Below are 115640 nucleotides of genomic sequence, written 5' to 3' on the forward strand. Positions count from 1 at the left end.
TTATAGTCAATGGTAATTATATATATTTTTAATATGTTTTTACTTTTTCTTTTAACAATAATATATATATATATATATATATATATATATATATATATATATATGCTTTTACTTAAGTTGTAAGGGATGGTGGGGACTTGGGTTTATTTCATGAATTGTAGTGTATCCTCTAGCCACTATAGCTTAAGATACTACGTTCTAGCTTAGCAAATGTAATGCCTAAATGATTTAGTCTTTTTCGTACGACTAATTACTTTATTACATTACTTACATATCAACATTACAATGGTTTGACCATATCTACGATTGACAAAACGATCATAGCAGAATTATTGAATGGACGTTCATGAAGATAGATGGCATGCACATGCTATAAACACTTTAAAGCCAGAAAGAAATATTTCCTTTCCTTCTTTATCTTGTCTTCTGTTTCACCAAACTTCGATCAGATCCCAAAACTTCTACCCGGCGCTTACCTTTACCAAACATAATTTAATTCATGACCAAATTATAGAACAACCGCAAAAATCAACAAAATCAAATTCTTGAAGATTTTTCATTGATAATTGACACCACTTGTGTAGAGCAGGTAGGATCAAATTCAATGAGATTCCAGATAGAAATCTTAGAACACAATAAATAAAGAGTCATGCAACCAGTGAAGGGTGGACCAATATATATATCTGTGTTCTATTCTTTGCATCTTTCACCTTTTTAAATTAAACAGTGATAAAATTCAGTCAATTTTGAGAAGATTTGATTCAAGTTAAAATAATAGAAAACCCTTTAGTCTTTAGACTAATGCAAGCCACGTACGCAGACAAATAGGTCACTGGCCATGCATGCATAGTTGGATACCCACTTTTAATTACTGTAGAAATTAACCAGTATCGGCAATTACTGATCTGGATGAAGAGCATAATAAAATCGACAGGATTTGTAGAAAAGAAAGCGTCATTTTCGGAATTAAAGAAAGGGAATTCGAATTATAAATAGTTCAGAAAGAGATGTAAGCATCAGAAACAGAGTCCTTTTTCCAAAAGGAAATTAAAGGCAGAATGGGATGGCTCATGTGCCTCTCTTTAACTACGCGAAAACGCGTCTCTACAGCTTGCAAGCTTAACTTCTTGTTTGGACTAAAAGCTTGGACTCCTTCAATGGTGGTCAAGAAAACCCAGAATAAGTTCATATATAACGCGTCATTATGACAACATAATTGTTTGTTGCATACTTGCATTGTCTGGCTTTGTTAAGAAAAGCTAGCTGGAATTGATTTCAGAGGGTTAAGAAGAGGTAGCTAGAAGCTATGGATATTGAGTACGGTCATTGCATGTTAATCTGTTGGCATTATTAGCATCATCCCACATGCACGTTATTTTCGTATTTATGAGTTCAATTGATTTGTTAATAAAAACAAGAGATGGTGTTTATGGATGACAGAAACTCGGGAGGATAGCTAGGAATATTGCAAACTTGATAGCTATGGTTTCTAACATTACTCCTTTGGTAGGGATAAAACAAGACGATCGAAAACATAAGATATGTAACTACTCAATATAAAGCCTAGATAGCTAGACCATGACGTGAAACGCTATAAATTGTAACACTCTATTACTAAGGTGACACATCATTCAAGCTAATTCGCAAATACAAGATAAAATGACATGAAACCCTAGAAATTATAATTGATCTTCATAGTTATCTGACTCACTATAGAAATTATGATCCCAATTGAGACTACACGTACTTTCCGGAAAAACTCGATGAATGAGAAATGCAAAGCAAACGCTAATTAATCAAGGGTACATTGGGGCGTTGCATCACCATCCCTAGAGACTTGTTTATGATAGAGTTGCTGTGGTACCACAAATGATGGCATTACCATCCCAAGAGATCGATTTGTTGTTGATAGAGTCGCTACGGCACGACAAATAATAGCCAAACCAAATTACTTAAACACGTTGCTAACGTCTAGCAAACTTCAAATGAAAGATAAATCACAATCTCATATGAATTCAAAATAACATTCAATGACCATGAATTTCTTAATCCCCACAATTAAGAGATTATTGTAATCATGTATAAACACGTTGCTTTATCATGTTCACAGGCAAGGACATGTCGGTGATGTCGCTATACGCCTATGCCGCATATATTGATTTTATTACTAAAGGGAGAATGCAATAGGCCTTTGTCATATCAAAAAACGATTTCATTTCAATATGTTCATGCACCAAACGTAGGATAGATAGCTACCCCCCATAGCTTTAATTTTCATGTGCTTAAACATGTTGGTGATTCGTCTTTTCAGTGTAATTATGATTGGATATAAACAACACACCATGATCTGATTCCCTCCCCTTTTTTCTCTAAGCAGAATATAGTACGTTCTAAAGTTAATGGGAAGAAGAACATTCAAACATATATGCGTGGATTGGAGCTTCTTGTACAGCTACTGCAATATTGGACTTTTAATTGGGTACATACGTTCCTCTGATTTTTAGGGAGATCTTCGCTTTCTCTTTTATGCCGATTTGTCGGATCGTCCTTGGGGTAGTCCATTCTAATGCCATTGGAACCTTGAGCCACTCGCATTGATTTCTCAATTGCACCAGCCACTAGCTACTAGTATTGTCTGAGCTTAATTACCATAAAGTTTTAGTCTCTTAGTCGGTACGAGAACTATTTATGGTGTGTTGGCATTTCCATACAAAACCTTCAAGTATTTTACACGCTGATTTCGGAGAATCTCAGGTAAATGCATCCATGCATACATGATCAGTCTCATGTGTTGATTAGTGGTTGGTCTAGGAAAGTATCTTTGGGGTTTATTTATTTATTTATTTAAAGATATTTTTCTGTTTGTCATATTGTGTTATTGATTTCCTAAGTATTTTAGGATTTGGTGTCTTTATTTGATTATCTTTAACACAAAAGATTATTTCCTTGTAGAAGTCGAATTAACCCTATTCTGTTTGATTGAGTATTGCACGGCCCCTTAATATATATGTGTGGAAACAGACGGTCATTTCGGTAGACGCAAGAATTAGTTTGGTAGTCTTACTTGCTTGAGATCGGTTTTGTCATAAAAGTCAAGGACACTTGTTTCATGCTTAAGTTTTCTTGGTCGTGTTTCTCATATGCATAAATTCTCTTGAGATAAGTAGAGAAGCTGTGAAGAAAGGAGAGCGATAATTGGCAATTGTTCAAGTGAAGGAGTTCAAGATTGAAGACAAACTTCTCATTAGTTATGTCTAATGATTGTAGCCAAGCAAGTGCTGATTGAGTTTGTAAAGAACATATCCTTCATCATTAGTTAATTGTTCTTTTTGGGTTCTCAAGAGTAAGAGCCCCACACTGTTTTTAATCTCATGTTTGAGGTTTTCACTGCGTAACCAAAACTCATGTGTTATGTGTTATTTTTGATTTCTAGCCAGTAAGGATTGCAACGTGCCTATCAATCCCCGTTTTCCAGAAAACACGTTCTGTTCTTATATTTTGATATTAACATTTTTGAAAAGAAAAGAGAAAAACTAATAAATGTGGAGAACGGTTTTTGTGCTCTAGGTGCATCCATGTATCAAATTTTATTTTGTCTTTTATATTATATATTTTAATTTTAATTTAAATCAAATAATAATGATTAAAGATGTAAATTGTGAGATTATGGAATACTGAAATATCGAACATATTACTTTTCAACTTTAAAAATTGTAAAACAAAATCCGTTAAACATTTTGATATTCTGTCAATTGGAACACATTCTAATAATCATGTTTTGTCAATGATGAGATTAAGAAACATGATCATTTGGATTAAATGAAGCTTTGCATGGTTTGGCACTGGAGGTACCATACGGGCACCTATAGAATGTAATAGCATGCTTAAAAATAAAGGGTTCTTGACCAAAAACACCAAAATGAGGCAAAGTTATCCCATCTACCCCAGAAACAGATTTTTATTCCCTGTTACCCAATTTATCTTAGAAAGACAATTTTGCCCTCAGTTCAATTAATAAACTACACATATGCCTATGATCTCTCTCTCCTCCGATCTGAAACTCTCTCTCTCTCTCTCTCTCTCTCTCTCTCTCTCTCTCTCTCTCTCTCTCTCTCTCTCTCTCTCTCTCTCTCTCTCTCTCTCTCTCTGTCTCTCTCTGTCTCTGTCTCTCTCTGTCTCTGTCTCTCTCTGTCTCTCTCTAGCCACCTCCAGCAGGCGTCGATTAGCTCCCCGATATCCAACTCCGGCGAGGTTCGACCTCTCGCCCAGGTTCCACTGCAACCCGCAAGTGAGCTCGACCGTGTCCAACCGCTGTCGCTCTGACAACGACCACATCCAACCGCTGCAACGCCCAGATTCCATGCAACTCGCCGGTGAGCTCGACCGAGTCCAACCGCCTAGCCGGTGCGGGTCGCCTTTTGCCCGGATTCTGCTGCAGCTCACCCAAGCTCGCCCGGCGTTGACAATGACAACCACACGACATCTTCAATGGCCTCCTGGACGCCTCGCTGTCTCTTTGGCGTTGCCGATGGCCTCCTGGACGCCACTGATGCTCGACCCAGGCTATGGCAGAGGAGAGAGGTGATTAGGTGCCCAGAGTTTTTCTCTGGGTGCCCAAATCAATTTCTAGTTTTTTTTTTTTTAAGTAAAGGGACAAAAGGAAAAAAAAAAAAATTTTGAATGTCTATTGCCCCCCACTACTACACAAAGTGAATCAGACAACAGTCAAAAGCCTGTTGTCTGAATGAAAATGGAGATGTTGTAAACTGGCGTGTTGTCTGATCTCCCCCATCAGACAACATTCTTTTTTAATTGTCTCTCTGGTCATTCACACAACATGTGTATCTAAATATGTGTTGTCTAAATTTACCAAATTTCGATTCATGACAGTAGTCTGTTGTCGGGTATGAACTCAGACAACAGCTTACTGCAAGGGTGTTGAGTGAAATTCACCAAACACAACAATCTTTTCAAGCTGGTGTTGTCTCCTAAATATCTTCAACGACAATATTGCACGAGACTTGATGTGTGAAGTAAACATCAAACAAGCATTTTCGATTACCAGATGTCGTGTCAAATGCATTACAAATATCAATTTGCTCGAAATGGTGTTGTCTTGCATGAACCTCAGACTACACTTCCGATTACCTTATGTTGTCTGCATCTTATCTAAGATAACAATTATCTGGATTTCGGTGTTGTCTGAAATTCAATTCGTATGACAATCTCTTGGATGCATGTGTTCAGACCACACATTTTATTTTTCTTGTTGTCTGAATTAATGTTATAAAACAAGTTTGAGGATGCTAATGTTGTCTGAATGTTATTTAAGATAACATTTGATGTTGATGAATTTGTTGTCTTGAATGAACCTCAAACCACACTTTGCTAGACGCCGATGTTGTCTGAATAGCTTTAAGATGACAAGTTGCTAGATAAAAATGTTGTCTAAATTTTCCTCAGACAATGTGTTATGTCTTTTTGGACTTGTGTTGTGTGATATTTTGCATTACAACAGTTACTAATCCTATATATGTTGTTGGAATCGAATTTGCCCAATTGATATGGAAATAGACTGATATGAAATTCGAAGTTCCAATTTCATTTACCACATTCTCATACATCATTCTCACAAATCTTACATTATCAATTCAAAGTACTAGCATCAACTCATGTCCAACCAAATCTAAAGAACAAGGTCTCAACTGAACTAAAAAAATATATGGGTACCCAAGTACCAAGTACAATGCTTACATATATGTCTTGACCACAAACTTTGTCCACTCATTTCTAACCACATCCATATCTTCTTGGGATATGCTTCTTTGCCTCTTCTTTCCCACTGAAACAAAAGGGTTTGCACTTAGTAATGGACAAAATTGCAGAAAAGAATCTATAATTGTCATTGAGCATTATGTATTCTGGCCAACCTTGAAATTTTTTTGTAATTTGAGCATTACATATATGCCACTTAGTAAATGACAACCAAAATTTCAATAACCATAATCCAAGCAACCAATAGCAACCAAAATTAAATATATGACATTTACCAAAACACATGCAAAACAACAACAACCAAATTTTCGAGCAACCAAAATTTCAAGCACTTTGGACTTTCCTGACATAATCCAAGCAACCAACATCAACCAAAATGATATATATACATATTCACCAAAAGACATGTAAAACGATAGCAACCAAAATCAGAAGGTAAAGGCAAACAGCAGTCTATCTCCACTATGAATTTTTTTCAATCAAATACACACATGCAAATACCTCAATTTAACTTTTCAGTTTCATGAGCAGAACCAAAAGCAGGAACAACCAAGTCCAAGAGACTTGAAAATTTCAGAAACTTTATCATGCACCAAACCCCCAAAATCTTCCTTCCAAACACAGTTTGCCTTCCATAATATCACAGCATACCAAAACAACTAGCCCTGACCAATTTTTCGATATTTAAAAGAACACAAAATAAGGTACCAAACAAGGAATAAAACAACTTTCTCCGCTAAACAATTAGGCAACTGGACATAGATATAAGAACTAGATAAATGGTTTTCAAAACTAGTTGGTAAAGTCAAATTGCAAGACCTTTTAAAATCCAAGAGCGATAATAGCAGAGTGCCCAAACTCCCAAAATAAGTGCTAGGAGAAATCAGAACATGGTTCACTGAACAATCGCTTACTCTTACAAGTCTAAACATAAAAAAAGTAAAAAAAAACATTAAAAAAAAAGAAGCATAATTTCAGATATAAAAGTCACTCACCGTTTTAAACTAGTTCTTCCTCCTCACCCATTCAAAAACGAATGGAAAAACCTCCACCCATTGCTATATTGTACAGCCGACAACCAAAATCATCTCAATCTTCATTCTCTTCTTCTTCTGAAATCCAAACCCATCATAAACAGATCACTACTCTCTTCTGTTTTTCTTTCCCTATTTTCTTTCTCTTTCCCGTGCTCCCTCTTTTCTCTTCTTCTTCTTTTTCTCCCTGATTCCTTTGCTTTTCTCCTCCTCCCTCTCTTCTCTTTCTTCTCTCTTCCTTTTCTCTTCCTTCCTCCCTGTTCCCTTTCTTTTTATTCGATCCGACTCCCCCTTCTTCTTTTCTTTCTTCTCTTCTTCTCCCTGTCTCTCTTTTTCTTCTTCTTTCCCGTCTCCCTCCCTCACTATAGTCGGCATCCAACCCTTCTCATCTCCCAAAAAATTTTGTCCCGAAATTTGCAAAACCTGAATGACCACAAGGTAACAAACAGCCTCAAAAACTGAACATAATTCAAAATCAAAATAACTAAAATGTCCCAAACTGATGTAGATAAAGTCTGAACATCCGCTATAGGATACTTAGGATTCTCAAGTTAAAAGTCTAACTTCAGTAGCAAAAGAAACTTGGATTGCCATAAACCAAAACTATGATTGTTTAAGAGTTGAAAAGACTGAAACTTTAATATTTTTAAGTTTAATTACATACAGAAAATCACTCACACATACTTGATGAGTACAGTTACAGATACTGAAGTTTTGGCAAATTGAATACTTCTTTACCTGTAAAAAATCTCAATTAGATTACATATAGAAATTGAAGAGACTAGCTATATCCTAATATACTTAAAACAGAAATAACACAGCAAAACAGGGAATACCTCAAGTAATAATTGATGTAAAATGAAACAGACAAGAAAAAAAGGATTCCCCTAGCTCATTATTGCCCTTCTCCTTCGATTCTAGCTCAAAAACAAAACAAAGAAATTTGAGAAATCGAGAGTTAAATTTGCAGAAACACTTAAAATAATTGCCATTGTACGACCTGGAAATTCTTCCTGATTGTGAATGTTTCTACCAGCAGTACCTGTAAATGGAGAAATAGTGTGTGACTCAAATTAGAAAGTAAATCCAAAGTAATTGTTAATCTAATCTGTCTCCTTCTTGTTGGTTTCAATTTTTACCAAGTTCAAAAGATATTTGAAGGTGCACTTGAGACTGATTAATTCAACTCCAAGCTCGCAATCTGCTCCTATATCATCTCAGATTCAAAGTAGTTTAATGCAGTGATATATAGTTAGTAACACCCATTATCACCAGAAGCTCCATATTCATATCAATTTTAAAACAACAAAATGAAAAGAGAAGTTCCACATAAACATATGCTTGTCTATGTGAAGGAGCAGAAAGATGCCAATATATGAAAAATGACACAATTAAACCCAATTAAACCAATAGTCCAATAGAAAGATGATAATGTCTTTGCTTTACACTCTTTTATTATTACTGTTTTGATTTAATTGGGATGCTTATTTATGTTCGTCTTCTTTCTGTTACATCTTCACCTTTACCAATAGAGAGTGTATTGGACTACAATCTCACCAAATTTATCTTCACATATATATCTAGACATTATTCTCTGTGCAACAGTTCATCAATGTACAACACCAAGACTACAATTTCATACATTATGATGAAAAAGAATTCAAATTGAATTTCCCATTCCTTCATCGTTTTGCTCAATTTTTTTGGTAATCAAATAGATAGATGCATGCTAATGAACTCAAAAGAAAAAGGAAGAAAAGAACCTGATTAAGGTATTTGTCTGAATCAGATAAGGCTGCCCACTCCTATTCACCAAGAACTCAAAACCTAGCTCACCTCTGGTTGGCCTTGCTCCATTTTCAGTGCACACCTGCAGCACCATTTTTAACAGTTTCAAAAACATATATTATACCGTAAAATGCAAGTACACAATTGTACAACCACTGAAATAGGCGTATGATTTACTTCTACAAAAGAATGCAGTATTTTATTTTAATGGGGCCTTCATTTACATAGCATTCATTGTATGATCATAACCCAATTGAGTAAAAACATGAAAATTTAGGAGCTACTGACATACCCAATCCACCAAGAGTCTCCCCCTTCGTCTCTAGACCGTCTTTAGGATTCAATTTTGAAGAACCCCCAATCAATTACAAATGCGACTCATAGAAACAGTAGTGTTTCTTTATTACAACGCTGCCAAGGAGCTTCTCCTCCTTCTCCAGCATCTCAAGTGTCTACACCATTAAAGAAACAAAAATTCAGCAGAAAAATGATTCTAATACCAGATAAAAATTCAAACTAAGGCTAAAATGATTCTAATAGCAGATAAAAATTCAAACAACTGAATATGGGAATATCATTCTCTTAAATAAGTTGTACTAAAAGGTTTGTTAGAAAAAGTCTGAACTCAGGAAGATTTGATATCTTTGAATGTTTAGTATAAAATGAAATAATGTCTACAAAGTTAGTTAGTGGTGGGTGGTACATACTTGCATATTGATCGGAGACTGAATGACTTCATCCCTTCAACAATTTTCAACATGTCCACGATAAGCCTAATATAGCTTTCTCTTTCTCGGGTATCCTCCCTGAAAACTCAGGCCTGGGGGTTTCAAAGCCACAACAATTTCATGTAGTGGTAATCATATATAAACTCTAGCATATCATATCTGCAAATTTTATATTAGATCAAAGAATCAAAACCCCAAATTTTACATTAAAATTGGGAAATCGATTAAATAGGGTTTAGAGTTTAGATAAATGTTTGCAGACTAAACATCTCTTTTCTATTTGTTCCCAACCCAATCTTTCTCTCTGAGAGTGTCAAAAAAGTTTGGTTCTCGGAGCTATTGAAAAGCTAGAGCATAGACTACAAAAGAAAACCAAATTACATACATGAAGAATTGAATCAGATAAGTATCAATTAACAAAAGAAAGAAATAACAAAAACTTTCGCTTTCACAGATTGTAAAAGTCGAGAAATTGATAATTGTTGCTAAAAACGTGAAAACAAATGACTAATAAAAGGAAATGACTTCAGCTATATCAACTTACCAAGTGTTTGCTGCTGCTGATTTTGATGGCTGAGTGTGATCTTCTGTAACAATGGGAGTCGCTCCCACAATCTTGGCAACTTTTGCTGAAAGCTCCTTGTCTTCTTGACATGCTCTCTGTATCTATTAAGTTCAACATCAAGCTTCTTGATCTTCTCATCCACTGTATCGCCCCTTTTATTAATCTATTTGTTTGTTTGCAAATAAACTAACAGCTTTAGCACAGAATATACCAATCTAAAGCTAAAACGCCTAAACAAGAAATCCCACTGGTCATTGAATGACCTAGAATTAAGCCCAGAACCATTTAAGCCCCAACAGTAATACAAACACAGAAGGAAGCTTATCAATCGCTGATTAAAGTAACCAACAATAGCCCCAGGGCATAAACAGAAAGAGAGAGAGAAGAGAACGAACCCTATTGGAGGCATCTCCAATAGAAGAAGGAGGCTCTTTATATTTCTTGACACTGACACCGGCAGCGATAGTGAGAGAGATCCCGAGACCGGCGGCGATAGTGAGAGAGATCCCGAGACCGGCGGCGATGGCTTCTCAAGATAATTGAAATCGACTTCGAGCTGAGGCGGCGGAGAGAGTAAACTACCGGACCAAGTAGCGACTTTGAGCTGGACCGGCGGAGAGAGAGAGAGAGAGTGAGAGCGAAAGTGAGAGGTGAGAGCGAGAGCGAGAGAGATTGGGACTAAGAGTGAGAGTGAGAGCGAGAGTGTATCGATTTCACTCTCGATAGGCTGGTGAGATGGTGAGAGTGAAAGGGAGGGAGAATGACCTAATTTTTTTCAACTTAGGAGGGAAGTTTTTTGTTTTGATACGACTAAGGGAGGGAATTGAGCAGATAGGGATTTGTGTTTTGGCTAGAAAATAAATGTAAATTAAATTTTTTTTTTTTTTCTGATTTCTCAGACAACATATGTCCTAGTAAGTGTTGTCCTAAAGTTGTCAATTTCACCAAATTCCAATTGATTACAATGTGTTGGCTGAGTTTGAGAACAGACAACAAATATAACTAACATGTCGTCTGACTAACTCAGACGACACCAAAATGGCGTATGTCGTCTGTTACGTGTCGTCTGATTCACTTTGTGTAGTAGTGCCCAAATAGACGTCTATTACCCCTCTATTGGAGGGCAATAGATGGCTATTAGGGGGCAATAGACGTTTTGAATTGATGTAATTTTTTTTTTTTTTCTGTAATCAAAGTTTTATTTGTCTAAATTTATAGAGATTAGTTCTCATTCTAGCAACTGAAAGTCTTATTGGGGGCAATACATGGCTGATAGTCGTCTATTGGGGGGCAATAAACGTCTATTAGGGGACAATAAATGTCTATTGGGGCTAAAAAAACTTTCAGGCAAAATTTTCAGCAAATTCCCGTGGGCGGCAGCCGGTGACCGGAATCCGACGGCCAATGACCGGATTCCGACGTAAGTTGACGGGACTCCGGCGGCCGATGACGGGGCTCCGGAGAAGTCTCCCATAGTTTCTTTCTCTCTCTACGTACAAAGGGGTGAGGGTAAAATGGTATTAAAAAAAATTAAAAAACAAAAAAAAAATCTTAATGGGGTATTAGAAAATACATCCTTAGAGTGTTTTGGGTAAGAATGAATTAAAAAAAACTTAATGGACTTAGTGGGAAAAAAATCTCTAAAAATGGGGTAAATGGACAAAACCCCATATGTTAAACCTTGTTAATACTATTTTTCTTAAATTATTTTGTTTCATCAGCTCACCATTTGTAGAGCATAATGTTTAGAACATGTTCTAATTGGTAGAACACAGAAATCTCAAACAATTTTATAAATAAATTCATTGTTTTATGACTTTGAAATATTATAAAAAAAAAAAATTATCGTGAGTTTTAAGTTTTGTCAGTTTGAGAAGTGTTTGAAAATTATTACCAGAGGGTATAAAAAATAAGAACATGAATTTTGATAAAAAAAAATCGTGTGTCATAGACTCATAGTCCACAGTATTTGGTAAAAATCAAGGTCTTAAGGAATTTTTTTTTTCTTTTAAGAAATTTATGTCGTCTAATTTATATGGGGTTGAGGAATAAATTGGAGTTAGTTTATAGTTTTAACATTTTATTTTTCCTTTGAGAAATTTTAAATACACACCCCAAAAGACTTAATACACATCCCTATTATTTTATATTCGAAATCAGATTTTATAAGTAGATAAAATGACCAAAATAGACATCTATGTATTAGAAGAAAAATAATAATAATCATATATTCCTTATATTATTCTATAATTATAAACACAGTGAATTTCTATATATGGCATCCTCATTTAAAACAAGAATAAAGTTAGAAAGCATCTAATTTAAATTTTTCTTAAATAAATTGTAATTAAATGGGGTGAGAGCCAATATAATTTAGAATTTTGAAATCCATAGCATTAAATGTTTTTAAAACATATCGCTTTACTCCCACTTTTTAATTCTTTTTTTTTTTTTATTACAAAAGTTACGATTAGTTAATTTATTATCTAATATAAAATATCACAGGTATAAAACTTTGTAATTGTTAATGTATTTGACCATCCAATGACAACTTCGTAGTTCCGCCATTGTAGAGAAACTACTTAATTAGCTTTGGTTGAATGTTCAGCTCAAATTTTTATACTTGATCAATAGGGTGTTTGGTGGATGAGAACTCAAATAATACAAAACCTATTTCTAAGCATCTTTGAACTTTCAAGGGAACAATAATGAATCCTTATGGATTTCCCAATAACTAACACAAGTAATTAATATGGTCAATTATATATACTAATCAAATTAAATAGTAGCCTTAATGTAGTCAAATAATAGTGTATTTCATGGTTTTTTAGTTTAAGAATATTTTAGGTAAGGGTGGTTCTAGTTGGACCTCCAAATTTGTTATTTGGACCTCCTATACTTAGTACACCTCTAATTTACTTTTTAGAATACTTGAAAAGCTAAGTAGACCTCCTTATTTTTACCAAAATGTCCTTGAACATGAGATACAACAATCTGTTATTCTATTTTTTATCTCTATCTTCAACCACGAGAAGAAAAATGAATCAAAATCACATGACATTGCTCTCTTATGAGTAGGTCTCTCCTCCACCAAAATTAATCAAATGGTTGGTTCTCGATCTTAATATATTGTTGGAACCCCTTTGAATTTGCTAAAATAATGATTTCAAGGGTTTGGATTGGAAAATCGAGTAATAACTATATCATAATATTCAATTAATTTAGTTTAAGAAAATTCTCAAATCAGATTGTTTTGAATTTATCTTTGTAATAAATGATAGGCCATGTATAAAAATTATTATTTTTACTTAATTGTTTTAAGTAAATTATAAAACTATATAGGCAATAGAAGGAAATATCGGGGAAAAAAAATTTAAATTGAATGTTATATTTGGTTGGAGGAGGTAAGAATAGGGGTCGTCAACGGGCCGGGCCTTGCTATATTTTTAAATAATTGCGGGCCGGGCCGGGCTTTATTAAAAATTAAAGGATCCAAGCCCGTCCATATAAAGCGGGCCTTGCGGGCTTTTTTGGGCCGGGTCGGGCTTGGCCTTGCGGGCTTTTTTGGGGCAGGCCTTGCGGGCTTTATTTATAAATAAATATTTAAAGACACAAGTATTATTTTTTTTAATCAAGCTTTGGAAATTCAATGGATAATGATCAAATACAACCAAAGATAACAATCTATATAACTATATTGTACCAAAAAAAATCTATATTTATATATATATATATATACTAATTTATTGATAAATAAATTTTTAAAGACACTAATTTTTTATAAATCTATATTTATACATCATACACTCCAAAGAGCTACATATAGCAATTCAAAGAAAATGAGAAACCGACCGTTGGATGAGTTTATTACAATAAATTATGAGTGTGGTAAAAAATTTAGCCAATTTCACCATATTTTCGAATCCGATCGGATTGGTCAACCGTAATCACTTATATGTTTTATTGGTTGACCGATGGCCTGGCAACCGCGAAACGTGTTTATTTTTTCACATCACGTTTGTATATATTCCATCGATGGATGTGCGTGGACATAAGATAAAAAAAAAAAAAATTTAATTACAAACACATTGGACTATACCAATTTTATTCCTAAAGTTATATGACTTATACATTGCATTTAAATTGTTTAGGTTCATTCTAAAGCAACCATGAAGTGGAAAATGAATTCGGAGAAACGAACCGCTTGATGGAGAGATTGTAATGTTTTATGGTGGTTGTAGAAAATCCAGCTAATTTGGTTCTCGTTTAGAATTCGATCAATTAGGTCAAACGTAGTTACTCTTATAAACCTATATTTATATATCATACACTCCAAAGAGCAACCCCTATCAATTCAAAAAAAATGTAAAAACCGACCGTTTGATGAGTTTATTACAATAACTTATGAGTGTGGTAAAAGATTTAGCCAATTTCATCATATTTTCGAATCCGATCGGATTGGTCAACTGCAGTCACTTATATGTTTTATTGGTTGACCGATGGCGTGGCAACCGCGAAACGTGCTTATTTTTTCACATCACGTTTGTATATATTCAATCGATGGATGTGTGTGGACATAAGATAAAAAAAATTAATTTTAATTACAAACACATTGGACCATACCAATTTTATTCTTAAAGTTGTATGACTTATACATTGCATTTAAATTGTTTAAGTTCATTCTAAAGCAACCATGAAGTGGAAAATGAATTCAGAGAAACCAACCGCTCGATGGAGAGATTGTAATGTTTTATGGAGGTTGTAGAAAATCCAGCTAATTTGGTTCTCGTTTCAAATTCGATCAACTAGGTCAAACGTAGTTACTCTTATAAACCTATATTTATATATCATACACTCCAAAGAGCAACCCCTATCAATTCAAAGAAAATATAAAAACCGACCGTTTGATGAGTTTATTACAATAAATTATGAGTGTGGTAAAAAATTTAGCCAATTTCACCATATTTTCGAATCCGATCGGATTGGTCAACCGTAGTCACTTATATGTTTTATTGGTTGACCGATGGCGTGGCAACCGCGAAACGTGCTTATTTTTTCACATCACGTTTGTATATATTCAATCGATGGATGTGCGTGGACATAAGATAAAAAAAAATAATTTTAATTACAAACACATTGGACTATACCAATTTTATTCTTAAAGTTGTATGACTTATACATTGCATTTAAATTGTTTAAGTTCATTCTAAAGCAACCATGAAGTGGAAAATGAATTCAGAGAAACCAACCGCTCGATGGAGAGATTGTAATGTTTTATGGTGGTTGTAGAAAATCCAGCTAATTTGGTTCTCGTTTCGAATTCGATCAACTAGTTCAAACGTAGTTACTCTTATAAACCTATATTTATATATCATACACTCCAAAGAGCAACCCCTATCAATTCAAAGAAAATATAAAAACCGACTGTTGGATGAGTTTATTACAATAAATTATGAGTGTGGTTAAAAATTTAGCCAATTTCACCATATTTTCAAATCCGATCGGATTGGTCAACCGTAGTCACTTATATGTTTTATTGGTTGACCGATGGCGTGACAACCGCAAAACGTGTTTATTTTTTCACATTACATTTGTATATATTCCATCGATGGATGTGCGTGGACGTAAGATAAAAAAAAATTAATTTTAATTACAAACACATTAGTCTATACCAATTTTATTCCTAAAGTTGTATGACTTATACATTGCATTTAAATTGTTTAGGTTCATTCTAAAGCAACCATGAAGTGGAAAATGAATTCGGAGAAACCAACCGCTCGATGGAGAGATTGTAATGTTTTATGGTGGTTGTAGAAAATCCAGCCAATTTGGTTATTGTTTCGAATTCGATCAACTAGGTCAAACGTAGTTACTCTTATAAACCTATATTTATCCTTCATACACTCTAAAGAGCAACCCCTATCAATTCAAAGAAAATGGAAAAACCGACCGTTGGATGAGTTTATTACAATAAATTATGAGTGTAGTAAAAAATTTAGCCAATTTCACCATATTTTCGAATCCGATCGGATTGGTCAACCGATATGTAGAATATATATATATGCACATTAGCACATATTTTATATAGAAGTATAAGAACTTCCACACAAACACACACACACATATAGTCATATACATATATATATATATATATATATATATATATATATATATATAACACACACACACACACACACACATATATATAAACACACCCACAAATATATATCTATATGTGTGGGTGTATGTATATATATATTTATAAACACACACACACACACACACACACATATATATATAAACACACACACAAATATATATCTATATGTGTATATATATATATCTATATATATATATATATTTATAAACACACACACATATCTACATATACATATATATATATATATATATATATATATATATAAACACACACACACACACACACACACACACACACATATATATATATAATATTTTACAGGCTTTTACGGGCCGGGCAGGGTTTTTGAGGGCTTTTTGCGGGCTGGCCCACTACCCACCGAGGAGGGCTTTTGCGGGTTTTTTAACGGGCCGGGCCGGGCTTTTAGCCCTCAGGGCAGGCGGGCCTCTATCGGCCCACTTGATCCGCGGGCTTTTTGATGAGGCCTATGTAAGAAGAGTATTTATTTATTTACTTACTGTTTTAGGGAATCAGAAATTGAGAGATAATCGCTGTGTATTCTCATTGATAATAGGGGCCTCTTTATATAGAGGATTACAATACATAGAATCTCAATCATACAAGGAAAGTAATTCTACATTGATTAGGATTCTAGATCCTTCTAATTAAATCCTATTACAGTATTACCACTAGGTCAAGTAACCTAGAGTTTGGACCAAACACAAATAGAGATATCCTTAAACACTTACTTAATTTTTCATTTTTCTCTCTTTGTCCTTATTTGTCTTTTCATATAAGTTGACAAAGTCAATTAATAACTGAAAAAAATTAGAGGTCCAAATATCAAATTTGGAGGTCCAACTAGAACCACCCTTTAGGTAATTTGGGTTGTGTATTTTTTTTTTTTTGAATCAAAGAAAGAACTTTATAGATCAAACAACTCAAACGAGTTGAGCACAGTCGTGCTGTAGTACATCACTAATATAAGAAGGAGCTTGGTCAAACCAGACGGCTCCAATAGGATTCTCAAAACCTAAAGCTGCCAGGCGGTGTGCCACAACATTACACGTTCGCGGAGTATGACTTATGGTCACGCCCTGCAACCTACTCCATACTTCATGAATGTCGTCCACTATGCCTCCATTAGCTAACAGATCATAATTCCTACAGTTTGCTTCAGAGACAGCCTCCATGCAATCACTTTCAACGCTGACGTTGTGTATACCACATGAGGATAACAGATCCAAACCCGCTCGAATGGCTAGGAGTTCACACTGCCTTGGTGATGCTGCAAACATTACAGGTTGAAAGAATGCAGCTCTAAACTGACCTGTCGAGTCTCTTAATACTCCTCCAATGCCACCAGTAGTTTGGTTGGGAAGGAAGGCTGCATCAACATTCAACTTGAAACCCGACGTCGGTGGTTTCCATTTGGCCCTCATGGACCTGTTTGTTGGTGGATTCCTGCTACGGGATTTTTGGAAGTCTGCAAGCCATGTAAAGCAGCTTAGAACAAGGTCGTGAGCAGTTTGCACTTTGCCTTCCCACTGACCATTATTCCTGTTTTTCCATAGAGCCCAGACAACCATCATCAGCTTCTCTAGGGTTTCGAGTTTGTGTTGTTGAGCCCGTTCAAGCATCCATTCCTTGAAACTCATAGTAGGCACCAAAGTATGTTGTAAATTAAAAGGAGGTGCAGAGAGTATCTGTTTGGCCAGAGGACACTGACAAAAGAGATGATAGTTGTCTTCAATGCGACTTTAACATAGCAAGCATTCTGTGGTTCCAGTATATCCCGCCAGTTACAAATAAGCACCTTTCCCGGAATTTTGGCCTTCCAAAGTTGCTGCCAAAGCTCTTTAAACGGATCTCCATTAGAAGTAGAAGTGAGAACATTCTGTAAGACTTGTTCCCGAGCTATCCAGTAGGCTGACTTCACAGAATAAAAACCTTTTTTCTCTGGACTCTATATTAGTTTGTCAGAGCATTGTCGTCGTCCAAGTGGGATACATAAGATCTTCGCAGCTATGTCACTAGAAAATAAAGCATACACCGAGGCTAGAATCCATTCTCTTGTCTCCTGATTAATAAGATCAGCAACTAACTGGAACTCTGTAGTGGCTGGTGGTTGTAGATGGATTGGATGATGCACCGGGATCCACCTGTCATGCCAAATGCTTACGGAATGACCATTACCAATTTTCCACTGAATACCAGCTTTTAGAACTGGCCTACCACTGAGAATACTTATCCATGAAAAGGATGGTGAGTTTCCCAAATCGGCCTCCCAAAAAGAACAATTGGGAAAGTACCTAGCTTTGAACAATCTTGCTATAAGTGACGTAGGGTTTGTTACCAGTCTCCAGCCTTGCTTTCCCAACATTGCAAGGTTGTAAGCATACAAGTTCTTGAATCCCATACCTCCCTCTTTCTTTGTCAGACACAGCTTGTCCCAACTCCTCCAATGGATCTTTTTCTTCTCATTGGTGTCCCCCTAAAAGAAAGACGCACACAACTTATGAATATCATCACATAACCCCCGTGGTAAAAGATAACAATTCATGGCATACAATGGCATTGTTTGTGCCACTGCTTTTATCAAGATTTCCTTGCCGGCACAACTCAGAATCTTTGCTTTCCAATTAATAAGCTTCTTTGTTAATTTCTCTTTTATGTACTAAAAAATCGCAGTCTTTGATCTGCCAACTCTCAGAGGTAAACCTAAGTATCTGTCATGGTCATCCATTCTTTTAACTGCCAGAATAGAAGCAAACTTGTTTTGTGTGTCCATATCTACATTCCTGCTAAATGCCATACTGCTCTTCTGATAATTCACCTGTTGACCTGAGGCACGTTCATAGGTATCAAGTATAGCTTTAAATTTGTAGTATTCACCTTCTGTTGCAGTCCCAAACAGGAAGCTATCATCCGTAAAAAAAAGATGATGAAGAGTGGGAGCTTGAGGGCACATTTGAAGTCCAGCAATAGCATTGTGATGAACTGCATCTGAGATTAAGGCTGACAGCCCTTCTGCACATAAAATAAATAGATAGGGAGATAGGGGATCACCCTGTCTAATACCTCTAGTAGGGCTAAGCTTTGCAGATGGTTTCCCCTGAATGAGAATAGAATAAGTTACTTGTGAAATGCAGCTCATAATCATTTGAACCCATGACGACTGAAAACCCAACTTGAGCAACATAGCTTGGATAAACGGCCATTCCAATCGATCATATGTTTTGCTAATGTCAAGTTTCAAGGAGAAAAAACCTGTTTGTTGGCTTCTCAGTTGATGCATGAAGTGCGCTGGCTCAGTAGCTACTAAGGTGTTCAGAGATTAACCTCCCTAGCACATACGCACTCTGAAGTGGTGAGATGATCTCAGGCAGAATACATTTTAACCGATTTGCCACTACTTTAGAAGGAATTCTACAAATCACATTGCATAGGGCAATTGGCCTGAAGTGTGCAGCTACTTTAGGCGATTTGGTTTTTGGTATCAAACACAAGAAAGTATAGTTTAATTCTGGCCATAGCTCTCCTTTCTCAAGAAAATTTCTAATGGCATTACAAACATCCATGCTCACCACATTCCAATATTTTTGAAAGAAGAATGGGGACATACCATCCGGGTTCGGACTCTTGAGGGATGCATTTGAAATAAAGCTGCTTTGATTTCATCATCGGTATAGGGCTGCACAAGAGATTCATTCATGCTTCTAGTTACCTTTGTTGGTGTAGCATCAAGCACAGTTTGTAGGGCCCTGGCATCACATCCTTCATAAGAGAAGACTGTCTTAAAGTAGGTCAACAATAATCGTTTGATTTCAGCCGGCTCTGATTGCCATTGTCCTTGCTCATCGGTTAAACCCCGAATGGAGTTCCTGCTCTTCCTGTTACATGCTCTACGATGGAAGAAAGCAGACTGTCTGTCTCCATCCTTAAGCCACACCGCTCTGGATCTTTGCCTCCAATACTTTTCTTGCTGAGACAGTAAGTGGCTATACTTGGCATGCAAGGTTCTCTGCTCCTCATAATGTTCTGGAGAAAAGGGTTGTCTCATAATGTCATTTAGCTTCTCCTGAATTATTCTCATTTCAGCCTTTTGTCTATCAAAATCAGTCTTATGCCATTTAGTAAAATGTTAGAATGATAAATTAAATGGTAAATGTATTGAGTAAGGACCGGAATGTGTATTAAGTAATTAGGAGTGTGTATTTAAAACTTCTCTTTTCCTTTTCATCCAATAATTTGTATTTAATATTATAATTACTAATTGGAGCCTAAGTAAAAGATTAAAAACATTATAATCTGAGATGAATTTTTTTGTTTTTGAAATGGGGCTGGTGCGGCTGCCCTCAAACCTTGAGTAATGAAATTGCAAAATACATGGGGGGACGTAGAGCTTGAACCTCAAATTACAATAAGCATAAGGAGAAAATTTTAAAATAATACCAAGATTCTCCATAAAATCTATGTATTCTAACAAGCACCAATTAGCAAAGAGTGCACGAATGACTACTCTATTTGCTTTGATATAGCAGTAACATACCAGAAAGATAACTCTATAATGACGAAGCATCATTACAAATAGCACAGCTTTCCCACTATGTTGCCGCACGGAAAAAAAATCCAGCGGCACTTAATTTCATCCTGCCACTAGAAAGTTGCATCCATTTGATTAACCAAACAGCTCGCCGCCTCGTTAGGCCAGACAAGGCACACTGAGTGTGCATATCGAGACAACGCCCATATCGCCCTGCCCTAAAATGACAGGGATTTATTGTTGGCACAGAGCCACATTTGGCTAATAATAACAAAAAACAATAAAACAAAATATAAAGGGAGTTTGGGCCCAGAGCCCAAGCCCAGGCCCAAAACATACTTAGCCCAATCCAAGAGAACAGTAGACAACAGCCACCTCGCCCCCTTCCCGCAAGCCAGATCCACACTATCCGCCCACCGGCGGCCAACCCGCCACTCCGAGAGAACTCAATCGGACCTGCCATCCCTGCGTCCTCCCCAACACCCCAATAGGCATCGCCACCACCCCTCTCCACCGGACGGCTCCAAGTAACACAGACCAAATCGGATCACTCCAATCCAATCTGAGTCCTTCAAAGCCCGTACTCTCACCACTAGGCGAAGTCAACAGCCACCATGGGGTGGTCGACCGCAGCCCGACCCACAAGCCGCTGAGCCTGATCTGCACTTCCCTGGCATGACCACCTCGCGGTTTGGAGAACGAAGCCACCGTGCCACCGTCTATTCTACTAGATTTATTCCACGGATAATCATCACCAGACACTAGGTTCCCTTTAACTTGTCCGCCGCCGCCAAGAAGGCGTGCCGCCGAAGGGTTTGCTTGCTTTTGCGTTTGGCTCTCTAGGTGCCGTCGAAGGGTCGCTCTCAGTTTTTCTTATAAGGAGGATTTATTCTTGTTTCTCACAAAAAGAAAAAAAAAAAAAGGAGTATAAATACATCAAGTGCACCATAAAAAAATTTCAAAATTGACATGTTTGGCACAAAAAGAGAGGGAAATATACCGATTTATAATGGGCTTGATTGTAGTAGCAAACATGGACAAATGTGTGCCTTGCACAGATTCTACTCATTCTAGCATAGTTATCATTATCCCATCTTTGTTTAAAAGAAAAGATGGACACTGGACGGTCTTTGCTTTCGCTTTGGGTCATTTAGCAAGTCGTGGATACAATACCTATTACGGGCTAGCTTCTTGTAAATTATCTTAATACAATTATGAGTTGGTGTAGGGTTGTTTTTCTGACTTGGCTGAGTTCAGTCCACCAAAAATAAAAAAATAAAAAAAATTACACTCTCATATTTATAGTTCACATTTCTTCTTTTCTCGTTTAGAATGAAATTCACACTCCTATATATTGTCTTTACAAAAAGACAAATTTTTAGATGATAAAAAATAAAACATGGAGTGTGGATTATAAACGAGAAGTGTGAATTATACTCCTCAGAAGAAACAAAGTCATGTTTGAGCTTGTAAAATTCTTGAACAAGTTGATATTCAAGTTTGGGGCTAACCTTGAGCTAGCTAGCTCGTCATAATGGAGCTTAACAAAACGCAATCAATTATTTTGAAATTGTAGCGACTTCATATCTCTCTCTCACATATGATGTGATATCTATGAGATCACACACTCAAAATATAAACAAATGCGTCATGCGATGACACTAGCACATCGATACAAACTCTATAGTAAGCTCATTTGCTAATCTTTCTTCTTCAATGTGAGTCGAGTGAAGCTAAACTTAAGCGCAAAATTGTCATTGAGCATATCATGCAAACAATGTTTTGAGAAGCAAATCTTCTTTTTTGCCCCAAAGTACGTGGGCTTATGTCTTAGAAGAAATGTAAACTTCGCTCTTCGAGCGACTTTGATTAATGGATAAAATCATGAGATCAAAGGAAAAAGGAAGATGAAAAGGACAGGTTCCTAATTCGAAAGAGATTGATTTTGTATGTACTTTCTAGTTTATGGGAAAGTGACGCCACGTGGCTTCCATAACCATGCATCATCAATCAATAATTTTTGATACATAAGATTCTCTTTCCATTTTAGAAACATGTATTTTGTGTCCTTACTATCAGTACTCGATTAAACAATATTCGTTACAAAATGGTTCTCTTTTCCACTAATTCCACATTAAAAACAACTCTTAGATTACGATCAACCAAATATTCACTCATCCAGAAACTCAACAGAGAGGTTCATAATCATGCAAGATGAGTGTGAACCAACGCAGTAGAGATAACATGATGTCATAACCCCCCACTAAACCAAAACAAATCAAATAACAGTATTGTATCCAATCTTGATAAGCAATGCAACGGTGGATGAGGAGCGTGCAAGGAATTGAAGCACGATTACTTGTCCCGACCGGAGCATACCAATGTCATAGTCCACGTCATAGACACGTGGCACCATATGGGCGCTTGGAAAGTGAAGCCACGAGTAGATCCAAATACTGATCCCACCTTGGGATTTTGATTTGGATTTGGATCAGTGCGTCGGATTCATAGGACTATGAGAGAGACTTGCTTACGGCACCTGCACCACGTGGCAGTGTAGCTGCCCAATAAGTGTCCAAAAAAGGGAGTATTTTAGATATTTCACATTAAAAATCAGGGCCAATTTCGAAAAAGAAGAAAAAAATTCTTTCTTCTGATTGATGCGGCAGCCCCTATGCAAGAATTTCTCCAGTCAGTCGTTATCATGGATTCAGTGCCCTAATCACACATTTCACATGCCACGTACGTTCCACCAAACTTTTAAATTCATAAAAAGCTGATTGCTTGTGATTTGTGATCACTTCTTGCTTTCTAACCCATAATCAACTCCTCCTCTCTCTCTGAAACCTCTGACTCACTCAACCACCAAACCGAGAACAAGAACAAGAACAAGAAGACACCAAAACCCAAAGCTGTATATATTGATCCTGGTTTTCATTGTCATTGATCAAAACTTGAGCTTGATGCACAATGCTTGGAAATGGGGTCGTTGGGATCGTCTCGGAGACTGTGAACAAGTGGGAAAGAAGAGCGCCATTGACCCCCTCTCACTGTGCACGGCTGCTTCACAGTGGCAGTGACAAAACCGGCGTGTCTCGGATCATCGTGCAGCCGTCGACGAAGCGCATCCATCATGATGCATTGTATGAAGAAGTTGGATGTGAGATTTCAGAGGACCTGTCAGAATGTGGCCTCATTTTGGGGGTCAAACAACCCAAGGTTTGCCGACTAATCAAGATTATTAATTTTTTAGTTTTGCTCATATATATTCAAGTTGTTGTTACAATTTTGTATGGGATTTGCTGCAGCCGGAGATGATTCTTCCGGATAGAGCTTATGCTTTTTTCTCACATACCCACAAGGCGCCGAAAGAAAATATGCCATTGTTGGATAAGGTATTGATTTCTGATGTTTATCAAATCTTTTGTGATCTTGTTGTGCATGTATATACAGTGAGCGAGCATATACATAGACAGTGATGTGCTTGTTTTGATTTATGTTGGTTGCTGTTTTGTGTGGTATGCAGATTCTAGCAGAAAGGGTGTCTTTGTATGATTATGAGCTAATTGTTGGGGATCATGGGAGGAGACTGCTTGCATTCGGCAAGTTTGCTGGTAGAGCTGGATTTATCGACTTTTTGCGCGGCTTAGGACAAAGTATATATGTTACTCAAGTCTGTTTTCTCACTTTGTTATGATTGAATTTGGGGGCCAAGAAAAAGTTTTTTTCAGCTTTTGCTAGTTTACTTTTGATGTGTGCAACTTCAAAGCTTAAAATAGTGGATCATCAGTGCTTTTTTTTTTTTTCTTATCAAAGACTCCTTGTGTATGATGTTTGGTTGATTTGAACCTTTTTTTTGCTGATTTTCTAACAGTGTTTTACTTTTTCAAGGGTACCTAAGTCTTGGATATTCGACACCATTTCTTTCGTTGGGTGCTTCGTACATGTATTCATCTTTGGCTGCTGCCAAGGCTGCAGTAATTTCTGTTGGAGAAGAGATAGCAACTCAGGGATTGCCGGCAGGAATCTGCCCTCTCGTCTTTGTCTTCACCGGTTCAGGAAATGGTACATTGAATATGACATTCCTTTCGTTACCATTAACAACGTTGTCAACTTTCTGCTTCATAGTTCTGATGTCTTCTCTGGTTCGAGAACTAATCTTTTGACTACTATACAAGTGCATTCCTGAGGTTGTCTCACTTGTGTTGCTAATTGTGAAACATTTCTCAGCTCATACATAGGACTTTACTAGTTCTTACGAAATGATTTTATCACAATTTGTTCCCTGCTGTAGTTTCTTCTGGTGCACAAGAGATATTCAAGCTTCTCCCTCATACTTTTGTGGAGCCAAGCAGACTCCCAGGGATATTTGGGACGGTGTGTACGAAAACTCTTTCTGCATATATGTTTATGAGGAATCCCTTCTTGTCCTTTAGTTTCACATGCTTTCCTTTTGGTTAGGCCAAGGATGCTGCTCAACCCACCAGGACGTCAAAGAGGGTCTTCCAAGTATGTGGTTGTGTTGTGACTTGTAAAGACATGGTTGAACACAAAGATCCCAAAAAATCATTTGACAAAGTAAGTTCCCTCTTTGTCATTTTTTATCGACTTGATTGTTGTCATCATCTAATAACTAACCCAATTATTGTATTGTATTTCAGGCTGATTATTATGTACATCCAGAACACTACAACCCGGTTTTCCATGAAAATATAGCTCCTTATGCATCTGTAATCGGTCTGTATTACACTCTTCCATCAAATAATATGCTATTAGTCTGTTACAGTTCATATAGATAAATTTCAATGCTTATGTAGATAAATTTGTTAATATTTTATTCTTTCCTTTTCTTTGGCAGTGAATTGTATGTATTGGGAGAAAAGATATCCTCGATTATTGAGTACAAAGCAGTTTCAAGATTTAACAAGGAAAGGATGTAAGCTTGTTGGTATCTCTGATATAACTTGTGATATAGGGGGATCAATAGAGTTTGTTAATCAAACCACACAAATTGACTCACCTTTCTTCAGGTACAGAATCAACACATTCATTTGTTATTAAAAATGGTAGGCTATATCTGTTATATATCATCTTCAACCATGGTTTTCAGATATGATCCAATAAAAGATTCTTACCATCAGGACATGGAAGGTGATGGTGTGGTATGTTCAGCTGTGGACATTCTTCCAACAGAATTTGCAAAAGAGGTACCTTTCATCAAGGCATTTTATTCAGTAAATGTAATAATTTTTAGGACACTTAAAGACCAGAATGTGAAACACTTGTCATTTTCATGAAACTCGCAATTTTATTGTGGAAAGGCTTCCAAACACTTTGGAGACATATTATCCGAATTTGTTGGCTATTTGGCTTCTACAAAAGACATTAAAAAGTTACCTGCACACTTGATGAAAGCTTGCATAGCCCATGGAGGAACACTTACCCCATTGTACGAATACATATCTCGCATGCGAAAATCTGATGACACAGAGTAAGTTTCAAATCCATCTCATGTCTTACCCCTCCCCTGTATATACTTGCCTTGCCTTCATTTTCTTGTCTTTTCTTTGTTGACCTAATAATTATTGTACTAGTTACATGTTATCTTTCTGCATTTGCAGAGAAACATCAAAAGATCATGCTAGTCACCACTTTAACAAGAAGTACACCACATTAGTAAGTATCTAAGAGTTTTTGGATCATGATACTTGGGTGTTGCTAATTGCTCCTCTTACATTATTGATGAACATTGATGAATTCACTCTAAATGACAGGTATCTCTCAGTGGTCACTTGTTTGATCAATTTCTGATAAATGAGGCCTTAGATATTATTGAAGCTGCAAGTGGATCCTTCCACTTGGTGAAGTGTCAAGTTGGTCCAAGTTCTCATGCTATGTCATACTCAGAACTCGAAGTGAGTAGGCCTCAAGTGCATTTCGATCATAGGAGAGAGAATATGCTACTTACATACGTTCTCTTTCTCTATCTGCCTAATTAGCTGTCTCTTTAGAATTACTTGTAACTGAATTTTGCTGCAGAATAATTTTGGTCTGATGAAACTACAATTCTTAGGTTAGACACTTGGTACCTTGCTTAATATAATCGCATTGCTATGAACAGGTTGGTGCAGATGATGAGGAAGTTCTGAATAAAATTATCGATTCTTTGACTTCTCTTGCTAATCCAAATGAAAATCAACCGTTAAAGCAAGAAGCAAATAAGATTTCACTGAGGGTTGGTAAAGTCCAGGATAGTGGAGCTAAGAAGGAAAATGACACGAAAAAGGTCGGGATTCTAATTATTGGAGCAGGCCGGGTCTGTCAACCAGCTGCTGAAATGCTAGCATCAATTGGTGGAATGTCTTCCCAACAATGGTATAAAACATGCATGGAAGGTGACTTTGAGGAAGACATTGATGTGCAAGTTACTGTTGCATCTCTCTATCTAAAGGATGCTGAAGAGGTATATAACAATATTATAGTCTTATTGCAAAAATAGTCAGAAATGATCATCTTAATTTCAACTCTTTCATCAATATGTGAACTTATTAATTTGTCTGAAAAGTGACGGTGTGAAGGTTTTCCATACATCTCTGTGTTTTTCTTTCTTCTTTCGCATTTGAATGTTTGATACTGAAAGATTGGATGCAGATCACTGAAGGTATTCCAAATGCAATTCCAGTTCAACTTGATGTGTCCGACACTAGTACTCTTCATAAGTATATATCTGAGGTAACTACTTTGCTGAAGTACAGTGAACTGGTATGCAGCAAGTGTACTGCAAAATGCTGGGATTAATGCTTGAAAGAGCAGTTATGTATACGTCAGAAAAATTCAAAGCATACTTGTTCAACATATTTTGTTTAACTTATATGTCCACTATTTTTCTTGAGACTGTCAATTCTCTTTACTTCCTTGTTTCCATCATGCAGGCTGAAGTTGTTATAAGCTTACTGCCTGCTTTTTGTCACATTACTGTAGCAACTGCATGTATTGAGGTACTTTACATTGTCTCAAAAGTTATTTTTACTTTGCTGTAAAGAACAGAAGCATAGAGATCATGAAAGATTCCTAGTCAGGACCGATACAGGAAACTTCGTGTATTAGGCTCTATTTTTTTTTTTTTTTTTTTTGTGGTTTCTTCTTTTTAGCTATGAAAATGTTGTCTGTTCATGCAGCTCAAAAAGCACCTTGTCACTGCTAGCTATGTTGATGATGCCATGTCAGAGCTAAATGAAAAGGCAAAGACTGCCGGTATTACAATTCTTGGTGAGCTGGGCTTGGACCCTGGGATAGGTAATGATTTAGCAGGCTTTAAATAAAATGGACGATTCATTTCAAAATGCATTTCTGGAGAAACTTCTGGAGGCATGATATCTCCTTCCATTATTCTGTCCTACTTCAGATCACATGATGGCGATGAAGATGATCAACCAAGCACATGTTCGTAAGGGGAAAATAAAGTCTTTTACTTCTTACTGCGGTGGACTCCCATCCCCAGCTGCAGCAAACAATCCTCTAGCATATAAGTTCAGGTATTTTTTGGATTGGGTACACTCCTTACTTCATGGTAGTCAAGCTTCAATTCAATAAGTGGTTAAAATACAGACAAGTACAAGGTTCTAACTTCTAATTTTAGTCCTGTGGAAGTTACTAATCAATCATTTCAGCTGGAGTCCTGCAGGAGCTATCCGAGCTGGATGCAATCCTGCCACTTATAAATCTAATGGCGAAATCTTAAATGTTGATGGTAAGTGAGGAAAACAGATGATAAGTTCAGTGAATTTTAACTATTATACACAATATGAAATCAGATTTACCATGAAGATTTCATTTTTTTTTTATGAGGTCTTTGGTCTGTCTTTCACTTTTATGGTACAAAAATTACAGGGAAGAATCTATATGATTCAGCTGTGAAACATCGGATACCTGACCTTCCAGCTTTTGCCTTGGAATGCCTTCCAAATCGTAATTCACTAGTTTATGGGGACTTGTATGGCATTGGAAAGGAAGCATCAACCGTCTTTCGTGGAACCCTTCGCTATGAAGGTATGGCATGTGTTTGGCACTTGAGCTTTTAGGTTGACTTTGGACTCACACAAAATCTTCAGTGCTTGGCTTGAGTATCAAGTAGGATTTGTTAAGTAGGATAACAAAGACATCAGGTGGTTAGCTCAGTGTGCTATTTTCTTACAAGTCTGCACAAATGTTTGATAGGGTTTGGCCAAATTATGGGAACACTGTCAAGAATTGGTTTATTTGAATCCGAACCTCATCCACTTTTTAAGGATGGAAAGAAACCAACATTCCGGATGTTCTTGTCCGAACTTCTAAAAATCAAAAGCGAAGAAGTGGATGGATCTCTGAGAGGAGAGAAAGCCATCAGCGAAAGGATTATCAGTCTTGGATACAGCAAACAGCAAGAAACTGCAGTACGGGTAGCTAAAACTATCATGTAAGCTCATTATCTCTTACCCATTTTCCTTTCTTTCTGAACTGAGTAATGCTTAAATGGACTGAATTGTTACTTTCTGTGGAATAGATTTTTGGGACTGCATGAGCAGAAAGAAATTCCTGCCTCCTGCAAAAGTGCTTTTGATGTCAGTTGTCTCCTCATGGAAGATAGGTTAGCATACACGAGCACAGAACAGGTAAATTCCTTGTGTGCAAATCTAAGTACAGATTTTAGTGTCTAAAATTGTGTGTTACTGAAACTTGTTGGATTTATGGTCAGGATATGGTACTTCTGCACCATGAAGTGGAGGTTGAGTTCCCAGATTCTAAACTCATAGAGAAACAGAGTGCCACTTTACTGGAATTTGGGACGATGAGGAATGGTAAAATGGTCACCGCCATGGCTTTCACTGTTGGTATCCCGGCAGCCATTGGAGCTCTGGTACTTTGTTACACATTTTTATTCATTACACAATGGGTGGGAGATATTATTAGTTCCTAAATAAGTTTACCTCAATTGTGGTGTTGCAGCTCCTACTTGGAAACAAGATAAAAACAAGAGGTGTCTTAAGGCCTCTTGAACCTGAAGTATATGTCCCAGGTAACCAAGTAATCAAGCTTGTTTGTTTTTCGGGTTAGTCGTTTATCAACATATGGTGTCTAAATGGAGTTCTTTGTGGTATTTGCAGCCATGGATATCATACAGGCATATGGTATCAAGGTAATGGAGAAGGTCGAGTGATCCAAATCATCAAATTTCCCTACCGTCTTCCTATATGTATACTCAATTTCGCATCAAATTTCATCAAGTGGCCCAATTTGATCCGAAAGAGCCCCCCATATGGCTGGAATCACAGAACTAAAGCGTTGCACATTTAATACAACTATGTAACGGCGCTCCAATGACAAGGTTTTGCAAAGCTTTCTTGGTAGAAAAGGCACTTGCAAACTGGAGGAGCTTCCTAATGCTACATTTTTGTATGCAAAATAACATTGTGAATAATGAAATTGATCAAACGTGTCAGATCTCAATGCATGGTCATGGGCTCATGCCTCATGGCCTCCAATAGCTGTATAGGTTAGCTGACGAAAACTCGTTGATATAATTCTTCACAGAAAATAAAATAATAAGATTACACCTTTATTAACGAATAAGAAGTCTCCCACAGAAAATTAAAATAAGAGGTTTAATCTTAAAATTCATGAATTTTGGTGTGGATATGACGGTGAGATTAGGTTGAATAGCCATGTCACAAATTTAGGGTTAGAATAGAGTGTAGACCATGATAAAACGGCCGAATTGCTAAAACTAAGAATCACATGTTTTAGTTTTAGGATGAGAAGATACGATTGGCCTCAATAAAGAATAAGATCAAGATCAAAATCAAAATTAGAATTCGTACACACTTCAAACTTGAACAAAAACGGCTTCAGACAGCCGCCTTCTTGAAATCACATAAATGAAAACTTTTGGATTAATTTGGTCATCATCCATATTTACATCTCTTTTGAGTTTCCCCTTAAGCCCTACACTCTTCCTAAATATAAAAAGATAAGGAACAGAAACTAGTCCTGGCCAGACCAGTTAATATTGAGCTAGCTGACCAACAGAATAAATGTGCCTTCCCATCATAACTAGCAATCTGAGAACTAGTTTTTCTTCAAGGGACTCAGAAGAGAGGGTTCTGTTAAAAAAACATCTTCACCTCTCATCAATTCTCATACGACAGCTTTCACCAGAAAAACAAACCTATTTGCCTGGACTTCATAAAGATTCATAATCAAGAGTTCAAAACCAATTCAGGTTTGCTTTCTTCCATGAGGTGCTTGCCAAGTATTAGAATGAGCTCAAAGAATCGTGATAAACTAGTGATCAATCTTGTAATGTGTGTCCTAAAAACCTATGAAGTAACCCATGCCAATAATTGCTTCTCCACTGCTTCCCAGTTATGAACCCTGGTCACGAGGGGATGTAGATCAACAGAATCGGACTTGCACCAAGGATATGAGTTCTCGTAATCAAAAAGTAGAACCCTGATCCCAACTTCGGCACATTCAAGTGCATACCTTGGATTGTCATCAATCAGAACCTTTGCTCCTAGAGACCTGCAAATCCATATCATCAGAACAGAGCCTGTAGTGATAATCTATCAAGGAGGATAATGATTGGATCTCATGACACCACCGTACACAAAACCAACAAGCAAGTAAACATGCACCATAAGATGATAGGGGAACAGGATACTTGAATTCCACACTTTGGACTAGCACGAAAACAATATAGATGGGGAAGGGTGTTTCAAAAAGACATACCAAGTTTAGAATCTGTAACATACCTGCATATTTCTGACTTGGGCCTTGACTCTCCATGTAGAGCAAAGTGGTTGCCAAAGTGAATCTCCTGAAATAGTCCTGGAAAATGACTTTCAATCCATTGAATTGTGTGGTCCTTGATTGCATTCTGCCGAGAACTTTAATTTTTGCATACATGCCAAAACATGTTAGTCAATGCTCATGTAACCATAATCAATAAGAAAGGAACTTGGCTAATTGTACATACGTCACAACTGACAGGTTACAAAATCCTGACAACTTATTAAGCGTCTCCTTAGCACCTGGGAGTGGGTGGATCCCAGTCTTGAAATATGATGTTTTAAAGAACTCATGAACACGAAGATCGGCTGTAAACAAACTTGATAATATCAACCGCCAAAATTCTTTTAAGAAACGAAGAAAGACATAACAGGGTATAACATTGCAGGTACAAGTATCCAAAGCAATATCAAACCAATGACCAGGTCATAAGTCTCTAATAAATTAGAAATTTCCTACATGAAATATAAAGCATAACTATATGATCTATGTTGAAAAGGTTCACAGAACTAATAGATTACTTTATTCCAAGACCTCCAGTTGGTCAAGTCAAATGTCTGATTAAATCAACAGTTATGCACCTAAAGATTTGACCTTGACATCAAGAGAATCTAGTGATTCAAAGGTTTCATATCCAAATACAACCTGAACCCAGATGTAATTTATTATATGTAAAGGTCAACTAGATTAGCTGCTAAAAGTCCTCTCTTTTTTTCTGTTCTTTTTTCTTTGCTGAAGAGCTCCTACATGTCCTTTGGCATCATAAAATGATGATCGTGATAACAATGATGACGTTGTTGATTAATAAAAACACGGATGATATTATGATGCAAGACAGTAAACAGGATAATGGGCATAGTATTAGTACCTTCATCACGGGAACACTTCCATATCTGCAACAGAACAATATGATTCATCAGAATACGCTTGGTAAAATGTTTACCAACAAAAAGCATATTCAAGAAACGGGAACAGCAAACAAAGATGCGTCCATAACATGTTCGAAAAGATTGTTGCCAATGAACATACTGGCACCATTAACCACAGTATAAAGAACACAGATAACTCCAAATTAAACCCCTAATCGAAGAAAATTTCTCAAATGCAAAACCAACAAGACATCCTAACATTGTACCACCCGCACTAAACCATGACTGCAGAAAAAAAAAATGTAGCTCTGCAAACACATTGACTCAATTGGTTGGTTTCCAAGCTAGGCACAGCAGGCAATACCTTGAAGAACTCATACACATGGTACTCCGAAACCGTATGGTTCGCCGCGTAACGATCAGCAATAAACCTGTTCAGAGCCGACACAAAGTTGCCCAAAACTGCTCACCCAAAAATGCACAACACAACAACGAATCAACAAATCATGAAAAGCGAACACAAACCCAATTCCACAACCAATGCAAACAGAGAGTACATTACATACCCTCATCCACATCAACAGCAACCACAATTTTATCCCGGGACAGAGTCTGGCTGTGAAACCCATTAAGACTCCCCTGAAAGCCACCATTCTGGGATCTCCGGAGCTCCGAATCCAAATCCCAGACCAACCGCCCATTCGGATTCTCAAACACATTGCCCTTGACTCTATTATTGTTATGATTGCTACTATTGAAGCAACATTTCACGGTCAAATTGGACGTCTTTCGATTCCGAATCTGGCGAACAAGACCCGCGAATCGATGATTTGGGTGCGGAATTGGGGCTTGTGCATGAAATCCCTTACAGTTATGGTTGTACAAATAGGCGGCCATCTCTGTAAATCGATGAAGACGACGACCTAGACTCAAAGGTTGGCGGTGCTTTGAAGGGTGTGTGAGAAAGTTAACGGCGCCTTGCCTTTTCAACACCAACATAACGATGCCCAAGAATCCCAGTCACACTCCCACCACCATTGATTGGACCCAAAAACCCTAAAACGGCTTCCAAAACCCCCAAAACGCAGCGCCTAGGAAAAAAAGATTGATGCTTTTGACATGGGTATATTCAAAAACTAAAAGGACGAGAACAAGGCGAGAAACTCTGCTACTGTGAGCCAATCATATATAAATTGGCAAATCTTAATTCAGAAAATTTTGAATTTTTTTTTTTTTTAAATAATTAGGGTTTTTTCAGAAATTAATAAAATGATTGGTTAAAGCGTAAATCCGGGCCTAGATTTATGATTGCCTGTAGTTTAAAGTAGATGGCCCCCTCCCTCCATTGTTGTCTTCTTTCTCTGGTTATGAAAATCAGTGGTGGGGCCCTGATTTGTGGGATCCGACGGTCTTGGATCATCTACCTTTCCGGCACGCGCTTGGCCATGGCCATCCATGTCTTTTTCTCATGATAAAAAAGAAGTCGGAGTTTTTGTGTAGTGTACAATTGGCCGTGGAAAGCTATTTCCTTTATTTCTCTATTTTATGCTAATTTTGGGAGCACCTGAAATCTCGAATATTGGAAATTTATTTTGTATGGTTAGACACTTAGACCAAAAGGTGGTGATGTAGACGTTGGTTTTGGCTTTCTTGAGGTTTGGGCCTATCTTACAGAAAATTCTTCAATCAATCGGCGCAACATTTAACGGATCTCAATTATATATATATATATATATATATATACAATCTATTTTTTGAATATTAAAAATTATAATTGCTGTTATCCAGACGTCTATTTTTGGTGATGTAAGTCCACGTCGGTGCATTGAATACTCTTATTAACAAAACAAAGAGTTCACTGATTTTTTTTTTAGTTTTTAATTTGTTGGTCAATGCATGATAATATAAAAGATGGAGATGAAAATGAATGTAAAAAAGTTAAAATAGAGAATTATTTATATTTTTACCTCTTTATGTTCTTGTTCTCTATAAACTCACTGGCTAGAGAAGAGAAAATGTTTGAAAAATCGAAAGTGTAAAATAAAAAAAATATACGACTCTAGTTTCAAGAAGCTCAAATTTATTTGATATTATTATTTCTTTAAAAAAAATAGGAAAAAAAGTACGACAAAAGAACAAAGAGGCATAGGCATCGCCTCTCAGTCCAATCCGGACAATGTGGACACTGGACACTAGTAAATATTAGATGATCAATGTGGACACTAATACAAGGACAAGTAAAGCCATCACAAATTTTTGGGAGCTATGCTCATTTAGTCCTGCAGCCACTGAAGAAGGAGGCCGTTTAGCTTTCTGGTGCTTCGACAGATCGATCATGATCTTAAACTGACACGTCCTGTTCTGGCCATTCGACGGTGGAGATGGATCGACACTGGTGGTGATGGACAGACTCGAGAAATTGCATGCATCTTTGCGTTGGTCCATGGTTTGGTAGTACATATTGAAAGCATAAGAAGCATTGCTCCTTGGGTCAAGCATTCCACAAGAAGAGCCATATCCAAGACTAGTGCAATCGGCATAAGTGCAAGCATAGTCGATGCTCTGGACCAAATTGGGGTCGGAAGTGCTTGCTGAAGGTGACATTATGCACCATCGTCTTGCCAAGTATTGCACTCCTTTCGCCGGAACCAAAGCTTTTCCTTTACCTGTATTCAAGGTACAGATTGAAAGTTAGCACATCAATATCGAGTATTTGAAAACAAAGAAATTAGGAGGGATTGAACATTGCCCTTGATAATATATATCAATCTACAAGAAAGATATGAATGAAATGTACTAAAGATAATGTCGAAAAAATTTCAAGAACATAACCAAAATTTCGAAGAATACCTATATCCAATGAGTATTTGAGTGATCCATCATAATTGAAGACGCCCCAATGCCGCTCAAAATTCCCAGGTAGGACGCTCTTGGCATCTTCATCTATGAGTCCGAATATGTATATATCAGGCGGGGTTGACCTTTTTGGGCTGCCTTGCCCTGCAAGTATACGACGCACAAGCCCTTGATTGAATCTTTTTGCATTTTCTATGTTAGCGTTGGGGTCACCATCAGTCGGCCACCCGATCTCTCCTACAATAACAGGCAAAGAGGAGAAGCCATTCTTTTCCAGAGCAGCAATGCAGGTGTCAAAATTGGCGTCAAGAACATTGGTGTAGGAAATAGAACCATCCACAACAGGTTTTGCACCTTTGTCGAAGAAGGCATATTCTTTGGGGAAATCAGGGTCAGCTTGGAGACTAAGAAAGGGGTAGATGTTGATAGTGAGAGCACCACCATTGTCACTGAGGAACTTCATCATGGAGAGTAGGAGGCTGTGGATGTCGGACCGGAAGTTGCCTCCGGAGGGAAGACCACTGTCGGTCTGGTAGACGTCGGCGTTTAGTGGAACAGTGACCTTCACTTGTCTCCCTAGCCCGGCTTTTATGAGGGCTGCTTGAATGTTTTGGAGTGCTGGAAATGTGGTGTTGAGGAATGCGTCTTTGTAGCTTGTGAGGAAGGGTTCATTTCCTACAGCCACATACCTAGATAGATTGACATGTCAAATAAAATTCTGTTTGAAATAAGAGAAAGTAAGATAAGATGTTGTTAGGTTTGAAAATGCTTTCTCAATATGCTTATTGACGTAAAGAACGTTAGGATCAAGCATATTGTAACCTCAATAGCATTTCTATAAAAGTCGAGGTTTCTTTTGCAAGTAGAGAATTTTGAGCATGAAAAATTTTAACCTCTTACCTTATATCGACCCCGTATTTAGACATGTATTTTGATACATTCTGAGCCACCCACGTTTCAGCGATCGTAACAGTACTTGCTAGCGGTGCCAAGAACTCATTGGGTATTCCCAGCATAACCTGGATACCGGAATCTCCTAGAGCTTCAAGTGCCCCAGGATCAGCTTCAAATAGCTTCACCTTGGTGAACCCATTGTCCTTCAAAAGCCTCACAACTATATCAGGTGGCAATGGGTGTGTCGCCCGCGTTCCCCAGTTGCATGCAAAGCCACCATGAACGCCTCTCAAAAAACCTTGACTAAATAAGCAGAGCAACAAAATATACAGATAACGAAACCCCATGCTTTCGTATGACTTTCAATCTCGTTTTTGGGTTTGTAGATAGGAAGCACACTACTCTGGATTTAACAGACCTAAAAGGCGGACAAATGACTTTTATGAGAGGAAAGTAAAGGAATCACATAAGGAACAACCCGTTCGAATGGTTTCTGAGCTTATTACAATAGCAAGAATAATCCATCAAGAAAAGAATAGAGTAAACTTGCTGTAAACCTATTTTTTGTGCAAGTATTCCTCGGACGGGAAACGAAAAACCCACAAAGAAGGAATGCACTCTTCTGAACTATAAAAGCTGCATAGGGAAAGTCCCTTTAGTAATCTCCCTGCACAATGGAATTTTCGACCAAATATTGGTGCAGGCTCCATCTTCTACTGCCACGGGTGACATTTAGGCCCCATTTATGAAGATATTGGCAGATGTCTCTAGGAGCTTCCAGGATTCTCGTTTGATCATATTTATCGGGACTATATGGGCTTTTCCTCACATTTGTTCTATTCTGAATAAAATTTGTCGACTCTCTAAAAAAATAAAAAATAAAAACTAACCAAATAAAAAATGAGTCTTCTACCATTCCATCATAAAAACTTCTTAATACCAACTCCATTGCAATTGTGATCAATAGAATAAATTGTTTCTCAAACATAATTGAGGACGTACAAATAGCTTTCATAACTACTGATATCTACTTTTGGGTATTTAATCAAGATACTTACATTACAAAATAACAAAAATGATGCTTATAAACCGGACTCAAATCTATGTTCTCCCCTTTTTGTTTACTTCCTTTTCTACATTAACATCATTACAACAAAATTTACTAGGGAAGGTGAAAATTGAAAAAAGAACATATACCTCTAATCTGAAGAAAATGAAATTTATAGGCACAGGAGAAAGAATATTAGCCGAACAAAATTAGACAATCAGTGTTTAGAGGCTTGGAGCAGTGATGCTCAAGTTCCTTTTGGGACACTGTCAAAGTGGCGAGAAAAGGAGAAAGCAACTACGGCAGAAGTGCTTTCAATTGTGCCCTAAATAGATCACCAAGAGCTCCACGAACATCCATCTGAACAGATGAAGCAATTATAAGTTTCCCAGAACATATCCTAATCTCTAGTTAGCAAATGATCAACTGTAAGTGCAGCATCAAGGGATGAATACGGCAGTATTGATTACGTAGGTACTACCACGAGACATATTTGTAAGAAACAGTACCACGAGACATATTCGTAAGAAACAGGAGACTACCTGGTCGCAGCATACAAGTTTTGTAAGCAAAGGATAGAAGTCTCTCAGATGTCTTCTGAAAACCTGTTGGTTCATAAAGCACATGCCTTTGAGCACCTGAAAAGCCAAAACAGTATCAAAATAAACATCTGTAATTACTACAATATATATATATATATATATGTGTGTGTGTGTGTGTGTATATATATATACAGCCCTTCTTGGCTGCGGATATCCGCACCTAAGCAAAAGGTGCGGATTTCCAGTTTTTCCCCACTTTCCAATCATATTTTCACATCTTAACCGTTCAGTTTTTAGATCCTAATGTATAGATCATTTCTGCAAATTTTCAGCCAATTTGATTATCGTTAAGGCTCCAAAACTGTAATTTACCATTATAAACACGAACGGTTCCGGTTAGACAGATTCGGTTCGTTCGTGTAAATTGCAGTTTTGGATGCCTTAACGATCATCAAATTGGCTGAAATTTTGTAGAGATGATCTATACATTAGGATCTAAAAACTTAACGGTTAAGATGTGAAAATATGATCGGAAAGTGGGTAAAAATGGGAAATCCGTACGTTTTGCTTAGGTGCGGATATCCGCACCTGAGCAAGGTTGTATATATATATATATAACCCATTGTGGGAAATCAACAACAGCAATTTGTTGAAGACCTGCCTCACAAAGGACCGCATGAAGTTGTAAGGTTACCAAATTACAAGGATTTTCATATGATTGAACAACTCAGGAAATAAAAGGCAGCTGCTGGAACTGTTTAGGCAGGATATGTAAAATGGGAGGAAGTAACCAGTGAGACATTTGGATACCCCCAAAGAAAAAAGAAAAAACCGTTTACAGTCTATACCTTAACAATTATTGGAGATCGTAACTCCAGAACACGGTGAATATCCATATTAGTCACATCTCCAGAACTGGACTGCAGCTCGGATGCCTCCCTGAGTACCTGTTCACAGAAAGACACCAGTTTGTCTTCTGCCAATCCTTCAACTTTCTCTTCATCATTTCCCTCTTGATTGGCACTAAACCCGGAAGTTGCTTTCTGTAAGATGTCCAGATATATGCAAGTTCCTGTTAACTCTTGGCGAAGAAGATTCAGAGGTGGCCTGTCCAATGGTTGAATAGTCAAAAACTATGTTCTTCAAGGAGAAAAAATTCAGAGAAGTATTTGCACACAAATTTTCATCCTACCTCTCATCAGAAATTTGGTGCATGCGTGTCCTGAGATTTGTATATGAATTGTAGGAAGCTGCAAATTCTAACGCGGACAGCAAAATGTCCATTATAGCAATCTTCTGTGGTGCCTTCAACTTGCTCCAGTATTTCTTCTGCAAATTATACAGTGATTCTATTAGGAAAAAGTTAAACGTTAAACTTTCAGAGGAGGTGGGGAGAGAGAGAGAGACCTGGATACTATCAATGGCCCCCAGAAGTAATAATTGAGTAATGCATTTGCCCCTACAAGTTCCCAATACAGAGCTTTCCTCCTCATCTTTGGTATCAGGCTCGACAGCATCAGGAACCTATGCACCACAACAAACAGACACATCATATAGCTGTCAAAACATGCGCTGCTGATACACACATCATAAAGCCATAAAATCTGGGTTCTGATCTGTGTAAAAAGATTAGCAGAAATAACGTACTTTTTAAAAATTAATAACCCGTAACATGATACCTTAACTGGAGTAGATGGTACTGAAGCATCAGAACTCTTAGGCTTAGATGAAAGATTTCTGAGAAAGAGGTTATCCATAATTCTTTGACCTATTGTTTGACTACGTTGGAGGTTTCCATCTTCAGCAGATTTTGAAGCAGATCCTGATGGTGAGTTGAGGCCTACAGAACAGAAAATAACAAAATAAAAATCAATTCATTCATCAATAAAAGTTCAAAATCCAGGTTCGTAAAGCGTAGCTTTGGGACAATATTGACTCCTCAGGTTCTATTTCTGATAAATGCAAAATACCAAATATGCAGTCTTAGAATTTGAATGTTAACAAAAGCCATTTTGGTAAACATGATAATTCACAAAATTTCAAAAACCTGACCTTCAGATCCATCCAAGTTCATTTGCGCCCCTGATTCGACTGATGCATTTGGATTTCTATCATTGGCATCAAACTGACGGTTGTCCCCCCCATCATAGTCAACAGGCATTAAGGAAGCACCATCACCGGTATTGACCTCTACATTTAATGTCCTATCATTCTTCAGGTTCTCAAAACCCAAAGCATTTAGCAGTTCAAGTGGTTGTGTTGTGTACAAAGCATCTCTGATGGCAATAACAAATAGATTAGTAGAATAACTAATCAGTATAGGAATGACCACCAGAAGATAAGAGAAACACACCTTATGCTTTTCAATAACGTATCCCAATCACTCTCACTAAATTGATGTCCTCCAACTTCAATGAGATGAACCAGTGCACCCAGAGATAACGAAACCACTGCTTGATCAGTCTGTTTAGCACAATCTAACAGTAGACTGAGTAGTGGTGGCAACATAAAACATACCTCCTGCACAAAGGAAAGACTTTCAGTCACAATAATTTCCAGACACCAACTTAAAATTACAAAACCTTTTTGCACCCCAGAGCCAATAAATAAGAATATCAGTCTCCATTTGATTTACTACAGGTTCGAAATAAAGGAATTCAAATTATTGTCCCCTAGTATGTATAATTCTTCACAAAAAACAAGTAACAATACAATTTGTAAAGCTAGTGTTTAGCTCAAGACTACCTTATAAAAAGTGTTGAAAAGGTTGCACAGCAACTGAAGTGAGTGAATGCTTGTTTCACGGAACCATTCCTCATCAGAAGAAGTCGAGCTTTCCTTTCCAGCATTTCTTACATGATCAAATATGGGAAACAAGACACGATGGAAGATGCTCTCCCAAAAGGATGACGAGAACTTGGTACCTCTCTCATTCAGTAGATCAAACAAAACTTCAAGCGCACAGCTTCTGACTTCTGGTCTTGTATCTGATGTCAGATCAGACAGACCAGCCAGCATTGGGAACCAATAATGCTCGGTCACATCAAAAGTTGTAGTCTCATTTTCTTCTATAGGCTTCAAAGCACCACCAGGTATAAGACCCTGAATTGGACAAACCAGACGTTAAACATGAATATCTGGACAGAAAAGAGACAGACTATCAATAAGGCAGAAACAACCAGAGAACCATAGGCATCCACCCAACCCCCAATAGCCAAATCCACCAACACCCAAGAAGCCCAATACCAGTGGAGTTTTTTGTGTTTCAATGGCAGAGGAGAGCGATTACAATATCACAGCAAAGGCAAAGTCTTTCTTCCTAATCATTTAACCATGGGGTGCAGTTTCCCACCCCTGCATGTGTTGTGTCAAGTCATACTGACAATGCCACGAGGCTTATCGGAATCACTTTGTAATTAACTTTATCAACTTCAGCTGAAGTATTATGGATTCGATATTACCATTAATCAGTTATTTTTACATATCATATCTTCAAAACAAAGAAAGACTAACACACCTCAGCCAAACGATCCTCACATATGCGCAGGAGTGCAATAGCCTTCAAACTTATACGGTGTGAAGTTCTATTATTTGCAAATCTAATAAGGCAGTTGACACAGTCCATAAAACAATCTCCAACAACTTGATCAAAGTGTTCCAAGATCACTGCAAGTTTCCGGGTATTAGATATATCAATATTGTAAAGATGAGGAAAAACATCAACGTCATGAACACAGTAACGAAAAGAAATTGATACCCTGTTCGACATTTTCAAATGCACTTTCAACAATAGATTCCAATTCATCATCAGCAGAAGCTGTAAAAATCATGAAAACACTACGCCAACCAGACTTGATGCTCCCCACTTTAGATTTTATCATCTGCAAAGGACAGAAGAATAATTTTGTTTTCAACAGAGCAGTTGTAGATTAAGACAGATAACAGTGAGAAAAGGAAAGTGCAATCAGGAAAGCAAATTATGTAGACATACTTGAACAATGCAGTCAACAATTAGGCCCCTTATGGTTTCACTTCGACTATTGCGCATAAGAACAACAAAAGGCTTAAGAATGTCATTTTGGAATGTGAAATTGGCAAGTTCAGCTCGCTCCAGATACTTCATACCAAGTTGCCTTAGAGAATCTATGGCATACATAGCAATTTTCTCATCATGATGACTCCCAGCTGAAATAAAGTGGTTTGCCAAAACAGACCATATCCTAGCCCAGACCTGTAAAAAAAATTAGTGGAAACGTTCAAATGATGGAGAACACAACAGAATCCCACCTACTGAGCTGCAGTTAGTGATGGCTTTCTTCATGTGAGCATATAACTTTTTACAAGCAAAACACGAGGTTGCAACAACAAAATATACCATGCGTATACGAGCCATGTTGTAATAGCTGATCTCAACAAGTTTCTGCAAGCTAAAAACCCGAGCTGGACTTTGTTTTAGTTCTTCCGCTGATACACCACAGAGTGCAGTGAAAAACTCCACTACAGAATCACTGGGAAGCTGAACACTATTCACAAATACTTGCTCAGAAGGTTTTCCAGCCAATTCTCTTAGAGATTGAAGAACAGCATCTTTAGAGATTTGGTTTGATCCCTGCATGACTGTTGCAGCAATACCAGGGGTTGAAGTGATGTATTCAAGCCGTGAAACACATTCCAAAACTGCATTCCATGTGTCTTGAAGGGACCCAGTCTCTGAGTCACAAAGAGCTAGTAGAGTTCGCAATGCTTCCACATTTTTACTACGCATTTCCTTTGGAGCATGCAAGAATGTAAATCTGAGATGCAAACCCAAAGCTCAAATGAGCATTATCATGAACATTGCTACAAAGATAAAAACAGTGAATACAGAATCTTTCCATGCAGGTGAATACAAGAGAATGGCAAACAGATTTTATATAATGACAACTATTTTACCTGACCAGAGATGTTAAGAAGGCATAGCGCATGGTATCCATCCCCAGAACATGTGTAATGTGTATTCCTGCTTTAAATCCTTCCATGCAGAGAACAACCCTCGACTTATTCTCACCCTCCTCCATTGTAACAGAGAAGGTAGCAAGCAAAGGCCATCCAACAGCTTCTACCATAGGCCTTACAAGTTCTATCTGCTGTGTAGTATGGAAGACCCCTCTTTGTGCTCCTTGATTCCTAAATATATCTTGTGCTCTCTTTATGATAGCTTCACTTTCAGACTTGGTATCAGAAGACAGTGTCCTTCTGGGAAGAGCCAGATTAAGAATACTGACAAGTCGTCCTCTCTCTTCACCTTCTGGCTTATATTTGCCACTTTTCTCGAGACTAGTACTCTCATCTTTCATCTTTATCTCTTCTTTAATAATTGAGTCATAGATTTCTTCCAGAAGTTCAGTTGGAGCACAATCTTCTGGATCTTCAGTGGCATTCATGCGCACGAAATCTGACTTGGACATCTTAGGCCACACCATTGGATTATGCGCATCAGTATTCAACATAATAACTGCATATGCAAGAACGTAAGCAGTATCTGCATTTTTGAAGAGGCCTGGATTATCTGCACAGTATCTGCATATGCAACATGTTAAAACTCACTGTCAGTAATCGAAAGGGCATATCATCTCAGTAAAAGCTAGATGACCTATTCAGTCAGAAATTGTTTACAGATTTACAAGGGATACATGCATTATGTAAGCATGAATCAAATGCACAACCATGCATGGAAGATTTGTGCACACAAATATAGATGACAGACAGAGCAAAAAACAGAAAAACCCAGTACCTTTCTGCAAACTTTTCCATGATGCGATCTATCTTTTGAGCTTCCCCTGGAAGTCGGAATCCTTTAAGAAGTTCACGAATTGCAGTATCAAACTTCATTCCCGAAAATTTCATGGAATCTACATAAGCATGCATAACAGAAAGAGGAAATTCTTCATGATGGCCCAAATATTCCCCAATCATAGCCTGCAAAAATGTTAAGTACTAAGAAATCTGTATCATTGTAGAAACATAACTTAAAGACAAACAGAGATTCAACCTTGTCCAAACTGGGAGTACTTTTCAAAAATTGGGCAACTGAACTAGGTGTGTTTTCCACTAATTTATTTGATCTCAGATACTCTACACCCTTCACTGGTCGCCTGTTGAACTGCAAAATATTAAATCAACAAATCAGTTGTAAACCACAAACAGAGCAGTTGTCATTACAAAGAAACAAAAACAAATGTACAATCAGGATATCAAGTTAAGCCGATCAACCACCTCAGATATGGCAGCTTCCAGTGTAGACTTATGAGCTTTTGCCTTCTCAAAGTTAGTGGTTGTATCTTGCCGGCTTTTCACATCAACAGACTCTTTAGCTGAAGCATCTCCTTCCAGAGACCGAGTGTTTTTACTATGGCTATCTGATTCTCCACGTGACTTCTCCCAATCTACGAGTGATTTAAGCACATTCACAAGACACTGGCAAGTTCAAGGAAAAAGGGGTCATCCAGCAACCTGTGCTACCATCAATGAATATATAGCAGCAAGAAAGCAGATGATGAATTAGCCAAAACTGAGAAAGGAGTAAATCGTTAAACTTACCTGAAGAGATGAACCCTTTATTGAAGTAGTCTGGGATGCACCAGCCATATTCGGATCTGCATTTTGTGTCCCTTGAGATATTCTGGATAGAGTTGTAACCTAATTAAGAGTCAGAATACCTTGCAGTATTAGATGTACAAGAATACCATATTTGGAAAGTATAAAGAACATCATTGGGAAACAGTAGGTAAATTATACCATCCGCTCAAACAAGTTCGGTGCCTCAAGATCACAGTCATAGTTCACAAATATGTCAACAAGCATCTGAGGATCCTTGCAAACTTTTTCTAACATCCTGCAAACCCGCACCTCATTAGACGACTGGGAAAAGAAATTCAAAATCATAGTGATCACGTATTCACATTAGCCATGTGAAAACTGAGAGTAGCAAGATACTAGCAATGCGATAACCAGAAAAGGCAATACCTAAGAACACTCATTTTCTGGTTCATGGGTAAATCCGAGCCATCCAGGGACCGGAGAACTATCAAGGGAAAGAAGATGCCTATTTCACCCTGAATAAAAATTGTTGGTGTAAAGAACAGAGTATGTCAAGGTAATTTCGGTAACTATTTGTGAAGATCATAAACGCACCTTGAGACTCTCTCTAAACCGCAACAAAAGCACTAAAAAAATTCCACTTGCATACTGCAGGAAGGAAACTAATGATCAGAAGCAAACATCTCATAGAATATACTACCTAACTCAGATGAAGAATATATGTAAACCTGAAATATGATAGGGGACGGTGAAACTGAAGCCCGCAACAAAGCATATGATAGGTATGCTTTCACGGAATCAATAAAATGGAAGTTCCTAGTAAATGGATGACCAACTCCTTCCAACAAACCCTGAAAGACCAAGTACTGAATCATATTATTCAAAGAACACTGAAAATAAGTAAAAGGACAGCTCCTTATATAAGTCAATGAACAGGATTATACATATCTTCCTTTCTCCATCCATAGTCTTAGAAGGAGGAAGCTCATACTTAATAAGTTCAAGAAATTACTTTTAAATAAAACTTTCAAGTTATTTAACAGTATCAGCTGCTTTGTATGTAAGCATCTATGCATAAAAGCATGCACATAAAATCACAAATAATCCTTAATATTAACCTGCAGAAGCTCAAGAGATAAAATCCTCGTCTTCAACGTAACTTCATTGTTATCTTCCTTCATGCCCATCTGCAGACCAAGTTTCGAAATTCATATAGGAGCAAGTTGCTTGAATGACTCAACAATTAGAAGACAGTGTACAAAAACACAAACCTTGCACAGGGTTCGGAAAACCAGTAAAGCATCACGTTGAACTATGCTCATACTCTCCAGGTCAATCCCTCTTTTAAAATAACGCATCAGTTAGGAGCATTACAAATAAATGTGAAACACCGGTGTTAGGAATACAAAAGAGAGATCTTAACCTATAATATCAAATCCAAACCTGGTTATCTTTTTGCCATCTTCATGATGCACGGCTTTGTCCAGGACGGCCTCTAAACCCTAAACATTGAATGACATACAATCTCAGTACAAAGGAAACCTCGCAAGTTAAACTATCCATGATTAGAGACATAGTAAATAGCGGAGCAGCTCAGCACCTGAGAGTGCATGAGGTACCAAGAACATGGGTTACTGAAGAAAAATATATACCTTGATGTCAGCACCACCTGCAAGATTATGAAGTTCCTCAACAGATGCAATGGGTGTCTCTTTAACCTGGTTAAGTTGATCTCCTAAAGTCATTCCTTTCTCATTTTGGTCTGCCACAGAAGTTTCTTCAGCTTCTGTATTTGAATTTTGTGCTGTATTTGTATTTTGTCCAACAGAACCAGATGATGAAACCTGAAGTTCCTACGAGAAATTGGAAAGTACAATGTAAAATAACTATATTGAAACAGAATATGAGAAGAAACATCCAGAATAGAAGATTCAAATCCACACCGGATCGGTCTCCATTCTCCTGAATATGATGCTGATCATCTGCGTAAGCATTGCCTTTGATGTAGCTTGGTTGACAGGACTCTTGCTACAAGTCCAAACTATGATTCATTAGCACTGCTTGAAATTGAAATTGGGAACCTATAAAAATAAATAAATAAATAAATATAAAAAAAGTACCTGTGCAGAGCAATATTATAGCACACTCTGATAACTCCCAGCAAAGGTTCCCCATGTACTGCATTTGAAACAATTCTTAATGATTTAAAAATAATTTCTTGGCACTTATAATTCTAGGGGAAGAAATTAAACAGAATAGATAAGCTCAAACATTCATGTGCACATATAAAAGAAAGATATGTGCTGATTGCATATGTACAACTGCGCAAAGCAATGAAAGACACCGAGTGATAATGTACATGAGCAAATTACATGGATAGACAGACATAATGAACTAGAAAAAATAATACTCGAGATCAGTAATTCCCTGATAACTTACCTCTAAACTTTGTGGATGCCACTGCAGTAAGAAGGACCTTCAACACTTGCAGAACAGTACTGCACATCGTTTTATACTTAGTAAGAATAACAAGCCATATATTTTCGAAAGAAAACATTGGGTGGCACATACCTATCAGGTGAATTATTGTCAACACAACTGCAAACCCTGTTCAAAATGTCGGTAAACACCGGAACACTTTTATCGTCTAAACCAGGATCTCCCTCTAAATGATCGTACGCAATGAGTTTCTGTGCTTATGAAATTTGAAGGACTAGTTAGCTAGTGAGGTAGGTTTGCATATTATAGATCTCAACAGAAAATAATATTTAGAAACAATACAGGAATGGCCAATCGTTTAGATGGTATAAAACAAAGAATTTTATCATGCATGCAAGGCTCCAACAAAATATCACTATTTTGAAAGCACACGATATTAAACAAAAACTAAAAGGAAAATTGAAAGATCACCAAAAAGTGACAATGCATACATGAAAACAATCCAGAGCAGGTTCTAGAACTTTCAAGTTCTTTGTATCAAATGCAAGTCGCAGGGGATTCAAAACAAGCTCCGCCTGAGCGCCTTCTAAGGTGTTCCCAGCAGTTGCTAGGACAGTTGAAACAGTTCCACTTATGCTCACTGGCCTGCCAACAGAATCTGCCTCCTCGGCAGTGTGTGAGGATGTTTGAGACTGACCTGGTTCTGCATCAGTTTTTGGAGCTTCACCTTCTGTTTCAAGAGAACTACAAAATGGAAGTGATTCCAAAAGTCAAAACTAGTACATATATGTCTGATCATGTCGATATGGTTGTAATGCAAGCTACAAATAATCAATCTACCTTCCATCACCATCTGTAGCTGGATTCTTCTCACTTGGAGCGGTTTGTGGTGTGGTTTGTTCAGCCTGATTAACCGCTTTCACATTGTCTAAAGACACAAAAGAACAAAGAAATGTGAGGAACAGAGAGATCACTGGTGTTTCTTTTATAACAAACACAAGCTTTACTTATAGCACACTATCAAGAGTGACCGACATCAAGTTGTTCAAGTCGTTCCCAATAGCAATTACCTCTCTCCACTAACAGTTGTATAAAACATAATAGAAATTCAAACTCCAACAAAAACGGAAGGTATCAGAGCACAAGCAAAACAAAAGTACACTATAAACAAATCGGATTGATTTAATAAAATTCGAAATTAGAACGAAATTAAGATTATTGTCTATACCGAACTAGTGTACATAATATATGTTTTGCACTTTACCATATATAAGTATTCCTAGCTACTTCCGTACCAACCACATGGATCTCATACTACTTAGTCTTCATTCTTAGAAATTCAGCAAGCACTAAATTGAACTAATACACATAAAATTAACCACTGCAAACACATTAAAGCTTGTTTCACCCTTCCCCGTAACACCAGAGTCTCTTAGAATCCTGAAATCTAGAGCACCAGAAGAACACCGAAAACAAATTTTTAAGCTCACATCTTCCCTCATTACACTAAAGGAGCAGTAATCACCAAAATTCAAACATTATAACTCATACATCAATAAAAATAATGATCTCCAATCCAGCTCTGAATCTCGAATCGTCCAAACTCATATACATGCAAATGAAAATGCACATGGAGAAGAGCGAGAACGAGACCTAAATAAGCCTGAATTGCCTTCTGAAGATCGGAATACTTTTTCGGTGAGCACTCTTTGAGCATGGACTCATAGGCTCTCGTCACGAAGCCGCCGGCTGCGCCTCCCGCCATCTTCAACTCCGACCCGAACCGCCTGCAATTCGGATCAAATCACGTTCCGTCAATATAAATAAATTCGGATCATTCTCAGATGATTTCGCGTGCGGTTGTTACAGAATCGCAGAGAGAGAAAGAGAGACTGTTGGAGAGGATTGCGTTACCTGGATGAGGCTGATCGTTGAAGACGATGAGAATGAGAATGAGCGCGACAGGGTGGAGTGAGCGGAGAGCTGAGAGGAGGTGAGTTGAGATCTGAAGAAGGCGAGGGAGATGGTGAAGTGGAGGTGGATAGATCTAAGGTGTGGTGGAGAAGAGTGAAGAGTAATGGCGGTGGAGTAGAGAAGAGAAGAGCGGAGTTGAAGAACCGGGAACTTTGGCTCCAGAGACTCCGCGGGGTTTGGGGTGTTGAGACTTCGCAGAACTAGAAACGAAGCTGATTTAGATTTCCTTTCTCAGATTGAGAAAAAAAAAATTAAAATTAAATGGATCAAATATTAAATATGTTTTAATAATAAGTTGCTGGAATAGCTCAGTTGGTTAGAGCGTGTGGCTGTTAACCACAAGGTCGGAGGTTCGACCCCTCCTTCTAGCGTATTATTTTTTCTTCTTTAAACAATATTTGACAAGCATGATAATAATTTTTCGTTATGCTCTATCCCAATCATCCAGTGTAGCTCATGAAATATCAAAGTACACAAAGGACTTGAGAATTTCCGGGTTCGAATCCCGGCACTGGAAAATCTCTTTTTTGGTTTATTGTTAAACTACAGTTGGCAGCCCGTTATAAAGTTTCATGTTAAGCTTTATAGTTTATATCACTCATCCAGTGTAGGTCATAAAATTTCAAAGGAATTGAGACGGAATTCGTTTTTTTTAATTGTTTTCTAAATTATAGCTGGTATAAGAAATTAAGAATTTTACAGGTACATTTTCAAAATCCTGACACTAATAAAATTCTTCTATTTTTTTCCTACAAATTACATGAGTTACATATTAATCAAGATCATCTTGTGTCACTCATTACAAATTTTAAGGATTGAGAATTTTTATGTTTGACTCATGGAACTAGACTTTTTATTTTCTTTGATTGAGTAGGAAGGTAAGAAATATTTCTGCTCTATTCTTTTTTCTCTTTTATGTATTGTGGTGATTTATTTCTGCATTGATATGATCCTCTTCCAAACTTCAAAGTACAAGTACTCCAATTAATATTGCATTTCATATAGGTCATTATAAATTCTTCAAATTGAGCATTTCTGTATTTTACAATATAGTAATATGCAATAGTTCGATATAACTCATTATAAATTCAGCAATTGAATTAACTCCTAGCACCGAAAATTTGATGGTTTGGTCCTCCAAAACAAATCGATAGTGGCAGGTTTTTGTAATCAGAGATAGTGCTGGAGCTTTACTCTTGCTTCAACCAAGAGTATTATCATTCCACCATTTTCGTAGCTGGAGCTTTAGCCCTTTGTGAACATCATCGTCAAGCAATTATTAAAAATTACCATCAAATTCAAGTAGAAGGGAGCTCGAAACTTCTTGATTGTATAAATGTCAAAATTTAAGTACATTGGTGAATCAAGTTTCTGATTCAAGATATCCATTATCTTGCAAGTAATTGTTCTAGTATCCCATTCAACCAGGCTTAGAAAGCAAATTTCGTGACAAATGTAGTAGCTTTGTCATCTTCATAAGAAAATGTTCTTCCCTTGCAACTTCTTTTGCTTTCCATTTCCATTTTGATTAAAGTGGTGTTGAATGTTAAAGGGATTTAAATTTTTTGCGGTATTCTTATTTGAAATTGGGGGAAGGAAAAAAAAACACCCAAAAAATCCACAAAATTCCATGTACTATTTTCTTGGACTAATTAAGAATCACAATTTAGTAATTTACACACTAAATTCCAAAATCCAGACGAAAACCAAAACTATAGCACCAGATCCTCCCCAAAAAGATAGAGCAGTCTCTCCACAGCCCAGCTCGGCTGAGACGTCTGCTCCCAGCTCAGGCTCTGGATCTGCGATGACGTCAGCAGAGGCGTCCTGCAGAGCGGGCAGGTCTTGTGGTTGTCGTCATGGGCGGCGTGATCGTGATGATCATGGCCGTTGTAGTCCAGCCACCTGTCGATGCACTCGGTGTGGAAGACGTGGCAGCAGTTCCTCAGCTCCCGGACCTCGTCCCCCATCTCCAGCTGGCTCAGGCAGACGGCGCAGGTGTCCCAACGACAGCTGTTTCCCTGTCGTCTGGTCACCTCCTCGAACGTCGTCCGTATCAGACTGTCTCTGATCAGCTGGGTCGACGACAAAGGAGAAGACGTCGTACAGGAAGAGGAGGACTGTACTACTTCATAGTCAAGCTCCGCATCTAACAGATCGGAATCCTCGTCGGACAAGATTCTCCGGCGGAGTCTCAGGGCCCAGTAGAAGGCCCATCTGAGCAGCGCGATTACGAAGGCCGCCTTGTAGAGGACGTCGCTGACCAACAGGTCCGAGGACGAGAATGTATCGACAACTAAACCCATAGACTTAGCAGAAGAAGAACCAAAGGAGGAAGAAGAAATGAAGGAGGAAGGAGGAGGAGGAGAAGGGAAAGGGGGAAGTTGAGAGTGAGATTCAGCTTGTTTATAAAGACTTGTAAAGAAGGGCGTGTGGGACCCAGCCCAGTGATTCGTGTCCTTTGGATTTGTGCGCGTCCGAGTCAAGTCACTCTGGACGGTGGCGGTGTCATTTGAATAACAATTTTTATTATTTTTTCTATGAGGAGAAAAAGGTTAGGTAGATATATGCTAGATGGAATTAGAATATAAAGTTATATATATACATCATCTGATCATCATTAAAGTTAAAAAAGCAAGTGGGATATGATCATAACAGCCCAATCGAACTTTTCTTTTCTTTTTACCTTTTTCTTTTTTGGAATTTAAGTATCTATATGGAGAGTATATTCTAATCAAATCGAGCCTTGTAGCAGGGACTTGTAAGTTCAAGTTGCTCGGATGAGGTAATCTTGGGTTTGGTAAGGGCATATGAGGCTTGGGGTAATAGGCATTGCCATGGAGACTTTGCTGATCAATTTTAGGTTGAATGTTTTGATTTCTATCAAGGATTTCTTTGTTCACATGTTAAGCATAATGACTTTTAGTATAACCTTATCATCATCATTATTATTCGGCTAGAATAATGTAATTATTTGGGTTGCACCATAAAATAATTTGTTTTAGATTCATGAGAAACTAACTATTTGATGTTTACTTAATTCTTGATCAGGGGAATAATACTGTTTGCATTTATTTATATAAAAAAGAACAACGACCAAAGAGCTACAATTGGAAACATAGAAACTATAATAGGAAGTTTCCTATTTTTTCAGCAATCAGCTTGTGACTTAGGGGATAGGTAATCTCACCCATAGATAGGTTCAGACCAAAAAAAAAAAAAAAAACCCATAGATAGGTAATGGCATCCATACTTTTAGAAACTCGGTCTTGCTTAATCCCTTATCCATTTGATTTTTCCTCAACTCATGTGTTGGATTTGATTTCTTCTTAATTCACATGTGTTGGATTGAAAGTCCAAGTTTGAATGGATATGTTAATCATAAATTGTTCCCTTTTTTTTTTTTTTTTTTTTGGGAAATGGGTTTGGCCATAGAAGCATAAACAAGTCACTACACCAAGTCATCAAGTGGTCACTCTAGCACACCAAGTCATCAACACTACCCTATAACCTAAATCCATAGCTAAGCCAAAGTTGGCAAAGATGTTACTTGACCATGACTCGTTCCAAAAAGTAAGTAATAGCATGACTCATATGCCATGTTTTTATTACTAGCAGGAGGCCAATCCTAGTCATATCCCACCAAAACTTGGTACTACAACCCTTACAAATTTTCCCACAACCGTAATTTGTGATCAGAATGCACCCCACTTCTGACCGTTGCTTTATTGCTGACACCACAAAAGTTAGACTACTAAAGGTGATGATGCTCAAATAGTCTATCATCTTTAACCAAACACCATTACCAGAAAAATTTATTTAATATTCGCATAAAGGTCCAGGATAGGGTGATGCTGATCCCCTTTTTTACTTTCACAATCTTATATTCAAGTTGCCCATTACAATCAGATTCAGAAAATGAAGTTTTAACAAGACGTTTCTTTCACAATCGGATGGCGTAAAGTTTCGGTTTCTGTTGCCTTGTAATGTAAGGGAACTCTGGCCTGCTATCATACAACAGAGTCTGTCAAAAATACTCTCCAGTTGAATCAAAAGATCGACATGCACACCTAGCTTAAATGTTTGTAATCACTCTCCCGTAGAGTAAGCCGCAGTTCTCACACTCGTCTATCTTCTTCCATCTTCTGCCGCATCTTGTATTGCAATGTTACAGGAGCACAATCCAGTGGCGTTTCCCCTGTATGCAAGAATCAATCAGTCAGGCGGTGTGAGCTACTGAATATATGCAGCTGCCTACTAGCTAAGTGCTACTAAATAGGGTCCTTGCCTAATTCAAATGCAAACAAAGGGTTTGATTATGACTGAATACAGCGACATGGAAATTTTATCAATTCAGTCCAAACATGAACAGAGTACAGTGTGCAAACAAAGCTGCTCTTATTATCACCACCTCTCCCTTCAACACTTTGGCAGATGATAAGAGAGGTTCACCAAAAGAACAACCATGTGGATATAGAATTATTGAGCATGAGATCTCAATAATATGCCTGATTATCTTTAATAAACCTTTCCCCTAATAAACCTTCGACTGGACATTTATGTATGACTTGGTTATCCTTTTTTTTTTTGGTCGATAATATGCCTGATTATCTTTAATAAACCTTTCCCCTAGTGAAAAATTCAATTTTTTTTTTTATGTACATTCAACTAAAATGTACATATTAAGAGGGCCAAGAAAATTACCCTGTGCATTCTTGTAGTCCAGGCTTCCTCCGGAGTCCATGAGGGCAAAAACTATCTCAGTTTGATTAAAGACTGCTGCCTGAAATAGTATCAGGATAAAATATTTAGGCACTGGAACCATAGATACATGCAGACACAACATAAGCTACGCAAACATGTGCAGGAGAATGCCCACCAATGAAAACAAGTACACAGAGAGAGAGAGAGAGAGAGAGAGAGAGATCATACTAAATGTAGCAAAGAAAGTCCTTGTTTGTCGTGGTAATTAGCATTAACACCCTGCCAAAATGATAGTATTCTTAAATCCACCTTTCAAATACTGATTTTACCAAGTATGTATACTTCTTTTAGAATGTTGATTCTAGTCTACATCTTAATACCTCACTCAGAAGCTTCTTCACAGCATCAATATCACCATTCTTTATAGCTTCTCTCATGCCCTAAGAACAAACATTGATGAAAAACATTATCTAGAAGAACTAACATCATGATTGAACTTCAAAAAGCTATACCTCCCCATTGACTTCGTAATCCATCTTTTTATCAGAAACCCCGTTGTTCGCTTGACCGAGATTGAAGACAGAACTGCAAAATTTTCACAAGCAATTACTACAAAAGAGTTTAGTTGGCACCTACATCATATATCACCAGTTTACAACCAAGCAAGGTGAAAAAGAAAAAAGAAAAGAAAAAAACACTATTGTTTACCAATGAATTTAGTTTACAGGAATGTGTAGATGGAATTGTGCTTCATGTATTTTATCCTGTAGGAAGGTAGGAGAAAGCTAAACTAGGGAACAATTAAATGGACTTTTGGTTTTTTCTGCTTCACTTCAACTTGTTTTGTTTTGCTTGCTATGACCTAACCTTTGATTTAAACAACCCCAACCCACCCCAACTACTGACCCCAAGCTAAAGCATAGATGGTATGCACATCCGTGTCAAGAAAGAAAGACATGCAAATGGCTTTTCATAGATACAAATCCGTTTTACCGTTAAAGAGAAGAACTGTCACTCTAGGAAACACCAATTTCCACTTTATAAGGCAGCACTCTTCTCCAGTACCCACATATGTCTAAATCTAGCAGGCAGATCCACAAAATGCAGAAAAGAAATTCAACATACATGGCAACCAGCTAGACACCGCCGTCTTTCTCAGCTATAAGAACTAACTTTCTAGAATAATTCAGGTATTGACCAAGAACTGAGGTTCCAAGTTTCGAACTCCCAATTGTCAAATAAACTTGGATCTCTATATCGTGAAACAATAGCAAAGGAATCACATATGTAAGACTACTGTTATAATTATGTTAGGTGAAAAAATAATAATAATAATAAAAAACTCTAGAGTTAACCTACCTGTGCTTGCTGTTTGAAGTTGAAGGTTTGGTTTTTACAGCGGTTTCTGTTTTCTTTGGTCTTGGACAATGAGGGACAGGGGCGGATGTGGTTTTGCTCTGCCACATACAAAAATATGGCATGAGACACATGCAAGGTGAGATACAAACATCCAAAAAAAAAAATTGGAATATTTATACCTGTATAGGAGCTGCAACTACAGATGGGGCAGGAGCTTCACAAATACATAAGGGCATTCCACACTTACACTCTATAACTGCTGACACAGGCTGAGACTGTATAGTTGGTTTAGTCTTTGAATCTGAATCCCCACCAATATCCAATCTAGAAACTGCAGCTGTTACAGAATCAGTTCCATCTGAAGAAGCTTGTACACCACCTTTGGCAGGTCTGTGTAAAATAAAAAAAATCCACGGTTACACAGAAATAATTTTTTATTTATTTATTGCTCAGAAATTGATAAGTAGAACAACCAAGAGAAGAAGGAAAGCACAGAATTAGAAGTCGCATGTGTAGGACCAGCATGGCATAGCATAGTAGGCATAAACAAGAAAGAGAACCACATCAGAATGGAGCACATGATAAGGTAGTAAAGTGGCAGCTCGTAAAGTCTTCAATTATATTTACTAAGCATAACCCTGTTTAGCCAGTGGATAATGCAAGCGTATAAAGCACAATGCATATGAATAACTAAAAAGTGAGCAGCATGATCAAAATTCTCCAATTGATGCTAATTCTACATTACTTTCTAAATGACACAAAGACTTAATGGATGGCATGTCATAAGTATCCAACACTTGGCTGGCAATACTTATGTGCTGCATCTGCAGAACTTCATAAATAGTTGGCCAGTACTACAACTGAAACCTAAGAACCCCTCCCCAGTTGATAATTCTCTATTGACATTTATGACACTGGAATAATGAGAAGCAATAATTCCAGTGGTTAGTGGGTTAGGTTGAGATTCCAGGGGAAAGGGGTTAGGCAATTCCTATAAGGAAGAGAGAGATTTAAGATTACCAAAGGGTAGAAGTATAAGAATTCCCATTGCAGGAGATGAGAGAACTCTTATCCAAGAATCACCAAACACTGAAATGTGACTTTCATTCCATGTTTCCATCACATCTAGTCATGAAGGCCTAGTAAATAAATCTGTGCCACTCCTTAATAACCAGGGACCCTTAAGAAAACCTTTTCCTTCCAGAACAAAGGAAATGACAAAACCTGATGGTTAGGTTTCTGTGAATCTTTTCCCTATGCTCCAACTCATCTAGAGTTTTGTTTTTAGTTGTCCATTTGAATTGGTTATTAGATTTGCATGGTCACCGAGATCACATAGTTTTCAGAAAAATAAGATGTCATGAGTTTTTGAGCTGCATTGGTGAGCCATTTCCATGCTTGATCAACTCTAATAGGTAGATTATATACAATTGGACATTTCAAGAATATCACAAAAGTTTCGAAATTATCAATCTTCACTCAAATACCATCTATGGAAACAAGAAATCACCAACACATCTAACATACACAACCGCCATCGTCCTTCTAAATCTACTCAGTGTACAAATGACGAACACAATGCACATATTTTATGAATATCTGCATAGAGTTCAAAAGAGGAATGCTTTACCGAGAGGAGCCGTTAAAACAATCACTGCAAACTCTAACCGGTGAGTAAATGCCAAACTGCGGTAGAGCCTGAATTTCCAGCAAAGACACAATTGCTCAACGAAAGTTCATCAATCAGTAAAACCAACACACATGAATCGAGCATAAAAGGAACACACACCATTTGGCTTGCTGAATGTTCGTGGCACAATGTCCGCCCACAGGATCGGCAATGATGCTGCAAAACATCAAAATCTAAACTACATATCAAATGCACAAACTTCTTCTCCAAAAAGAGTATCTTTAACCATAAATCTCCAAACCCACTTGCTCTACATCCCAAACTCCCATTTTTCACACATCAAACGATTGTTTGCCAATCATCATAACATATTAAAATCATCATCACACACACAAAAAAAAAAAAAAAAAAATCATTTGGGCATGAACATCAAATTTCGAGCTTTGATTTTGGCCCAGTTGGAAATTTTAAATGAAGTACAAAACTTTGAGATCCCAATGAGCCGTGCAAGTGAGTATTTGATCAAATTGGATAAAGAAAGTGAAGAATTGAATTGGGTACCCGTCGCCTGAAAGCGTTGAAGCTGCATTTGCAGACGTCACAGCGCGGAGCTTCTTGGAAAGTAGGAGGCTCCATTTTTCTCAATCACAGAGAATCTGGGTATGATCGATTACGATAAATATACAGATCAAATTTTTCAATTCATTTTCTGCCCCATGATTCGAGCTCGTGATCGTTGAGCAGATAGAAGCAGGAGCCAATGTTTTGATGGAAGTCTTCTTCTTTCTCCTGATCCAAACTCTTACCCGGCAGAATTCGGGTTACCCGCCGAGAATCTGTTTTCTTTATTGTTTAGGCCTTTTGGGTCAAAAATTTGTTGTTTTGACCCAAATTTCTTTTCATTGAATTTGAAAACCAAGAGTGCCAATTGCACATTTGCACCCTAATTTTTTTCTTGTTAAAAAAAAAAACCACCCTAATTTTTTTGTCTGTCAATTTGCATCTTAGATTTTTAATTTTATAATTTCTTCAATTTACTCTGCATTTTTTTTTAAGGAGGGTCGGTGCAGCTACCCTCAAGTTTTGATTAACTATAAAATATAAGAGGGGACATAGAGTCATAATTTCTTCAATTTACTCTTTATTGTGCTCTTAAAGTTTTTCGTTAAACTCAACTTACGTGCTAGAGCATATAAAGATATATTGGTATTTGCTCACAAAATGGGTTACTTAGACTTAGTTTTAGTTACCTAATCGATAATGTGAAAATAAGAGATTACCCCTTTTGGGCATAAATAATGAAAATGTCCTTACAAAATAGGCATTTGAAATCATAAAAATTTGGATGAAATCATGAAATTATTGAAATTGACGAGAGAAGGTAATTGGACAAACACTAGAAAAAATTAGAATTAATCAAAACTAAAAAGTCATTGGGTATAGGGCTCAACTCCCCACTATTTCGACATCATTGTTAGTCGGGGGTAGAATACAGTTTGACCATTCGACCATATTGTTGAACTGAGAATACCTGGCATCATATGTACTAGCAAATTGACCCGCGCGATGCTGTGGATTTTTTTTTCTTCCAAGTTTCATATGTGATAGATGAATACTCGTAATCTAAAAAACATCAGTGCTACTTATAATATGATTTTTTTTTTTAATAATAGATTAGCAACAAATGGAATACAAAAAAAAAAAACTCTTTTCATGATTTGTAGAAATTTACAAATACAAAACATAATTGTTCTCCCTTAAATTTTTTTTTTTTTTTTTTAATGAAAGGATATGGCAAGATTGTAATTTCAGTCAAAAGTCAGGGGCAGAACCGTCTTTTCTTGTGAATGTGATGAACACTTCTGCATTTGGGAACACCATTTCAATACAGAACCTTGGATTCTTCATATTAGTTTTCTCACCAAACTCTACCAAGTTAGCAAACCTCTTCTTACCCTTTACCTTAAAGGGACCAACATCATTTCCATCACTATCAGACTCATGTGCACTGACAAATTCATCTGAACCTCCATCTACTTCCTCATCTTCACTAAGGGCATCTCCAACCCTTTAGTCAAAAGCTAAAGTCATTTGGAAAATTTGACACCCCTAGTGTCATTACTATTCATTCATATTTTGCATCTCCAACCCCCTTTAGTCAAAAGTCATACCCATTTCATAATTTTAATTATTTTAGATAATTATTTAACTACAATATGAATTTATATATCATACATAATAATCTTATATAATATATAGTCGTTTAAAATTTTTTTAGAAATTTTTATTTTATTTTTTCAAGTTTTTCTCGTTTAAAACTACATTACTCTATTATTAGCCATTGAATTTAATTCATCGCATTTTTCTGAATGTTAGATTAGAAATTAAGTAATTATATATTTATTTTTTAATTTTTAGTATCAATTAATCTTGGCCTTCCATTTTGAATCGAATTCGTGAGGAGTGAATCAGAACCGCTCATTTTGAATAGTAGAAGGTGGGGCCCAGCCTTCTTCCCCTAAGCCATTTTGGCTTTCTACCTTCATTTCTTAGTCATTTTGACTCAAGGTATGGCTCAAAAGCCATTTTGACACCCTTTTAATTTGGGTTGGAGATGGTAAAAAAAAAAGTCCTTTAGTCATTTTGGTTTTTGACTCCATTGTTGGAGATGCCCTAATGTTTCCCTTATATCCCATTTCATCTTGCTCTTGCACCCCATGTGTCTCCCCATCAACATGGGAATAAAACATTGCATCATCATCTTCTTCAGCTAAGTCATAGTCATTGTCCACAATTCCATCATAGTCCTCATCACTTAAGTGATCACTTGATTCCTCCCAGGCTGCTGCAGGCATAAACCTGGAACACTCACCCCCACTCCTGGTATTATATGGCCCTTGCTTCTTTGATCTCCTAACCTTTCTCTTTGGTGTCTCCACGACATTCTGCTTCCCTTTCCCTTTATCCTTTGTCACTTTAGAAGATGGACTTAGTTAAGCTGGCCCATCACTTGGCTCAGTAATGCGTATTCCAGCCCTTGACCTTGTCCTTGGGCCATTCTATGGGCTTGACCTTGGATTCCTCCCATCACCATAAGGCTCATTTCTTCTACTAAAAATTTGGTCCATCAAGTCATCATTATCCAAGACACCATCTGTGAAGACCCGAAATTCTCAGTTAAATATTTTGTAATTCGATATTTGTTCAATTATATGAAATATGAATTGTGGGCAAGATTCGTATGTCGTTGTTTGAGAAATTTGGTTTCGAATAAGTTTATTTTCGAAACAAACGTTATTTAGGGGGTCACTAAAATCGACTTTTTTTTTACATACGAAATTTGGGAAAACTTCCTTCACGAAAGTTGTAGAGCTCGTCGATACAAGTTCGTTCATATGCGGAACGTAAGAATCAGAGTTCGTATGAAGAAGTTATCGCGCTTGGAAAAGTTTCCATTTTGGGTATATATACCTAGCTATTTTTGGGAATTTCCAAATATAGCTAGGGTTTCCATTTTTGGTAGCCGCGCAGTTTTTTCTCTCTTTCCCCCTCCCGAGCCCTAGCCCGAGCCGAAAACAGAGCAAGGAGTCTCCGGCTCCGTTCTCCCTCCTCCGGCCACCAAACCACCTCCCAAGGCTTCGTCTCGACCTTGCGCAGCTGCTTGTGGCATACTTGCGCCGTGGAACGGCATGTACCGGCGGCAGGAAGCTTGTTTCCATTTCCGGCCGTTTTGAGTGCGAAGTGAATATCTCGAGCTGCCGGCCACCAAAACTCGAGGTTCTTGGCTTGTTGAACTCACCTTGAGTTTATAGACAAGAACCAAGAAGGACAGAACCAGAAGTGATCGATTTCACGCTCGTCGGAGGCCTTGCCATTTTCTGCAGATTTTCCGGCCAAACCGGACTGTTTTGGTAATTTTTGACCACTTCCACTCATTTTCTGACTTCGTGATAGTTATGAAAGTTGCTCAAAATGATTAAACGAATAGTAAAAGCCCGGCCCAGACACCATTGGCGGTGGTCGGCGGCGAATCTGTCCCTAAATCCGGCGGCCTTTTCCGGCCACCTCCGGGGGTCCCAAGGGCAGTTTCTGCCCATTTTGATGTTCTACGTATTCATACAATCATTTCGATATATAGCATGTGAATTTTGGATATTGTATGATTTAGTTATGAATTTTACGATATCGTTAGATTTCTATCATTCGATTTGTGATCTGTGAAGATTATGACCGTCCGATAGACTTATAGTTTTGATATAATGATCGTAGGACTGTCCCGAAGACTTTGTGTGGTCACGGGTGAAGATCCGACTGTTGGATCTTCATTTAAGTGCGTTTTTGAATTGTACGCGAAGTTAATTATCGTATTTGGTTAGGTGATTGACTGTTTGAGTTGGCGGACGATTGTGAATCATATTTTAAGCTGTTGAGAAGACGCAGCGGGATTGGAGGTGAGTAAATCTCACACGGTTCATTTACGAACCAAATTTCCTTATTGCACAATTAATTGCTATGCATGAAAAATGGTTTTAAGGAATTAGTTTTAAAGTATATAAAAAAAATGAATTTCTTGGTTTTTACTCCGTGTGAACTATAGTTGGTATTAGTGGTCATTCCTGAGTGGATAATTACGTATATATATATATTTACGTGAATACGTGATTATATATGGAATGGTGTGACATTGAGGTGTGTGTGGAATTGTGATAGCTTGTTATGATATGATATTGTTTGTGCAATTGCCATAATTAATTGTGATAATGATGATTGATGAATGTTTGTGATAAGCATGTTGACCTTGTGAGTTGAATAGAAAGTAGAGAATATAGGGTTCCGAGGACCAAATGGTCTAAGGTTCTTCGGTTTAATGATTACCGGAGTGTATGTGTTCTGAGGACAGGGGAAAGGTCCAAAGTTCGACGGTTAAATGTTAACCGAAGTATATTGTTCTGAGGATAAGGAGGTCCAAAGTTCGAGGGTTATTAAGTTAACCTGGGAATATGTTGTTACTTGAACCTAGGCCAAGGTGACAGGTACGACGTAGTTAGAGCTCTAACGTGTTGTGAGATGGGACCAAAGTGGTGATATTTGTAGTTAGGAGATTGTGGGAATGTATTCCTTATTGTTTTCCCGTGAGTTGGTTTGACGTTTTCTTTGTGGATGTTGAGATTGTTGGTTGTTTACTTGAGTTAAAAGAATTGTGATTTATTAAATTAATCGTTCATTTCTTATTTACTCACACGAGCTTTCAGAAAGCTTACCGGGTTTGGTGTTGTTGCAATCCCTGTACACTATTCAAACGGTGTAGCAGATAATCCTGCAGGTCAGGATAATCAGGGTGGAGAGCGTGCTGAGTAGGGCAGCGGGGTTGACGTCAGCACTTGGTCTATTTTGGTGTGTTTGATAGACTCTTTTGAGTGTAACTTTTTATTTATGGTGGTATTGTAATAATTGACTCGAGAAATAGTTGTTGTGAGGTTTGTGATTTGGTTTGTGTGATGTTGGTTTATAAAAAAAAAAAATCTGGACGTTATTTGTTTTAGTCGTATTCATGTTTCGAATTTGAATTTATTATTCAAAATTCGGGGCGTGACACCATCCATACCCACTGGAGGCTGTGCTGCAAGCATATACTGCTCCCTCCCTATAGGGTCTTCTGACTGGATAGGCTCTTGTTCTGGAATTGGCATTTCTTCAACCACTGGTTCCTCCACTTGCACATCCTCATCATCTGTTAAAGGGAGGATGTCCAAAAAAAAATAAATAGATATGGTCCACCATATCATCAAACTGTTCCAACTCCTACTCTTGGAACTCTCTCCTTGGCGCCAAACAAATAATGTAGACATCCAGGATCATCCCATTTGCAGGAATAAACTAGATCATATCCAGTGCATCTGCATCAGTTGTCACTGGCAAGTACCCAGTGGCCTTCCTCCGAGCCATGGATCCTAAACCAATAGCCAATTGGGCCTTCAGTGTAGCCCAAGTCATCCAGTAATTAAACCCAGTTAGTGACAGCTTATCCGGGTCTACACCATCCACATATACAACTGGAAAACCACCCTTGTACACTCTATTCATGCCACCATTACTGCGAAACCTACCATCATGATGGATGGCTACTGTAAAAACACATGGTCCTACAAAGACGGATACAAAAATTGAATGTCAACAAAGCATCCAAACCATACAATCCATATCCATCCAAAAAGGAAAAAAACAGTCATCATTTACTTCCTATACTTTCTATGTCAGTTATTAATTTTTCATTCAATTCTTCTTATTTCACTTCACTTACCTGTTTCTGGTGGATAAATAGCAAATGCATTGCATCCTACTTATTAACCCCCAAACCTCCATACCAACCAAACAATACACCTAAACCATCACCAATAGCAGGTTCCAAAACCCTAATCACATTCAATTTCATTTCTCAACCTTGATGGATGGCTACTGTAAAAACGCATGGTCCTACAAAGATGGATACAAAAATTGAATGTCAACAAAGCATCCAACCCATACAATCCATATCCATCCAAAAAGGAAAAAAAACAATCATCATTTACTTCCTCTACTTTATATGTTAGTTATTAATTTTTCATTCAATTCTTCTTATTTCACTTCACTTACCTATTTATGGTGGATAAATAGCAAATGCTTTGCATCCTACTTATTAACCCCCAAACCTCCATACCAACCAAACAATACACCTAAATCATCACCAATAGCAGGTTCCAAAACCCTAATCACATTCAATTTCATTTCTCAACCAACCCTAATAGTATAAAATTGGGGTTTATTTGAAAAAGCGGGAAGCGATAATAGAGAAAAGTATTGATTATACACAGTACCCACAAACCATGCGATATTGACTTCCATAAACAAATGTGGAATCTTTGGACCACAATCATTAAAAAAAATACCATAAATAGAGACAAACCCCTAAAAGGGAAAAAGATGGGTACAAGCAACCACGTTTTCCATACCTCTGAAATTGGCTGGATCTCCATCGAGCCTAAAGTACCTCAAATAGTTCGCCATACTTCGAAAACCCTAAGATTTTCGAATAAAATCTCCTGCTACAGATATCCTCTCCTCCCAAACTTCTACAAATATTCTCTGCTTTCTCTGTTTCTACAGGTTTGTCTAAAGAAGACAACAACAAAGCAAAGCTTTCGGGAAGAAGAAAAGACTTTGACTGTCACTGACCCCATGTGGACTTCGATATATACACGGATAGGGTTTACAAATATGCTAGTACTATTTTACCTTTCAATTTTTTCACAATGGCTTTTGTCGTTATGGGGGAAGTAACGACATGTATATATTTTGGGTCGGAATTTCAAGTTTGTGTACCGAAATGATTGATTTGAAACTGAAGTTTAGAGTCACCTATTTGTGGTATACTGTTGTTAAAAATTTCCCTCTTAAAAATGGTAGGGATCATGAAGCCACCAAGGAAATCAGTAATTCACCAAGGTAAATGATTAAAATGTATTTACCTTAAGGTAAAAAGCAATTATGGTATGGGAATATGAGATCCCCACGAAGAGAAAACATTTAACGAAAGTACTTTTTGAAAACCTAATAGCAACCACAAAATCCAGTGGTGCAGAGAACATATAACGGCGACAGATAGTGAGGTTCGAAAAAGAGTTTGAAGGGCCAGGTAGAGTTGTCACTTAATGATATTAAATTGTCGGAAGCATCTGTCTTTAAAACGTGGGAGATTAAAAAACTTTGAATTCATTAAAGGTTGGTCGCCGGTGGAACAAGCCTTTTTGGATTTTTGTTTAATCCTATTCTCTGTGAAAATTTCGAAGCAAACACAGAGAGAAAGAAACAGAGCAGCAGAGAGCGAGAGAGAGAGAGAGCCCAAAGAAGAAGCTGTGGAAATTGAGGCCTCTTCTCATGATCTGCCCAAAGAGATTACCATTTTTGGGCATAAATAATGAAAATGCTCTTAAAAAGTAAGCACTTGAAATCATGAAAATTTGAATGAAATAATGAAATTATTGAAATTGACGAGAGAGGGTAATTGAACAGACTCTAGAAAAAACTATAATCAATTAAAACTAAAAAGTCATTGAGTATTGGCCTCAGCTCCCCACTATTTCCACACCATTGCTTGTCGGGGGTAGAATATAGTTTGACCGTTTGACCATATTGTTAGAATTGAGAATACCATATTAGTGATTGACATTGTTGATACGACGGAGAATAATAGTTGATTATCCAGTTTGATTCTGTTGGCTTAAATCAACTATATACCCTGTAAGTAGGAAAATTCTCTTATTCTATCCCCTTTTCTTCTTCTTTGTATTTCACTATTTCTCTTACATATTTGAAAAATGGTGACTCCATAGTTGTTGTACATATTAATTTATGAGACGTAGCTATTCGTTAAGCAATCCGTACTTAATCTTATTACAAGTATGTTAACAATGGAAGGGTTTTTTTTAATTTTTTTATTCCTTTACCTCATTTCTTAGAGTCGGATGCAAACTATAAAATTTCTTTTCAAAACCTCTTTCTATCTACTTTAAAGATGAATGGAACATAAAGCTGCTTCACAAAATTTTAAACAATAACCTAATACAATCAATCAAGATCATGATTGAGTTCATGATTAGTCCCTTTCATGCGTGGTCATTCAAAATTCATTTAACATAAAATCGACATAGAAAAAAATTAATTGAGGTTTGACAAAATTAAATCATATAACAAACCTACTAGATTTAGATTCATGAAAGGAATGAATAAAGTTTAATTATCCCCAACATTTCATTCTATAATTTATGTTACCCAAGGTAAATTTATACTGTTTGGGTAAAAAATATGTAAGAAGGTAAACGGAACATCACATGTTACAAGATATTTTTTTAGTGCGATAACATGAATTACATTAAGGTTCACAAGATATATATTTTCACTCTTACAACTTTGTAACAATAAATGCATGTAGAAATGCGCTATTGTCTCCTACTTTACGTGTTTGGTTTGAGGACGTGCCACAATGGCTGTCCGATGTACTAAGAGCTGATGTAACTATCTAAATTGCTTATCAATGCAATTACTACTTTTCTTCTGAAAAAAAAAAAAAATCAAAGTGACTAGATGTTGATTTATTTTTAACTATGGCAGAAGAGAGAGTGTGTGTGTGGTGGAAAAAAAAAAAACTTCAGAAATTGAAATTACTCATATACTCTTCAAAATGCAGTTGTAATGAAATTAACAACTCCATGTTGGGTTGATGGCAAAATCTCAGGTAGGGTCAAACGTCAGACATTGTTTGTACTTTTTTTTTCCCCCCTAGGTACGAATAGCTGTTTTTTTTTTTTTTTCCTTCTTAAAAATGGTAGGGATCATGAAGCCACCAAGGAAATCAGTAATTCACCAAGGTAAACGATTAAAATGTATTTACCTTAAGGTAAAAGCAATTGTGGTATGGGAATATGAGATCCACGAAGAGAAAACATCTAACGAAAGTACTCTTTTGGAAACCTAATTGCAACCACAAGATCCAGTGGTGCAGAGAACATCCAACGGCGAAGCGACAGGTAGTGAGGTTCGAAAAAGAGTTTGAAGGGGTCAGGTAGAGTTGTCATTTTAATATAATTGTCGGAAGCATCTGTCTTTAAAACGTGGGAGATTAAAAAACTGTGAAATCATTAAAGGTTGGTCGCCGGTGGAGCAAGCTTTTTTGGGTTTTTGTTTATTTCTATTCTCTGTGTAAGTTTCGAAGCAATTACAGAGAGAGAGAGAGGGAGAGAGGGAGAGAGCAGCAGAGAAAGAAAGAAGGACGAAAATGGCTGAAAAATTTGAGCTTGGTGATGTCAAAGAGCCCAAAGAAGAAGCTGAGGAAATTGAGGCCTCTACTAATGATCTGCCCAACATTAAGAGCAACAGGTGCTTTGCCTCTTTTGTGATTTATGTTATAAATTTACAAGCTTTAGTGGTTGTATAAGGTTTTTTTTTGAAGATGAAAAAAAAAATTAGAGGTTTTGGGTGTTTCTGTAGTGGAATTGAGAAGATTGCTGTGATGGGTTTTTGAGAAGTTTTTATGTCACGGAGTTTTGGGTTGAGAGGAATTTGTAAGAATTAAGATAAGGTCAATTTGGCTTTGCGAGAGCCAAATTCACTGTTTATCTTTGTGTTCCCACAACTTTTTCAAGGTTATGCAGTTGTTGGTTAGCAATCTGGCAAAGTAGTTGTTGAATGATGGTCTAGGTGAGGTTTGAATTATAATTTGTGGTGCTGGAATACAGTAGTGTCAGATTTTGGGTCTTGGGTTTGATCTGGGAATGAGTTAGAACTATGGTGCTTTCAATATTTGAAACAAGAAAAGCAGATGAGTTATGTGCAAATTTTACAAAGAACTCCACACTTTTAGTGCTGTGAAACCGTCTGTGACTTTGTCAAATTACATATGACCTGACATCACTTTGCCTTTGTTGAAATGCTAAGCTAATTTGTGTTTGACATACAAAAGATGCGTGTTTTGTTTCTTCTTATTCGGTTAGCTAGATCATGTCAGGCTTACAGAAAATTTGGTGTGTTATGTTTTGATGTTTGACGGACAGAAACAAGCCATCTGCACTTAATATCCCTGCTCGTTCTCCTGCTCAGCTTACCATCTTCTACGCAGGGAGTGTTAGCGTCTTTGATGCAGTTACTGCAGAAAAGGTGAGATCTTATGAACTTCAATAACCTTAATATCATAAACAACTTGCATCCGTGTACTGTAGAGTATGTACTTTGTCATTTATGCACTTAACCTAATCCTTTTAGCCCTTATTCATAATAGGTCCGTGAACTTCTTATCGCGGCTGCTGCAGCTGCTGCTGCTGCTGATAAGGTCATTGATGTAAATAATAGTGGCAACAGCTGTCCTCCAAGTCCACAGATACAAACTGGGTCGAGTTCTCTTCAAAATTCTTCTACCGCTCCTGGTTCACCAGTTGTCCAGCTCTACCCTGACCAGAAGAGTTCCATTTGCAAATTGCAAGCTGGTAATTATTTTGGTTACTAAACTAAGACACATCATTATTGACACAAATGGTTTCATAATTTACACTCTGTTTTCTTTGTTGGATCAGAATTCCCAATTGCAAGAAGACACTCTCTTCAGCGTTTCCTGGAGAAGCGTAGGGACAGGTACTCCCCCGTAAATACTGTCATCAAATTGATTAGAATTCAAGTTCGCCATCACATGATGTATACCTTTTGTTTACAGGACATTAATTTGTTTTTTTTACTGTTTTGGTTATTGCAGATTGGGCAGCAAGAGTCCATACCCTACTTCTCCAGCAACACTGGTGGATGATAATGCAAAGACAAACCTCAGCAATAATGCTTCTTCCGGTTTGGGTTGTTTCAAACAATCTGCCGTGGGTCAGGAACAAATTCAACCAAGTTCTGCGGCCTAGCCATCGTGAACTTATTATGAAGAACTTCTGGATCATATGGAACTTCTATCTTTATTAAAGTCTCAACATTTCTATGGTCCTTTAGCAAAAACCTTTTAACTGTTGATTTGTATGTTTCACTTGCCTGTTCAGTGTTATCGGGGTGACATGCATACAAGTTCTCCCAAGGAATTGAGCATAGAGAATGAACCTCAGGATAGATGGAGGGTCAGGTCTCGTGTTCCGTTGCTAGTTGAGAATTTGTAATCATGTGGCCTGGGTTATGCCAAGGCATTTGAACTGTATTTGAATATGGATTGTCTAGCATATGACTGTTTGCGACATTGTAGTCTTGCCTAGAACAAATAACGAACTATCTGGCGCTACTGTTGTTGTGTGTTGACTATTAAGTATCATTGTTCGTTTATATCTAGATAATTTTAGTATTGGAAATCTTTTATCGGGATATTTTTGGATCAACAGTTTTACTTGGTCTACATCTAGTTGTAATTTGCATTTTGCCAGAAGGAATATATAGATTTGGAAAAGCACACATCAAGTCTAAAGTTAAAGTTCAAACATGTGCTTGGGTATTAGGCATGTATGCATGCACTAATCTGAATCTGTCAAGTAGGGGTTTGGTTTGAACTAGGGCTAGGCATCCAAAACCGAAGTCCCAGTACCGTTTCGAAATCCGCCAGTACGGGCTGGGACCAAAATCTGAAATTTACTATTTGGGCCCGTCTCGTCCCGTCCATTGGAAACGGGCCCGGTACCAGTACTAGCTTCGTCGAAACCGATTGATCCCGTCCCGTCCCGTTTAAATTAATTAAATTAAATCTTTAATTTTTTATATTACTTGGTTGGTTTTGATTTAGTCAAATATGTGGGAAACGGCCTGAAGGCCCTAAGTCGCTAAACGAAGACACCGATTGATCCCCAATTCACTAACTCTCTTCTCTACTCTACACTCTCCAGTTCTTCTTCTGTTCTTCATCTAAATCCCCCGATCCCCAATTTCTTTCCAATTTCCCTTCACACAGCAAGCTCGATCCCCAATTTCTCTCCAGGTCAGTTATTTGATTCAAATCGTTCAATGGCTAGAGCGAAGAAGGAAGTTGCTCGACCTCATCCAACCGCTTCGGGGCTTGAAGACTGTTCAACCGCAACTTCACCTTCTACAAAGGGGAAGGGAAAGGCTGCAGTGGTAAATGTTGACTAATGAGTTTATGAGGTTGTAAGACTGAGTGTGATGAACTGATGAAGGTTTTTTCAAATGTGTTTAATACTTCAAGACTTGTAGTTAACTAGTTTTTATCATGCAATGGTTTGTGGACTTTAAATTTCTTATTTCAGACTTTAAATTTCTTGTTTAAGACCTACTTAACTTATTGTTGAATTCATGAATTGGTTTATGTGTTTATTCATTTATTGAACTTATTGTTGGAATGTTGGTCTATTGAATTGGCTATTTGTTGTGTTGCACAATGCACATTGCGTTTGTTTCCTGTCATAAACTCATAATCTGTAATTTGCATCACTACATTACAGCCATTATTGCAATTTGCAATCTGTCATAATCTGTAATCTGCAATTTGCATTACTGCACTTGTTTCCTATCATAATCTGCATTACTGCAATTTGAATTCATAATCTGCAATCTGCAATTTGCAGTTTTGTACATATTGTATTATTTTCCATCTTCACTAGTTCATTTCTTCTATTCAAGAAGTCTTCAATTCATTTTAGTATTTTACATTGTTTGATTTGGTTTAAGGCAAAATTGATTGTGTAGACTTATAAGTTGCAGTGCTAAGAGGACAGCTGCATCTTAGAATGATTGAAATCTGGAAATTTTGGATAGCTGTTAAAGTACCTAAGTGTGGGGAAAAAAAAAGAAAAAGGAATCGGGTATCTCAAATTGGGCCCAAGCCTGATCCGATTCCGGTCGGTTTCGGTACGTTTGGTACCAACTTTGAAAAAACGTAGTCCCGTCCCGAATAATATTTTCGGTACCGGGCTCGGTATCAGTCAGTAACCGTGCCCAGCCCTAGTTTGAACATTGTTTCATGTTTGGCAATCTACGAATCATATTGCCATGACCTTATCTGAATTTGGAAGGAAGGTATCAGACCAACCGGTTGGCGGAATAGTAAAGAACAAGAAGCTCATATCTATAGAATTAAGCAATGTAAGAAGCTCGTATCTATAGAACTAAGCAATGCATAATTCAACGGCAAGCAATATCATCTTTTGACAATCTTTTTTTGGGTCCAAACTATGCCTAAGACGCGAGGAGAGGAAGACATGAGCCATGACCGTAAGTATGGGAACACATTATATCATTGAAAGCTGTTAATAAGCTCCTAGAAGGCCAACACAAGAGGGAGTGGAAGATATATTCACAAGCAATAACTTGTTTCTTTTACTTTATAATGGAAAGGATTTATAGCAAAGACTGCAAGCTCACAAAAGATTTTCGAGTTCTAAACCAATTCTGGCATGGTCGGTTTTCCATTTGGGATTAAAATGGCGATTAAACAAAAGCACAAATCATGCGTATACATGCATCCTGGTTCCATATCGTTATTATAGGATGCCAATTCATCCCACAGTAACCTTTCAACTTTGTATAAAATGTTGCAAGAGGTAAATGGTCTTGTGTGTGCAAAGCAATCTTCCCATGAATCTCAAAGATACGGGGTGCATTGCTTTGTGATCGAAAATCTATCTCTTATGTCATTTCATACCTCGTGCAGTCTCAGCGTAACACCGTAACTCAGGCTGTTGGCAAGTTCCGCTTCAAGAGAGTTGAGGATCCATGATAGGATCATATCATTGCATCTTTTCCGTGACTGGTATTCAAATGGCTGCTTCAATGGTGAAGGTTTCTCGATTGTTCCATTAATGAAGGGCAGATTTTGCACTAAGAGCAATATTTATGGAACGGCTCCAAGTAGCATAGTTTTCTCCAATTAATGGTTTTGAAACCAAAATCATTACGGGGTGATCGGAATGATTAATGTAATAAGTACTTAGGGGATCATTTGTCCCTTCAAGACTCTTGTTGGTCTCTACATGCAGTCTGCTTCTTCTGTACTCACCACAAGGTTGAGCAAAGCGGCTAGCTAGGGGAAAAAAAAAAAGACACGATCAGGAACCCTAGAAGGGCTCTGGTACCATGTTAAAAAGGGAAGACTTTTATTGAATGTCTCACACAAATAAAATAAGTAAAGTACAACAATATACAACGTCTAGTTGCTTGGAGAGCAAGACTAAATCTCTTTCTGCGAAAAAAATAATAATAATGCAAGACAATTAAGTTGCCATGTGATTAGTTGAATAAGGGGGCTGTACGTAGCTAATTTGGTGCACATAGGCGCCTTAAAATCAGTCCTTACTAAATAGGAAACTGTTTCCGATCAGAAATGCTAATCCTCAGTGTCAGCAAATTCGTTACCAAGTTCTACTGGTGAAAGGATATTCAGACACTCTTAAGCTCCTATATAAATCGAAAAATGTAGCACTTGATCTACAAAACCTTACTGTTTACTTGGTTTCCATCATCAATTAATGTCTACGGCTCAAGACTCCACAGTAGTGATTGGATATCCAGCTGGGGCGTATCAAGTCGACACCGGCTACCCTTATCCTCCATCCCCTGCCAGCTCAAACTACGATCAACCCACGAGGTCGGAATCGGACCGGTACCTCCAGCGCACTAAGTGCGTCAACCGCGCAGTAGCTATATTACAAGGCGTCACTATTGGAGCCGTCATCATATGGATGGCTCTTCTGGCCTTGATCCGGAAAGACCCCGAGTTCAAGCTCGAGTCGGCGACGGTGTCTCGACTCAACGCCACTGGCCCCGAGTTAACGGCCACGTGGAACATCACTCTCCTCATCACCAACCCCGACCACAGATACAGAGTCTCCTTCAAAACCCTCCAGGCCAGGCTCTTCTACCGGGACCATAGCCGTCCCATGCTGCAGGCTGCGACGCCGTTGCCTCCCTTAGTTGTGAACAGGAGGAACCAGACACGTGTCGATATGAAGCTCGCGGCGGTGAGCCAGTGGGTAGGGCGTGACGTGGGAAAGGAAATCTACGACGACAGGAGTCGGGGGCTTCTGAGTTTTCGACTTAGGGTGAGGGCTTGCTCTGGACATGATGTCCACAACCTTTTTACAGGCTGTTTTCGGTTCGACTGTGATCAGGTTTATATCGGGTTTTACCATAATGAGACGGGCACGTTGATCGAACCAAGAAAATGTGATTTATTGATTGGCCCAAAGTAAAATCACTGACCAGGAGTTTACCTTATTTTTTTATTTTAGACTAGTAATATGTAATTTTTGGATCGATCTAAATTATTATTATTATTTTTTTAAAGTCTTAATATTTGAATATATTTGATGTCTAATGAGTGCACTTATTTCTATGTATTATTGCCGGTACTTTTAGATCTTCTTGTTTGTCTATAGATGACAGCGGAATAACATGTAACAGTCATTTCAGTTTGAGATGAATATATTGTTGCCCCTTTTGAGTTTGATTAAAAAAAAATGTAATTTTTTAATCGATCTAGATTTTTTCTTTAAACGTCTTTATATTTGTTTTTCCTTTCGATAATCTCCATTGCCTTTGTAACAATAATCAATAAATTTATTCATTCTCGAAAAATAAGCCACTTAATTGTTTCTTTCTGCTGTAGTATGGCAATCTATGGATCATAATGCCATGACCTTACCTGAATTTGGCAGAAAGGCATTAGACCAACTGGTTGGCGGAATAGTAAAGAACAAGAAGCTCATATCTATAGAATTAAGCACGTAAGAAGCTCATATCTACAGAACTAAAGCAATACAGAATTCAATGGCAAGCGATTTCCCCTGTTGACAAATTTTTTTTGTTGGTCCAAAGTCCAAACTATGTTTAAGACGTGAAAAGAGGAAAGACATGACTCACATGAGCCTCACCATGGCCATAAATATGGGAGCACATTATATCATTGAAAGCTGTTGATGAGCTCCTAGAAGGCAAAAACAAGAGGGAGATCGAGGAAGCTATTCTCATAAGCAATAGTCTGTTTCTTTTACTTTATAATGGAAAGAAAATATAGCAAAAAGATTTTCTGAGTTCTAAACCAATTCTGGCGAGGGAGGGGTTCCATTTGGGATAAAAATGGCAACTAACAGGAATTGAAACACGTAGAATCAGCAAACATAAAATTTCATTATAAAAGTTAAAACTTTCAAGCACCACATCCTACAGTCAAAAGTCTAGAAGTTGTTTATACTCTAGAGATCTGGTATTGAATACCAGATATTTAACAAGAAAAAGTGGGGGAAATATCCAAAATATCACTGTAACTCATATTATTACATCAAGCATATTTCAGTGCATGCCACGTAGAATTCCATGAAAGTAGCCACCAGTCATTATGAGTGACACGAGAGATACAACGCCGGCTGGAAATATCTTCCCTGACCTCTTGAAACGAGAGCCCATCACAACCAGAAGGGCAGCAGACAGCCCTGAGGTTGGAGAAATAAAAACCGTTAAGGTTGAAGAAAATAAAGAAATAGAACTACACATGCGCCTAATATGACCCAAAAATAAATGTACAAGCAACTGGTCTTATATTCTGAAGGCAGATGTTGGTTTCCTTTGCAAATCTCAACAGCTAAAATACCATGGTGCTAATCAGAAAGGAAAATCCAGGAACTTTGAGTATTTGGAAGAATCAAACAATTGAAATAACAGAGAACATTTTGGACAATAACTAGAGCAGGTTTTGTCCATAAAGTACAAGAGGTCCTCTCAATTGAACACTAGCAATTAGCAATATAGTACTCAAATATGTAACAGTTTAGCATAGCAGATGATCACTTACCAAGCCCAAGAGATGATGCAAAAACTGTTCTTTTAGGAAGCTCAGTATAAACAAGATAGAGTAAGGATGCTGATATTCCTCCTGCCAACAGTGACTTGTTGCTGCCGCTCTTCAAAAAGCCCATAACACCACCCACTGTCAACAAAATTAACTGTGAGAGTCCAATACAATCAATGCCATAGACTCAAGATACACACCAAAAACAGAAAAGTGACCTGTTGAAGGACTTGCAAAAATGCATAAGAATTGGACATAATAGAGTGATACATTTGTATTGATCATTGCTGTCCAAAAGATCAGTATTCATTCCAGAATTTTTTTCATTCAGTCCACTGTCTTGGGACACAAGATGCTAATTGGAGAACTGAATCTAAACAGGTAATTCACATAACCATCTAGACCTCCTTGTGGAAGAAAGCTTTTCCAACAGGTAAGACCCACAAGGTATTTACGACTTAAGTGACATTCTTGTGGAATAAGAGTGTCACTCGGTTACAACCTTTTCCAGTAGATGAAAAGGTTGTAATCGAGTGAGAAAACTTTCCATCTGAAAGATAATTCCTAGAACAACGGATCTTTACATTTTGCTTTAGTTTAGTACATGATACTTAAATAGCTTGCGGAAATAAAAACAACGACAAAATCCCTCTAAACTTGAAAAATCTAAGTATTCCTAGCAGAACACCCATTAGCTTTATGTATAAATCACATCTAAAGGCTTTCTCATGATGCTTGAACACATTAAGTCAGCTTTTGGGTACCAAAGTACATTCGAGTAAACTAATACTGATTCAGTTATTGCAGACATAAGTATGCAAAGCTCTCAAGTAACCTATGCAATAATCTCACACTTGAAATGAAAAAACCCCAGGCCATGACAGGAGTCTGATTTTTCTATATTTGAACGTTGAAACTGTAATCAAATTGGCCACATACCTGCCTGAAGCCGGAATAACATTGTAATCCTAAATAGGGTGTTATAATACTAACACCCTATGTTCTTGAAATTTTGTGGCATGGTATCTACAATGATAGTGGCTATTAAGTAAGGTTACTGAATGCAAGACTAAGTCAGTAACATGTTTAGTCCTAAGAAATTAGCATTCGCGTCATTGACTTCGGGTAAATCTGATGGGATGTATGAGCTTCATGTGGCCTGAATTCGAAAACAAATGCAAATTCAACTCATGAACGCTGAAATGTTATTAGCATAATAGCATAAAAGTTACTGAATGTAACAGGAAGTTCAGTAGCATTCAGGTTGGTAACTGCTCAATCTGATGGGATGTGTCAGTTACTAGTTACACAAGTTGGAAAACAAGTGCAAAATCAAGTCATGAATGCTGAAATGCAAACTCCAATCTCTAAACACAGGGAAACAAAAGCACAAATCAAGCGTATACATCCTGGTCATTGGCATCCCCGCAAAGAGGACGCTAAAGCCAACCAAACTAAAAAAGGCAGCACTGATTCTAAGAGCCAAGCCAATAGAAAACCAACTAACAGAGACAAAAAGAGCCACTACACTCTAAAACCAAATGACAAACACACAATTGTAGATTACATTGGAGATCACCAATCAAAGAAGAAATCAAACACAAAGGTCTCTATTTCCTCGCCACTAGTAACCAACTCAAGAATTCAGGCCCAAAACATACCCACAATCACAAGAACAGAAAACAATACAGTCACAAGCTACTAATTTACAGAACCTAATCCAACTAAAACCTAACACATTCGATATCTTCGCAATCTAATACAAGACGATAACTTTTACAAAGCCAATGCAATATGACACTTCTCCAAGCTGAAAATTCATAAAATTCGAACAAGCTAATCCAAGTATCTTCATTAAAAGCCAACACATTTGCACAAGATGACAACTTTTTGCAATTCGAACAAGCTAAAATTGAAGCAAAGCTAGGGTTTGTTTACCTCCAACAAGCAGAGCATAAGCTAGGGTTAGTTTTTGAGACATCGACATCCCTTTCTTCTTGCTACTATCGTCAGCTCCCTCCTCGCCTCTACCGTCACTATGATCCCCTCCTCCTCCTCCTCCGCCGCCGCCGCCTCTCCCGCCAGAATCGCCTCCGTCGCCGCCGCCGCTGCCGCCGATCTCGGGCTCGATCACAATACCCTTAGTGCCCGAATCAACGGTGAATAAGCTGGGAGCTGTAGGATCGGAGACCACCCCGAGCCTCAAGCTACGAGCTTGATTGGAGGAAGCCGCGAATCGCAGGCACGGAGCTCCGGCGCCGCTTAGAGAAAGAGAAATGGCGGTTCGGGGGTTGTGGAGAATTCCGGTTTTGGGTCGGAGGAGGAGAAAGGAGGACTGAGAAGAAACGCTTAACTCTGCCATGTGAGAATGTGATGATGTAAAGTGAAGCTTCTGGGTTATTTGTTCACTATTTTTACCGTATGGGTATTTATTGCACGTGGAACGTTAAAAGTCATTTTTACCGTATGATTATCTATAGTGTGTGACTATGTATGGTAGTCTTAAAGAACAACAAAAAAATTGCTTTACCTAGTAAGAATTCTTGGCTCTACCCTTGTTCTCAACTTTGAAATTGATTCGTTTTGGTGTTACGAACAGTGAAATATACTACGATGCAAATTACAAGTCGTAAATAAAATTTGGAGTATAGAATGATTATATCGGTCAAGAATGTAATCAAAACCGGATTAAAAAGAGGACATTATAACGAATTGCATAACAGAGTGCAGTAAAGAAGTCCACCCCTAGTTGAAGAACATCAGATCTAGTTGCAATAGCTCTTATGCACATTGCTGGCTTTAACGTTGTGATCAGAATAAGTACATTATCATAGATGAGAGTAAGATCACAAGTCTAGGGTTTAAACCACTGTATTGTGAAAACTAGGTTGAGAGGTTTGTAAAGAAAATACTAGTTAATTAAAATTTATTGTCTATAATTATCATTTTACAAGAGGATATATATGTAATTCAATAATTCAAAAGAGGTGGAAGTCAAATGAGCAAATTGGGAGGTCCCAACAGAAAATCTTGTAATAAAAACATTACAAAATTCGATTTCTACTGTACGTCCCCCTTGTATTCATCTGTTTCATCAATGAAGGCTTGAGGGCAGCCGCACCAGCTCTTATTTAAATAAAAAAACTAGTACAAAATTCGATTTCTCATTGTATTTGTCAAGAGATTGGGCCTGTACTCTTTAAAAAGAAGAGTTGCCCAGGCCCATAATCAAGTCTCTATCTGTTCCAGCGGCAGAGCTTTCCATTCCTCCATTGAAACCCAGAACCAAAACTCGGCGCAAAATTCTACATGAAAAATCAAATTGGTGAAACTTCCTTTCTAGGGTTTAGTCTCGCATGGCGCGAAGAGTAATGGAATGGGCGGGTCGGGCTGATTACATGGGCGGCATTCCAAGAAAGATAGTGATCGGAGCCGTCGGAAGCTTCGCGAAGGCCTGGGTCACCATTCTCAACTCCACCACCGTTCACAATGCCGATACGCTTCTTAACCTAGTCCGCTCTCGCCCTATTGGCCTCCCTCTCATCACTGTAAGCAACCACATGTCCACTCTAGACGACCCGTTTCTGTGGGGTTTCAAGGGTTTTCCGATTTGTGATGCCAATTTGTCGCGGTGGGTTTTGGCCGCAGAGGACATCTGCTTCAAAAGCTCGCCGCTTTCGTACTTTTTCCGGCTTGGTAGGTAGTGATTTGAGGGGTTGGATTTGGAATGTCGGTGTGTTTGTGTGGTGGGATTTGATTGTGGTTTGGTGATTTTTGGTGCAGGCAAGTGTATACCGATTACGAGAGGCGCTGGGATTTATCAGGAGCATATGAACGAAGCTCTTGAAAGATTGAGTGAAGGAGCCTGGGTAAACCAGTTAATCTCTTTGTTATTGTTGATTGTTCTTGTTGTGATAGTAATGGAGTCTAGTTTCACTTACTGAGCACTATTAGAGTGTTATTTAGAATGTCAATGTGCTTTGTTTTATGGCATATATGCGACATTGCATAGCTACTACTCATCGAAAACTGTATAAAGTTTGCAATTCCTTGTTTACAGAGTCATTTTGTAGTGTTACTGAGCACTATTAAAGTGTTATTTAGAATGTCAATGTGCTTTGTTTTATGGCATATATGCGACATTGCATAGCTACTACTCATCGAAAACTGTATAAAGTTTGCAATTCCTTGTTTACAGAGTCATTTTGTAGTGTTTGAAATGTTTGTTTACTGGTGTTGTGGGATTTTATTGTTGGAGTTCAAACTTTTGAATTTCTGAATGGCAGTTGCACACGTTTCCTGAAGGAAAAGTGTACCAGGAAGATGCACCTATAAGAAGATTGAAATGGGGGACTGCTAGTCTCATTGCTCGTGCTCCAGTGACCCCATTAGTTTTGCCAATTGTACATAGTGGGTTTGATAAGGTAATTTTTGAGTTTTTCACCTTCATCTGGGCATTTGTTCAAATCAATTGTATGCATATTCATTAAGAGTCAAAGTACACGGTTCTTTGATGTTGACCAACTGCTCAAGATGCAACTTTCTGACCCCCTTCCCCCTAAATAAGAATGTGTTATGGTGCCTACTACACACTATCACAAATTCTCTGATATAAGCAAGGCGTTTCATACTAGTTATTAGGTTCCCTAGGAAAGTTTTGCTTGTATCCTTCTAATGGTTGTTGTTTGGTTTCATGCTTCCATTTCATAAATAATAATCTTATGTCTCTCTTCATCCAACATTCATTTGTAGTCACATCCTGATTTGAAGTCCTGTGTCAAATGGCAGAGCTTTACCCAACTATAATGCAGGGTGTGTTCTGTGGACATGTATTAACTTTAATCTTTTCTGAATGTATTGTCTAACGTCATAAGTATGTGATGATGAATCTTTTGTGGTTCATTTTGTTCAACTTCGCTCATTGTTGCTACTTTTTAAATTTTCAGGTGATGCCTGACAAATCTTCTCGTGGTAAAAGGCCTCCCTTTCCATTGCTTAATAAGGAAATTAAGATAATTGTTGGGGAGCCAATGGAATTTGACATACCTAAAATGAGGCAGGTGGCTACCACTCTGTCTCCTAAAATGTCACATCCTTCTTTAGGATGGCCAAGAATTTGTCCAGGTGGTTTGGATGAGGCAGCACAGAGATGTCTGTACATTGCAATTTCAGAGAAAATCCAAAATGCCTTGGAGAGATTACGAATTTTTGGTAAAAGTTTTACAAACTGAGAAGATCAAAATCCTTGCTAGTTTATGTTTTGTTACAGAGTATGTCAAACAGAAAGAGTAGTGCGTTTTGAGTATTTTGACCATCTTAACCAAGATATACTGGTAAACAAGGAATTCCATCTCTTTTCTAGAGGCTTCAATCCCTAACCAAGTTCAGTTTTAAGGAACAGAAAATTCTTCCAGCTCCATTCAATGGCATTACACAGATACAGTCGAACTGAGATTTGTAGTTGATTTATTTGACTGGTTTTGTGAATTCATTTAGAGGTGTGTTAGCAATATTTCCCATTTTGTAGTTGAATACGTTCACATTCTTCTTCCATTGAGAGAATTGTTACTGTATCATGTGAATTTTTATGGATAAATTGATGTTTTTGTTTCAGTCTTCCACCAGGATGTTGACATTTTAACCGCATGTGTTATCAATTTTAAACTTTTACATTTTGTATTTTGAAGTTATGTCCGAAATAAAAGCTTATTTATAACTGCATTCATTACAATTGTGCTTAATAAAATAACGTTCCACTAAAATATCATATAAATAGTGATCGTTGTTGATGATACTACATACTACAGAGGAGGAGGAGGAAGAAGAAGAAGATCGATTACATTGTGTAGAGGGGAGCTATAGAGTCGAGGGCATTTGGTTTCTTCTTAGCACTCATCTTGGTCTTCTCGACATCAGAATTGTTCGTTTTGGTGTTGCTGATAGACCCTGTTTGACTTGGGTTCATACTGGCCTGGAGTGCGCTACCGGTGTTTTGTTTTTGCACTATAAACGGGAGAGAGCTGATAAGTATTGTAATACAGAGTGCACTAAGGGCATGTTTACTTACTTGGAAGAAAAGGGAATGATAACGGGGTAAAAACATTCCTGTGTTTACTAACACATAAAGGAACTTGCCGAGAGGTGCTGAATCCACTTGATCCTCTTTAACTTTTTGCCACTACCTTGTGCCATGCTAATTTAATTATGCATGCATATGTTTGCATGATTTTGTTTTTTTTTTCAGTTGGCATGATTATATGCAAAATTATTTGATTTTCTATTTCTACTATGATCATCATGATAAATAAATAGACAATTATAACAGTTTTGAGAAGACATTTTAGATTTATTTTTTACGCTAGCCCTTCTAACATTATAGTATGGAGCTATCACACTCTACACTTTTAGGATTCGTTTAAGGGAAAATGTTTATTTACTCAAATTTGAGCTACACTAAGCCCATTTACATCTTATAAGATTGCCCACTCACCCAACAAATTTTTTACCCTAATACTCAATTAAGTTATTTTTTAATTAATTTTTGTTTATTTTTGAGACAATTTTGCCCTCTCTTCCTTTGTCACTTAGAGAGAGAGAGACTTCACCGGACTCCTGTCGCTAGCCTCCGGATTCTGGTCACCGGCCGCGGGAATCCGATCATCGGCGGGCGGAATCTGGCGTCTGATTTTATTGCCCCCCTCCCCCCCCAAATAAAAATTTATTGGGGTTAATAAAAGTCTCCGGCGACCTGTTTGCAAACTTTTGGCAATCTCCTAACCAGTGACCTGAGTCTGGTGTCCTATTTATTGCCCCGCAATAAACTTTATTGACCCCCAATAATACCCAATAAATATTTTATTGCCCCATAATAAACTTTATAAAAAGTTATTGGGGGTAATAAAAGTTTCTGGAGACCTCTTTCCAAACCTCCAGCTACAGGTGATCGGATTCCAGCGAGGTCTCTAATGACTTTTTAATTATTTAAAGGGCAAACTTGTATTTTTACATTTAAATTGGGTAAGTGGGCACACAAATCTTTTAGTGGAGTAAGTGGACATTTATTGGGCCCAAATTAGGAGAAATGGTCGTAAATGAAGGCTCAGAGAGAGAGAGAGAGAGAGAGAGAGAGAGAGAGAGAGAGAGAGAGAGAGAGAGAGAGAGAGAGAGAGAGAGAGAGAGAGAGAGAGAGAGAGAGAGAGAGAGAGAGAGAGAGGATTTTTTCGACCTCCTCGCCGGAATTGACATCAGAGCCATCTTCGCCTCCATGCTCGTCGCCGATGAAGGCTGTGAGGAGAGAGAATCGTCGCGGATGAAGGCCGTGAGAAGGGAGCTTTGAATATGACTGACTGGCAATTTAATAATTAAGTTGAGGTTAAAAATGACATTTTACTATTAAATTGGGTGAATGGGCAAACACATCTGTTAGTGGAGTAAGTGAGTTAATATTAAGTTAAAATTAGGCATTGGGTCAGGGACCCAAAATTCTAATCCCCTTACATTATGAAAATTATATCTGAATCAATATGTATTAGAAATCTTGATAACTTGGTGAATAATATTGATATGGACACTTGAGGGAATATTTGTATGTTGATGCTTTACTTCCACCTATCATGTGGCTAGCCGTTTGTGAGTTTGTTACTTTGTACTCCGGCCTTTTTTGTTGTTAGATTGGAAAGTTTGCATTAAGGTGTCAACTCCCTTTGCAGATGCTCTTCCAATTTATCTTGGCTTAAATTAGTTGTAGACTCAACTTTCTATTTCTCCGTAAGTTTTTAAATGGGAGTTTTTGGATGGGTGCCAAATAGTTTTGCTAATGTCAATCATCAGCTGTGTTTTGGCCTTTTGGGAGTCATAGGTTGTGGGTTGGAGTTTTTTTTTTTTTTTTTTTTTTTTTTTGAGGAGAAAGAAGAAAACTACAACGAAAAACCCCTCGGGCAACCAAAGTTAAACTTGTCCCAGTAAAGGGCAGGGAGTGCCAAAACAGGGAGACACTGCAGTCAAACTCAAGGAGATGAGCCTGATCCCATAGACGTAACAACATCAGCTAAGAAGTTCGCTTCTCGAAAAACATGAGAGAAGGAGATGTTTGCGAAGGAATTAGCAATAGAAGCTATGTCTTTGAGGAGAGATTTTAACATCTAGGGCGCTTCACACTTGCGGTTGACACAGTTGATGATTAGGGCCGAATCACCCTCCACTAAAATATGGTCCAGGTTGAATCGCTTAGCAGCTAACATGACTTCCATTAGAGCTATACATTCGGCCAAAGGAACCGTTGAAGATCCAATTGACCTCGAACCAGCAACAATGGGGTCACCAAAGTGGTTTCTAATAACATAGCCCACAGTAGCCAGGTTGAAAGAAGAAACAGACCCATCAAAGTTGAGCTTGACGAAGTTTTGAGGCGGCGGTGCCATTTAATGACTTCACTTAAGCCAATGGAAGTCGTAGCAGAACGGGGGTTATGGGTCTTGTAGGCAGCACAAAAAGAGGCTGAAGCATGCACTACAGAAGCTGGACTGAACCTTGAGTCCCTGAACAAAACATCATTACGCTTTTTTCCATATTTGCCAACAAAGAAGCAAACAGTTTTCCAAAGCATCCATTTGTGCATTCTGAAACATGTAAACAATCCAATCATCAAAACAATTAAAGGTAGTGGGACTCTGATTCAGATTAGCCATAGACCAAACATCCCAAACTTTTGGGCACGATCGAAAAATATGATCCAAATTTTCCATATCATTATTACACAGGCCACAAATAGGATTGATACTAGAATTGAAGCGAGCAAGTCTTACTCTTGTTTTTAGTCTATCTCTAACAAGAAGCCAAGCAAATATTTTTGCTTTTGGGGGTATATTGAGCTTCCAAATTTTGTTCAGCAAATTAGCCTTAGGGTGAACATTTTGATTGCACTTAAACTAGGTGGTTGATTTGATGGAAAATTTCCCATCAGAATTCGGCCCCCAAACAAACTCATCTCCCCTATCAGAAAATGGAAGATTAACAAAGGAGATATCTCTAACAATTGAAGACTCTAAATATTGGGAGAGTTTCTCAATATTCCACACTCCATTAACTAAATAATCTGAAACAGACTCATCTAAATCTATAGAGGATCTGCTAGTCGCATCAACCAGTTGAATCAAGGGGAAATCATAGATCCAATTGAAGGTCCAAAATTTTATGTTATGACCATTCCCAATAATCCATATCATTCCTTTTAAAATAATATCTCTAGAGTCCAAAATATCCTTCCAAGCAAACGACTGATGAGATTGCTTAGGAACCTCAAAAAATGAGAACCTACGAAGATATTTTTTCCTAATAATCTCCACCCACCAGTTATTTTGGTCTGTAATAACTTTCCAACCTAGCTTGGCCAAGGCTGCTTTATTAAAACAAGAAACCGGTCTAATACCAAGCCCTCCTTTAGACTTCGGCTAGCAAACTTGCTCTCAAGCCACCGGAGGGGAACTTGAGCTGCTCCAAAAGAAATTCCTCATTTCCTTATCTATGGACTATGAAACAGAAGTAGGGCATTTAAAGCAAGAAAGAACATGGTTAGGCACCGAAGAAGCGCTCGACTTTAAAAGAGTGAGACGCCCAGCCCTAGACAGTGTGGAACTCTTCCATCCACTAAGCTTTTTTGAAATTCTAACAAGCAACTCTTTAGCATTCAGGAGATCTTTCCAGAAAATAATGTTATGAACACCTAGATATATATTTGCCTATAGTAGTTCTATGTTGAATACCCAAACTATTAGAAGGTTTGAATACCCAAAATATTAGAAGGTTTGAATCTCCAAGTTATGATATGTTTTGATTTTTACGGGATTTAATGTCTTCTTGTCAATGTAAAGGGGATTTCAGAATGACCTGGCCTGCTTCATTTGGATTTCTGTAAATATTAAACTGATTAGTGAATTATACTGTTGTTCCATATTTCATTTTCGAAAACTAGTCCTCGCAATGTTGCAGTCCTTTTGCGCTTCTTCTCTCTCTCACTCTCTGTGTTACTGTTTTGTTTTCGGGGCGTGTATTAACTTTATCTCTTCTGTATATAATCTCCAACTTCATAAGGTGATAATAAGGATGTGATGATGAATTTTGGGTTAAATACTGTTTACTCCCTATACTTATAGGGTTTCATCGTTTCAGTCCCTGACTTTCGAATTTCACCTAAAAAGTCCCTGAACTCTCAATTTCGTCTTAATTGGTCCCTGTCGTCAAGCATCCATCAAAAACTCCGTTATCTTCCCCTAAAAAGTCTATTATACCCTCATTTACTTAATATATATATATATATATATATTATTGCTCGTCCTCTCTTCTTCTTTTTTTTTTTAATTTTTTTTCTTCTTTTTACCTCTTCTTCTTCTTCCAGCTCTCTTGCCTCCTTCTGTTCATCTCCTCATCAAGATGGTTCCAATCCACAGACCTTCAAGAGGTGAAATGAAAAAAAGAAATAAAAGAGAGAGAAAAAATAAATTTAAAAAAACAAAGTAAGTGAGGGCATAATAGACATTTTCAGCAACTTTAACAGAAAATTTTGACGGCATGGACCAATTGGGAGGAAATTGAGAGTTTAGGGACTTTTTAGGTGAAATTCGAAGGTCAGGGACTGAAACGATGAAACCATATAAGTATATGGAGTAAACAGTATTTAATCCATGAATTTTTTGTGATCCATTTTGTTCAACTTTGCTCATTTTTGCTACCCAAAACATACTGCCACCCAAGGAATGCCAAATCTTTTCTCAAGGCCTCAATCAGTTCCATGTTCAGTGTCTAAAAATTGTAATAAATAGATCGGGAGTTTGAAAATTTCTACAGATTAATCATGTAGTGTCTTTTATTATTGTGTCCCAAATTTTGAGATTAATCTCAAGAGAAATTCAGGAAAATATTCCCAAGCGTCCAATGTAATTACCAAGATCCTAAAATAATTTTCAAAAGAGCTCACTTAGTTCAATGAATATTTTCGGATCTCACAATAACCTTAGTTACGGATTGGTAAACTGTGTTTTAGTATTAGTAATGATGAAGACATCATGGTTAACAGTGTTGTTGAAATAAAGTCAAAAGATGATAATATTTTCACAATGAGCATAAAATATCACTTTCTTCGCATCCAACATTCAGTATCCCAAGATTATTATTTGTTGATGGGAATTACCATTAAAAAATCTAATTAAAAAATATATGTTATAAAAGAACCTTCGGTTGACCAAAGCGATTAAACATTAAACGAGATTAGAATAGGTTGTATTTTTTATAAAATGCATAAAACATTATTATTGTCTCATCCAATAGAATTCGGATCGAATTCTCCAAATTCATTTGTTTCAGTGTGGTTACTCAGCAATCTAATATATAAATATAGGGTTATTAAGATAATCATAATTGACCAAATTGATCGAAGTTGAAATAGAGATGAAATTGGTTGAATTTGTTAAAATAACAATAATACATTTCAATCCCCTCATCCAATGGATGGTTTTTTTTTTTTTTTTTTTTTTCAAATTCTATATCCATTGTTTATTTTCTTTCGAAAGGTCTATATTGACTTAAAAGAAATGCACAAGTCGTACAACACTAGTATGCAATAGTTAGAACTACTTGTAGACAAACCTAGTCAAGTTGATCAATTTCCAAAGACTTGCATCATCTAAACTCTATACCGACCCATTTTCAGGCCAAAACATATCAGCTGCCTAGCCACCTTTCAACGATAGACGGCGCATATCTCTCTCTCTCTCTGCCCTTGTGAAGGAGTTGATAGAAAAACAATACGGGCAATTGAGGGTGAGTTGACAGAAAAACAATACGGGCAATTGAGGGTTAGTCACTACAAAGATTACAATTCCTTGTATACATGATAGGGAAAATTTTACAAATGGTCACTCAACTATGACTCATTCGACACTTTGGTCACTGAAGTTTCAAATATATCACTTTGGTCACTCAACTATTACATTGTCAATCACTTAAGTCACTTTGTTAATTTTTTTCACTTAGTTTCTACCTACATGATATACTTACCCAGAAAGGAAGATGGTTATAATGGTCTACCACTAATGATATCATTATTCTAAAACAAGTTGACTAACAACAATGACCCAATGGTTCAAATGTTCTGGAATGAAACTTTAATTGCTGCTAGGAGCATATTACAAGAAGCCAAGAATCAGAATTTAAAAAGACACACATACTTGGATGGCCTTAATCCATACATATATAGCCCATTAATTATACAGATCTGTCAACAGAAATAAAGCACGATAATATTTCTCGCTGCAAGGAAAATTAAAGACATCTCTAAAGATCCCACATTAAGCCTTGAATTTTGAGCTACACAGTAATTAGGCTCATTCCATCAAACGCCATGCCAGAAGCTCCTAATATCATGTCAAAAACAAAATGAAGAGAGTCAAAATACAGTATTTCAAATGATGAACAAACAATTGGTGTGCTATGAAACAATTGTTATATGCTTAATTATAATCTGAAAGACCACCTAAATGTAAGTCTTGTTAAAAAAAAAAAATTATAATAATAAATAAATAAATTAGAAAGCTTACATGACCATCCATCTTTGAAGTCTCCTCTCCATTTTTGCCCTGTGCGCAGCAGTTTTCACATAAACCCAGTCTCTTGAATCATCCAGGAATTTGAAATAGGCATATCTCCGAGAACTCTTAAGCAGTAAACTGCCACATACCACCCAAAATCCTGTGACAAATCCCAGAGCTGTACTGATAAAGAATCCCAGACTTATGAGACCATCAGTATCATGTTCCTTGTTATCAGTGTCACTGCCTCTCGTAATTCCATCATCTTGAGCTGTTCCATCCCCTGGACAAATTTGTGTTAACGGTGGTCCACAAAGTCCAAGATTTGCCATATATGCAGAAGCATTAAAACTCTGAAGTTGTGTGCTTAGTGGAATTCTTCCTGACAAGTGGTTGTGTGAAACGTCCAATACCCCAAGGAAATTTAATCTTGAAAAACTCGCAGGAATTTTACCAGATATCTGATTTCTTGACAAATCAAGAGATTCCAACATCTTCATGTTACCAAAGTTTTCAGGAAGCTTTCCCGTTAAATAGTTTCTTGACAGGTTCAGAGAAATCAACTCTGTCATGCTCTCTATACTTTGCGGAATTTCCCCGATCAAATAGTTGCTCGAAATGTCAATGCTTCTCATACCCAAAAGATTTTTCCCAAACTCAATTTCTATTCCTTTCCACACAAGTTCCATAATAAATGTAGAATATAGAGAGTTAATAGCCAACACTGATATGTTATTGAAGCAATGTGGCAAGCCTCCTGAAATATTGTTGTGAGAGAGATCCAAAACATGAATGGCGGCTAGACCGCACAGGGAGGAGGGTATGGATCCATTGAACTCATTTGACCGTAAATGTAGAATCGTCAAGTCTATTAGGCTTTGGCCAATCCATGTTGGTATCTTTCCCGACAGGTTATTGTCACCAAGGTCAACCATCACTAAGCTGGTACAGTTCTCTAAAGAAGGCAATTCTCCTGAAAAGTTATTTCGATTTAAACGCAATACTGCAATTCCCTGTATACTGCCTAACGAGCTTGGTATCATCCCAGATAATTTATTCCTTCCCAAATTCAACTGTTCCAAATTTTGAAATTGGATCCAACAATTAGGAAGCTCCCCTGACAGTAGGTTCTCAGAAAGGTCGAGGGCATACAAGTTTGAAGGGGGTAGTGTAAGTGTTGTACACAAGGAAGACGGGGGTCCTGAAAACAGGTTTTTCGAGAGATCCAACCTGCTAAGCCGCCGAGGTATTGATGGAACTGCACCAGAAAGTAGATTAGAAGACAAGTCAACACGAAACAAGCTTGTTGTTGACAGATTCGGCACTTTCCCATGGATTTGATTCATAGAGAGATTTAAATAAACTAAGCCAGAACATAGATCCCAAAACTTATTAGGTAATAATCCTGATAGTCCAGCATTAGAGAGATAAAGCCTAGTAAGATTTGTCTGTGTTAGAATCCATTTGGGAAAAGCTGGGCCCAACTTGTAGCCGGACATGTCTAACGCACCACTAAGTTGAAATGGTGGATTCCAATCAGAGCTGAGGTTGATAGAGAAACGATTATCGGAAAGACTCAACATCTGTAAACGAGAGAGGTTTAGAAAATGAGATTCTGTTATGACACCAGTTAAAGAATTCTCGGAGAGAAATAGTTGTTCAAGGCTAGAGAGTTGCCCGACACTCTCCGGTAGAGACCCATTTAGTTGATTACTGGAAAGATCTAACTCTCTTAACTTTGAAAAACGTTTCAAATTTGGCAATGACCCCCAAAACTGGTTTTCTCTCAAGTTCAAGGTCTCGAGTGTGTTCTCAGCACAAGACAAGGTTTTTATAGAGTCTATAATGTTTTCAGACAAACTGTTTGACAGTAAGGTCAACGACTCTAAGCTGCATAAGTTTTGAAAGCCTTCTGGTATCCCACCTTCAAGTTGATTATAAGACAAATCTAGTGCTACTAGAGAAAGCATGCTTGTAAAGACATCTGGGATGGGACCTTTTAATAGATTTGACGATAATTGAATATTGACAAAGTTGTTGCTGACATTGGCTATCCAATGAAATACTGAAGAATTGAGAGAGTTAGAAGAGAGGTCAAGAACTTGAAGAGAGGTGGAAGAATTAATAAAGGAAAGTGATCTTAGATTGACATCAGGAAGACGACACACTAACAACTGAAGCTCTATCAGTGAAGTAAGCTTGCTTAAAGATTGTGGCCAATTCACAACCTTAGACAAATCTACGTCTGACATGTTCAGGTATCTCAAAGAAGAAAGATGAGATAACCACTCAATACTTTCAGAACTAACAAGTTCGTTCCAGGAAAGATCAAGAGTGTGCAAATTAGAGAGGTTTCCAAGTTGGGGAGGAACAGGTCCACTGAAATTAGCATCTGCAAGTTTTAGTTCTTTCAATTGACTCAAAGAGCCAATGAACTTGGGAATGATCATTCCTCCAAAATCATTATAACTGAGGTCCAAGTAACTTAGATATCGCAATTCAAGTAGTGAAGGACTCATTTCACCTCTTAAAGGAACTTCAGTAGAATTGAGATATGGATCATAACTAAAGGAGAAATCAAGAGTGGTGACATGACCTGTTTGGTTGTTGCACGCTATTCCTCTCCACTTGCAGCAATCTTTCATGTTTTCCCAAGAGGCAAGAGCATTGGAGTCATCCACAAGGTCTTGTTTAAACTGGAGAAGGGCATGCCTTTCACTCTCCAAGCACCTCCTAATAAAGTAGGAGCTTCCAACACTTGAACAACAAATAGCGGAGGCAATGGCCAGGCAAAAAAGCCCAACCAAAATAGAATGCATAGATCTACCACTCATGATACTGAAAAACATGATTATGAAGATGATGTACAAACTGCAAATCAATTGAAGTATATATAGTTGAAGCAAAAAGATTTTGGAAACTACATGTGTAAATATAATCGTCGAAACAGCAACTCACTTGCGTCTGTCCATTTCGAAGCAAGCTAGTCTTTGGAAATTGGTTAACTTAATCGACAAAATTTGGAAATTGGTTCTTCATTATTGACTATCTAGAAGATGATCCCACACAATAGAGGAGATTACAACTGTTTTCTACGTTTATGAATTCATTTGAGTAGTCTATTCAGTGGTTAGTCTAATATGAACTCCACGGCAAGAAATTAATCAAAACAAAGTTGGAAAAAAAATAAAATAATAACGGAGGGGTTGGACGGTCCATCTTCGTCTTTCCTGGAAAGAAGACTGTTTTGCATTACCTACATGATTAGGCTGCTCAACCTTTTATTGCTACTGTTGGGCTGTAAGTGATTGACCGTGCTGGTTTTCATTCTGCAACTATAATTTTGGAGATCTGTTTACGGGTGAGTGACCACTTGGGTGGGTGGAAGACTCTCCGTTATGTGACTGGTATTGTGAATTCATTTAGAGGGGTGCTACTAATATCGTCCATTTGTAGTTGATTTGACTTTTATCTTTTGTTGAATACATATTATGCACTAGCATTCTTATCCTATTGAGAGGACCAAAAGAGTTGAATGTTAGGAATGCTAAGCTTAACCCTGTAATCCAACACAACTAGTCAATTACAATATCATATGATTCATATCATAGGGTGGAGGTTATGAATCATATAGTACACGAGGAGGATTTGGACAATGAATGGAAAAAAAAGCAATATATGATGAACAAGTTGGTAGAGATTAGATTGATCCTCCCCAAAATGTCAACCAACTCTAATTCCATGATCCCCAGCACTTGGCAAATGCTTAGAACGCGCAAACGAATAATTAATCAAATAAGTAGCTGCGGTTAGCAAAGCTAATGATGGATGTCACCATTCCTTTCTCTTAAAAGTGCATGTCTAGCCCCCTGAAGTCCCGCAGAACCATATAGACACATGTTAGGGTCACACCCAAACCCTTCTCTTAATCTTTAGGCCCAACCCAACTTCGACTGATGCTCTTGTTTCTTTCAGCAAACCAGATCTCCAGGCAGTACGGTGACTAGACCTCCCTTTGAGTCAGACCTGCCATATTTTGTCTTCAGTGTTGTTGGGACTTTTTGTCCTTCTATTCAATTGTCATTGTCCATAGCGACAGGTCCTTAATGATAGAAGATCTATATATTGTACGTATCAAACGGCTCTTTTGTAGCCAACTATGAATGAAATACATTTCCTTTAATCTACTTTTATTTTGAATTAGCTCAAGCCCCTAATATCTGGTATCAGAGACCCTGCATGAGGGGCCTGCACCAGGCACCACCATCCACAGCCTTGCTTCCAACCACCCCCACTATGGCTACACCGCCATCCCCAGGCGCTCCGACCACTTCGGTAGCTCTATCCTCTGAACCCCAAACCATTCCTTTGATCCATGATATCCACCAGTTAGTAGCCAATCTACAGACTCAAAATGAAGAGCTGCATATCTCCATGGATTCCTTCAGGACCAACCTCACCAACCAAGTTCAACAGCTTCACCAAACTGTGATGGAGACTATGCTTCGCATTCAAACCTCATTTTCCCCACTTCCATCCCCTCCTACTCCATCTTCTCCACTTCCATCCACCGCACCGGTAGTATCACAACTTTCCACACCCAACACCTTCCCTCAAATCACATTCGGGTCCATCCCCTCACTAGCGAATTAGGACTAGGCATATCCAACCCACTACCATCCATATCCCATACTCCACCTTCCCATACCAGAACCCCTTTGTCCACAGCTTCACCCACCTACTCCACCCGTCCACCTCAACTCACACCGCCACCCCATCCGCAACCACACACACAATTCCTAACCCAACCCCTCACTCTTAAGACCCTGAGCCTTTCCACTCGGCTCCAATTCCTGGCCACACTAACCATACATACCAAACACTTCCCCCTCACCAAGATTTTCATCACTACCGCCCTCCCCGAGTCGAGCTACCCCGTTTTTACGGGGCCGACGTCGTGGGCTGCTGGCCATGGCAGAACTCTACCTCAGAGCCCATCGCGTCCCTTACCATGAGCGGGTGTCTGCGGTCTCTTCCTACTTCGGGAACGACCCCTTGGTTTGGATAAACACCCTGGAACAAAGACAGCCGCTCATTACCTAGGAGCAATTGGTCAAAATCATGCTGGAACACTTTGGCTCGGGGTCGACAACTGACATCACCGCAACCCTCTCCTACCTCTAACAAACCTCCTCCGTGGACGACTTCATCAATCGTTTCACCGAACTATCTTGCAGAGTCCCTGACTGGTCTGATGCACAACTATTACCCATTTTTTTGGGTGGCCTCAAACCTGAAGTGCGTCATGACGTGATGGCCTTAGAGCCTCGCTCACTCACTCAAGCTCAGCGCTTAGCTCGGAGGTATGAATAAAAAAACTAAGATCTTCGCCTCTCCCGTTTCCAACACCCCACTACCTGGAACTCTACCTCCAGAAACAACCCACCACCACCTTCCAATTTCTCCTCCAACTCACCGCATCCACAAACCCGGAATCCCATACCACCACACACTTCTTCTTCTACCACCACTACTCACAACCCTGACCGCACCCATCATATGCTCTCTCCATTTGAACAAAGAGAGTGTAGAGCCAAAAACCTCTGTTTTAATTGTGATGAACAGTATTCCAAAGGCCACATTTGTAAGAACCCAATCATGACCATCCTAGAATGCACCGAGACAGTGGAGGATACCCAGGATTTCCAGGACTGCCCTGCGGATTTGGAGGAGTCCACCGCTGACAGTGGGCCTATCATACCTATCCACACCATTAGTCATGCCAAGGCTAGCGAAATGATGCGGCTGAAAGGCTCCATCTTGGGCCTAGAAATCGATGTCTTTATCGATTGTGGGGCTGCAATGAACTTCCTTAACCCCAAGTAGCTGTTCAACTCGGCCTTCCGATTTGCAATCCCCCACCACAGAAATTCACCTCAGCCTCAGGCCACTCCCTATCCCACTCAGGGCTAGTCCGAAATGTCATCGTGGAGATGCAAGGATACTGGTATACCAACTCTTTCCTACTCTTGCCGGCTGCGATTTAGTGCTTGGGGCCCAGTGGCTGGACTCCCTAGGCTACATTAGCTGGCATTTCTTGGATAAGATAATGATGTTCATTGTGGATGGTGAGAAACATGTCCTACGTGGCCTCACTTCCAACACTCAATCCACTGACGACTTGGGCCTGCTAAGCCTCCTTCCCCTTGAACAACTCGACCTACTGGCCCAAGTGTTACCAGCATCAGCTCATGGCCAAAATCCCACCGTCATTCCCGAACTCCAACCCATCCTCACCCAGTTTGCCTCCCTTTTCGAACCACCCATCTCTCTCCCACCGAAACGGTTTATCGACCACCGTATACCACTTCTACCCAACAAAGGCCCGGTCAATGTTTGCCCCTACCGTTACGCCCACTCCCAAAAGGCTGAGTTAGAAACTCAAGTGCAAGAGATGCTGACCCAAGGTATTATTAGGCCCAGCAGCAGCCCGTACTCTTCTCCGGTGTTGTTGGTACGTAGGAAGGAGGGTACATGGCGCTTTTGCGTCGACTACCGTTCCCTTAATGAGGTTACAATCAAGGATCGTTTTCCCATTCCCGTGGTGGACGAACTCCTTGATGAACTCCATGGTGCAACCTACTTTACTAAGTTGGATTTATGTTCCGGCTACCACCAAATCCGGATGCACGAAGCCGATATTCACAAAACAGCATTTCGAACTCATGATGGCCATTTTGAGTTCGCCGTCATGCCGTTTGGGCTCTCCAATGCTCCCTCCTCCTTTCAAGCACTCATGAATCACATCTTCAAGCCTATGCTTCGTAAGTTTGTCCTCGTTTTCTTTGATGACATACTTATTTACAGCAAGGATTTAGCTTCTCACATTACTCACATTCATGAAGTTTTCCAAGTATTACATGATCATAGCTTGAAAGTAAAGTTGTCTAAATGCTCGTTTGCTCAATCAAGTGTGGCTTATTTGGGCCACGTAATTTCTGCCCAAGGGGTTTCGGTCGACCCATCCAAGGTCCAAGGATAGTAGACTGGCCAAAGCTGAAGTCCAGCAAAGCCCTCCGTGGCTTTTTGGGTCTCACAGGTTACTACCGCAAGTTCGTCAAACACTATGGGCTCATTGCTAAACCTCTTTCTGATATGTTGAAAGTCAATAACTTCAATTGGACCCCAGAGGCAGAGGCTGCTTTCTTACAACTCAAAGAGGCGCTGACCACAGCACTAGTCTTGGCACTTCCAGATTTCGGTGCCCTCTTTTTTATTGAAACCGACACAAGCAGCACAACCACCCGATTGCTTACCTTAACAACAACACAACCACCCGATTGCTTACCTTAACAAAGCATTGTCTCCTCGCAACCAAGGCTTGTCGGTCTACGAAAAAGAGATGCTTGCCATATTGTTCGCTGTGGAAAAGTGGAGGCCTTACGTCTTGGGTCAAGCTTTCACCATCCTCACTGACCACAAGACACTCAAACACATGCTTGACCAAAGGATCGCCAACCCGGCACAACACCAATGGATCTCCAAGCTCTTGGGCTACAACTATAAGGTCGAATACCGTGCGGGGTACCTTAATACAGTGCCGGATGCATTATCTTGCTGCCATGAGGTGTGTCCCATTCAAGCTCTCACCACCCCGGTCTTCGATTGCCTCCCTGCCATTGACAAAGCATGTTCCCTTGACCAAGAGGCCACAACCATCAAGATGGCCTTACAACAAGATACACCAACTAAGAAAGGCTTTTCCCTGGTTCAAAATAGACTTCACTATAAAGGTAGAATCATTGTACCTGCAAGTTTGAATTGGAGTTCCAAGCTGCTATTCGAGTTCCATTCCTCATTGCAAGCAAGCCATTCAGGCTTTCTCCGCACCTTTGTGCGTCTGTCACAGAACTTTGGGTGGCCCGGCATGAGAAAGGAGGTCAAGGCCTTTGTCGCATCCTGTGATCAATGCCAACGCCAATCGTACGAGACGATCAAACCTCCCGGTCTCCTACAACCTCTTTCCATACCGGAAAATATCTTCTTCGATGTGTCCATGGATTTCATTGATGGGCTTCCTCCATCCCAAGGCCAAACCACAATCATGGTGGTAGTGGATAGACTCTCCAAATACGGGCATTTCATCCCCATTTCTCATCCATACACCGCAGCTTCTATTGCTGAGTTGTTCATCAAGGAAGTCTTCCGACTTCATGGCATGCCTCGCAGCATAGTTACTGATTGGGACCCTATCTTTGTAAGTCAATTCTGGGAGCACTTCTTCAAGATGCAGGGCACTAAGCTATGCCGCAGCTCGGCCTACCATCCATAATTCGACGGCCAAACGGAGGTTCTAAACCATTCCTTGGAGCATCATCTTCGCTGCTTTGTGGCTGATAAACCAGCCTCTTGGCCTACTTTGCTCCACTGGGCTGAATATTGGTACAACACTAGTTTCCATAGCACTATTAAGATGTCACCATTTCAGGCCTTGTACTGTACTCCACCTCCATCCATCCACCGTTATTTGCCCGGTAGCACGACTGTTCATGCGGTGGATGTCACCCTCCAAAACCGTGACGCCCTCATCCAACTTCTGAAATCAAACATGGCCCTAGCCCAGAACCGTATAAAGCAACAAACGGACAAGAACCAAACTGACCTCGAATTTCTTGAAGGGAATTGGGTTTACCTGAAACTCCACCCCTATCGTCAGCAATTGGTGGTCCGACGACCATCACACAAGCTCGCTCCTCAATTCTACGGGCCATACCAGATTGCAGCTCGTATTGGTCGAGTGGCTTACCGACTGAACTTACCTCCCAACTCCAAGATCCATCTTGTCTTCCATGTCTCCCTCCTCAAGAAGAAAATTGGAGATCAGATTACGGCCTCTACTGCTCTACCACCGTTTAAGACCGACGGTGCCATCTCCTGGGTTCCGTGGAAAGTTCTGGACATGTGTGTGCAGCGACGACGCAACAAGAATGTCACCAAGTGGTTGATTCAATGGACTGGGCTCCCAGCTGAAGATGCTACTTGGGAGGAGGCCTAGGTTATCATGAATCACTTTCCCAATTTCAAGGCCTGAGGTCAGGCCTCGTGCTAAGGGGGCAGGACTTGTTAGGGTCACACCCAAACCTTTCTCTTAATCTTCAGGCCCAGCCCAACTTCGATTGATGCTCTTGTTCCTTTCAGCAAACCAGATCTCCAGGTAGTACGGTGACTAGACCTCCCTCTGAGTCAGACCTGCCATATTTTGTCTTCAATGTTGTCGGGACTTTTTGTCCTTCTATTCAATTGTCATTGTCCATAGCGACAGGTTCTCAATGATAGAAGATCTATATATTGTATCAAACGGCTCTTTTGTAGCCAACTATGAATGAAATTCATTTCCTTTAATATACTTTTATTTTGAATTAGCTCAAGCCCCTAATAACACAGGACTTCAAATGGCAGAGCTTTACTAACTATAATACAGTGGACGTGTATTAGTGCTTTAATCTTTTCTGAATGTATTGTCTAACATCATAAGTATGAGATGTTAGACAATACATCATAAGCTTAAAAAGAGCGTGAACCCTAGAGCGAACAGAAAAAGGGAGAGAGTGATCCGGCGGCACGCCCTCACAGTGGCATCGTAGGACTGGTTAGAGTGGACCCAGTGTCCGGTAACAATAAACCCAGTCGGAGAGGGGGCTGCATGGTGGCTTGGATGTCCAGAATGCCAGGTTGTCTCGCCATGGAAGCTCAGAGCGGGTTCAGTGACTTGTGGATCTGGATGGGATCGATCTCACAACGAGCGAGGGGTAGACGGTTGGTGGCGGCATTGGTTGGCGGTGCAAGGACGGATTCTAAGAGGCTCAGATCGGATCGGATTGATCCGATTTGGTTTGGGTCTTTTGGAGTCAACCTATGGAGTGGAGTGGTTGGGGATGGCGGCGATGCTTGCTGGCAAGTTGGGGAGGATGGAGAGATGGACGGATTGCCTAAGTTTGCTTGGTGCGGCGACGGTCGTTAGTCGGCATGGCTTTGGCTTGCGGGATGGTGGCAAGTTACCCATAGCAGTCTGCCCTATTGGACTGGGCTAAGTGGGCTTTGGGCTCTGGGCCCAAACTCCTTTTATTTTATGTTTTACTACTTTTTCTTATTATTAGTTTATTGTGGTTATATGCCTGCAATAAGTCCCTGCCATTCTAGGGTAGGGCGACGTGGACTTGTCCCGGTATGCACACTCAGTGTGCCTTGTCTAGCCTACCGAGGCGGCGCACTATTTGTTTGATTAAATGGACGCAACCTCCTAGTGATAGGATGAAATTGAGTGCAGCCGGATTTATTTTCGTGCGGCAACATAGTGGGAAAACTGTGCTATTTGTAATGATGCTTCTTCGTTATAGAGTTATCTTTCTAGTATGTCACCACTTTGTCAAAGCAAATGGAGTAGCACTTCGTGCACTCTTTGCTAATTGGTGCTTGTTAGAATACATAGATCTTATGGAGAGCCTTGATATTATTTCAGGATGTTCTCTTTATGCTTATTATAATCTAGGGTTCAGCCTCTATGTCCCCCTTTGTATTCTGGAATTTCATTAATAAAAGTTTGAGGGCAGCCGCATCAGCTCCATTTCAAAAAAAAATAAAAAAATGAGATGATGAATCTTTTGTGGTTCATTTTGTTCAACTTCGCTCGTTTTGCTACTTTTCAGGTGATGCCTGACAAATCTTCCCGTGGTAAAAGGCCTCATTTTTTTTTTTAAGAAATCCCCTTTTGTTTAAAAACAACTAAAAGTCTGTCTCCCAAGAAAATCGGAGCTGTGCGAAAACCCTAGAAACAAAATTTTCAATGCCCCGTCCGGCGGAGCGTCCATGGGAGGTCGTCGTCGGACGGGCGAACTGGTTCTGTGAGTCCACCTGCGAGGGACAACGGCTCTGGGGTAACGCCTGGGTCGCTTTCGGAGAGGCCGGGTACGACAAGCAGAGGGGCTCCTCCTTGTTCTTTTTCGATATGTGCGGCGGAGGTTTCAAGCAAGGGCGGGGAGGCGGTTGGTTTCTGGTGTGCGGCGGATCAGGTGGATCATCGTTGTGGCTTCCCCTGTTTTGGGGTTGACAAAGGCTGATGGAGGCCATGGGGGTCGACCCTATGGGTTTGGATCCAGTTTCTGTTTGGAATGGAGATCCATGGCGATTTGGCCGGCGAGTTCAGCTGATGGTTACAGTTCGGTGCGGCGACGTTATCCGGTGGACACTGATTTTCTGGTCCGGCAAAGCAGACCCGACCCGCGCACTCTTGTTTGGTCTCTGGGCCTTTGGGCCTGCCTTAGGTTGGTGGGCCTAACCTGGTGGGCTGGATTTTTATTTTGTTTAAGTACTAAGTTCTATAACTTTTATTTTGATTGTTTTGCTTTTTTAATTCGACGTGGCTTTATGTCGGCAATAAGTCCCTACCCTGTCGTGGTAGGGCGACGTGGGCTCTGTCCCGGACTGCACCTTTTGTGTGCCTGGTCTGCCCTAGTTAGGGAGCGAGTTCCTTGCTTTGTCAAATGGTCGCAACCTCCTAGTGGCAGGATGAAACTAAGTGTCATCGGATTAGTTTTCCGGTGGCAACATAGTGGGAAAGCTGATCTTATTAGTAAATTATGGCTTCGAGTAAGCATTTACTTTCCGGTATGTCACCACCTTTGTACAGCGAATAGAGTAGCTAATTGTGCACTCTTCGCTAATTGGTGCATGTTAGAATACATATTTTTTCTTGAGACTCTCGTTATTATCTCGGAATGTTCTCTCTATGCTTATTGTAACTTGGGGTTCAGGTTTCATGTCCCCCCCCCCCCCATGTATTCTGCAGTTTCATTAATGATCAAGGCTTAAGGGCAGCCGTACTGGCCCTCTTTCAAAAAAAAAAAAAAAAAGGCCTCATTTTCCATTGCGTTATAAGGAAATTAAGATAATCGTTGGTGAGCCAATGGAATTTGACATACCTAAAATGAGGCAGGTGGCTACCTCTCTGTCTCCTAAAATGTCACATCCTTCTTTAGGATGGCCAAGCCTTTGCCCAGGTGGTTTGGATGAGGCAGCAGTGCAGCACAGAGATGTCTGTACAGTGGAATTTCAGAGAAAATCCAAAATGCCTTGGAGAGATTACGAATTTTTGGTAAAAGTTTTACAAATTCAAAAGATCAAAATCCTTTCTAGTTTAAGTTTTGCTATATATGAAGTATGTCAAACAGAGAGAAGTTCCTTTTGACCATCTTAACCAAGATATAATAGAAAACAAGGGATGCCATCTCTTTTCTTGAGGCTTCAATCAGTTCCAAGTTCAGTTTTAAGGAACAGAAAATTCTTCCGGCTCCATACAATAGCACTACAGAGATACAATTGAATTGAGATTTGTAGTTGATTTATATGACTGGTATTGCATGTGAATTAGTTTAGAGTGGTGTTGGCAATATTGTTCATTTTGTAGTTGAAAACCTTCACATTCTTCTTCTTTTGTGAAAAAGAGTCATGATTTGGTTATCAGTGAACTTTGTAGGATATTATTTTACAACAACCCCAGCGCGGTGAACTTAAATTGATGTTTTTGTTTCGGTCTTCCACCAGGATGATGACATTTTCACTGAATGTGCTGTTATCAATTTTAAACTTTTATGTTTTGTATTTTTGAAGTTATGCCTGAAATAAAAGCTTATTTATAACTGCATTTGTTACGATTGTGCTTAATAAAGTGATCATAATTAGCAATTACGTTCCACTAAAATATCGTATAAATAGTGATCGTTGTTGTTGATACTACATAGTACTTGCTATAGGAGAAGAAGAAGAAGATCGATTACATTGTATAGCGGCTAGCCATGGAGTCGAGAGCATTTGGTTTCTTCTTAGCGCTCTTCTTGGTCTTCTCGACATCAAAATTGATTCGCTTTGGTGTTGCAGATAATATGATATTTGAAATACCCTGTGAGAAATGGGTTCATACCGGCCTGGAGTGCGCTACCGGTGCTTGGTTTTTTCACTATAAAATAGACAGAGCTTATAGGTATTGTAATACAGAGTGCACTAAAAGAGGTCACCCCTACGGAACTTGCGAAAGGGTGCCGAATCAACCATCTGTTGATAATCAACAGTGCTATTGCTACGACCCTGTGCCATGCCCCCCTGATAATTGATATTCTTGAAAAGTTCTAGCTTATCGTAAATGAGTCCTTGATTCATAAGTCCAATTCTAAAATAATGCATGCATATGTTTGCATGATTTTTTTTTTTTAGCAATCTCTTATGAATGTAATGTCCAAGTTCATAAGAATTTGATGATGAATCTTTTGCGGTCCATTTCATCCAACTTTGCTCATTTTTGCTTACTAACACATACTGCTAAACAAGGAATGTGAAAATACTAGATGGAACCAATATTAGAGGAAACTTTACGTATCTAAGTTTATCCAAAGAAAATATGATTCATAACACTGAGATTTGCTAACGCAGTGTAAACCTCTCCACTGAGGAAACTTCACTGCGTGGCTTTTAACGTAGCCAACACGAAAAGGCAATCCAATATGAATCAAGAGAGTTTACAGAATACAAGTAGTGTTGTTCATAACAAACACTTTCACTTAGCAACACATGCTAACTTGTTTTACAACTGTTCTAACTCTTTATACAACATTCTAGATAGTTTATCTTCAACCTTCCTTGCTCTCAAATGAATCACTGATCTTGAGAGTAAATATGAATGATTATACAATAGAATACATGAAACAAGTAAAGAGGGTTTTTCAAAAACTGATTTGAACAAAACAAGTAGTTCAAAATAGAACAATTTTATGCATAAAAACCCACCCACTAACTTCAGTTTTTGAGACCTTTTATAAGGGAGAAACACTCCCCCTTAATCGAATCTTGTCTTAATTATCATTTAAGATAAATATGGAAAGGTTAAAAACTGTTTTTTGAATATACAATCGAACTTTCCTAACCAAGATCAATCAATATCTCAAATTGATATGCATGATAATAAAACCCTTTAATGCAAATGAGAATATTGTATCAATCTAACCAATATGCATATCAATTAAAATCATGCAAAATGATATGGACTGAATACCATATTTAAACTCAAGATCAGAGAATCAATTCTGCTTGATCTTCTCTTCATGATCCGATTCTGTGATCTTCTTCTTTGTTTCCTTGAAAACCCGGGATGACAAGAGAATTATTCTCCAAGTCCACTTCATCTTTTGTTTTCCTTGTGACAATGGGAAATCATGCATTGAATGGTGATAGCCCAATATACTTGCAGAATGCCATCTTTTTCTCGAGATTTCAATCAGTTCCAAGTTCAGTTTTAAGGAACAGAAAATTCTTCCGGCTCCATTCAATGGCACTTCAGAGATACAGTTGAACTGAGATTTGTAGTTGATTCATATGACTGGTATCATGAATTCATTTAGAGGGGTGATAGCAATTGTCCATTTTGTAGTTGACTTGTATATTTTGTTGAACACTAATTAGCATTCTTCTCCTATTGAGATGACGGAACGAGTTAAATTTTAGGAATACGAAGCTCAATCCTGCAATCCAACACAATTAGTCGATTACAATATCATATGATTCATATCATCGGGTAGAGGTTACGAACCATACATAGTACAGAAGGAGGAATTGGACAATGAATGGAAAACAAAGCAAGCATTAATGATGAACAAGTTGGTAGAGATTAGATTAGATTGATCCTCCCCAAAATGTCAACCAACTCTAATTCCCCAGCATTTGGCAAATGCTTGGAACGCGCAAACGAATAATGAATGGAATAAGTGGCTGTGGTTAGCAAAGCTAATGATTCATTTCCTTGTATCCAAAGTTTACATCATCATTGTATGAGAAAATTTGTTGCCCTCTTGATGGAAACTGTTTCTGTTTGGAATGGAGATCCATGGCGATTTGGCCGGCGAGTTCAGCTGATGGTTACAGTTCGGTGCGGCGACGTTATCCGGTGGACACTGATTTTCTGGTCCGGCAAAGCAGACCCGACCCGCGCACTCTTGTTTGGTCTCTGGGCCTTTGGGCCTGCCTTAGGTTGGTGGGCCTAACCTGGTGGGCTGGATTTTTATTTTGTTTAAGTACTAAGTTCTATAACTTTTATTTTGATTGTTTTGCTTTTTTAATTCGACGTGGCTTTATGTCGGCAATAAGTCCCTACCCTGTCGTGGTAGGGCGACGTGGGCTCTGTCCCGGACTGCACCTTTTGTGTGCCTGGTCTGCCCTAGTTAGGGAGCGAGTTCCTTGCTTTGTCAAATGGTCGCAACCTCCTAGTGGCAGGATGAAACTAAGTGTCATCGGATTAGTTTTCCGGTGGCAACATAGTGGGAAAGCTGATCTTATTAGTAAATTATGGCTTCGAGTAAGCATTTACTTTCCGGTATGTCACCACCTTTGTACAGCGAATAGAGTAGCTAATTGTGCACTCTTCGCTAATTGGTGCATGTTAGAATACATATTTTTCTTGAGACTCTCGTTATTATCTCGGAATGTTCTCTCTATGCTTATTGTAACTTGGGGTTCAGGTTTCATGTCCCCCCCCCCCCCATGTATTCTGCAGTTTCATTAATGATCAAGGCTTAAGGGCAGCCGTACTGGCCCTCTTTCAAAAAAAAAAAAAAAAAAGGCCTCATTTTCCATTGCGTTATAAGGAAATTAAGATAATCGTTGGTGAGCCAATGGAATTTGACATACCTAAAATGAGGCAGGTGGCTACCTCTCTGTCTCCTAAAATGTCACATCCTTCTTTAGGATGGCCAAGCCTTTGCCCAGGTGGTTTGGATGAGGCAGCAGTGCAGCACAGAGATGTCTGTACAGTGGAATTTCAGAGAAAATCCAAAATGCCTTGGAGAGATTACGAATTTTTGGTAAAAGTTTTACAAATTCAAAAGATCAAAATCCTTTCTAGTTTAAGTTTTGCTATATATGAAGTATGTCAAACAGAGAGAAGTTCCTTTTGACCATCTTAACCAAGATATAATAGAAAACAAGGGATGCCATCTCTTTTCTTGAGGCTTCAATCAGTTCCAAGTTCAGTTTTAAGGAACAGAAAATTCTTCCGGCTCCATACAATAGCACTACAGAGATACAATTGAATTGAGATTTGTAGTTGATTTATATGACTGGTATTGCATGTGAATTAGTTTAGAGTGGTGTTGGCAATATTGTTCATTTTGTAGTTGAAAACCTTCACATTCTTCTTCTTTTGTGAAAAAGAGTCATGATTTGGTTATCAGTGAACTTTGTAGGATATTATTTTACAACAACCCCAGCGCGGTGAACTTAAATTGATGTTTTTGTTTCGGTCTTCCACCAGGATGATGACATTTTCACTGAATGTGCTGTTATCAATTTTAAACTTTTATGTTTTGTATTTTTGAAGTTATGCCTGAAATAAAAGCTTATTTATAACTGCATTTGTTACGATTGTGCTTAATAAAGTGATCATAATTAGCAATTACGTTCCACTAAAATATCGTATAAATAGTGATCGTTGTTGTTGATACTACATAGTACTTGCTATAGGAGAAGAAGAAGAAGATCGATTACATTGTATAGCGGCTAGCCATGGAGTCGAGAGCATTTGGTTTCTTCTTAGCGCTCTTCTTGGTCTTCTCGACATCAAAATTGATTCGCTTTGGTGTTGCAGATAATATGATATTTGAAATACCCTGTGAGAAATGGGTTCATACCGGCCTGGAGTGCGCTACCGGTGCTTGGTTTTTTCACTATAAAATAGACAGAGCTTATAGGTATTGTAATACAGAGTGCACTAAAAGAGGTCACCCCTACGGAACTTGCGAAAGGGTGCCGAATCAACCATCTGTTGATAATCAACAGTGCTATTGCTACGACCCTGTGCCATGCCCCCCTGATAATTGATATTCTTGAAAAGTTCTAGCTTATCGTAAATGAGTCCTTGATTCATAAGTCCAATTCTAAAATAATGCATGCATATGTTTGCATGATTTTTTTTTTTTAGCAATCTCTTATGAATGTAATGTCCAAGTTCATAAGAATTTGATGATGAATCTTTTGCGGTCCATTTCATCCAACTTTGCTCATTTTTGCTTACTAACACATACTGCTAAACAAGGAATGTGAAAATACTAGATGGAACCAATATTAGAGGAAACTTTACGTATCTAAGTTTATCCAAAGAAAATATGATTCATAACACTGAGATTTGCTAACGCAGTGTAAACCTCTCCACTGAGGAAACTTCACTGCGTGGCTTTTAACGTAGCCAACACGAAAAGGCAATCCAATATGAATCAAGAGAGTTTACAGAATACAAGTAGTGTTGTTCATAACAAACACTTTCACTTAGCAACACATGCTAACTTGTTTTACAACTGTTCTAACTCTTTATACAACATTCTAGATAGTTTATCTTCAACCTTCCTTGCTCTCAAATGAATCACTGATCTTGAGAGTAAATATGAATGATTATACAATAGAATACATGAAACAAGTAAAGAGGGTTTTTCAAAAACTGATTTGAACAAAACAAGTAGTTCAAAATAGAACAATTTTATGCATAAAAACCCACCCACTAACTTCAGTTTTTGAGACCTTTTATAAGGGAGAAACACTCCCCCTTAATCGAATCTTGTCTTAATTATCATTTAAGATAAATATGGAAAGGTTAAAAACTGTTTTTTGAATATACAATCGAACTTTCCTAACCAAGATCAATCAATATCTCAAATTGATATGCATGATAATAAAACCCTTTAATGCAAATGAGAATATTGTATCAATCTAACCAATATGCATATCAATTAAAATCATGCAAAATGATATGGACTGAATACCATATTTAAACTCAAGATCAGAGAATCAATTCTGCTTGATCTTCTCTTCATGATCCGATTCTGTGATCTTCTTCTTTGTTTCCTTGAAAACCCGGGATGACAAGAGAATTATTCTCCAAGTCCACTTCATCTTTTGTTTTCCTTGTGACAATGGGAAATCATGCATTGAATGGTGATAGCCCAATATACTTGCAGAATGCCATCTTTTTTCTCGAGATTTCAATCAGTTCCAAGTTCAGTTTTAAGGAACAGAAAATTCTTCCGGCTCCATTCAATGGCACTTCAGAGATACAGTTGAACTGAGATTTGTAGTTGATTCATATGACTGGTATCATGAATTCATTTAGAGGGGTGATAGCAATTGTCCATTTTGTAGTTGACTTGTATATTTTGTTGAACACTAATTAGCATTCTTCTCCTATTGAGATGACGGAACGAGTTAAATTTTAGGAATACGAAGCTCAATCCTGCAATCCAACACAATTAGTCGATTACAATATCATATGATTCATATCATCGGGTAGAGGTTACGAACCATACATAGTACAGAAGGAGGAATTGGACAATGAATGGAAAACAAAGCAAGCATTAATGATGAACAAGTTGGTAGAGATTAGATTAGATTGATCCTCCCCAAAATGTCAACCAACTCTAATTCCCCAGCATTTGGCAAATGCTTGGAACGCGCAAACGAATAATGAATGGAATAAGTGGCTGTGGTTAGCAAAGCTAATGATTCATTTCCTTGTATCCAAAGTTTACATCATCATTGTATGAGAAAATTTGTTGCCCTCTTGATGGAAACTGTTTCTGTTTGGAATGGAGATCCATGGCGATTTGGCCGGCGAGTTCAGCTGATGGTTACAGTTCGGTGCGGCGACGTTATCCGGTGGACACTGATTTTCTGGTCCGGCAAAGCAGACCCGACCCGCGCACTCTTGTTTGGTCTCTGGGCCTTTGGGCCTGCCTTAGGTTGGTGGGCCTAACCTGGTGGGCTGGATTTTTATTTTGTTTAAGTACTAAGTTCTATAACTTTTATTTTGATTGTTTTGCTTTTTTAATTCGACGTGGCTTTATGTCGGCAATAAGTCCCTACCCTGTCGTGGTAGGGCGACGTGGGCTCTGTCCCGGACTGCACCTTTTGTGTGCCTGGTCTGCCCTAGTTAGGGAGCGAGTTCCTTGCTTTGTCAAATGGTCGCAACCTCCTAGTGGCAGGATGAAACTAAGTGTCATCGGATTAGTTTTCCGGTGGCAACATAGTGGGAAAGCTGATCTTATTAGTAAATTATGGCTTCGAGTAAGCATTTACTTTCCGGTATGTCACCACCTTTGTACAGCGAATAGAGTAGCTAATTGTGCACTCTTCGCTAATTGGTGCATGTTAGAATACATATTTTTTCTTGAGACTCTCGTTATTATCTCGGAATGTTCTCTCTATGCTTATTGTAACTTGGGGTTCAGGTTTCATGTCCCCCCCCCCCCCATGTATTCTGCAGTTTCATTAATGATCAAGGCTTAAGGGCAGCCGTACTGGCCCTCTTTCAAAAAAAAAAAAAAAAAAGGCCTCATTTTCCATTGCGTTATAAGGAAATTAAGATAATCGTTGGTGAGCCAATGGAATTTGACATACCTAAAATGAGGCAGGTGGCTACCTCTCTGTCTCCTAAAATGTCACATCCTTCTTTAGGATGGCCAAGCCTTTGCCCAGGTGGTTTGGATGAGGCAGCAGTGCAGCACAGAGATGTCTGTACAGTGGAATTTCAGAGAAAATCCAAAATGCCTTGGAGAGATTACGAATTTTTGGTAAAAGTTTTACAAATTCAAAAGATCAAAATCCTTTCTAGTTTAAGTTTTGCTATATATGAAGTATGTCAAACAGAGAGAAGTTCCTTTTGACCATCTTAACCAAGATATAATAGAAAACAAGGGATGCCATCTCTTTTCTTGAGGCTTCAATCAGTTCCAAGTTCAGTTTTAAGGAACAGAAAATTCTTCCGGCTCCATACAATAGCACTACAGAGATACAATTGAATTGAGATTTGTAGTTGATTTATATGACTGGTATTGCATGTGAATTAGTTTAGAGTGGTGTTGGCAATATTGTTCATTTTGTAGTTGAAAACCTTCACATTCTTCTTCTTTTGTGAAAAAGAGTCATGATTTGGTTATCAGTGAACTTTGTAGGATATTATTTTACAACAACCCCAGCGCGGTGAACTTAAATTGATGTTTTTGTTTCGGTCTTCCACCAGGATGATGACATTTTCACTGAATGTGCTGTTATCAATTTTAAACTTTTATGTTTTGTATTTTTGAAGTTATGCCTGAAATAAAAGCTTATTTATAACTGCATTTGTTACGATTGTGCTTAATAAAGTGATCATAATTAGCAATTACGTTCCACTAAAATATCGTATAAATAGTGATCGTTGTTGTTGATACTACATAGTACTTGCTATAGGAGAAGAAGAAGAAGATCGATTACATTGTATAGCGGCTAGCCATGGAGTCGAGAGCATTTGGTTTCTTCTTAGCGCTCTTCTTGGTCTTCTCGACATCAAAATTGATTCGCTTTGGTGTTGCAGATAATATGATATTTGAAATACCCTGTGAGAAATGGGTTCATACCGGCCTGGAGTGCGCTACCGGTGCTTGGTTTTTTCACTATAAAATAGACAGAGCTTATAGGTATTGTAATACAGAGTGCACTAAAAGAGGTCACCCCTACGGAACTTGCGAAAGGGTGCCGAATCAACCATCTGTTGATAATCAACAGTGCTATTGCTACGACCCTGTGCCATGCCCCCTGATAATTGATATTCTTGAAAAGTTCTAGCTTATCGTAAATGAGTCCTTGATTCATAAGTCCAATTCTAAAATAATGCATGCATATGTTTGCATGATTTTTTTTTTTTTAGCAATCTCTTATGAATGTAATGTCCAAGTTCATAAGAATTTGATGATGAATCTTTTGCGGTCCATTTCATCCAACTTTGCTCATTTTTGCTTACTAACACATACTGCTAAACAAGGAATGTGAAAATACTAGATGGAACCAATATTAGAGGAAACTTTACGTATCTAAGTTTATCCAAAGAAAATATGATTCATAACACTGAGATTTGCTAACGCAGTGTAAACCTCTCCACTGAGGAAACTTCACTGCGTGGCTTTTAACGTAGCCAACACGAAAAGGCAATCCAATATGAATCAAGAGAGTTTACAGAATACAAGTAGTGTTGTTCATAACAAACACTTTCACTTAGCAACACATGCTAACTTGTTTTACAACTGTTCTAACTCTTTATACAACATTCTAGATAGTTTATCTTCAACCTTCCTTGCTCTCAAATGAATCACTGATCTTGAGAGTAAATATGAATGATTATACAATAGAATACATGAAACAAGTAAAGAGGGTTTTTCAAAAACTGATTTGAACAAAACAAGTAGTTCAAAATAGAACAATTTTATGCATAAAAACCCACCCACTAACTTCAGTTTTTGAGACCTTTTATAAGGGAGAAACACTCCCCCTTAATCGAATCTTGTCTTAATTATCATTTAAGATAAATATGGAAAGGTTAAAAACTGTTTTTTGAATATACAATCGAACTTTCCTAACCAAGATCAATCAATATCTCAAATTGATATGCATGATAATAAAACCCTTTAATGCAAATGAGAATATTGTATCAATCTAACCAATATGCATATCAATTAAAATCATGCAAAATGATATGGACTGAATACCATATTTAAACTCAAGATCAGAGAATCAATTCTGCTTGATCTTCTCTTCATGATCCGATTCTGTGATCTTCTTCTTTGTTTCCTTGAAAACCCGGGATGACAAGAGAATTATTCTCCAAGTCCACTTCATCTTTTGTTTTCCTTGTGACAATGGGAAATCATGCATTGAATGGTGATAGCCCAATATACTTGCAGAATGCCATCTTTTTTCTCGAGATTTCAATCAGTTCCAAGTTCAGTTTTAAGGAACAGAAAATTCTTCCGGCTCCATTCAATGGCACTTCAGAGATACAGTTGAACTGAGATTTGTAGTTGATTCATATGACTGGTATCATGAATTCATTTAGAGGGGTGATAGCAATTGTCCATTTTGTAGTTGACTTGTATATTTTGTTGAACACTAATTAGCATTCTTCTCCTATTGAGATGACGGAACGAGTTAAATTTTAGGAATACGAAGCTCAATCCTGCAATCCAACACAATTAGTCGATTACAATATCATATGATTCATATCATCGGGTAGAGGTTACGAACCATACATAGTACAGAAGGAGGAATTGGACAATGAATGGAAAACAAAGCAAGCATTAATGATGAACAAGTTGGTAGAGATTAGATTAGATTGATCCTCCCCAAAATGTCAACCAACTCTAATTCCCCAGCATTTGGCAAATGCTTGGAACGCGCAAACGAATAATGAATGGAATAAGTGGCTGTGGTTAGCAAAGCTAATGATTCATTTCCTTGTATCCAAAGTTTACATCATCATTGTATGAGAAAATTTGTTGCCCTCTTGATGGAAACTGTTTCTGTTTGGAATGGAGATCCATGGCGATTTGGCCGGCGAGTTCAGCTGATGGTTACAGTTCGGTGCGGCGACGTTATCCGGTGGACACTGATTTTCTGGTCCGGCAAAGCAGACCCGACCCGCGCACTCTTGTTTGGTCTCTGGGCCTTTGGGCCTGCCTTAGGTTGGTGGGCCTAACCTGGTGGGCTGGATTTTTATTTTGTTTAAGTACTAAGTTCTATAACTTTTATTTTGATTGTTTTGCTTTTTTAATTCGACGTGGCTTTATGTCGGCAATAAGTCCCTACCCTGTCGTGGTAGGGCGACGTGGGCTCTGTCCCGGACTGCACCTTTTGTGTGCCTGGTCTGCCCTAGTTAGGGAGCGAGTTCCTTGCTTTGTCAAATGGTCGCAACCTCCTAGTGGCAGGATGAAACTAAGTGTCATCGGATTAGTTTTCCGGTGGCAACATAGTGGGAAAGCTGATCTTATTAGTAAATTATGGCTTCGAGTAAGCATTTACTTTCCGGTATGTCACCACCTTTGTACAGCGAATAGAGTAGCTAATTGTGCACTCTTCGCTAATTGGTGCATGTTAGAATACATATTTTTTCTTGAGACTCTCGTTATTATCTCGGAATGTTCTCTCTATGCTTATTGTAACTTGGGGTTCAGGTTTCATGTCCCCCCCCCCCCCCCATGTATTCTGCAGTTTCATTAATGATCAAGGCTTAAGGGCAGCCGTACTGGCCCTCTTTCAAAAAAAAAAAAAAAAAAGGCCTCATTTTCCATTGCGTTATAAGGAAATTAAGATAATCGTTGGTGAGCCAATGGAATTTGACATACCTAAAATGAGGCAGGTGGCTACCTCTCTGTCTCCTAAAATGTCACATCCTTCTTTAGGATGGCCAAGCCTTTGCCCAGGTGGTTTGGATGAGGCAGCAGTGCAGCACAGAGATGTCTGTACAGTGGAATTTCAGAGAAAATCCAAAATGCCTTGGAGAGATTACGAATTTTTGGTAAAAGTTTTACAAATTCAAAAGATCAAAATCCTTTCTAGTTTAAGTTTTGCTATATATGAAGTATGTCAAACAGAGAGAAGTTCCTTTTGACCATCTTAACCAAGATATAATAGAAAACAAGGGATGCCATCTCTTTTCTTGAGGCTTCAATCAGTTCCAAGTTCAGTTTTAAGGAACAGAAAATTCTTCCGGCTCCATACAATAGCACTACAGAGATACAATTGAATTGAGATTTGTAGTTGATTTATATGACTGGTATTGCATGTGAATTAGTTTAGAGTGGTGTTGGCAATATTGTTCATTTTGTAGTTGAAAACCTTCACATTCTTCTTCTTTTGTGAAAAAGAGTCATGATTTGGTTATCAGTGAACTTTGTAGGATATTATTTTACAACAACCCCAGCGCGGTGAACTTAAATTGATGTTTTTGTTTCGGTCTTCCACCAGGATGATGACATTTTCACTGAATGTGCTGTTATCAATTTTAAACTTTTATGTTTTGTATTTTTGAAGTTATGCCTGAAATAAAAGCTTATTTATAACTGCATTTGTTACGATTGTGCTTAATAAAGTGATCATAATTAGCAATTACGTTCCACTAAAATATCGTATAAATAGTGATCGTTGTTGTTGATACTACATAGTACTTGCTATAGGAGAAGAAGAAGAAGATCGATTACATTGTATAGCGGCTAGCCATGGAGTCGAGAGCATTTGGTTTCTTCTTAGCGCTCTTCTTGGTCTTCTCGACATCAAAATTGATTCGCTTTGGTGTTGCAGATAATATGATATTTGAAATACCCTGTGAGAAATGGGTTCATACCGGCCTGGAGTGCGCTACCGGTGCTTGGTTTTTTCACTATAAAATAGACAGAGCTTATAGGTATTGTAATACAGAGTGCACTAAAAGAGGTCACCCCTACGGAACTTGCGAAAGGGTGCCGAATCAACCATCTGTTGATAATCAACAGTGCTATTGCTACGACCCTGTGCCATGCCCCCCTGATAATTGATATTCTTGAAAAGTTCTAGCTTATCGTAAATGAGTCCTTGATTCATAAGTCCAATTCTAAAATAATGCATGCATATGTTTGCATGATTTTTTTTTTTTAGCAATCTCTTATGAATGTAATGTCCAAGTTCATAAGAATTTGATGATGAATCTTTTGCGGTCCATTTCATCCAACTTTGCTCATTTTTGCTTACTAACACATACTGCTAAACAAGGAATGTGAAAATACTAGATGGAACCAATATTAGAGGAAACTTTACGTATCTAAGTTTATCCAAAGAAAATATGATTCATAACACTGAGATTTGCTAACGCAGTGTAAACCTCTCCACTGAGGAAACTTCACTGCGTGGCTTTTAACGTAGCCAACACGAAAAGGCAATCCAATATGAATCAAGAGAGTTTACAGAATACAAGTAGTGTTGTTCATAACAAACACTTTCACTTAGCAACACATGCTAACTTGTTTTACAACTGTTCTAACTCTTTATACAACATTCTAGATAGTTTATCTTCAACCTTCCTTGCTCTCAAATGAATCACTGATCTTGAGAGTAAATATGAATGATTATACAATAGAATACATGAAACAAGTAAAGAGGGTTTTTCAAAAACTGATTTGAACAAAACAAGTAGTTCAAAATAGAACAATTTTATGCATAAAAACCCACCCACTAACTTCAGTTTTTGAGACCTTTTATAAGGGAGAAACACTCCCCCTTAATCGAATCTTGTCTTAATTATCATTTAAGATAAATATGGAAAGGTTAAAAACTGTTTTTTGAATATACAATCGAACTTTCCTAACCAAGATCAATCAATATCTCAAATTGATATGCATGATAATAAAACCCTTTAATGCAAATGAGAATATTGTATCAATCTAACCAATATGCATATCAATTAAAATCATGCAAAATGATATGGACTGAATACCATATTTAAACTCAAGATCAGAGAATCAATTCTGCTTGATCTTCTCTTCATGATCCGATTCTGTGATCTTCTTCTTTGTTTCCTTGAAAACCCGGGATGACAAGAGAATTATTCTCCAAGTCCACTTCATCTTTTGTTTTCCTTGTGACAATGGGAAATCATGCATTGAATGGTGATAGCCCAATATACTTGCAGAATGCCATCTTTTTTCTCGAGATTTCAATCAGTTCCAAGTTCAGTTTTAAGGAACAGAAAATTCTTCCGGCTCCATTCAATGGCACTTCAGAGATACAGTTGAACTGAGATTTGTAGTTGATTCATATGACTGGTATCATGAATTCATTTAGAGGGGTGATAGCAATTGTCCATTTTGTAGTTGACTTGTATATTTTGTTGAACACTAATTAGCATTCTTCTCCTATTGAGATGACGGAACGAGTTAAATTTTAGGAATACGAAGCTCAATCCTGCAATCCAACACAATTAGTCGATTACAATATCATATGATTCATATCATCGGGTAGAGGTTACGAACCATACATAGTACAGAAGGAGGAATTGGACAATGAATGGAAAACAAAGCAAGCATTAATGATGAACAAGTTGGTAGAGATTAGATTAGATTGATCCTCCCCAAAATGTCAACCAACTCTAATTCCCCAGCATTTGGCAAATGCTTGGAACGCGCAAACGAATAATGAATGGAATAAGTGGCTGTGGTTAGCAAAGCTAATGATTCATTTCCTTGTATCCAAAGTTTACATCATCATTGTATGAGAAAATTTGTTGCCCTCTTGATGGAAACTGTTTCTGTTTGGAATGGAGATCCATGGCGATTTGGCCGGCGAGTTCAGCTGATGGTTACAGTTCGGTGCGGCGACGTTATCCGGTGGACACTGATTTTCTGGTCCGGCAAAGCAGACCCGACCCGCGCACTCTTGTTTGGTCTCTGGGCCTTTGGGCCTGCCTTAGGTTGGTGGGCCTAACCTGGTGGGCTGGATTTTTATTTTGTTTAAGTACTAAGTTCTATAACTTTTATTTTGATTGTTTTGCTTTTTTAATTCGACGTGGCTTTATGTCGGCAATAAGTCCCTACCCTGTCGTGGTAGGGCGACGTGGGCTCTGTCCCGGACTGCACCTTTTGTGTGCCTGGTCTGCCCTAGTTAGGGAGCGAGTTCCTTGCTTTGTCAAATGGTCGCAACCTCCTAGTGGCAGGATGAAACTAAGTGTCATCGGATTAGTTTTCCGGTGGCAACATAGTGGGAAAGCTGATCTTATTAGTAAATTATGGCTTCGAGTAAGCATTTACTTTCCGGTATGTCACCACCTTTGTACAGCGAATAGAGTAGCTAATTGTGCACTCTTCGCTAATTGGTGCATGTTAGAATACATATTTTTTCTTGAGACTCTCGTTATTATCTCGGAATGTTCTCTCTATGCTTATTGTAACTTGGGGTTCAGGTTTCATGTCCCCCCCCCCCCCATGTATTCTGCAGTTTCATTAATGATCAAGGCTTAAGGGCAGCCGTACTGGCCCTCTTTCAAAAAAAAAAAAAAAAAGGCCTCATTTTCCATTGCGTTATAAGGAAATTAAGATAATCGTTGGTGAGCCAATGGAATTTGACATACCTAAAATGAGGCAGGTGGCTACCTCTCTGTCTCCTAAAATGTCACATCCTTCTTTAGGATGGCCAAGCCTTTGCCCAGGTGGTTTGGATGAGGCAGCAGTGCAGCACAGAGATGTCTGTACAGTGGAATTTCAGAGAAAATCCAAAATGCCTTGGAGAGATTACGAATTTTTGGTAAAAGTTTTACAAATTCAAAAGATCAAAATCCTTTCTAGTTTAAGTTTTGCTATATATGAAGTATGTCAAACAGAGAGAAGTTCCTTTTGACCATCTTAACCAAGATATAATAGAAAACAAGGGATGCCATCTCTTTTCTTGAGGCTTCAATCAGTTCCAAGTTCAGTTTTAAGGAACAGAAAATTCTTCCGGCTCCATACAATAGCACTACAGAGATACAATTGAATTGAGATTTGTAGTTGATTTATATGACTGGTATTGCATGTGAATTAGTTTAGAGTGGTGTTGGCAATATTGTTCATTTTGTAGTTGAAAACCTTCACATTCTTCTTCTTTTGTGAAAAAGAGTCATGATTTGGTTATCAGTGAACTTTGTAGGATATTATTTTACAACAACCCCAGCGCGGTGAACTTAAATTGATGTTTTTGTTTCGGTCTTCCACCAGGATGATGACATTTTCACTGAATGTGCTGTTATCAATTTTAAACTTTTATGTTTTGTATTTTTGAAGTTATGCCTGAAATAAAAGCTTATTTATAACTGCATTTGTTACGATTGTGCTTAATAAAGTGATCATAATTAGCAATTACGTTCCACTAAAATATCGTATAAATAGTGATCGTTGTTGTTGATACTACATAGTACTTGCTATAGGAGAAGAAGAAGAAGATCGATTACATTGTATAGCGGCTAGCCATGGAGTCGAGAGCATTTGGTTTCTTCTTAGCGCTCTTCTTGGTCTTCTCGACATCAAAATTGATTCGCTTTGGTGTTGCAGATAATATGATATTTGAAATACCCTGTGAGAAATGGGTTCATACCGGCCTGGAGTGCGCTACCGGTGCTTGGTTTTTTCACTATAAAATAGACAGAGCTTATAGGTATTGTAATACAGAGTGCACTAAAAGAGGTCACCCCTACGGAACTTGCGAAAGGGTGCCGAATCAACCATCTGTTGATAATCAACAGTGCTATTGCTACGACCCTGTGCCATGCCCCCCTGATAATTGATATTCTTGAAAAGTTCTAGCTTATCGTAAATGAGTCCTTGATTCATAAGTCCAATTCTAAAATAATGCATGCATATGTTTGCATGATTTTTTTTTTTTTAGCAATCTCTTATGAATGTAATGTCCAAGTTCATAAGAATTTGATGATGAATCTTTTGCGGTCCATTTCATCCAACTTTGCTCATTTTTGCTTACTAACACATACTGCTAAACAAGGAATGTGAAAATACTAGATGGAACCAATATTAGAGGAAACTTTACGTATCTAAGTTTATCCAAAGAAAATATGATTCATAACACTGAGATTTGCTAACGCAGTGTAAACCTCTCCACTGAGGAAACTTCACTGCGTGGCTTTTAACGTAGCCAACACGAAAAGGCAATCCAATATGAATCAAGAGAGTTTACAGAATACAAGTAGTGTTGTTCATAACAAACACTTTCACTTAGCAACACATGCTAACTTGTTTTACAACTGTTCTAACTCTTTATACAACATTCTAGATAGTTTATCTTCAACCTTCCTTGCTCTCAAATGAATCACTGATCTTGAGAGTAAATATGAATGATTATACAATAGAATACATGAAACAAGTAAAGAGGGTTTTTCAAAAACTGATTTGAACAAAACAAGTAGTTCAAAATAGAACAATTTTATGCATAAAAACCCACCCACTAACTTCAGTTTTTGAGACCTTTTATAAGGGAGAAACACTCCCCCTTAATCGAATCTTGTCTTAATTATCATTTAAGATAAATATGGAAAGGTTAAAAACTGTTTTTTGAATATACAATCGAACTTTCCTAACCAAGATCAATCAATATCTCAAATTGATATGCATGATAATAAAACCCTTTAATGCAAATGAGAATATTGTATCAATCTAACCAATATGCATATCAATTAAAATCATGCAAAATGATATGGACTGAATACCATATTTAAACTCAAGATCAGAGAATCAATTCTGCTTGATCTTCTCTTCATGATCCGATTCTGTGATCTTCTTCTTTGTTTCCTTGAAAACCCGGGATGACAAGAGAATTATTCTCCAAGTCCACTTCATCTTTTGTTTTCCTTGTGACAATGGGAAATCATGCATTGAATGGTGATAGCCCAATATACTTGCAGAATGCCATCTTTTTTCTCGAGATTTCAATCAGTTCCAAGTTCAGTTTTAAGGAACAGAAAATTCTTCCGGCTCCATTCAATGGCACTTCAGAGATACAGTTGAACTGAGATTTGTAGTTGATTCATATGACT

At 38.2% G+C, this 115640-nt stretch overlaps 10 protein-coding genes, 2 long non-coding RNA genes and 1 other non-coding gene across 22 annotated transcripts; 4 read left to right on the forward strand and 9 right to left on the reverse strand.

The window, feature by feature from the left end:
• Positions 1-5576: 5576 nt before the first annotated feature.
• On the reverse strand, positions 5577-6571 carry LOC121051377. Its single transcript, XR_005805533.1, has 2 exons — positions 6277-6571; positions 5577-5842 (listed from the first exon to the last, which is right to left on the reverse strand). It is a non-coding gene; the product is annotated as an uncharacterized LOC121051377 (long non-coding RNA).
• Positions 6572-7213: 642 nt separating this feature from the next.
• On the reverse strand, positions 7214-9892 carry LOC112190265. 3 transcript variants are annotated; one of them, XR_005807550.1, is made up of 6 exons: positions 9870-9892; positions 9305-9484; positions 8890-9049; positions 7646-7851; positions 7494-7547; positions 7214-7232 (listed from the first exon to the last, which is right to left on the reverse strand). It is a non-coding gene; the product is annotated as an uncharacterized LOC112190265 (long non-coding RNA). The 3 variants fall into 3 exon arrangements; XR_005807549.1 differs by lacking the exon at positions 9870-9892 and having other exon boundaries at positions 9305-9861; XR_002932323.2 differs by lacking the exons at positions 7214-7232; positions 7494-7547; positions 7646-7851; positions 9870-9892 and adding an exon at positions 8354-8679 and having other exon boundaries at positions 9305-9861.
• Positions 9893-23387: 13495 nt separating this feature from the next.
• Positions 23388-30082, forward strand: LOC112185872 (alpha-aminoadipic semialdehyde synthase). 4 transcript variants are annotated; one of them, XM_024324191.2, is made up of 24 exons: positions 23389-23815; positions 23905-23991; positions 24123-24252; positions 24488-24661; positions 24891-24973; positions 25058-25174; positions 25258-25333; positions 25455-25626; positions 25707-25803; positions 25918-26087; positions 26191-26272; positions 26371-26511; positions 26718-27059; positions 27248-27328; positions 27529-27594; positions 27775-27892; positions 28002-28131; positions 28267-28346; positions 28487-28645; positions 28814-29051; positions 29139-29247; positions 29331-29492; positions 29582-29651; positions 29740-30082. In XM_024324191.2, the coding sequence occupies exons 1-24, from the start codon at positions 23567-23569 to the stop codon at positions 29790-29792; spliced, it is 3186 nt and encodes a 1061-aa protein (XP_024179959.1). In that variant the 5' UTR covers positions 23389-23566; the 3' UTR covers positions 29793-30082. The 4 variants fall into 4 exon arrangements, with proteins under 4 accessions (XP_024179961.1, XP_024179959.1, XP_024179960.1 ...); XM_024324192.2 differs by having other exon boundaries at positions 26218-26272; positions 29740-29812; XM_024324193.2 differs by lacking the exon at positions 27248-27328 and having other exon boundaries at positions 23388-23815; positions 29740-29812.
• A 382-nt stretch (positions 30083-30464) lies between these two features.
• Positions 30465-33476, reverse strand: LOC112185874. Its single transcript, XM_024324197.2, has 6 exons — positions 32859-33476; positions 32657-32754; positions 32292-32316; positions 31611-31731; positions 31387-31521; positions 30465-31156 (listed from the first exon to the last, which is right to left on the reverse strand). Exons 1-6 carry the CDS (start codon positions 33289-33291, stop codon positions 30952-30954), a joined length of 1017 nt encoding a protein of 338 aa, XP_024179965.1. The 5' UTR covers positions 33292-33476; the 3' UTR covers positions 30465-30951.
• An 887-nt stretch (positions 33477-34363) lies between these two features.
• LOC112183486 (glucan endo-1,3-beta-glucosidase 5) lies at positions 34364-36846 on the reverse strand. The gene is made up of 3 exons (XM_024321868.2): positions 36049-36846; positions 35143-35837; positions 34364-34958 (listed from the first exon to the last, which is right to left on the reverse strand). Exons 1-3 carry the CDS (start codon positions 36387-36389, stop codon positions 34495-34497), a joined length of 1500 nt encoding a protein of 499 aa, XP_024177636.1. The 5' UTR covers positions 36390-36846; the 3' UTR covers positions 34364-34494.
• Positions 36847-37002: 156 nt separating this feature from the next.
• Positions 37003-48845, reverse strand: LOC112183485 (brefeldin A-inhibited guanine nucleotide-exchange protein 5). 4 transcript variants are annotated; one of them, XM_024321867.2, is made up of 34 exons: positions 48565-48845; positions 48304-48437; positions 47491-47578; positions 47142-47394; positions 46783-46901; positions 46651-46709; positions 46332-46389; positions 46155-46239; positions 45864-46055; positions 45655-45713; positions 45483-45552; positions 45330-45398; positions 44940-45062; positions 44806-44859; positions 44638-44726; positions 44410-44506; positions 44212-44310; positions 43888-44088; positions 43664-43774; positions 43406-43590; positions 42565-43191; positions 42008-42425; positions 41624-41863; positions 41390-41513; positions 41150-41298; positions 40378-40734; positions 39986-40152; positions 39685-39908; positions 39312-39472; positions 39040-39156; positions 38825-38961; positions 38481-38739; positions 37633-37728; positions 37003-37450 (listed from the first exon to the last, which is right to left on the reverse strand). In XM_024321867.2, exons 2-34 carry the CDS (start codon positions 48413-48415, stop codon positions 37388-37390), a joined length of 5262 nt encoding a protein of 1753 aa, XP_024177635.1. In that variant the 5' UTR covers positions 48416-48437; positions 48565-48845; the 3' UTR covers positions 37003-37387. The 4 variants fall into 4 exon arrangements, with proteins under 4 accessions (XP_024177635.1, XP_024177634.1, XP_040369307.1 ...); XM_024321866.2 differs by having other exon boundaries at positions 45864-46064; XM_040513373.1 differs by lacking the exons at positions 47142-47394; positions 47491-47578; positions 48304-48437; positions 48565-48845 and having other exon boundaries at positions 46155-46252; positions 46783-46865.
• Positions 48846-48921: 76 nt separating this feature from the next.
• On the forward strand, positions 48922-48995 carry TRNAN-GUU. Its single transcript has one exon. It is a non-coding gene; the product is annotated as a tRNA-Asn (tRNA).
• Positions 48996-50239: 1244 nt separating this feature from the next.
• Positions 50240-51020, reverse strand: LOC112187724 (probable E3 ubiquitin-protein ligase RHA4A). The gene has a single exon (XM_024326621.2). The coding sequence runs from the start codon at positions 50928-50930 to the stop codon at positions 50337-50339; it is 594 nt and encodes a 197-aa protein (XP_024182389.1). The 5' UTR covers positions 50931-51020; the 3' UTR covers positions 50240-50336.
• A 1406-nt stretch (positions 51021-52426) lies between these two features.
• LOC112190363 (vacuolar protein sorting-associated protein 27) lies at positions 52427-57200 on the reverse strand. 2 transcript variants are annotated; one of them, XM_024329797.2, is made up of 11 exons: positions 57098-57200; positions 56879-57040; positions 56477-56533; positions 56318-56385; positions 54867-55077; positions 54688-54785; positions 53841-53913; positions 53709-53768; positions 53557-53607; positions 53329-53407; positions 52427-52822 (listed from the first exon to the last, which is right to left on the reverse strand). In XM_024329797.2, the coding sequence occupies exons 2-11, from the start codon at positions 56951-56953 to the stop codon at positions 52743-52745; spliced, it is 852 nt and encodes a 283-aa protein (XP_024185565.1). In that variant the 5' UTR covers positions 56954-57040; positions 57098-57200; the 3' UTR covers positions 52427-52742. The 2 variants fall into 2 exon arrangements, with proteins under 2 accessions (XP_024185565.1, XP_024185564.1); XM_024329796.2 differs by having other exon boundaries at positions 56879-57177.
• Positions 57201-65958: 8758 nt separating this feature from the next.
• Positions 65959-68194, forward strand: LOC112188720 (protein TIFY 3). The gene is made up of 5 exons (XM_024327903.2): positions 65959-66229; positions 66904-67006; positions 67128-67332; positions 67420-67477; positions 67596-68194. The coding sequence occupies exons 1-5, from the start codon at positions 66129-66131 to the stop codon at positions 67747-67749; spliced, it is 621 nt and encodes a 206-aa protein (XP_024183671.1). The 5' UTR covers positions 65959-66128; the 3' UTR covers positions 67750-68194.
• A 4743-nt stretch (positions 68195-72937) lies between these two features.
• On the reverse strand, positions 72938-76007 carry LOC112190891 (protein FATTY ACID EXPORT 2, chloroplastic). Its single transcript, XM_024330401.2, has 3 exons — positions 75558-76007; positions 73623-73757; positions 72938-73263 (listed from the first exon to the last, which is right to left on the reverse strand). The coding sequence occupies exons 1-3, from the start codon at positions 75979-75981 to the stop codon at positions 73124-73126; spliced, it is 699 nt and encodes a 232-aa protein (XP_024186169.1). The 5' UTR covers positions 75982-76007; the 3' UTR covers positions 72938-73123.
• An 840-nt stretch (positions 76008-76847) lies between these two features.
• On the forward strand, positions 76848-79316 carry LOC112188523 (N-acylphosphatidylethanolamine synthase). The gene is made up of 4 exons (XM_024327650.2): positions 76848-77315; positions 77403-77488; positions 77906-78043; positions 78566-79316. The coding sequence occupies exons 1-4, from the start codon at positions 76976-76978 to the stop codon at positions 78848-78850; spliced, it is 849 nt and encodes a 282-aa protein (XP_024183418.1). The 5' UTR covers positions 76848-76975; the 3' UTR covers positions 78851-79316.
• A 6438-nt stretch (positions 79317-85754) lies between these two features.
• LOC112185948 (receptor-like protein EIX1) lies at positions 85755-89203 on the reverse strand. Its single transcript, XM_040514174.1, has 3 exons — positions 89159-89203; positions 86210-89038; positions 85755-86026 (listed from the first exon to the last, which is right to left on the reverse strand). The coding sequence occupies exons 1-3, from the start codon at positions 89170-89172 to the stop codon at positions 86005-86007; spliced, it is 2865 nt and encodes a 954-aa protein (XP_040370108.1). The 5' UTR covers positions 89173-89203; the 3' UTR covers positions 85755-86004.
• Between the last annotated feature and the right edge of the window lie 26437 nt (positions 89204-115640).

The sequence above is a fragment of the Rosa chinensis genome, chromosome 2 (genome assembly GCF_002994745.2).
Source record: "Rosa chinensis cultivar Old Blush chromosome 2, RchiOBHm-V2, whole genome shotgun sequence".
NCBI lineage: Eukaryota > Viridiplantae > Streptophyta > Magnoliopsida > Rosales > Rosaceae > Rosa > Rosa chinensis.

Bases quoted from the DNA above. Each gene is read 5' to 3' on its own strand.
- LOC112185872 (XM_024324191.2), top strand. From the start codon at position 23,567: ATGCTTGGAAATGGGGTCGTTGGGATCGTCTCGGAGACTGTGAACAAG. The intron at 25,804-25,917 runs GTACCTTTCATC...TATTGTGGAAAG, and splicing joins CAACAGAATTTGCAAAAGAG to GCTTCCAAACACTTTGGAGA. The intron at 27,595-27,774 runs GTACTTTACATT...CTGTTCATGCAG, and splicing joins TAGCAACTGCATGTATTGAG to CTCAAAAAGCACCTTGTCAC.
- LOC112185874 (XM_024324197.2), bottom strand. From the start codon at position 33,291: ATGTTGGTGTTGAAAAGGCAAGGCGCCGTTAACTTTCTCACACACCCT. The intron at 32,755-32,858 runs GTATGTAATGTA...TTGGGTGAGCAG, and splicing joins TGCTGTTGATGTGGATGAGG to TTTTGGGCAACTTTGTGTCG. The intron at 32,317-32,656 runs GTATTGCCTGCT...GTTCTGTTGCAG, and splicing joins ATGTGTATGAGTTCTTCAAG to ATATGGAAGTGTTCCCGTGA.
- LOC112183486 (XM_024321868.2), bottom strand. From the start codon at position 36,389: ATGGGGTTTCGTTATCTGTATATTTTGTTGCTCTGCTTATTTAGTCAA. The intron at 35,838-36,048 runs GTAAGAGGTTAA...CAATCTATCTAG, and splicing joins AAATACGGGGTCGATATAAG to GTATGTGGCTGTAGGAAATG. The intron at 34,959-35,142 runs GTATTCTTCGAA...CCTTGAATACAG, and splicing joins CAAATACTCATTGGATATAG to GTAAAGGAAAAGCTTTGGTT.
- LOC112183485 (XM_024321866.2), bottom strand. From the start codon at position 48,415: ATGGCGGGAGGCGCAGCCGGCGGCTTCGTGACGAGAGCCTATGAGTCC. The intron at 46,710-46,782 runs GTATGTGCCACC...AACGATGTGCAG, and splicing joins GACAATAATTCACCTGATAG to TACTGTTCTGCAAGTGTTGA. The intron at 43,591-43,663 runs GTTGAATCTCTG...ACATTTTTGCAG, and splicing joins GTACTCCCAGTTTGGACAAG to GCTATGATTGGGGAATATTT.
- LOC112187724 (XM_024326621.2), bottom strand. From the start codon at position 50,930: ATGGGTTTAGTTGTCGATACATTCTCGTCCTCGGACCTGTTGGTCAGC.
- LOC112190363 (XM_024329797.2), bottom strand. From the start codon at position 56,953: ATGGAGCCTCCTACTTTCCAAGAAGCTCCGCGCTGTGACGTCTGCAAA. The intron at 53,914-54,687 runs GTAGGTTAACTC...AAAATTTTGCAG, and splicing joins ACTTCAAACAGCAAGCACAG to TTCTGTCTTCAATCTCGGTC. The intron at 53,608-53,708 runs GTATTAAGATGT...TCATTTTGGCAG, and splicing joins TGAAGAAGCTTCTGAGTGAG to GGTGTTAATGCTAATTACCA.
- LOC112188720 (XM_024327903.2), top strand. From the start codon at position 66,129: ATGGCTGAAAAATTTGAGCTTGGTGATGTCAAAGAGCCCAAAGAAGAA. The intron at 67,007-67,127 runs GTGAGATCTTAT...TATTCATAATAG, and splicing joins ATGCAGTTACTGCAGAAAAG to GTCCGTGAACTTCTTATCGC. The intron at 67,333-67,419 runs GTAATTATTTTG...TTGTTGGATCAG, and splicing joins CATTTGCAAATTGCAAGCTG to AATTCCCAATTGCAAGAAGA.
- LOC112190891 (XM_024330401.2), bottom strand. From the start codon at position 75,981: ATGGCAGAGTTAAGCGTTTCTTCTCAGTCCTCCTTTCTCCTCCTCCGA. The intron at 73,758-75,557 runs GTAAACAAACCC...TTTTGTTGACAG, and splicing joins TTATGCTCTGCTTGTTGGAG to TGGGTGGTGTTATGGGCTTT. The intron at 73,264-73,622 runs GTAAGTGATCAT...CTCCAACCTCAG, and splicing joins TGCATCATCTCTTGGGCTTG to GGCTGTCTGCTGCCCTTCTG.
- LOC112188523 (XM_024327650.2), top strand. From the start codon at position 76,976: ATGGCGCGAAGAGTAATGGAATGGGCGGGTCGGGCTGATTACATGGGC. The intron at 77,489-77,905 runs GTAAACCAGTTA...TCTGAATGGCAG, and splicing joins GATTGAGTGAAGGAGCCTGG to TTGCACACGTTTCCTGAAGG. The intron at 78,044-78,565 runs GTAATTTTTGAG...TTAAATTTTCAG, and splicing joins TACATAGTGGGTTTGATAAG to GTGATGCCTGACAAATCTTC.
- LOC112185948 (XM_040514174.1), bottom strand. The intron at 86,027-86,209 runs GTAAGCTTTCTA...ACATGATATTAG, and splicing joins CTTCAAAGATGGATGGTCAT to GAGCTTCTGGCATGGCGTTT.